The sequence below is a fragment of the Pleurodeles waltl genome, chromosome 6 (assembly GCF_031143425.1).
Source record: "Pleurodeles waltl isolate 20211129_DDA chromosome 6, aPleWal1.hap1.20221129, whole genome shotgun sequence".
Taxonomy (NCBI): Eukaryota; Metazoa; Chordata; class Amphibia; order Caudata; family Salamandridae; genus Pleurodeles; species Pleurodeles waltl.
The window spans coordinates 643,351,765-643,495,943 of NC_090445.1; the positions used below are offsets into that span (position 1 = coordinate 643,351,765).

The following is a 144,179-nucleotide window of genomic DNA, read 5'->3' on the forward strand; positions in this document are numbered from 1 at the left end:
AATGAGTCCTGATAGATATAACCCTAAAAAGTATAGCTAGCCACTACCCCCCATTGGTAATCATAATATTGTCAGATTAGGTAAAAAAAGAGAGCAAAAGATATTGCTCGTAACCTGCCGGTAAACAGAGCAATTAATGTAGTCATCACACAATAGTCGTTATCGAATAATCGGTGATTCAGAATATAGAGGGTTTCGAAAGTACTTCCACCACCAGTATCGGCAGAGAATGTGAGAAAAGACATGTCTTACCCGAAAGGAATTCAAAATATCGGGGTGATATTGCCCGTGACCATTATTAAGGTTGGGAAGCATTCATAACGAAAGAGGTCCGGCAGAACCTCGCCGGCCCCAGGTTGGAAGTGTCGCCGTCAACCCCATGTCGATTCGCGTCTTGTTGATAATCATCAGAACCCGGATATCTGGGAATGGCAAGCATGAAGTATAGAGGTAGAAGATGGACTAAAAGTGGCGGCCATCTTGAGAGTACTTAAACTAGCGTCCTTGTTGTATCGAGGAAAAAGTGACTGTCACAGAATCAAAGTAAAGAGGACAGAAAGGGGGCCAAGGGAGCGGTCACATATTTACATACTACAAAAATGCTCAACATACTTTTGGACCAAATAAATTAAATCTGAGGCCTATTTATATATATCATCAGTAGGTAATTCAAACATTCTGGTCACACATTAATACAGAGATCTTTGCAAATCATAAATTATGTGCAACATTATTGTGAATAACGGAAAGAGTTACTGGTGGCAATTTTGACATGAACAATGAAGAAGTGAATAAATACCAAAAACATTGGTAATTCACTGTAATCTCGATACATCCCACTTCATAAATTTGTTAGTGGTTTGATATAAGATATTGTAAATAGTGGTGTGAAAATGATTGGTGAAAAGTTTAACATAATAGTCGGGGAAACAGATAAGTGTAATTGAATTTGTGGTCACTGTAGCCCCATTAATGGATCGTGTTACTGGTTCAAACAAGGTTACAAAAAGTAGAGATACTAAATATTCCTATCATAATAAAGTGGAATATCAAGTGTTGTGCTATGTCCACATTGTCATTAAAAAGCCGTACCTGAACACAAGAATTGAACCTAAAAAAATGTAGGAAAGTAACACGTTATTATAAAAAATAGTGGAATTCATGGTCTGTGTTATGACCCAGCTCAACTGCTCATAGGCGGCAGATCCAGGCGGCCTCCCTTTGGCGCAATATTAGTTCTCTGTTACCTCCTCTTGGGTGAGGGGGGTTATGGTCTATCCCTTGGAACCAAATATGTGCGTCATTTGGATGAACCAGTGTTATGTGGGATGTAAGTGGATATCTACTGTCATTGTTCTTAATAGCTCGTATATGTTCTTGTATTCTTAATTTTAAAGATTGTATGGTTCTTCCCACATAAATCTTGTTGCATACACATCCTAAGACGTAAATCACAAATTTTGTGTTGCAGTTGATAAAGTGCTTAATGGTATATGTCCTAGTGGTATTATAACAAAATTCTTTAGACTTGTCCAAACCCAGAGCACAAATATTGCATTCATGACATGTAAAAAAAACTTTCGGTTTCGTAGAGAGCCACGTAGGTGTGTTCGGGACAGCAACATAGCTAGGGCATAGTTGGTCCCTAAGTTTTCATCCCTCTATGGTAAGTGATCTTAGGTGTTCTGGATAAGTGCCCTTTAAGTCCCGGAATATCAATCAGCAAGTGCCAGTGGTGTTTTAAAATCTTGAAAATATCTTGGCTATGGACTGAATATCGGGTCACAAATAACAACTGCTCCATGCATTTCCTTATTTCCCTATGGGATTTTACAATCAGAGTTTCTTTCCTAGAGATTTTCATGATCCATTTTTCCACTTTGGAGAGGATCTTATTATGGTGGTCATTCTAACCCTGGCGGTAAAAACCGCCAGGGCGAATGACCGCGGTAGCACCGCCAACAGGCTGGCGGTGCACCGCTGGGCATTCTGACCGCCGCGGCCAGAAACGGAAAGTCGGCGGTGTACCGCCGACTTTCCGCTGCCCCTGAGAATCCTCCATGGCGGCGGAGCGCTTTCCGCCGCCATTGGGATTATGACACCCCCTACCGCCATCCTGTTCCTGGCGGGTCTCCCGCCAGGAACAGGATGGCGGTAGGGGGTGCCGCGGGGCCCCTGGGGGCCCCTGCAGTGCCCATGCCAATGGCATGGGCACTGCAGGGGCCCCCGTAAGAGGGCCCCACTATGTATTTCAGTGTCTGCTATGCAGACACTGAAATACGCGACGGGTGCCACTGCACCCGTCGCACCTTCCCACTCCGCCGGCTCCATTCGGAGCCGGCGTCCTCGTGGGAAGGCTGTTTCCCACTGGGCTGGCGGGCGGCCTTTTGGCGGTCGCCCGCCAGCCCAGTGGGAAACCCAGAATGACCGCCGCGGTCTTTCGACCGCGGTACGGTCTTCTGGCGGTTCCCGCTTAATCAGGCCCTATATATCCTCTTTTAGTGAATCTCTGTTTGACATGTTGAATTTGTGTAAGAAATGTGTTGTTGGTACTACAATTGCACCTCACGCGCACCGTCTCACCAAATGGAATATTGTGAATCACTGATTGTGGGTGGGCACTCGTCGCATGGAGAATACTATTGCAAGCTGTAGATTTCCTATATAAGACACTCTGGGGGTCATTCTGACCCCGGCGGTCTAAGACCGCCGGGGCCAGGGTCGGCGGGAGCACCGCCGACAGGCCGGCGGTGCCCCGCAGGGCATTCTGACTGCGGCGGTTCGGCCGCGGTCAGAAGAGGCAAACCGGCGGTCTCCCGCCGGTTTACCGCTGCCCTTAGAATCCCCCATGGCGGCGCAGCTTGCTGCGCCGCCATGGGGGATTCTGACACCCCCTACCGCCATCCTGTTCCTGGTGGTTCGCCCGCCAGGAACAGGATGGCGGTAGGGGGTGCCGCGGGGCCCCTGGGGGCCCCTGCCGTGCCCATGCCAATGGCATGGGCACGGCAGGGGCCCCCGTAAGAGGGCCCCGAAAAGTATTTCAGTGTCTGCTAAGCAGACACTGAAATACGCGACGGGTGCAACTGCACCCGTCGCACCCCTGCAACTACGCTGGCTCAATTCTGAGCCGGCGTCCTCGTTGCAGGGGCATTTCCTCTGGGCCGGCGGGCGCTCTTTTGGAGAGCGCCCGCCGGCCCAGAGGAAATGTCTGAATGGCCGCCGCGGTCTTTTGACCGCGGTGCGGTCATTCAGCGGCGGTACCCTGGCGGACGGCCTCCGCCGTCCGCCAGGGTCAGAATGAGGCCCTCTGTATGCAGTCATGTTCTATGAAAAATCTGATGTCCAGGAAGTCAATTGTATCTTTGCTGTAATGTAAACTAAGTTTAACATTGTATGGGTTGTCTTTGAGAAAGGCATAGAACATGGTTAGTTGTTCGATCGTCCCATTCCATAGTACGATGATATAATCTATGTAGCTCACCCAGAAAACAATAAATTCCGTCCATGGGGAGGCATGTTTCCCCCAAGCGTGTATTTTCTCGTACCAGCCCATAAACAGACATGCATACGATGCAAATTTTGAACCCATCGCGGTCCCTTGTATTTGTTCAAACCACTCAGGGCCAGATGTAAGAAACTTTTGCGAGTCGCAAATGGCCTGAATCACAATTTGCGACCCCGCAAAATTGGAAATGGGATGCAAAAATCCCATATCCGACTCGCAAAATGCGACGCGAGCCATTACCGACTCGCAAAAATTGCAACCCCATTTTGCGACCCGCAAATAGGAAGTCGCAATTTGCGAGTCGCAAACCATATGCAATAGCAACTCGCAAATTGCGACTAGTCGCAAAAAGCCCATTTTGCACTTCCAATTTACCACTAACTCAGAGCAGGTGGTAACCATTACCAAAGTATAAAAGGAGACCCAGAAGGCATCTGGGTTACTCAAGATGGCGGAGATATATGTGATAGGAATGAGGGGGAGAGCCCACCCCGACAGCAGAGGAGGAGGAGGAGCAAGAGACAGGAGAAGATATACAGAACCAGGCAGACACTTTTCCAACAGACTGAGGAGGAGATTTATGATAAATATAGACTCAGCAGTGCAGCTATACTAGATTTAATAGAATTACTCAAACCACAGCTACAACGCCAGACTGTGCGCGGCTGCGCCATCCCTACGCATGTACAAGTGCTTTGCTCACTGCACCTCTTGGCCTCGGGTAGCTATCAGGGGGTCATTGCTGTGGCAGGTGGGGTATCCCAAAGTTCACATTCACGGTTCTTTAGGGCATTCCTAGACGCCTTGCTCACACACATGTCCAGATACAGATACCTACCCAGAAATGAGGCAGAAATCAACAGCACCAAGTTGGAATTCTACAGGATTGCCAACTTCCCCCATGTCATAGGGTGTGTAGACGGGACACATATACAAATATGCCCTCCTGCAAACCTGGAATATCTGTTCCGCAACCGGAAGTGTACCCACTCACTCAACATAAAGGTGGTATGTGACGCCCATTATGTTATCACTGACATGGTTGCCAAATTTCCAGGGAATACTCATGACTCCTACATTTTTAGGCACAGTGGGATACACCAACACCTAGAACGTGGGGAGTTTGGAGACGGTTACCTCCTAGGTATAGCTGAATATACCTTGCAGACATACACACAGGTCAATGTGGAAACCATCCATGCCCAGCTAACATTATACATTTTTTGCCAAACAGGTGACAGTGCATATGCACTTCGACCATGGATACTTACCCCGTACTTAACACCCAGCAATGAGACAGAGAGGCACATAAGAGGACCAGGAATATCATAGAATGGACCTTTGGACTGCTGAAAGCAAGATTCAGATGTCTCCACAGAAGTGGAGGTGCCCTCCAGTATACCCCAATAACAGCTTTCAAGATTGTTGTCACATGCGCTATACTGCACAACATTGCCACCAGACGTGGGCTACCTCTCACCCCTGAAGACCCTGATTCTGAGGATGAAGAGCAAGAGCTACCACATCGCCATCATGGGGATAGAAGTATAGCAAATCAAGGCAGACTGAGACGGGAACACATTGCAAACCAATACTTTGGAAGGTACGTGCTAACTGTGGAAATAACAAGTGATTTAATTAGTGCAACCAACCAGGCATTGACTTCATGTGCCATAACACCAGGACAGTGTGGAGCTCAAACCCTACGCCGGCCTCGGCCAGCATGGCTGGTACCTGGGGTGTCAGCAGTGCCCTGCCTTGCGCTTCCATTGCGCAACACCCTGGTGTCACTGGCAGAGACACTGCTGACGGTGGAGCCCTCCTCGCTATCTTGCGGCGCGTCGCCCGCGCCCCTGGCCACCTGCCGTGCCTCCATTAAATCAACAGCGTGGCTGAGACGGCCCAGTCCAAGTGCCACGTCACTGGCAAAGTGGCCCATGTCCACTTGGAGGCTGACCGTGCGCCTAGAAAGACCAGTAGTGTTCACGGCCAGCCTTACTATGGATGCTGACATTCGGTCCAGCCGGTTCAGTAGCTGCCTGTCCCAACGCCGTGCACCCTCTGTCTGCGTTAGGAGTCCAGCCACAAGTTCTCACATGGAGGTTGCAAGGTCGCCCATGTGTGTATTGATTTGTTGCAACTCTGTATGCACAAGCTGCATGCTACTGCCTTGATTGCGCTCCATGCGCCGCAATGCCCCTGTAATCCTCCTAATCTCTTGTGTTTGCAGGCGCTGACCCCGTAGGAGTGCGGCCTCAGCACGTGACATCGAGGCGTCCCCTGACTCTGTCTCTGTTACGTCTACCGTGGCACTGTGGTAGTGACCTGGTGCAGGATCACACAACAGTATGCCAACTGGTGTCTCATGAGGGGACAGGGTGTTGGTGGTGCAGGTCTCAGTGGTGGCTGGTCCTGATCCCTCTGTTGGCTGCTGGCTGACCAGTGGCCCCTGGCTGCTTTGGCTGGTGGGGGTGTCTTGTGGGAGACCTGTGGGACATAGGGAACACACTGTCAGTATCTACTATCTGTTATCAACTTCCTAATAAACTGTTGCCTATAAACTGCCTACTTGACTACATTGCCCATAATGCACCATTCTGGTGATTGCTACTCTGAAATGGAGCTATTTTGGTTGTGCATGCACCTGTGTACAAGGTGGGTGGGGGTATGGCATTAATGAGGGTTCATGCATGTCTCATGGTACTCACCGGTTGATGGTCCTGGCTCAGATGTTTCCAGCTCTCCCATCCCGCATACTGCCTCAGGCTCAAGGGTCTCCTCTACCCTTTCCTCCAGGGGTGTGGGTGGTGGTAATGTGGACGGTCCCCCTCAAGTACCCCTCATCTCCCGAAGCCGCTCTGCCACCCTCTCCTTGGTCCGAGAGCGCAGGTCATACCAACTTTTTTTTAGTTCTTCTATGCTCCGGTGGCTGACACCCAGGGAGTTCACTCTCTCTTGGATGTCCATCCATAGTCTTCTTTTTTCCACCTCTGGCACGGTGAGGGATGCCCTTCCAAAACAGTTGGTCATGGTGCTGACAGCACTCCTCGGTCAACACCTCCAGCTCTTTCTCTGCAAACTTGAGTTTCTGCTTCCTTGGTGTCTCTGCCATGGTAGCTGCTGTTCTTTCTGTTTGCAGTTCTGCGGTTGAAATGGGTGTGTTCCTCCCTCCTCCCAGGTGTAATAGTAAACTTCCTGGCTGTGATGTCATCATCATGTGCCAGGAAGTGTTTTCCAGAGTGTTCTGCAGCACCTGCATTTAATTTGCGGCACAATCGCAATTTGCGACACCCACTCGCAAATTGCGTGTCCGTTTTTAGCGCTGTCGCAAAAAGCGACCTCGCAAACAGCGGACTCGCTATCTGCAGTGCGGTTCATTTGCGAGTCGCAAATTGAAGTCGCGTTTTCTTCTTGCATTCCATTTAGCGAGTCGGAAATTGCGAGTCGCACCGACTCGCAATTTCCGACTCGCTAATTTTTCTCTACCTACATCTGGGCCTCAGTGTTGTGCAAAAAGTAGTTTTTGCACAAAATGATGTCAATCATCTCCAAGATCATCTGATTACGTGCATAGTGATCAGCAGTCCATGTGTTCAAATAAGAGGTAATTGCTTGAATACCAAAGGGTTTTTGAATACAAGTATATAGACTGTTCACGTCCATGGTAACAAATAGAAGGTCATCTGACCAGGGGAAGTCCTCAAATTTGTTCAGAATATCTTTGCTGTCCTGAATAAAGGAAGGTAAATTGCATACAAACTTTTGTAAGAAAGAGTCAACATATTCTGATAGTTTCTGAGTAGGAGAGTCAATGCCAGATATAATAGGTCTCCCTGGGGGGAAGTTACCCCCTTTATATATTTTTGGAAGGATATATATACATGGATATCTTGGGTTTTTAACAGCAAGATATTTGTATTCATCATCAGAGAGTAACCCGGACTCATGTCACCCCCAAAGTTTGCTGTTAATATATTCTGTCAATTTGACAATAGGATTATTTTTGAAGTTCTTGTAACACGTGGAGTCAGACAACTGTCTGTTTATTTCTTCCATGTAGTCACACTTGTTCATTATAACCACATTGCCACCTTTGTCCACCTCACGGATCACAATTAACTGGTCGGTTCTGAGGCAGGCGAGGGCCTTTATCTCTAGTTTTGATAAATTATCAATTTTGTGCCATTTGACCGTTCGTGTATCCAAACATCTGTATAAATCTAACGTGACCTTACTGGCAAACAGATCAATATTACTATGAGTGTTAGCTGGTATAAATTTGGAACGTAGTCTTAAACCAGTGTTCAGATCAAGATCTTCCCTAATCCCTAAGTGAGTCCTGATATCCTCAATGTCCAATTCTCTATCATCTTGTAGGGACATCATAAGTTGTAAGTCATGTAGATCAGATACTAATTGTGTTGGTGTAAGACGTTACTTTCCCCAGTACATCATACATTTCTTTCACTTCACCTATTTTTTAACAGACCTTTTACTTCTCGGCTTTGAACCTATCTCTTTGCCAGTTCCCTGAACTATACTTTATTCATTGCATACTGAACAATCTCAGTATACTCTTGGACCTACTGCTATGTACACATTCATATATATATATATATATGTCTACACACGCTTATGTCCTGTCTCATGATTCTGTTTAGTTTTTATTATGTATTTAAGTGATGTTGGTGTGTTTCGTATTATTGTTTTTTACCATTGTCTTATATCATTGTTTCATGTTACGTTACAGCCCTGAAGAAGCCCTATGTTCAAGGGCGAAATGCGTTGGCTGTCATTATTATGCATTTCATGCTGTAACAAGATCATTGTGCAAATAATTTACGGAATTGGAAGAAAATAAAAAGAAGATTTGCTTTACTTATACCATAGAAGAATTGGACTTTCTCTATAGTCTATTTAATAATTGCTAACTAAATGGTGCACTGCCATTATAGTTTTCATTATTAGTTTTTTTTTTACCTATTAAGCTCCTTTTGCAGCAGGAGCTTGGGTGGAGTTGCACACTACAGATACTAGAATAAAAAATGTCTTCTTTTCTTTCATGGATAGTTGGGAACTTATAGGGATTGGTGCGTTTTTTATGAGCCTGCTGCATCATATTTTTGCATAGTGTCACCTTCACAGTCTGTCCAGGGTCCTAATCCATTGCTCCGTTCCCTCTACCCATCGTCGAGTAATGGTATGATGATTGATCCTCCTCATGGAATCATAGTGGGAAGAGTGCTTACTCTGTGATGAAGTGCAGAATACACACCATACCAGTCAATACCCACACAGGATTACCATGTTCTCTGTGTCTGTGCGAGGGGAAATAGTGTTGCATGTACAAGTTGAATTGTGATATATTGTGACTGAAGTGTACGTGTCTAATCAATGTGTCTCTCTTCCCCCCAAAGGTAAAGGCTAATGTGGCGAGGGAGGGCACCATCTGTTTACAGACCCCTGGTTGATCTGGCCACCATGGAGGAACGTCACATCATCATCACTTACAGCCTGAATCATGCCACTAACCTGGAACTCTGTGCACAAATAGAGCCTGTGCTGATGCCAGCCAATAGGAATCCTCATGCCATCCCTACAACTGTGCAGGTACTATCTGTGCTACATTTTCTGGCCACAGGCTCATTCCAAGTGACAGTGGGCATGGCAGCCAGTGTATCTCAGCCAATGTTCAGCCACGTCCTGTCAACATTTCTGGATTCCTTTGTGCAACACCTGCAGAGTTATGTCCAGTTTCCCCAAAGGACTTATCTCACCTCTATCAAATCTGGATTTTATGCTTTTGCAAATATTCCCCATGTGATAGGTGCCATTGATGGTACCCACATAGCCCTCATACCCCCAAGAGTAAATTAACAGGTGTTCAAAACTTTCACTCCATTAATGTCCAATTGGTGTGTACCACTGATCAGTCCATTACTCATGTCAATGCAAGGTTCCCAGGATCAGTCCATGACTCTTTTGTCCTAAAAAACAGCAGTGTGCCACACATGATGGGACAACTACAGGGAGACAGAGCTTGGCTCATAGGTGAGTGTGTATGACACTGGATCAGTTACATAGCTGACAGGCAGGCTGTATGCAAGTAGATTTTGTGTGTTATGATCCTCTTTTGCCCACTTTTGCAGGGGATTCTGGCTACCCAAACATGCAATGGCTCCTGACACCCGTGAGGAATCCCAGGACAGATGAACAAATGTATTATAATGAGGCACATGGCCGCACTAGGAGGGTTAATGAGAGAACCATAGGACTCCTTAAGGCAAGATTTTGCTGCCTTCATCTCTCTGGAGGGTCCCTGTGCTATGCCCCTGACAAGGTGTGTCAGATAGTGGTGGCCTGCTGCATGCTGCACAACTTGGCTCTGAGGAAAGCTGTTCCACTACTGGATGCTGTGCAACCACCCCTGCCACCTCAGAGGATGGATGAGAGTGATGGGGAAGAGGAGGGGGAAGACATCAGCTCCAGGACCCAGCTAATCCGGCCATACTTCCAGTGACTCAGGTAGTGTTCTATGTTACCAATGGGTTTACTGCATTGTTTGAGAGTGATTTATTTGCAAAGTGCTGTGGTGTCCCTTACCAGTGATGTGTAGACTTCATGTGTGAAGACGGTGATGTGTGTTACAGCATGTACAGTGTGACATACTTGGAACACTGCAGTCTGTTAGCCCCCTCCTGCAATAAAACAGCATTATGATGTAAATTGCCCTCTAAATTCACATTTGCATTTGTTTGCACGTATAAATGAAGGGCAGCTATTTTGAGTGTGCAGGTGTTTTTTTTTATTGAAACAAAACACATCCATGACTGATGGGACAGTGTAAGGGAGTGGGCACATGGTGTAAAAAATACTGAGGTACATTTCCACAGCTGTTGTTTGCACAGGGACATAGTCCCTGGGGCCATTGGAAGATGGTGAAATGGCAATGGCATGTCGACAAGGTAGCTCAGTGGTACACAAGGGAGTCAGTTCAGGGCAGAGCACTTCCTGGTGGTGGGCTTGGTCGTGGCTGGTGTTTCACCAGGATGTCTGGGTTTAAGGGCACATTTGCGAGGGGGAAGCTGGGCTGCAGTGGAAGAGCTGCTGGTGTCCTGTGAGTTCTCTGGGAGTGCCACCAGTCCACTAGCAGCTGCTGATGTAGATGGTAAAGCATTGTCCTGGCTAGTGTCTGTCAGTCCCACTTGCACTAGGCCCATCATCATCCTGCCTGGTGGTGGATGGAGACTCCAGACTCTGTACTTGTGGGCAGCCAGTCTGTGGCCTGGAGACACTGGTGTGGGTGCGTTGGGTCAGAGCTGATGGTGGTGGCTAAGTGGTAAGGGTATCTATAAATAGAATTAGTACACTGTTCCAATATATCTACATGCAGGGAAAGGAAATATCAGTATTATCAGGAGAGCCCTCAAGCATTGTCTAGGACGCTAAGCATCATCATTGGGCAATCTCCTCGTCAGACCGGCACTGCAATGTCTGGCGGACCACCCCACGTACGGTGGTGGTTCTCAACCGGAGATGGTATAGCAGATCTAATGCCGGTCTGACGAGGAGATTGCCCAATGATGATGCTTAGAATCCTAGTCGATGCTTGAGGGCTCAACAAAGAAGGAGATCAAGGACAAAATTAAACTGCCACGTTTGACATCTGAGCCCTCACCACGGTCATGGAAGACTTAAAACGTTAACAATGGGGATATAAGGAATAAGCAGATACAGATGGGTGTAGTGACAGGGTTGGGGAGGGTAAAATCCCCATGAAGTCACTTGTGTGTGTTTTATTAAAAATACCAATAAAAATATGTTTTAAAAAAAAACATTATTGGCACTTAGAGCTCCTAAAAAACACAACATACTGGGATTCTTTATTTTTTATGAAAATGTAACTGTTAAGTGATACAGTGTCCTAGTGCTTTGAAACCTTTAGCTGCATCAGAGATTATACCACACAAAAACTTCGGCCCATATTCATACTTTTTTTGCGCTGTATTTGCGTCATTTTTTTACGCAAAAGCGGCACTAACTTACAGGTAGCGCCGCTTTTGGGTCAAAAAATGCCATAAATGCGGCGCAAAAAAAGTATAAATATGGGCCTTCATTTCACAGACATTACAAAATCAAATGCCCCACAACAACAAACCTTTATCACATCATGTCCATACCACCTTACAGAGCACACCGCCTCAACAAAGGACACTGAACTCCGGATCAGTGTAACTGTCCACCATATAATACCATTCCAGACAATATAACATCATATCACCATATTCTTAACTTCTAAACTTCATGCAGAACTACATATCGCTACAGACCTCCACCCATTCATACATACCACATCATATCACTCCACAAGACTACATAACATGATACAACACCAGGGAAACCCACACACGCCACCCTTTCTCATTGCACTTTACTGTATCACTCCACAAAATTTGCACATGACAATACTTTCAAAGTGCTTCCAATCTGACACACAGTACCATATAACATCACTTCGCACCTTTCCTATATAACACCTATCTTGCTAAGCAGTGCCCTCCACTACACAAAATAATAAGACCACATTGTGCATTGATGGACAATATCACACTGATCACATCATCTAACACCACCCACATTACACCACATAGGACATCACCAAACTAAACCAGTCTTTCACCACATCGCCCAGCTGACTGTTAAACGTCACCACACTTTAATGCCAAACTGACCAAGCACACTTCCCAAACCCAGCTAGAGTGCACCACAAATACAACACACTATGCAGACTCTAATGGGAAAAATGAAATACACACCAAAGACTAACCAAACCTGACAAACTTCAAAAGAAACTTGAATATATGCCCCTTTGTAGATTAATTTACCTTTCTTCCAAATACCAACCCCCTTCTATGAGGCATGGGGGTCTTTAAAAACCTAGTCCTAACGTGTCTAATGTTCAGATCCTAGGAGAAATGAACATCCTCACATAGGTCTTGCAGCTGCACCGCCACACTTGTATGGCTCCATAAGGTGGGCTATTCTCAATAAATATTCTTGTTCTGGAAATTGGCTTCCGGACATGTGCCATGGTCATACAAAAATAAAATAAATAAATATTTGATGTGGAGGATGGTCCAACCAAACCTCCCTCCATCATATTGCCACTTCTTAGAACTTACAGACTTGGAAACCTCAAGCACATGCAACAGCTTCAAGAGGTCAAGCCATTGGTATGCGCTGTACTACACAAAACTACTTAATATAACCATAATAATCATTAGTAGTGTTTGCCTTGAAAGTTGTAGTCCTGGGGTGGAAGTCTGGCTTCTCAGTTTCACCAACTTGTGTGGCCATGGGCAAATTACTCCTTCTCCTTTCCTGTGCCTCAGACAGTTGTCTTAGTAGCTGAAAAACGCTGGTTTAGAAAAGGATGCCGCAAATAGATTGAACCACACATATTAACTACTAAGAAGCATTTAGAAGATTGGCATTTACCTTACTTGTGGTAGTAATTACACATTTCAGAGGGGTGCAACCAAACTGAAAGTTAGGGCAGAAGGGGCCAAGTGGTAAAGCAATAGAGGCATGGCTAAAACTTCAAGCAATGGGTGGGGCTATCCTTTGAGCCAATCCATGGAACAAAAGTGATATGTTGTGCATTTTAAACATATTGATTAAACCCAATACAATTACAACAAATATGTTTTGGTGGATTTGACAATGATGGAGATCTTGAAGAAAAGGGACTGAGTGATTTGACAACTAAAAAGCACCTTCTACAAATTTCAATACAAAGCTCCTCAGAACCAATGTTTGCAAAGTTATTTCAAGAAAGTGACTTTTCGTAAATTTTCTGAAAATGACTTCCGTGAAATGAGCTCATAAAATAATTTTGATTCCATCTTCATTCAGAAAGAAGATTCCGTCTCACTGTCGATCAAAGGTCTGCTCATCAGGACACTCCAACATAACCATGTATGAGGCAGCTCATTTGTACAGATCTTAAGGTAATGAGCTTAGTGTGTTAACACACCTTATTTGGGATGTGTGACTTGTGAATCACAGGTTTGATTCCTAATTCATCTTTCATTTTTGCTGATGATTGAATAAGTGAGTGGCAATCAATTGGCAATATTACTACTTGTTAATTGCTCTTCCAGTAATCCACAATATTATACATCAAAATAAAATAGTAGTTCTTAGCACTCTACATTGAGCAGTTCTCATATGAGATGACTGAGCTACATCCATGCAGAAAGTCACCAGGCCTAGATAACTGCCAAAAAAAGTAGTTGCATTGAAATAGGTTTGCTTCACACAGTGTTCTAGCGTGCAAATGATACAAGAATTCCGTCAAGATCCACAGCATATAAAATGTGTCACTAGTGGGTAATGTCCTGCAAAAATGTCACTTTAACAGTCATACAAATAGTGTCTCTTAAGAGCATATGTTATAATAACAACAACCATGCTTCAATTCTGTGCTGAAGCCCCTAGCTAATAAAATGTCAAATCTACTAAAATATCAATGTTGTTTTTAAATCCTAGAGGGGTACTATGTATTGTAAAATTCAACATGTGCTATGCATTCATCCAAAATTCCTTTAAGAATGACCATATTCTCTATAATGGTTGTTCCTAAATGTCTGTACTATTTATAGCAATTAGCCTGTCCTGGGTAGAGAAAGGGACAATCTTCCCTAGGGAACAAGAGAGGCATCAGGCTGACAACAAGGCCACCAGTTTGTCATTAGAACAGTGGAACCAATAATTTGCAAAGTAGTAGTTTCATTGTGGACTGCTTTTGCATTGGTAACCTATTGTACCCAATATCAGAGTTATGCTGTTTTGACAGACCCAGCATTAGTTTAACAGCAGAATAATGTTTCGTAAGCATTTTGCTGTCAAACTCTGCCTCTTTGATGAGGAAGGATACAGCTAAGCAATAGCTATACTACGGGAGTTGTGGCGTACATTCTCTGCATACACACCACCCTGGATACAAAAACACACCAGGCATACATTAATGTAAATTAAATATCTGTCTTATAATAAACGCAGAAAGATTGATCACAGAGACGTTTGCTTTAGGCAGCAGAGTTATGCCTCTGATTAGACATAAACTGTATGCTTAGGCTTCACATAACTGAGCTATCTGTCATTCTACCCACAGGTCAGGCTTCAGACTGCTGAGTTATCCCTCAGGCTACTGCTCCATTACCAAAAGACAAAAGCCACAATTTATCATTTCTGCTTGATTTCCTCTAAAATTGCCACCAGTCCTGTGTTTAGTGCCTTAGAGCTTGACAACCTACATCTCCACAATATAAGTTGAGTTGAATTGTTACTTATAAAGTGCAAGTAACACCCTAAGGTATGTTGGTGCTAAACTGACTAACTGCATCCAAAACAACAAGAAAATAATCAGTAAAATAGATGGATTTTAGCGACCTTCCTAAACATATAATGGTACTTTATTTTGCAGAGGGCATTACAAAATAGAAGGAGTGCATTCCAAAAACAAGAAGCATCAAAAGAGAAGGAGCATTGCATCTTCTACCCCCGCCACTAAGCCTTTCTTAATCAGGGACAAGCCAAAATTAAGGGATTAATTAAACTTGGAAGCAAAGTAGCATGGGACCCATTTAATGATAAGCTATGTGAACAGAAGGCCATATAATGGATTCACCTATATCCATCTAGAAAGCGACAATCTGTGCAGGGTAGGACAAGTCTCAGAGAACCCATCACATCTTCTGAAATTCAAAACAAGTCAGACTGACACATTGTGAATACCTTAAAGCTTGTAAACAGCTGACTCAGGAAGGTCAACAAAGAAAGCACTGGCATATTTCAATCTAGAAAAGATGGTAGCATTAATACAAGCTTGCAAGTGGCATGGAATAAAAAGATGTTTAGTCAAGATTCTCATTTGGCGCTAATGGGATAAAACAACTGCAACAGCAGGTAAAAATGTCATCCTAGTAATCTTGTCTGACATCATTCAACACAGCCATAGGGGCAATTTCAGCGCCTAAACCAGGCCTTAAGCTAAGTTGGCTAGCATCTAGTAGCTGGCACTCTTCAGGATGTTTAGACAGCAGATGAGGCAGAACTTTGACCAATTTAGTGACTGCTGGCAAATGAAAGATTAGTCTATAGTAAGCTTCTGACCAGAGGTCAAAGATTGAATTAATTTAAAAGGGTTTTCTTAAATCCAAACAGGGACTGTGCCAGATGAAAACAAGTGCTATGGGTGAATGTAAAACAGGTGTAACAATAGCAGACACAGATTTCAGAGACTTGACAGGACATACATGATCTGCTTAGCCCAACTTTAACAAGGTACACAAGAAGGAAACTCTTCCTCTTCCATAATCACTTGGGGAGTGTGGAATTGTCATCCTTGTTTTATTGTTCAGTACAGAGGAAATTATAATAGATCAATTCATGCTTGAATGCAGATTTGATAGTCAGGGAAGAGTTCTGGTTCAAAAATGATACCAATCTTAGTGATGTTTTGGTTATTGCCAAATGGGTTGACCCTTCAATCTTATGTACCGATAAATTACAAAAACACAAAGAATCTAGCTCTCCTGTTCATTCCATTGCAGCTAAACAAAAGAAGCAGACACATGTGATTTCTACAAATACAAAATAATGTTTTAGATATGGCAACCCCAACCACTTGGCCAAATATAAGAAGTGTCCTACCTTATGCGGAATATGCAAACTGTGTGGCAGAAGGGGGCACTATGATAAGTGTTGTGAATCTGTTTTGGTTAAAAACAGGATAAATAAAGTGAGTTCTGATGATATTGAAGTTGTTCTGCATAAAAAACAATGTCAATTGTTTTTCAAGTATGCAATGCGACCACCCTTACCATGTTGTTCTGCTCAACGATATTGCAGTGTCCATGATGATGTATTCATATGCTAGACTCACATTATTTTCTGATGAGGATTATGCTCAATACTTTCTAGGAAAAGTTATTTTTTGTGACCCAGATGTCACTCCATATGGTTATGGTGATAAGACCATCAAATTGATTGCTTATATAATGTTTTGTGGTAGACTTCCTTCAGGCAAAATATATGTCCCAATCAAGAGAGATTCAGTATTGAGTTGGTCTCATTAGAAAACGTTAGGCAGTTATCTCAAGACAAATTCCAATCCTTAAGTTCAACTAGGCAAAGATGATGGTATGCCAGAATTGTTAAAACAGGAATCCACAGAAGTTTTTTTCCAACAAAGTGGGTTGCATCAAAGGGTATGTGTATCACATCAGATTAAAAGATGGAGCAAAACCAAAAAGCTTTTAATGTCAGAAATATTCTTTTTAGTTTATGAGAGGCAGTCAAAGGTGGATTAGATGGGTTTAAGGCTGACAGAATAATTGAGACAGTGGAAGCATTTCAATGGGTGATTCCTGTAGTAGTAGCCACCAAAACTTCTGGTGATATCATACTTTGTGTGGACCTCAAACCTCTCAAAAGGAAGTTAACTGAAGATAAGTCCCCTTTGCCTAACATAATGGAACTGATAAGCTTGTTGGCTGATACAAATGTTTTCAACACTCCTGATTTAACCTTTGTTAATCATCAGGTCAGACTTGTGAAAAATCTAAGGATCTTACTGTTTTTATCACACCTTTTGGAGTATTCCATTCCAACAGAATGCCCTTTGGTCTTTGTTCAGCTGCATCTGTGTTTCAAAGCCTCATGACTGATATTTTAGGTGAGGTGTCAGGTGATGATGTGTTGATTTTTTATGAACTCCATAGGAACCCTTGTTCAGAGTAAGAGATGATTTAGGAATTTTTAGATAGCAGTGTACATAACTTTCAAAATCAGTAAATATAATTTTTGTTGTTCTGAAATCTCATATTTGGGACATGGCATTTCAGAGAAAGGGGGTTCAACCAAAAGGTGATTTGATCAAATCCCTCTCTGAATTACCACAACTCACCAAGACAGAATTTATGGAAGCTTTTCTGGGAATGGCTGCATTTTATGGCAGGTTTGGTCCCAGTTTTCGAGTCGCTCTTCTACCATTTGGACCTTACTCAAAAAAGGGGGTCCAATTTGTCTGAAATTATGCTTGTCGAAAGGAATTTACAGATTTAAAATCGAGCCTATCTTCAGCACAATGTTTGAATAGCTTTATTCCAGGTTTGTCCTTTTAGGTTGTGCTAGTGATAGATGCCTAGGCACTGTTCTGAAACAAAGTCAGAATCATAAAGAAGTAATTAAAGCTTTTGCTTCTAGATCATGGAAAGGTGATGTAGGATGATATTTCAACATAGCGAAAGACATCCTGGCTGTTTATTGAGCTAAACAATTAGGCAGTTTTTGTGGGGTGTGAAGTTTGTTGTTCAGTCTGATCATGGGCTTCTTCAGGAGGTTTTTGGTAAAAAGGGGTTGGGCTGCATTTCCTCTGAATTCGCAAGTGGTTGGTGACACTAAGGTTTGTTGTTACATACGTGCCTGGTGATGGAAATAAAGCTGCAGATTGGTTATAAAGACAAGTTGTGGATTCTCACAGTGAAGAAGAAGATGATGTTACTCGGTGTAAGTGTGGATATGCACAAAACCAATCTCAGTGTACGCCATGATATGTGCCAGCATAACAAGCTTGCTTTGCTATTGCTGATTTCACCTGACATTACCTCCCTGTCAAACCTAAGCCAGAAGTACGTTGTCAAGTAGGCCTGCGTCCCATGATTGAAACAGCTGATTGACAGATCACAGGTGGGGTGACGCATATCCCATAGACAAGCGCACAAAACAGGAAAGCCCAGATCGATTCTCCAGATAGGCAGCAGCACCACAAAGGTCCTAGGAAATTGCCCCCGATAATACATATTTGGCCAGATACATGCTTTGCCAAAATACCATAAAGTTAGATGTCACATGAGGTTAGGAACACACAACCAATCAGAACAAAGCACACACACTACAGGAAGTGTTCATGTGCTCCCCAAGCCGGACATCTGGACATGGTACCTACTGGCCAATACTATGTCCATGCAAGGTTTAGCTGCACACTTTATGAGATGATTGGATTTATGGCCTTGTGACTAGGCTCGGATTCCTTTTTTTAAAGAATGTATTATATTGTTTTATTGCACTTGAAGACAATGTATAAAAAGATATTCAACACGCTGTAACTTTGAGTGACAGTCGTCAGACCCCGACTCTGTACTACGCTCTTCCGCCTGTTGTGTTTAATTACACAGACTGTTCCTACTTTGCCAGACACCTCTTGCCTTTCATTTATTTAAGGAAAAAACACATTTAAGCAACTGAAGGAAGAGGAGCACAAAGTCTGTGCCATCACTAATGGTTGGTTGTGTGATTAAGAATGAATAGTTAGGATGCTGCTTTTAAGCAAGTATGTGAAGCTGTGATCAAAGACAAGAAGAAGAGTGTTAGAGAGGGGAATGTGTCAGTATTTCAAAACATTTTGGATAAGTTGCTTGTCAATAATGACCTCTTACTGAGGGGAAGAAGACATGCTCTGCCTCTAGAGTTAAGAGATCGCTTAGTGTGCCTTGCCCATGAGGGTCACCAAGGTATAAACAAAACTAAGGAAAGATTAAGATGCACTTATTAGTGGTCTGGAAAGGATATCCAAGTTGAGAGGTTAGTTAGAGATTGTTCTGAATGTAGATTGAGTCACAAAGCTAGGACTACTCTGGTGATATGTCACAAGATACCCACAGAAGTATGGGATGAAGTAGCTCTAGATATTCTAGGACCTCTAAGTGTGAGTAGATCTTCTAAGAATTTGCAGGTGTTAATGGACATGCTTTCTAGATGGCCTGAAGTGAGTATTGTTAACAAAGTCACCACTTCGTCAGTTATTAAGTTTCTGACAGGGGTGTTCCTTAGAGATGGAAGTCCCAAGTGTATGCTCATCAACAATGGAGTACACTTGACCTCCAAAGAGATGGAAAGATGTTTAGAGGAAAGGGGAATCAAACATAAGAAATGCAGCCTGTACCATCCTGAAACCAATAGGATAGTGGAGAGGTTTAACATGACTTTGAAAAAAAACATTCAGATTTCTAAGTATAAAGGGATTAGGATGGTGGAAATGGTGAAGTATAGAGTACCCCCATACCACTACAAGAGTGATTCCACTTGTATTATTTAGGGAACGGAAGCCTTAGTCTGAAGAGTATTCTCCTTGGACTGGCACTTATTGCAAGGAGTCTTTTAACATTGACAATCTGGTAAGAAGAGGGCAATCTAGAGAGCTCCAGCTGCAACATAAAAAGGAAAGAACCTGAATGATTTCTCACATTTTAGAAAACCTTATAGGGTGATCAAATGTTTTTTGGAATGCTGCTAAATTGGACAATGGACAAATTTGGAATTGTAATTGAATTAATGTCCATAATCAAGGTTTGTGTGCAATATTGCTTCATGGTCATCTTTGTACGTATTCATTTTACAATGTTATCTTTGTAAATTATTTTTTGTCATTTGGAAAGGGAGTATGTGGCTTTGTCATCCTTATTTCATCATTGGTTTGTCCTGTGTTTGTACGCACTTAACACTTTAGTGGTGTGTTCCATTTGGAATTATTATTATTCAAGAGAAGCTGTGAAGACAGTTGCTAGTTTGACACTTCTGCTCCGCTGTGGCTGGAGTTTTTCCACTTCATTAAAGAAGTTACCTCTCTTACTCAAGTTTCCAGGCCTCCTTTCGTCACAAGGATATTATTACAGGGAGCTGTGAGAGGGCCGACAAAAAAGGGGAAGGGCTTGTAATCGTGCTGCAAGAGACAGGTTGAACCCGGTAGCTGGGCATACAATCATAAATGGCCTTGATCTTCTCATAGAAAAGGAGGCCAAATTATCACAAACAAACTGGGGAGGCAGCCATGTTGGTACATGGTGAACTATTGAGAGTAGAGACTGCCTGGAAAAGAGCCATTGAGGAGTCGGGGACCTAAGAAATAAGATGTAAAATAAAAGACGTCTGAGAAGCAGTAAGTGGCAATGTATAATGCAGGAGATGGTATTTTTATGCAGTGCATTCAAAGTCTGCTATAGGTGTGTTTGTGTACATATGTCTGTGTTTTGCTAAATGGAAAATTGTGCATTTTTATATGTAAAAGTGGAGGGGTTGCATTCCTTTTTCTCTTTAATTGATCTCAAATGTATCCAGCCTCTCCTACTCTCTAAAGAAGGATGCTTTGCTGTTTATCGGATAATTTTTGGTCATTAATAGTGCATGTCAGCAGTTCCAAAGCAACAGGAGCAAAGACAGTGCTGAAAATATAGACCCTATGTACAGTTTGGTGGAGGGGGAGTACCACAATAACTTTATGTTGTTTCTATCTCACTAAACCTTCCATTTTCCTACCCTATTCAAAGTTGGCTGAAAAGCTATTTTTACACTGGTAAATCCGCTGTTGGATTTGCTAAGGTAAACCTCTGCCCTAGAGGCCCACCTGTAAGGGGCTGACAAGTCAAAATGATGGTTGCCTTAACCTACTGGGGGATGCGAATGCTATCACTAATTTTCCCTGCCCAAGGTATGGTGGATATGGGCAAGGAAAATGTCAATTGACAGTGACACACAGACGGACAGCTCCCTGCATGTCTGGCCATCTGTGTTTTGTACTGATGATCAAACTCCTGCTTGAGAGTTTAGCTTCTTAGTACAGAGAAGTTTGCTGAGTGTGTGATTTAAATATGGGGCCCATTCAGCAAGCTTGCAGTGCTCTGAAGGGGTGCTGCTTCCATGGGTGCCCTCACATCACACAAGTCCCATCCACGCAAGGTGGGATCTCTAAACTGGGGGAACGTTCCTCTGTCTGAGTAGTTTAGGCCATTGGCTAATTGTTCTTGGCAGACCTACTGACTGTCCATTGGCTTCTCAATATCTGCATGCAAAAAGTTGTCAGATCACTGGTGGCTAAAGTAAAGGGGGGCTACGTGATTACTGAAGGAGAAGGGAACTAAGACCACTCCCATATTGGGTAAAATGTTGACATCTTCTCCTATCTCTGTTTTCTTAATTCTATCTTGCAGATTACTGTATGATTATAATGTTGTACACCAAATCTTGGTTCCTCCTTAATATTAAGAATGTTTATATTATATTCAGCACAACCCCTTACCTCCAATAGGAATGAGGAGAACCTCTTAAAACCCTGAAGAAGGTGATTGGGAACAAATATATCCAATGAAATGTGTATTGGCTGTGATTGGGTCTTTAGTCACCCAGTTGGGATGTAACAGTTACAGAAGAAAGAACGACTGTCTCTATGCTAGGTCACAAAGGATTAGATCTGGGGACTGTTTGCTTATAGGTGTTTGAGCTTGTATAAAGGATGTGTGTGTTGCTGCGTGAGGCGAATGGGATATGTGATTATGTAATCATGTTTTTAAAAGGTTTTTAATTATTGTAAGAAATGTAGGATGAATTAAGTGTTATTATGGAACAAAGAACTTTGTATGATGAATATGATGAATATTTTGTAATGAGGTATTTTGCACTTGGCACTTTGTATTTGAATCAGGATCTGAGAGAAAGTTACACCATTCAAAACCATGAGGCACAAGAAGCAATGAAAAAACAAACAAAGCCTCCTCCAGCTGTAGATGGCTTGTGGGTGACCTAAGGTGTAAATGGCTTCGAGGTAAGCTCAGGGGTCGAATGATGTTCCCAATTTTTTTGTTTTACAGTAAGAGTTCCCATACATGTTAAGAACACAAACATTCCAAAATGGATAATGCAGACCTCCAGGCGCCTTTGAATTGGAAGGCAAGGGGCCTCCTGTTATTTGGTGCCAAGGTAGAGGCAGGAAGAGAAAGAAGAAACAAGCCTTCTTGCCAGGGTGTCTAATACTGCAAAAATGGGTTGTTCTGCAAATCTAAAGGCTGCTTGGGAGCTAGTACATGTTTTTAAATGATGCAGAAATTTGAGACTTCAAGGTGACAATTTATTTTTTTGATAGGTAATGTAAGGGTGTTGTGAGCTGAGTTATGGAGTGTGTCCTTTTACTGGAAACATTATTATTAATAATAAATACTGCTTTATTCGATTATTTTCAAAAAATCACAAAAACACAAGCAATAAGAAATTGATACAGTTCATTCAAAAATAATCATAAAAACAAATTCTAAAATGCAGTGCAGATAGATACATATTATTATCTACAAGTCATTGTTCATTATTCAACTAGCAATTGGTCATTTCCTATTCCAATTATATTCACATACAATCACTTTAATCTCTTTCTGATATTAGCACACAAAGAATTTGACAAGCCACAGCATACTTCAGTGGTCGGAAGGGATTGAAAAGATAAATGAGCCCGACAACATTGGTGTAAATTAAGACATCTTAATAGAGGCATCATGTAACATTTCCTCTGGTTAACATACAACTTGTAGAACAGGATGACGTGCATTATACTTTGTGATGATACAGAATCACAGGGGCAGCTTATTACTGTCACAGACCAATCATTCATATCAGGGAAGCTAATCAAACGATAGAACGTATCCAATCTCAGGTGAGTAAGGACGAACCAGTGCCTAATATTCATTATAGACTTCAAGTAGGGCTGCATACCATCCATAGTCAACATGAGTTGGTTCATCAAGACACTAGGGCCCTCATTACAACATTGGTGGCAAAAGCCATTTACCGCCGTGCAGAAGACCGCCAACACACCGCTGCGGCAGCGGAATTCCACCACGGTGTAGGAGGCAGGCCTGGCTTGTAGTGGGTACCAAGGGCTACTTACACTCTGTACCAGGTCCAGTTATCCCTTATTAGTGTAGAAGAGGTGTTTCTAGCAGCTTAGGCTGATAGACGGTAGCTATAGCAGAGCAGCTTAGGCTGAACTAGGAGACATGCAAAGCTCCTACTATACCACTGGTGTCATATGCACAATATCATAAGAAAACACAATACACAGATATACTAAAAATAAAGGTACTTTATTTTTATGACAATATGCCAAAAGTATCTCAGTGAGTATCCTCAGTATGATGATGCCAAATATACACAAGATATATGTACACAATACCAAAAATATGCAGTAATAGCAAAAGGAAGTAATGCAAGCAATGTAAAGTTACAGTAGATTGCAATAGGAGCACATAGGTATAGGGGCAACACAAACCATATACTCCAAAAGTGGAATGCGAACCACGAATGGACCCCAAACCTATGTGAGCTTGCAGAGGGTCGCTGGGGCTGTAAGAAAACAGTGAGGATTAGAAAAATAGCCCACCCCAAGACCCTGAAAAGTAGGTGTAAAGTGCACCTATATTCCCCAGAGAGCACAGAAGTCGTGATAGGGGAATTCTGCAAGGAAGACCAACACCAGCAAAGCAACCAAAGTGGATTTCCGGACGAGAGTACCTGTGGAACAAGGGGACCAAGTCCAAGAGTCGCGACAATGGGCAGATGCCCAGGAAATGCCAGCTGAGGGTGCAAAGAAGCTGCCACCGGATGGTAGAAGCTGTGGATTCTGCAAGAACGAAGAGGGCTAGAAACTTCCCCTTTGGAGGATGGATGTCCCCCGTCCTGAAAAAGCTTGCAGAGTTGTTCCCACGCAGAAAGACCGCAAAAAAGCCTTGCTAGCTGCAAGGGTCGCGGTTAGGGTTTTTGGATGCTGCTGTGGCCCAGGAGGGACCAGGATGTCGCCACTTGGATGAGGAGACAGAGGGGGCGCCCAGCAAGTCAGGGAGCCCTCACAGAAGCAGGCAGCACCTGCAGAAGTACCAGAGCAGGCACTTGGAAGAAGAGTGAACCGGAGCACACCAGAAGACACAAAAGGGAGTCCCACGACACCAGAGGACAACTCAGGAGGTTGTGCACTGCAGGTTAGAGTGTCGGGGACCCAGGCTTGGCTGTGCACGAAGGAAATCCTGGAAGAGTGCACAGGAGCCGGAGCAGCTGCAAATCACGCGGTACCCAGCAATGCAGTCTAGCGTGGGGAGGCAAGGACTTACCTCCACCAAACATGGACTGAAGAGTCACTGGACTGTGGGAGTCACTGAAGAGTCACTGGACTGTGGGAGTCACTTGGACAGAGTTGCTGAGTTCCAGGAACCACGCTCGTCGTGCTGAGAGGGGACCCAGAGGACCGGTGATGCAGTCTTTTTGTTGCCTGCGGTTGCAGGGGGAGGATTCCGTCGTCTCACAGGAGATTTCTTCAGAGCTCCTAGTGCAGAGAGGAGGCAGGCTACCCCCAGAGCATGCTCCACCAGGAAACAGTCGAGAAGGCAGCAGGATCAGCGATACAAGGTTGCAGTAGTCGTCTTTGCTACTTTGTTGCGGTTTTGCAGGCGTCCTGAGCAGTCAGTGGTCGATCCTTTGGCAGAAGGTGAAGAGAGAGATGTAGAGGAACTCTGATGAGCTCTTGCATTCGTTATCTAAAGAATTCCCCAAAGCAGAGACCCTAAATAGCCAGGAAAGGAGGTTTGGCTACCTAGGAAGGAGGATAGGCTAGCAACACAGTTAAGAGCCTATCAGAAGGAGTCTCTGACGTCACCTGCTGGCACTGGCCACTCAGAGCAGTCCAGTGTGCCAGCAGCACCTCTGTTTCCAAGATGGCAGAGGTCTGGAGCACACTGGAGGAGCTCTGGGCACCTTCCCTGGGAGGTGCAGGTCAGGGGAGTGGTCACTCCCCTTTCCTTTGTCCAGTTTCGCACCAGAGCAGGGCTGGGGGATCCCTGAACCGGTGTAGACTGGCTTATGCAGAGATGGGCACCATCTGTGCCCATCAATGCATTTCCAGAAGCTGGGGGAGGCTACTCCTCCCCAGCCCTCACACCTTTTTCCAAAGGGAGAGGGTGTAACACCCTCTCTCTGAGGAAGTCCTTTGTTCTGCCTTCCTGGGCCAGGCCTGGCTGGACCCCAGGAAGGCAGAAACCTGTCTGAGGGGTTGGCAGCAGCAGCTGCAGTGAAACCCCGGGAAAGGTAGTTTGGCAGTACCCGGGTCTGTGCTAGAGACTCAGGGGATCATGGAATTGTCTCCCCAATGCCAGAATGGCATTGGGGAGACAATTCCATGATCTTAGACATGTTACATGGCCATGTTCGGAGTTACCATTGTGACGCTGTACATAGGTAGTGACCTATGTACAGTGTAAGCGTGTAATGGTGTCCCCGCACTCACAAAGTCCGGGGAATTTGCCCTGAATGATGTGGGGGCACCTTGGCTAGTGCCAGGGTGCCCACACACTAAGTAACTTAGCACCCAACCTTCACCAGGTGAAGGTTAGACATATAGGTGACTTGTAAGTTACTTAAGTGCAGTGGTAAATGGCTGTGAAATAACGTGGACGTTATTTCACTCAGGCTGCAGTGGCAGGCCTGTGTAAGTATTGTCAAAGCTCCCTATGGGTGGCAAAAGAAATGCTGCAGCCCATAGGGATCTCCTGGAACCCCAATACCCTGGGTACCTCAGTACCATATACTAGGGAATTATAAGGGTGTTCCAGTATGCCAATGTGAATTGGTGAAATTGGTCACTAGCCTGTTAGTGACAATTTAGAAAGCAGAGAGAGCATAACCACTGAGGTTCTGGTTAGCAGAGCCTCAGTGAGACTGTTAGGCATCACACAGGGAACACATACATATAGGCCACAGGCTTATGAGCAGTGGGGTCCTGGCTAGCAGGGTCCCAGTGACACATAACAAACTTACTGAAAACATAGGGTTTTCACTATGAGCACTGGGCCCTGGCTAGCAGGATCCCAGTGAGACAGTGAAAACACCCTGACATATACTCACAAACAGGCCAAAAGTGGGGGTAACAAGGCTAGAAAGAGGCTACTTTCTCACACAAGGTCATTATGGCCCACTGCTCAGAATCCGCCAAAATTCAGACACCCACACAAGTCCGCCACACCAAAGGTCAGTGATAAACTGGCAAAAACAAAACCTCCACCGTCACGCCAACAGAAATACGCCCACACTATCACGACACATGAATCCATGCGGCGGTCATTCAACCAACACACCACTAAATATCACCCCACTTATCACTACACACACCACCCCACACATCATCCACACCACCCCATGGCACGGCAAAGACACCCCAGGTTCTCTGAGGAGGAGCTCAGGGTCATGGTGGAGGAAATTGTCCGGGTAGAGCCACAGCTATTCGGATCACAGGTGCAGCACACCTCCATAGCTAGGAAGATGGAGCTATGTCGAAGAATAGTGGACAGGGTCAATGCAGTGGGACAGCACCCAAGAAATAGGGATGACATCAGGAAGAGGTGGAACGACCTACGGGGGAAGGTGCGTTCCGTGGTCTCAAGACACCACATCGCGGTACAGAGGACTGGCGGCGGACCCCCACCTCCTCCCCCACAACTAACAACATGGGAGGAGCAAGTCTTGGCGATTCTGCATCCTGAGGGCCTCGCAGGAGTAGATGGAGGAATGGACTCTGGTAAGTCAAATCTTAACTATTACATCCCCCACCCTACTTGCATACTATCACATACCCCCACCCTCACCCTCACCCCCATCACTCCAACTCCTCGCAAATGTCCCAACATCACAAACCACACATCCTAACACCAAGCCCTGCATGCAACAACAAAGCATGGACACCCATCACCAAAGCATGGCCACTGCACATACCCAAACACCCCCCAAACCACCATCACACAAGGACCCACACAGGAATGCAAGCACTGGGGTACAGGGTCACCCACCCATTGCACACCATGGCACACACAGATGTAATAAACATCCTTTTATACCCCTGCAGGACCCCTACCCAACGTCACCGGACAGGAGGGTCCACACATGTCCACACCACCAACAGAAGAGGCCTGCAGTGATGACAGCAGCTCTGGCCATCTGGATCTAGATGACCAGCCCGGCCCATCTGAGACCTCTGGACAGTCGGTTCCCCTGACACAGGCACAGGGCACCACAGAGCTTCCCCCCTCTGGAAACACCAGCACAGCACCCACCCAGGGGTCCCATACCTCTGTCCCCAGGACACGTCAAGCAGCAGTGTGTCCACCACTACAGGGAACCCAGGCTAACCCACCACCCCAACAACAACAGGGACCTAGGGGCAGTGGCAGTGGGCACACGGTCCAGGGGACGGAGGCACAGGAACACAGGGGAACTGGGAGGGCTGCTGTGCGACATGGGGAGGTCAGGCCCAGGGAATCCACTCTCCACAAGGCCCTCTCAAACATCATGGGAGCCTACCACCATTCCCAGGAGACGATGGCAACGGTACTGGCCAAGTTTCAGGAGACCCAGCGATTTGGCATTCACATGGGAGATGTACTGGTCTGCCAAACACACCATTTGCACATTCATGGAATGATAACTCTTCCGGTTTCTGTACACCTGTTCACTCCTGCGGGGGGTACCAAAACCACATGTGTCCCATCAATGGCACCTATGATGTTTGGGATATGTCCTAGGGCATAGAAGTCACCTTTCACTGTAGGCAAATCCTCCACCTGAGGGAAAACGATGTAGCTCCGCATGTGTTTCAGCAGGGGGAACAACACTCTGGACAACATGTTGGAAAACATAGGCTTGGACATCCCTGATGCTATGGCCACTGTTGTTTGCAATGACCCACTTGCAAGGAAATGGAGTACTGACAGCACCTGCACTAGAGGGGGGATTCCTGTGGGATGGCGGATAGCTGACATCAGGTCTGGCTCCAGCTGGGAACACAGTTCCAGGATTGTGGCACGACTGTGCCTGTAGGTGATGATCACATGTCTTTCCTCCATTGTCAACAGGTCCACCAGCGGTCTGTACACCGGAGGATGCTGCCATTTCCTCACATGTCCCAGCGGACGATACCTATCAAGGACAACAGCGAGCACAAAGTCAACCAACTCAGAGGTATGTAAACACAGCTTACACAGAACACGAATCATAATCCAAAATTTGGCCTGTATGAGTGTTGAGGCAAGGCCTAGGTATGTGCGACGCAGTTAAGAATTAAGCCATGTGGGCCCCTGAAATGGCGGCTGCCTGACCTGTAAAGTGGGACAATGGAATGTGAGGTAACTGCGCTGGCGTTGTACACCGTCGCGGTAGGCGGTCGAAGACCGTGGCTCAATTCTGCATTGGTTAACATTGGACCCTATGGGTCCCAGGAGCCAATGACGATGTACGCCGGCAGTGACGGTACGCACCACCGCGGACGTGACCGACATTTTCTATCTGTTCAATAACTCGATACCTGATCTTCGACAGGAGAGGACCTACACTACAAGTGCTGCTGTGAACTCGGTCTGGAAGAGACAATGGCTCGAGCGTCTGGGGAAAGGGCCCCTGCCTTCACATCGGAGGAGTTGGAGAAACTTGTGGATGGGGTCCTCCCCCAGTACACGCTACTCTACAGTCCTCCAGACAAACAGGTAAGTACACTGGGAACATGCTGTATGGGCTATGCCTGTGTGGAGTGGGGTGGATGAAAGATGGGGGGGGATTGAGGCGTGCATGAAACGACGGTGAGTGCATGTGCCACATGGCAAGGGTAGAGATGGGGGCCAATGACTGTGATGGTGCAGTTGGTAATAATTTTTCTTTTTCCCCTGTACAATTCATGTAAGTCAGCGCCCACCAGAAGAAGGATATGTGGCGTGCCATCGCCAAGGACGTCCGCACCCTGGGGGTCTAACACAGCTGGAGCACCCACTGCCGTAAGAGATGGGAGGACATTCGCCGCTGGAGCAAGAAGATGGCGGAGGCCCAGCTGGGGATGGGCTCCCAACATGGGAGGGGTGCCCCTCGCACCATGACCCTCCTGAGGTTCAGGATCCTGGCGGTGGCGTACCCGTAGTTGGATGGGCGCTTGAGGGCATCACAGCAGCCACAAGGGGGTGAGTACACTCTCATTCTGCTGATTTTGCGCACAGTGGAGGTGTCTGGGTGTGGGAGGTGGCCTGTGGGTTTCCCTAGGCCAAGGCGAGTGCGCTAGTTAGGTCCCCTTGTTCTGGCAGACCCTGTGGCACCCCACCCACCTGTGTACAGTACCAAGTACACCTAGTCAGGCTCCTGTGACATCCATGTGTGCAGATGTGAGCCATAGCCTTGTAGGCCATGTCCGAGGGATTGACCAGTGGAACCCAAGTGTGCGGTATAGTGCAGGGGGCTTCTGTGTCTGTCGTGTCCGCCAACACTAGCGGTAATGCATGCACTCAACATGTCTTTCTCCTGTCGTCTCTCCCCCTTTTTGTGGTCTCCCTGTTCTTGTGTGCATTAGCATCATCAGGCGGAGGAGCAGTGGCACCGGAGCAGGAGGGAGCTGCATCCCACATGGCCCTGGAGGGCAACACTACAGACTTGGAATTCACCAGTGGGACGGAGGGGAGCTCCACGGCGGGGACAGGAGCTGACACCAGTGATACGGACTCGTCCTCTGATGGGAGCTCCCTTGTGGTGGCAGCCACATCTGTGCCCCCCGCATCTACAGGTACAGCCGCCACCCCCCCTACTAGCACCGCCCTCCCAGCAGCCCCTCAGCCTTTGCCCTGTGCCCGCTCACCCAGGAGGGTGGGCATCACCTTTGCCCCAGGCACCTCAGGCCCTGCCCCAGTCACCCCTGCTGCCCTCAGTGAGGAGGCCATTGACCTCCTCAGGTCCCTCACTGTTGGGCAGTCTACCTATTTGAATGCCATCCAGGTTGTAGAAAGGCAGATGCAACAAACAAATGCATTCCTGGAGGGCATTCATTCTGGTCAGGCGGCCCTTCAGCGAGCTTTTCAGACTCTGGCCTCAGCACTGATGGCAGCTATTGTCCCTGTCTCTAGCCTCCCCCCTCCAACTTCCTCCACCCAGACCCAATCCCCTCTACCTCAGCCTATCCCAAGAACACCTTCAGACCAGCATGCACACACGTCAACACACAAGGGAAGCTCAGGCAAACATAAGCACCACACATCCCACAGGCACTCATGCAAGCATCACACACATGCAGGCACACCAACATCCACTGCCTCCACTGTGTCCCCCTCCTCCTCGTCTCCCTCCTCCCTCCCAGTCTCGTCTCCACTCACACCTGCATGCACTACATCTACAGCCACTACTTCCATCACAGCACACGCACCACCACACCCTGCTCACGTGCAGTCACACGTCCCCTGTGTCCTCTCCCAGTGTGTCTGTGACGCCCCATCCCAAGATACACAAACGCAGCCACACACCCACCCTACAGCCATCCACCTCACGACAGCCTACAGCGCATGCACCTTCACCCAAAGTCACCAAACGAACACCTCCTACAACCACAACCTCTTCCTCCACTCCCAAACCCCCTCCAGCTACCCGTCCCAGTGTTCACAAGAAACTTTTCCTGTCCACCCTTGACCTTTTTCCCTCACCTCTCCCACCCCGTCAGTCTCCTAGGGCCCAACTCTCCAGGTCCCAACCTAGCACCTCAGCCACAACATCTCCGGGACCAGTGGTGCCTGTAGTCACCGGAATCTGGAGTGCACCGGGCAGCAGGGCACCCAGTGTGGCACAGAGCCACAGCACGGACAGTCCTCCATTTGTCAAGCATCAAAATTTGCCAGTGCCCGGTGTGAGAGGGGGAAGACTCCAGCCACCAAAGCTGCTCCCAGGGGTACAGGTGGGAGTGTGGAGTCTGCTGCGACACCTTCCAAGGTGGGGAAGGGGCACAAGAAACTCAGCAAGTCTGGGAAGAGCAGCACGGCGGAGAAGAACGCCATCATCCCCGCTGCCCAGGAGGCCACCGTCATCATCCCCACTGCCCAGGAGGCCACCGCCAGCACCAGCCCTGCTGCCCAGGAGGCCACCGCCATCATCCCCGCTGCCCAGGAGGCCACCGCCAGCACCAGCCCTGCTGCACAGGAGGCCACCGCCATCATCCCCGCTGCCCAGGAGGCCACCGCCAGCACCAGCCCTTCTGCACAGGAGGCCACCGCCAGCACCAGCCTAGCTGGCCAGGACAGGACCACCAGCAACAGCCCCGCTGGGCCATAAGGGACCATCAGCACCAGCCCCGCTGGGGCCATAAGAGACTGCCAGCACCAGCCCCGCTGGGCCAGACAGGACCGCCAGCAGCTGAGTCACTGCCAAGGACCCCGCCGCCACAAGCACTGCTAAACAGGACACTGCCGCCACAAGCACCGCTGAACAGGACACTGCTGCCACAAGCACCGCTAAACAGGACACTGCCGCCACAAGCACCGCTGAACAGGACACTGCAGCCACAAGCACCGCTGAACAGGACACTGCCGCCACAAGCACCGCCTCCAAGGACACCGCTGCCACAAGCACTGCTGAACAGGACACTGCCGCCACAAGCACCGCTGCCAAGGACACCGCCGCAACAAGCACCGCTGGCCCATGAGCGCCAAGGGCACTGACGCTACTGAGTCCGTCACGAGCAGGATGAAGCACTCTGGGCACAAGGCCCCCTCCAGAACCAGTGGAGATTCACATCCACTACCTCAGTCCTTGGCAGGATGAAGCACTCTGGGCACAAGGCCCCCTCCAGAACCAGTGGAGATTCACATCCACTACCTCAGTCCTTGGCAGGATGAAGCACTCCACTACCTCAGTCCTCTGCAGGATGAAGCACTCTGGGCACAAGGCCCCCTCCAGAACCAGTGGAGTAAGGCATCCACTACCTCAGTCCTTGACAGGATGAAGCACTCTGGGCACAAGGCCCCCTCCAGAACCAGTGGAGATTCACATCCACTACCTCAGTCCTTGGCAGGATGAAGCACTCTGGGCACAAGGCCCCCTCCAGAACCAGTAGAGATTCACATCCACTACCTCAGTCCTTGGCAGGATGAAGCACTCTGGGCACAAGGCCCCCTCCAGAACCAGTGGAGACTGTTATCCACTTGAGAGACTGTGGCTTTGCACTCCCCAGGATGGAACACTGGGCAACCCACCCGCTGTAGAGACTTGAGAGACTGTGGCTTTGCACTCCCCAGGATGGAACAGTGGGCAACCCACCCACTGTAGAGACTTGAGAGACTGTGGCTTTGCACTCCCCAGGATTGAACAGTGGGCATGTGGCCCCCTCATGGATTTGGCGTTGTGCACTCAACCGGCTCAGGTGCCCCCCCTTTCCCTTCCCCCTGAGGTGCCTGTTTTATTGCTATCTGTTGCCCCTGCAGTGTTCTCTCCGTCATGTTCGGGGAATGAGTGTGGGCCTCGCCCATGCTGTGTGGGCCCAGTGTTCCACGGACTTCAATGGAGCACTACCTGGACTACTATTCTTGGTGTATATATTTGTTTATAGTCTATATATATTTTTGCGTACTGGATTTTAATATATTACAATGGTTACACTCATTTCCTTTTGTCTTTGCATTCTTCCGGGGAGCTTGGGGGTGTAACTGTAATGTATCATGCTGTATTAGTATGTGTGTAGTGGGTGAGGGTGGGGGTGGGGTGTTGCGTGTGTGTGTCCCTGTTTTTTCCCTCCCCCTCCCCTGTGTCGTAGGTGCAGTACTCACCGTGGTCTTCGCCGCCGGCGTTCGTGCACCTGGTAGAGGAGCAAGAAGATAAGGGCTGGCAGGATCTGGAACTCGGGTTCCATGGCGTCCGGATTCCTCGTGGGGTGTGTAGAGGTGAGCGTTTTCCCTTCGAAGTCCTGTTTCCGCTGTGTTTTTGTTCGCGGTGAATCTGCCCCGGAAAAGGTGGCGGATTGGTAGGTTGTGATACTGTGGGCGGTACATTGTCCTCCACCTGTCTGTTGGCGTGACCGCCATGCTGTTTGTTTGTACCGCCGTGGCTGTCGGAGTGTTAAAGTGGCTGTCTATGTTGGCGGTTTCCGCCACGGTCGTAATTCCATTTTTTTTCTGCCGGCCTGTTGGCGGTTTTACTGCCACTTTAACACAGAGCGCCAGGGTTGTAATGACCACCTAGGTTTCTGCAATTCTGCAGACAGCCTAAGTTCTGCTGGATGAGTAAGGTACTAAGCGCTCAGGCCTTTCCTACTTTAAGCAGCCAGTAATTCTGGCTTCTCATAATATTCTGAGTGACGCAATTTGTTAAAAACATTCTTAACCACAGAGTTTACAGAGGAAGACTCATATCCAAGCAATCCCTCAAGATGGCACGATTTAGACCAGCATACTCTGATGTCCAAATGTTCTGTCATAAAAGCACTAGCTGTACCATTATTAAATCTGTAAGAAAAATGACCTCCAGTTCTGTATAACAAACAAATGATGAGGTGCCTTTTGGTACAGATAAAAGAGATTTAAAAAACTAGTGTTCCACTATTTGTAGCACACTACAGCTGGTGTGTCTGCGGACACCCGCCACATATGTGGAGATAGACACATATTTTGCTCTGTAAATTTTGAACATTTTGTTGGGAGGATTCATCCCTACCCATCTGACAAAATTATTTACAGCCATATTAGCTTTCTTAAGCTGTAATTGTCTGGCATTGACATACTGTGACTAGGTACCCTACCTGTCAAAAAGGATTCCCAAATATGAAAAGGTTGCTGTAGTGCCAATTTTTACACCATTTATATTTATATCACGGCACTTAGCTGACCTACTACCACATTTCATAATAAAGTTTTGGATCAATTGACTGTGAGTCCTAAGTTCTGCATGTAACTAACAAAGCTTGGGAGAAGTCGCTGAAGGGGCCATTGGAGTCCATGCCATGAGGATGGCATTGTCTGTATAAAGGTGGGCCAGGATTGGCCGGTGCCCAATTTGGGGCAGATCTTTACACTTGTTGACTAACTTTTTGTCCAAACCTTTTATGTATGGTGAGAATAGAAAAGGGTGCTAATATGCAGCCTTGTCGTACCCCTCTCACTATACTAAATGATTTGGTACACTCTCTCCTTGCCCCATATCTGACCTTAGATCTACATCCAGATCACAACTCCCTTATAAGATGAATAATTGAGAGATCTACCCCCAAATCTGCCAAAATGGTCCACAGTTTATCATGGACAACGTAATTGAATGCTGACGACAGATCTACAAAAGGCAAGTATAAATTCCCCTGGAAACAATAGAGAAAATGTTTGGTCTAGATATAGTCTGTGTGCAAATTACTACACAAATTTTATCTTACACACTAAACTTGATGAATTTATTAAAACCTTGAGACACACAAAGTGACACAAAGTTTAGAAATGGGATTTAATTTCCCCTTAAAATTTGTATTTGTGCTGGAAACTAGCAATGCAAAATATAACTCCCCTTGCTACCACCCATGATTTCCGACGCAAAACTGGATCTAATCACAATGATAGACAGGGCTTTGCACTAAAAAAGATTGCTACCTTGAAGTAAGCGTTAAAAAGCAGAAAAGTTTTTATTTTCTAAAACGTTTCCTAGTTTCCATGTCAGCTGCACTATACAGCACACATACAAGAGAAAGATTTTCTAGTTTACATAGACATAGCTTTTTGTATGCTAGACAGCACACCCACCTTTGTACTATAGTGCAAAGATCTGTGTGATAATAGCCAGCCAGTTTGCGCACCAGCACTTGGACAGAGAGCAGGAGTACTACATATTTGTAGATATGGTGCTGTCCTGCTCTCTCCCTATTACACAATGTGTGCAGCAACTTTGGCTACTGCTAATTTTGTGTGAAAACTTGTTAAATCTGCCACTAAATGTCTTTTTTTTCATTTTGAAGTAGTCTCTCTTATATGTATAACCTTTGCACACACATCACTATTTCCCATGCACCAACAAGATTTCGGTTCTATAACTATACCATTTATACATCTGTAGTGATCACATTAATCAATTGAACGTTCATGCCATAAAAGAATGCATTTCCCAGCAACTACTTTAAATTGCTTTGTATTTCCATTCAAGGTGTGTTATAGTTTATATGTATTTAGATAACACTGGAACAAAAAAGCTGCTGGTTCTTTTTCAGCCACTTTTGTCCCCTCCTCCCCGGGCCCATTGCACTCAGAGACAGTTTCTGTGCGTTTTATGTACTTCACTAGCTTCATAACCTACGAAATATTTTAGAATAGGCTGTCGTTGAATCCCACCAAAGGCCTGTGGCGCCCTGGAAGCTGCAGGAGCAGCAGCCCGGTCTTAGACACACGATGGGGGCGCGGGGGCTGAAGCCCATTTAGCCCAATGGGACTTACATGTCTGACTCTGAGGAACAGGTGAACTGTGCGCTCATCTCCCGTCAGTTTCCTGGAGGAGGCGGGCTCCGGCTCAGGAGACAGAGGGCGTGTCTGGAGGGCCGTCCCAGGCCGCCAGCATTAGTCAGCAGCAGTCATAAGAGGCGCTAACTGTGGGTTCATTTCATAGCTGGCGGGATCTACTCAGAAGCGGCAGAGAGGACTGAGCAGTGATACGTTCGTGCCCGCCCCAAGACAGCATCGTTCCTGCTGAGATACATTCAAAGGTAGGAGTTTATTGACTATGGTTAAGCAGTGCAGCTTGTTGCTCTGTATTTTCCGCATCCGATTCTTGCTTTATCTTGCTTCGATCTTAAACGTTTCTCTCAGTGATGAGTGACGTGACGTGCCCTTAGGACGGGATGTGTGGCGCTAAGTCGAACTCATGAATAGACCTATTTCCTCGTTGTGTCTTACAAATGATTTCTATCCGATGAATGCCGGTGAGGTGTTGTTTCCGACCTTGCCTGTCCCTATATGGCGAACACTGGATTTGACAGGTGTGGGCATGTGTCCCCCACCCCCTCTCTCAGCGGACTAAGCCATTTGGATATTACGGGAGGGCCGCTCTCGGAGACAGTGGGTGATAACCCTAGTATGCCCCAAGTGCGCGAGCTTCGGCGCCCATGAATCCACCACGTACACATGCAGCATCACCACAGGTGAGGACGAAGAGAAGCGCCTGAGCATCACACATCATCTGTAGGTGGAGTCCTACCCTCCTCGGAGGAGCCACCATCCCGGGGCAGAAGGGGCGCGCGGCACTATCCGCGAGTGTTGTTGTTTTAATGACGCGTCTGCCAGGCTTGGGACACTTGGAAGCGCTGGAGGAGAGGGAGGAAGGAGGGAAGGGGAGAACCGAGAAGTGAGCAGATAGAAAAAGAGAGAAAAAACAGCAGACCTCCAAGTAGTGATCAAGAGTGAAGAGTAGATGATGGAGCGGGAGGTGGGGCCGGAGTGACCCAGAGAAAAAGGGGGCGAGCAAGAGAGGGAGAGCATGAAAGAGGGAAGCAGGGATCTTGATAAAAGGAAGGACAAAAGATGCGAGAGGTAAGTGGGTAGGGAAAGAGGGCGACGAGGGAGGGGGGAGAACAGAGGATAATAGGAAAGAAAGAGGGGTGAAGGGAGCGGGAACGAGACCGGGAGAGAAGTAAGAAGGGAACGGAGACGTGGAGGAAATCGAAGAAAGGGAAGCGAGCAAGAAAAAGGAACGAGTGACAGTGAAGAAGAGTGAGGAAGGTGCCTGAAAGGCCGTGGTATTATGAAAGAGGTAATGAGGGGAGAGGGGAAATGATGGAAGATTTTGGCCTGTCACTTTGGTTGATTAATAGTCTGTATGGCAGCTCGGAGCCGCTTCTTAGCGTTGACGAAAAAGGAAAGCAGAGACGTGTGATTGAGACCTAGAGAAGGAAACCCAGGGGACGGAGTTGACAGAGAAAATAATCGGTATTATGTGATGATTGAGAAGCAACGGGGTAGATGGCAACGTTGGCAAGAGATGCCCTTTGGTAGTGGAGGTTTCATGGGCGAGAACACTAAAGGGAACACCACAGCCGTCGGTGCCCCGTCTCTGTGTGGCTCCCGCAAGCTCTGGTGCCCTGTGTAAACGTGGGGGATATCATGAAATATTTGCAGCCAAACATTTTGCCTCCTGTCGCTGGTCAGGAAACCCCATGTATAACCGTGTGTAATGTTTGTCTCTTTCAGAAATCAACTGTCAAAGCGGTCCTGGGATCGGGCGAGCCAGAAGGCGGAGCGTGACAGGCACATCCCGTGAGCTTCCCAACAGCAGCTCCTCGTACCAGCACTTCGGGGATAGTGAGTGTCCGCTCTCATCTCATTTACATATTATGGGGCCCGAGGGCCAGCGCGGAGTGAGTCTGTTAAAGCCCAGGACGGACAGCACTCCATCAAAATACATGTTGAGCTTAGCCAGGCGTGCATGAGACAGACTTGGTCAGGCGCAGGAGACTGGGAATTCAAACTGGGGATCGGAGGGCAGAGGAACTGCCAAGAGTCCATTGGAGTTTGAGCACCTGGCAATATGGCCCGCTTCATTGAATATTGATGCATAGCATGTACTGCAACATGCCAGTACCATGGGAACAGAGAGGAGAGCTTGGCAGGTCAGGCATGCGTAGGCAGACATTTGATAACGACAGTGATGTAACATTTACTAGAAACTACAATAAAACCAGCGGGCGCGGTTCAGCTGCCTGTCATTAGTATCCCACTCGCACCTCCTTGCGCGGATGTGTTTTTATAGCGTGAACGGTAATGGCTTGGGTGGCCTTAAACGCAGACTGGAAGCAGACACAGGACTACAGTCCTTATTTGTCGCGCCCGCTGGCGTCTGTTCATTGTTACAGCTCTCGGTTACTGTCGTGGGATGCGGGACTTAGGACCGTTAAAAGGAACAGCCACGGGCTCCTGGTTAAGAAGCCGGTAATCCCTGAAAAAGTGCGGGGTGCGTTTGGAGGGAACCTGTCTGCCTGAAGTTGGAGGGAAAGTGCCTGGGCATGTCCCTCGCCCTGCGAGAGAAGGTGACGGCAGGGCTGGTGACTCATGTCACGGGGTGATGTAATGACCAGGGCAGGGCTGCAATCACTCCCCCGGGGACTCCCACACGTGCGGGAAGAGAACTTGCACGCAAGCACGCACGCGCGGAATACATTCCCATACCGTGTCTGAGGGAGGCGGACAAAACCTCATAGGGATTTCATGACGAGACAGACTCGCCAAAAACGAGCTGGAAACCTATTTTGAATAGGGATTTCGAGATCACCGTATGATATCAGCTAGTGAGTGAGTGACCCTGTGAAGTGAGCTGATATCTTGTAACAAACGGAGACACTGTGTCAGTTGGCAAGTCTGCATTTTTGAACAAGCCCCTAGCCTCAGTAGAGGCAGTGAAATCGAGGGACGAGACATTACAAGCTAGTGCGTGGAGCTTGCTCTGAGGTCACAGACTGGCAGTGTTATTAGAAGTTCCTGCTTCCTGCTGAACATGTGTTTATTTTGTTGCACTACATGTAATCGAGGCTACAGAGTTGTTGGACTGAGTGGAATTTATATTTTGGTTGTAATTTTAGCTTAAAGTGTTAAATGAGTTCTCATTCTGCTTGCAAATGGAACTGGACCTTATTTACTTTTTTGTTTACAAAACTGCATTATGGAGGGAAAGTGAAGACAATGCTGTGGTTTGTCTGTGTTTCATGTTTCCACTCGGCCCAAACGCTGGGTCAGATTCAAACCATTGGCTAGATAGTGTCTCTGATCTTTCACGACTGTGAAATAGAATCAGGTGCTTGACAAGTATGTTTTTAGAATCTTACTCTACAAAGAGTAACCAAAATAAGCAGGTAACAAGATATTTATTTAACAGTATACACTACTGCTATCCTGGGTCATCAGGAATAAAATATTTGACATTGTAAATTTAAAAGTAAACTGTACTTTGACTGCTTGCTATAACTACAGTTGGAGAGAGACACGTGCAAAAGAGAAAACTTAGTTATTTAGTTGCAATGAAATATTATCTTAGACCTTGGGGCACCAATGCTAAATGAAAGTATCCATAATAGATACTTCCCAGAGAAAGAGTCTTAGAAGTTACATTGCCTTTAGTCCATTACCTGCGAGCATTGGGAGTGCCTAGAAACTGGCTTGATTCTGATACGGAGTTTTCTAACAAAAACACCTTGACAGGATCCCCAACAACTGGATGGGCATGTCACTGTGGTGGGCTGATAGCAGCCCCCTACCCACCTACTGATGTGGATCCTGTTGACTTAGCAAAAGATCCTGGCTTTACTAAAATGCACAGGAGCATTTCCATGGTGCCCTGTAACAAGCAGCCCTGGACTGTAATGTGTGTTCTCCTACTTGGCATAATTGTTTGATCTTGGACAGATCGTGTTTTCCCTACGCCTTTGTGTCACTTATTTCCCACTATGTGAGAAATGCAAGATAGGCTTCATGCAACAAATTAGCTGAGAACATATTAACAGAACGATTTCGCATTTCATTTGATCATACATTCACAGTTAAACTGGTGTAATTTACTAGATGATTACCTGGTGCACTAATTTAATGAAATGGCATAACACTATACTTAGTCTCAAGGTTTATCTTTTGTGTTATGTTATGATTACAATAAAAGTCTGTGGAAAAAAACAGAACTCACAACACATCTTGGAGGGATGTGACTTTAATTTCAAAGATTACTAAAGTCACAAAGTTGTATTTGCTGATTGTCTGCAAGGCTGATTAAGGCACAACGCCTGTGTCCACAGAGCCAAGGCACGGATCCTACTCACCCAGAGCCCCGGCACACTCCCTTAGCTCACAGGGCCCACCACACAGACAGACTTAACTCAAGTGGCCGATGTGCATTACGCTCAAATCTAGCCCCATCTCCCCTATCATAAGTCTTAGGATTGGGTTGGGCAAGTCTCTTTCCATGGATGCACAGGTAAAAAAACTTGTGCCAACCTGTTTTGACACCCTCGGAATGCTCTGTAAAATCTTAGGCATCAACAACCTTACTAAATTTGCCCTCATTTATCTCACCCTGCTACTATGATCTCCCTAACCCCGTCCACAGACTCTTTCCTCCTCAATCCCCCTCAATCCCCCTTTACTCACCCCAAGCCTAAATCCTATTACCATATACTCCCAATTAACACTTCTAGATTCTTTCCTCCTCCACCCCTCCATTACTACAGTCAATCTAACTAACAAACTCTCATATCCGTGGCTCAAATTAACTCATAATAATACTAAAATTGTACTCATATTTCCCGATACTAATCCATCACTAATTCTTGTTGGGTTCCGAAGTAGCATGCTACTCGCCGAAAAGCGCTTCGACGCCTCGTCAGGGGTAGTAAGCGCTATATAAATACTATTACAATACAATACAATAATGAGTGTGTCCAAAAGAATTGTTGTCCAATCCCTTGTTCTCTCCCGGTTAGACTAAAGAGAATTCTTTCTATATACGTTCCCCCAAATATGTCATTAAAAGGCTCCAGGTTTTCGAAACGAACAGCAAGGATCCTATCGCTCTAGCTTTTCTGCACTGGCTCCCTATTGAGGCAAGGATAAACTTTAAAACTCTCTGTCTGGCACATAGAGGACCTAACGCTGAAAGACCCACTATGATAAGGGCATTCCTGACCCCCTAATCTCCCCATAGGGCTCTATGATCATCTTAAGGTTGATTCTTGAAGGTACCTAGAATCCACAAGGCCAGATGTGGTGGTCCATATCTCATTCCCACACTTTGGAACACTCTCCCTATAGAATTAAGATGCCTAAACAACGAATCACAGTTCAGGAAAATGCTAAAAACATGACTATATCCACATTAATAGCCCCCCCTTTGTTCCACCACATCTTGAAGCAACACTGTGTCTTAACCAACGCTGAGAAGCCTATGGGTAGCCATGCACTTTAGAAATTCATATAGCATAGCATAGTCTTCAAAAGCCTAGGCACACAGCATGCACTCACATGACCAAAGCACATTAATTATACAACAGTGCAATAAAATACACACCATGTGCTCAGTAGATCAGATCACCTTAAGCAAAATGTATGCTCCAAACCTTTTACCAACGTCTAACAATTCAGACTCGCACCCTCAATTAATGAAACTCCAGTCTCTCTGTGACTGTCAATCCTAGCATGCAGCACAAACCCACTCTCACACTATACATACCACAAACAGCATAGCCTAGCATCCTCACCATCTGGAGTCTGGCTGCCCAAAAATGTGCCTCCAGTACTTCAGGTCTTGAAGAGTTACAGGCCACAAACAGAAATAAGTGATCTGGGAACCCTGATGCTCAAAAAATGGATGAGGGCAGAAAGAGTGTGTCTCAGTCAGCAGCAGCGGTTTGACACTCAGTGCAGTGAGAGCCCCTGAAATGTCCATTAGACAAAGGCTCATAGACCACAAGCTATAGACCTGATGACTTGTTTACTGCCTCTCCCGGGGTATATTTCATCAGGACATTACATACCAATGAGGCACTTAGGTCTGCCGCTTAAGCTAAAGAGCATCTCCCAGCTATATGAAAGCAGGGATTCCAGAAGACCAAGGTAACAGCACCACTAACAGCATCACCAATTTGCTTTACATCTTGTCACAAAAGGGACGTACAGTGACATTATGTTGTAGCTCATCCGTACGTGTCTGCAGATGGGCAGACATAGTTTTTTTTGGTCCGAAAGAGGGGACAATGTTAGACCCTGTTTCAGTCAGATCTTTTTAACTTGGCCAGCGGTTAGTTCTGGTAGGGCTTGGCCCAGTGAAAGTACTGCAAACATAGATAGACCAGACTGGCAGATGCATGCAGGAAAGATGAAACATGAACACAAAGGGGCACACATAAAGACACACACATGCAGACAACCACACAAGTGCAGACAAAAATACATTCAATTATACTGGCCAATAGGTATACAAAAACACCCTCTCACATGCACAGAAGCACACACACAATAAAAGACAGGGCTCCCCTTGAGCACACACACAAAGGTGCATGAAAAATTGCACAGATACACATATCACACAGAAAAGCACACATATATAGCACCCGCAGCAAAGACCTACAGATTCCCTCACATGAACACACAAACGTGTTCAGACATGCACATGATGCCACACATACATGAACTTACTCAGCCACATAGATAAGCCAACGCAGAAAGCCAAGAAAGAACAGTAAAACATATCCACCAAGAAGGATGGACAGACAAGCAGACCAACGTGTGCCCACACGTACTTATACTTACAAGCAAGATCACACACACATTTGGATGAAAATACAACGGTACGTGAAAAAAAATGCAGAAATACACATCAGACAGAAAGAGATGCAAATGCAGAATGTGCACACAAAGTAATATATCTACATATACCCATGCATGAACACACACAGGTATATCCTCAATTGTAGTAATGTTACAGGTGCGTGTGGCCGTTGTAATTTAATTCCATTTAGTGACTCCTTTGTTTCCCTTAATGGTGTTTACTCTTTCATTGACAGTCTTCTTTAGCCTTATGCAGTATCGTTAAGTATGGTTGGATTTTCCTGTAATGAAAGAGATTGAATTTTAAAGAATGCTTTTTGCTCGGCTTGCTTTTTTCTAGTTCTCTGCGTTTGATGCGTCAGAAGTTTTCTTTATTATTTTTGTACAATTGCCAGCAACTCTTTTCTTCACAAACAGCAGAACAGGTGCATTTCTCAGAGCCCATTGTCCATTTCCTTTCACCACTCTCTTGTTGCAGATAGTGCAGTGAGTTTTCCCAGCAACCTTATCAAGTTCCATGTCTGCTTGTCTGCCTTTCTGCTGAATTCTGCAAGAAACACGTCAAAATCTTTTATTGAAATATATACATTGACAAGTTCCAAAAGAACTGGTAGGTGAATTTGGGGATGTAACAGACACATTGCAAATTCCTGGGGCACAAAGGTTACCTCTGGTCGCTGGGCTTATATAGTCCCCTCTGCATCCCACATCTGGAGTGCATCACTGTCTGCCTTGGACGCAAAGGCTCAGTAAAGTGTGTGGTGGTGTGTACTGATGACTGTCTTTCCTTGATGTCCAAGTCTTTCTCCCAACTAAAATCCATTCACCATAGGCATAGCAGTACAAGCATATTTCCAAACTTTACCTTTCGACACAGGTTACAGAGTCCATGTTTCCTACCTGGCACCCTTTGAGCAATGGGAGAAATATAGGAGTTGAGTTGATGTAGGGTTAGGGCCAGAGCTGCAGTCTTTGGTACTGGGGAACCAGGTTCGAGTCTTGGAAATAATGAATGTAACCTTGTGTAATGTCATTAGTGCTCATGTGATGCATTCCATATACCTTCAGGTCGAGTTCACCATATACTGCAAAAACACAATGCAATTTGCTGACCACTTAGTTTATAAATATCTTGATCAATCCGACTTACTTGGCTAAACCACGAATATTCCTTCACTTTTTCTATGGAGATGTCTTCGAGTTTGAATTTATTTTTGCTCTTTCCGTCTTTCCACTGGCTAATACGACTTGCTTGCATTTTGAGTGTAAAAGCATCAATTGAGAGAAAAGAGCTAATGATCTGGAAAGAGCTAGCCCCACAATTTACACATTTTCAGGAACTGGAAACAGTAGGTACCTAACGACGGTGCTGTCAAGGCAGACCTACAATGGACGCCCTGTTTTAAGGAAAGCGCCCATCGTATGACAGCCGTAGGCGAAAAAGAAGGCGGCGTTAGAACGCATTGAGGAGAATGGATTTTTGCGAGCAGCAAAGTAGGAAAAATGCATTTAAAAATGGTGACATTTGGGTTATAGGACGGTTTTGTTTTCGGTTTCGAACTCGGAGAAGGTGTGACGCTATTTCTCGAGCCTCATGTCCGCGAGCCTTCTTTTTTAAAAAAAGAACCTGTTGTTATTCTGCCGGTCAGTGATAGCAGAGTTTATAAATAGGGCCAGCCCTGCCTCCTCGCCCTGCGCACGCCCTATGTAACAGTTTATTGGCAGGCGCCCCGCGTGAGTCACGCCGCTGCCTGCATGCCCAAACATGAGAGGCAGCGATCTGCATGTCAGGGCAAGTCCCAGCTCGCGCACTATAGAAACTCCTCAAAACCACAAACGAAACACACTGAGTCATGCGCATTGTTCTTCAAACAACCAGCTGTGGCGCTTAACCCTTCTTTGTATAGATTATTTTTTAATGGGTTTATTCAGATATGTTGGCAGTGTTACATTCCTCACTGTTGCATTCCGAATTTATGTTGGACGCCGGCTAGCCCTTTCCATGTAAATTAGCATCCAGGATAAAAATGTTAATTCATCTCTACGGATTACACATTACAGTCCTGCCAACCAGTAGAGCATGTCTTCCCTTTGAGCCAAAAGGTGCCCCAGCTCCAGGGGCTTCGGTTTCCCATGGAGACAGCTTGAAACCAGCAGCTTCAGCCAAAGGCATGCTGGAAGCTTTCGCATGAAGCTTTCTTTCCATCCCAGGTGCTCAGCTCGGAATTAATAGTTTGACTAAACTGTCCTTTGCAGCAGTAATTTGGTTTAATATTCTGCTATGTTATTTTGTGACAGAGCAGCCACCCAATCATGTTGTATATTAAATTTATATTTAATTTTCTCCATTTTGCATCAAGCTGAATGCTGTCGTAAGGGGGACTTAAAATGTAGGCACTGACAAGTAACCCCCACTTTGGGGATACATTTTTAGTCCCCACATTTGGTGGCACAAATTCCACAAGCAGTGACAGCAGTGATGGGTATTTGTATATTTGTCATGACCAGTTCTCTTTTCAGTGGCCAAAGCAGTCACACACCTGTCTTCATGGAGCACTTTAAATATGGCAGCTTTTTCCTGCTACTTTGGCAGATGATGGCTCCAAATTAGCCTGCAAGCGTCCTATCTCCCTTCTAAACCATAATGAGCTTCCTTCGTCAATCAGAGGCATTTCCTGTGCCCTTTCCAGATCACTAATATACAGGGCCCTGACATTCCTCCACACGTATTCCAAGCAATACCTGCTGTCTTGTGACAAAAATAACAATATTTTGTACTTTTCCCCGTATTTTCTCCTGTGCCTCTTCAATCCAGTTGTGTCTTGCCTTCCACTGCCTTGTAAATTCAATAAATATTGAAGTCCTGGCCTCAGTTTAAAAACATACATTCAAAGCACATGATGTCAAGCCTTTCTTCTTGCCAAGGCACACCATGGCGAATGCAAAATATACGTGGTCCTCACCCAGACATAACTGGTTTCCATGTCCCAATACAGTGATATTCTCCCTACCTACTAAACTCAAACATGACTGCATTCTTACCACTTCACTGAAGAATCAAAACATGCCTGTGCCCTGTTCCTCCCTCAAATAGCCCAAAGTGTGGCTAGTGCCAATGATAGTCTATCAAAAAATCCACCTCACCGCTCCCGAAGAGCACACAACTGATTCACTTTCAAAGGCTTTACCCTTAAGATGTTCTTTTATTGGTAATAACTAAACAGGAGACCATGCTTTATGAATGTTGACACACAGCTGTGCCTTATAGTACTACTGGCATTACATGTGCGCAACCTGTGGAAATGCCTATGCCTTATGTTGATTGTCAACATACCACCTCAAATTTAATCGAATCAAGCTAAGCTCCGAATCCAAACTGTAGAATGGCTGACTTACATATATCTGCCTGACAATCACCCCTCCAGACCAGCTCCTTTTACCCACCAGCGGCGAGCCCCTGTTCTTTCAAATCAATCTCTGGCTTTCATTCAAAGAGCGTGTTAAAATAAAACCCCAGATGGCTTGGCAATGGCTATGTCACAAAGCCTGGGCTAGCCATTCTGGCATTTTTTTAGTGAGTACAAGGCTAGGGGCTACTTTCATAGCAGAATTAACAGCATCATCCATGCTTCAATGTCCCTTTTCTGTTTGCAACTTTCAGCAGTGTAGGCCTGCTTTAACATTTTTCCCCCAGACGATTTTTTTCCAGTCCCACACATTATGTCTTCTAAGGAGAATCAGTATTTCCCTGTAGCATAGGCTTTCCATTCTCCACTTCAAGCTCTCATTTTGTTGCACTTTGGATACAACTGCCTAGTTACTCCACTCCAGGACTGTACCCTCACCTCCTGGAGGGAGGTTGTCCTCTATGCAGCTGCCCCTCTCATCACTTGACAACACATGCATGACATCGCCCCTGCCCTCAAGGACATTCAATGGCCCGCCCTCCTGACACACTTCCAGTTCAAATATTTAGTATAATTTGGAAGAAGATCTGTACCAGCAAACTGCCTAACATAAAAACCCTCTCAGTCGCTTTGAACGCACCCACACCACCACGGTGAAAACTGGAGATTACCAAACAAAAGGTGACAAAACCAGAGCATAAACCACTTCCTGCTATGCCCTCATCATCTGCAATGAATTGTACCTTCATCTGGAGCTAGTCCACACACTGCTGTCTGCTAGGAAAGTAGAAAGTACCTTCCTCCACTAGCCCTGTTTCTCATTACTTCCTTCACCCTTCCCTTGCTTGCCACTCCCCCACTCTAGCTGCAGCCATCTCACTCATGCTGCCATAACCTACACATACCAGTGTATAGACCATTACGGATGAATGTGCACCGCCACCTTGTGGGGCAGGGTTCACCCTATACAAATGCCTTCATAAAAAATATTAAAAATCTAGAAATATTGTCCTCCCACCCAAAACACAACTAGTGCTTTGAATAAATAAAATAATATACTGTGTTTGGTGTACTGCACTTCAAACCATGATGGGTTGCTATTACCTATTATGAGCAGGATATGTGCGCTGCATTATTACAGAAATGAATAAAAACATACCTGGTGCCCAGCATTGTTGATGGTTATTATTTCTTCTGTAAAATGTATTTTACGTGCATTAGTACTTATTGCACGATACTTGTAATTACCACTATCTCTCTTGGTACAATATATAATTGGTATTAGTTTCATTGCATAGGACATATGATGAAGAAAATTTAGGCACTCGGATTACTACAAGTCTTTTTTTGTTCAACAAACAGGCATTTTATTCTTCATGGTGCTGTGCATGGAGGCCTTTCACCAGTTCCAAAAGGTGCCACTTGCTGTGGTGCATTGCTCTTGTAGTCCAGCTTTGCATTGATCAGCCTCTTGGTAGTCGTTCGCGGTGACTCAGGTGATTATTATTTCTTCTGATTCCACGTTCATGACGAGAATTGTTCTTCTGGTGCAGTGCATGTGAGGTGTGTTTCTTCGCATAACATATTACTTACTCCGTTCCTTATATCCTGCCACAATACTTATGGTGAGCACTGTTTCTTGAGCTACAGCACTTACTATGAGAGCTTTAGAAGTACCTTCAAAACAGATTCCTCTTGCTTGCATATGTAGAACATGTGCTTTATGTTATGCATTTATTTTAAAATATTTATATGATCCCAGTTTCTCTCAGACAGCCCCTCTGGATCACTTACTCAGGTACGCTCGCTCAGAGGCTCGAGGACTGCTCACAGTCACTGTCCCTCTGATTCAGGGTAGAATGATGCTGTGGTCAGCGGCTGCTTCTAACAAAAAGTAGATATCTACACTTGGTGAATTTTCTGAACTGTAGAGCTCAGGCCATGGGGCACCCTTCAACTATAGTCTGGACTACCCCAGTGCTCTGTATGCACTACTGCCCAACTCTGGGAGGGTCGCAAGCGCGGAGCAAATCATGCATAGGACATGCAGCAGTTAGATTAATCTGTGTGTTAGCAGTCGGACAGGCTTTTGCCTGGTTGGTAGTTTTTCCACCTTTGTTTACATCAGACCTCATTCCCTGCTGACCCTTTCCACTAGTACTGTTATTTTTTTGAGGGCCAGGTGCCTACTCCTGAGCCTGAACACTACTCTGAGACTCTTACACTTGGTTCTCACTCCTAACCCTGACCTTCACCCCCTGGTCCTTACTCCTGCTTTTGATACTGACTTCTCCCATGCTCAGTACAAGTCCTCATCCTGTGCCCAGGACTTGACTCTAACCCTTAATGTTGACATCCTTCCCCTTGTCAGACACCATGATTGTATAGTGACCTGTACCCATGGTTGTGACACTCCTCTCTGAGTGTTGTCTGTCTCTTGGTCGTGGCTCCATCCTTCGTGGTGACTCCTCCCCTGTTGCTGATCTCTACCCCTGCAACTGCCTGCTATCCCTGGGCCAGAACCTTTATTGGTGACCACTACTACCGTATTCCTACTACTTCAGAGGTTCACGCCACAGATGTAGGAATGGATCACTGGCCCTGCATAGGCACTCACAGCACAGGATTGTGCTTGACCACCTCTTACCACATTTCTCTGCAGCATTGTAGGAAGTTACCCAACACTCTAAAACAGAGGATACCAAGTCTGTTATTAAAGACCCTTTGTTGCTCCAACACACTAGAAAATGTTGGACTCCTCACCTTTTTGTTTGTGCAGCCAAAACGTGAAAAACCTGCATGGCAAGATTCAAATGCATCTCACCACTTACCTTCTTTGCCTAGTGAACTCTTTACCGACTCCTACAGTGGGTCAGGTTATCCTGTTGAACCATCTCATCAACACTCTCATTAGGGGCTTAACTGATGGCGGTGTTTTCCAGTGCTCTTCACATGTTACCACATACTGCTGCTGTATCACTATTTACAGCAGAACACATTATTTTAGTAATTTTATATACACTAAAATACTAGTAACAGCAGAGCCTCCATGTCATTTACACTGGCATTTGACAGCACTGGCATGGGCAGTGAATGGTGCAGGCTGCAGTGGCCTCCTAAGCCCTGGCACTTATATTTTTCCTAATTAAGCACTCCTCCCACCAGACTCTGTCTTCTTTTAGTGACTTTTGGAAAACTGATTCCAACCTTTGGACTGCAGCCAGCTCTTTGGTCTTCTTCCTAAGCCTACAGGTGCATTCGTACTCGTCAGTGCTCACTGTTGTTTTTTATTGAATTTGGGCTGGGATTGCTATCCTCTTTGGGTGACGCCACAGTACATGGATAGTGGGGGCAAAGCAAGCCTCTGGGAGAGGGCAACAGGATGACTGCGAATTGATAACAGAAAACTTTAAAGCCAAGTCCATACTCCGACGCGTGCCGAAAACAATCTGCAAAAGCCAATCCAGTCTTCTCTTAAGTATATTTTTTTAACGTTTTTACGTAATCCATTGCATTTGGCAAAAAAACAACGTGTAGAGCTTGGCGGCCTTGAAATTAAACACTATGCACATGCTAAAAACTCCCTCTTATACGTAAGAGGTCTGATTTATTGAGCTAAAAATTATGTTGTTTCAGATTTCGCCCACGTAAAACATCCTTAACTCCAATGCAAGTTAATTCCCAAACAGAACTACAGGCTCTCCCACTGCACGCGCATGCGTCACCCCTTTCAGTGCATTCTTTAGGATCCCACTGCTAACGCAGTTAACGTGCATAAGCCCTTAGAGCCTCCATGGGAACTCTACCGAGTGCCTGTTACAAATTGCTGCGTCATTTCTGTTTGCTTAGCGCTCGTATACGATAGGTGCGGCCCTGTCCAGCAGGAAGGCTGCTGCTCGGACCAGTAAGGCGACTGCACACTACCCCATTTAAAGTAACACCTGCTAGGAATAGTCTTTCAGGGCGCAGGCCATGTACAATTTGACTGCCTCACTATGGCACGAGATTTGATTAAAAAAAACACCTGAATGAAGTCCATGCCCCATCAGCCATGGTCCCTTAGTCCTTAGAGACGATGGACTGCATGAGTCACGCTCTTGGTAAATACACGTAGTCCCTCGCCTATACCTACCCATATCTAGTTTTTCTTGTCTTGAAGCTGTTTACCCTCTGCCCTGGCAGTCTCTCGCTGAGTGACTTTACTTATTAGATAAAAAAATACGGTTATTGAGACCGAAGGTCAGGCACGTGCTTCCGTGTCGCACTTTGAGTCATCAGCGTCGGTTATCTTACAGAAATAAATAAATGCCCAGCTGAAGGCTGCTGTGCCTTCGGAGGTGTGGGTGTATTTTTATGCCAAGAGCACACTATCACCCCACAGATTTTCAGGCTATGGAATAGCACAATTCTTTCTGTTTCTGCATGACACCAAGGGCCAGGAATTGGTTCGTTCTTAAAAATATTGTGTCAAGCTGCTGTTAAAGCAGTCTGTCTTAAAACAACCTTTTTAGGTCTGGCCTACCAGACAGCTTTGGCTTTTTGTTGGAGACCTGTTCTTTCCAATATGTCCCATATACTTGGAGTGAATGGGCTTTGGGTCAATAAACTACTGATGAATGGATGGCTTTCTTGTCTCTTCCACTCAGTGCTTAATTGAGCCTGTGGTTACAGGTGGGGCCCATTGGCACTCGTTTGTAGGCACCAGCACTAAATTTTCCTCATCAAGCTTCGGCCCAGAATGAGAGAGAAAAATATAAAAAGGAGGAGCAAGAAAAAAATAGAAAAACAGTGAGAAAAGGAGAAAACAGGAACAAAATAGAACATGCTGGAGTGAGGCTCAGGGGTAGAGTGTGCTTGGTGATATATTAAAGATGCATGAGGTGGAGTCAAGATCATGCAGTCTTGATATTCGGCACCAATAACTTCTGCAGTGCAAGCAACAGCTTCTAAGCAAAAATGTTGGCTCCAGCAGGTATTTATGTTAGAAATCAAGCACTGCTTCCCTGATTCTGATTCAATTGTTTTCCTTCCATTTTTAGGTCGAGTGCACAAGTGCTTTGACCTGTTGTATGTATTGTGGGCTTTAAACCATGCCCACCACACGCCCATCACTTTCACTCGTTCGTGGGCTTGCCTTTCAAAAAATCTTTTATCATCATTGGGGAATGCTTTACGTTTGTCCCTCCGTGGGGCAGTTTTGTTTCCGCCTTGCAGACTGCCCCTGTTACATGGATATTTGCACGATTGCCAATACATTCGACTGCGAGAAAACTTCTTTTTCTTTTTGTGTCGCGCCTTTGAGCTCATGACGGCCATGGTGCTTTGAATAGGCTTGCTTATGTCAACTGTTTTACTTTTCATTTTCAATTTATGTGGCAGGAAAAGCCCAGTTAGGAATTTACAATGCTAATAGCTCTAACTCGAGCAAATGTGAGACCCATTGCATTGCAAATGCTTGTTTTGTACTCATCCTACCTAGATGCATATCAGCCTCACAGTGCTCTTATTGGATTATGTACACTTCCTCTGTTTACTTTGGAGTGTATGGAAGATAATATTTTCTCTCTCACACTCTGTCATCTCTCCATCTTCAACACTCTCTGTTTCAGCAACTTCATTCTTGCCTTTAGCCCTGCAACGTCATATACCCCTAAACCCTTTGCTCAATTTTTTCCAATGGGTGCATTACTGGTGGTCAGCCATCTTCAAATTGCTTTTTGACCACTCCAAGATGTCTGCACGTGAGGTGGGTATTCTCAAATTGCTTTTCTGTTTTAGGAAATCCCATTCAAAGATAGCCGCATGCAGGGTGGCCATTCTTGAAGTGGATTTGTTAAAATGCAACAGAATGCATTTCAGGTTGGCAGCCAGGAATAGCATTTGTGGTGACCATTAAATGCCTTAATTAATATATTTAAAAAAATCTCAATTGCAAGACAGTTTCCACAAATGTGCACACATTCACAGCAGCTTTTAAAGATAAAAAAAATAGGTCTCGTGGCTTAGACCTTTGCCAGTGCTTGCTAAATTTTATGCTTCAGACTGATAATTTCCAAACGTTGCCCAGATCTTCACCAAAAGTGCCTCTTTTCTCCTTGTTTAATATTACTTTTTCAAAAACTGACTGATTTTTTTATCAGGTGCAGCTGCATTTTCTAGAAACTGAGTGTATGATGCTTGGTTGGCAGTCGATCGACAATCAATTGATTGTCATATTAGCTAGCTGGCATTGAATACTGCTGACTACCACACCTGTAAGAACTTGGTCTGGCAAAGCACCTAGTTTTTTACAGTACAAAAATATGCTCAGTACTAGCAGCGGTGGTATACAAGCCTACAAATGTTTGGTTTGGAAGTGAAAACAATTGAGCAGATGTTACTTTAGAACTTCTTTCATCTTGAGCAATCTGCTAGATATTTGAAAATGCCTCACAAGGCCCTCTTGTGTCACCATGGTCCTAGTCGCTGGACTTGGCTCTCAAAACCACTAGAGTTGTACCTGTTGTTTTCTGTAGTGTGAATAAAAGCTAACACGGCCTTGATAAACCTATGTCTCTTTCTTTCCAGTGGTAAACATGTGTTCCTCTGGCAGCAAATCCCTGGAGGGCGCTTGCAGCAGGAAGGTGTGCCGAAAACTCTTTGGAGAAGTTGATCATGAGCAGTTGAAAATTGATACTGAGGAAATGATGTCTTCCTGCTTGGAAGAGGCAAAGCAGAAGTGGAACTTTGATTTCAAAAATGGAATCCCCTTGGAAGGGGACTTCAAGTGGATGGTGGTGGGTGCCACAGAGCCCCAAAAGCTACTTCTGAAAGAAGACCTCAAGGGACAGAAGATAGGCGAACCTTCATGCCACCAGCCACAGCCAGTTAGCGGCCAATCTAAGCAAGCTTGTACACCTCACCCAAAAAAGGAGCAAGAAGAAGAGGGCAATGATGCAGCGCTGACACTGAGTGAAGATAGCATCAATGTAGCACAGATACCGGACCAAGTCAGTAGCGATGGAGCTCAGGCAACAAGGTTTTCTTCATGCACTTTACCTGTACCAGAGGAAGCAAGTGAGCCGGGCCAGACTCTGGATGCCGCAGAACATGCAGCAGTCTCCACACAATGCCTCAAGCGAAAGCAAACAACCCTGAAAGGTAAGCGTTTTTTGCAATGGCTAATGTTTTGAGTTATTCATTTTCGTATGCATGCATGTTACATAAGGAGTTAAGTAATACTCTTGTTACTCCCTACCTCCGAAAAGAACTGTCATAAAAGAACACTTTTGAAAACATGAAGCTAGTTTTCATGAATTAACAAATTTGAAAGAGAACACAACTGAATGTGGTAGACTTCCTTTACCAGCTTCGTCACATCAGCCTTATCCACCTTGCTCTTATCAGCTCACTCTTTTTTAACATGGCCATGTCCATAATTTTGAGTATCAAACTTTTCTGAACCATTTTTACACCCTTCTCTCGAAGCCTGAAACAGTGTACAAACAACCCCTGTGCTGGGGTCCATAGTTCCACGGGACTGGAAAACGAATGTTGATGTTGTCTGGGTTTCCACTTAAATCGAGAAGGTCTTGATAAATTGTAACAGTATTGAGATCTGATGCAGGCACCACGCTATTGGTGCTGGGCCTACACTGCAGATACGTAGTGTCTGGTCGGAAATGCGACAGGGACAGGCCACCAGTCTGGGGAACCAGACTCCTTGCAGAGACCTGGCTCTGAAAGGCCGGTAGATCTGGGACAGTCCAACACATGCAAGATGAGCATCGGCTTTAATATGTGCAAGAAGACCTGTCGTTTATTTCAGGCCAGAGTGTAATCACCCACTGTTATTTCACATGCATTGACTCACAAAGTGGGCCAAATCGAAAAGATTTGATTTTATTGCAAAAGTGCATGCCAACAAATATATCTAGGAAGCACTCACTTGCAAACCCCTAAAAGGGCTACCCTATTGTGCAGACCTCAAAGCTTGGGTGTGCTGAACTGTGAATCATTTTCATGTAACTGGGCGCGATGTATTCTTTAATGCTGTCTAGATTTAGCTATCTTTGTCTACCAAATCGCATGCAAAAACAAAAACAAGCATTGGCAAAGTCCGTAGGTCTCACTTTTAACAGGCTACTACTGGCGATGTATTGGCTTTGCCAGTGGTTTGTATTTTACTGTTTTAACATGGCCATTGGCAGAGTTGTAACTATAAAATTTATAAAAGCAAAAGTGGTTACCATGCATCATGACAGATGCACAGGGCATGACACTGTGCGCAAGTATGCAAGCTCTCAGCAGCAGTTTTAGAAAGGTTTAATTTCATGATGGCCACCATGTGTTGTATGCACGCACGTGAATGCGCATGTGTTGCTGCCTCTGCACAAGATGCATGCGGCCTGATGCACCAGCAGCAATTTCGGCTTTTTTTTAAGTTTACCATTCTGACACAGCTTATGGCCACTTTCGAATGGTAAAATTCAACATCTCCTGTGATTGAAATGCTTGCCCCTATTGAACTTTATACTGAAATTCAGTAAACTTAAAGAGTTTTACAGGCCTTCCTTTTTAAAATGCTATTGATTGGGGCACTATGAGGGTTGGACAGTCTAAGTTATGAATCAAGCTTGCAGGAAGATGTAGATACTCCTACCTCACAACAATAAACAGTGAAATTGTTACACACAGTGTGTAGCGTCAACATTGAAGTCATCAAGAAGCAAATGCTGCAGTTGCTTTGGAAGAACTATGGCAACCTCTTCTGTAGCTCATCAGACAATGGATATTCCTTCTATTGTAAATTCAGTCAAGTACCTGTGAATACGAGTAAGATTAATGTTTCAACGTGTGCTTTAAATGACATATTCTCTACAGAACTCGCGCTCTGGACTGATGGAGGGATGCATGCTTGCACCTCTAGTGTTTAAATTACTTTGTACCATCAGTCTACTAACAGCTGTAGAATTCTGTGATAGGTGTCTTGCAGCTGCTGCTGGAGTTGCAGGCATCAGTGCACTCCACGGGTATGTGTGTGCAGATGGACAGGTGAAGTGGGGACATTAGAAATGGCTGCAGTGCACAGAGGATACTCATTGATGTTGTTGCATTTATGTCTGAAAGTGCCACTTGGATCAGAAGACACATGGCCCTTTTCTATGATCCCAAGCAGGCAGTGAGCATTCATGTGATGTCATCTTTATGCTACTGATTGACTTCCATGAAGCAAGGACGGAGGGCAGGGTGGTGGAGTTGTTGGTCACTGTGGCAGGTATTTGCTTCTGAAGAAACCACACCTGTGCCAAGTTAAGAACAAGCTTTGCCAAAGACACTGGGTCAGGATTAATGTGTTAATGGATGCAAACACCAACATGCTTAAGTGCTGTTTGCAAGCATTAACAGCAAAGACATATTGGCCTTACCAGTGCTCATTTATTTCAGTATTTTGGAGCTCAGCTGCCAGCGTATGATGGTTGCCTTCATAATTTATATTTTTGGGGTTCAAACACTTAGGGGGTTATTACAACTTTGGAGGAGGTGTTAATCCGTCCCAAAAGTGGAGGTAAAGTGACGGATATACCACCAGCCGTATTACGAGTCCATTATATCCTATGGAACTCGTAATACGGCTGGTGGTATATCCGTCACTTTACTGCCACTTTTGGGACAGAATAACACCTCCTCCAAAGTTGTAATAACCCCCTTAGTCTGAGCAACATCGAAAGAGAGAGGTGCTATTGATTCCTCAAAACAAGCTCTGCCCATCCCACTCATGAGATAGAAGAAGAACTACCCACACATTCCACCCACTCATATTATTACATACAAGAGCCCACTGAGCTCTCTCCATCTTCTACAAACAATGTCCAGTGGGGCACTACTTTTCCTAACTGTAAAACCAGGGCTGCCTCAGAGTTGGACTGGCCTTTTCAGGCAGCCTGGCACTCCAGATGGGCCAGCTTGAAAGGGCCATTGAGTGGACTGTGCATCATGTCCCATCCAGGTCGGTTTAGCACTGGGTGTGCGCTCTTGCAACATATTCAGTTAAGAGCTAATAATATGCGCAATAAGTACCCCACAGAGTGATCTGTTTAGTAGAGTGCCGAATGTTAATTGCATTGTAACTCTTAACTCGTGAAGCTCTTTGGGGGTCTCTCAGAAATATCACAGATTTACTCATGCTTATCACCCCCTATGTATAGTGAGACCACGAGGTTCATAAATTGTGGAAAAGTTTTGAAGTCCATTCAATCAATAAGATTTGTAGGGCGCATTTGTCGCTCATGAGGATGTCCAGGGGCCGGGTCTGCTGCCAGGGTCTTAGTGGAAAAGCCAGGTCTTCATATTATTATATTAATACAGCAGAGCACTAGGTGTGATTCACTCTACAGCTTTTACAACAAATTATATGGACAGAGACAAACTAACAAATGATTCACACTACTTGTATCCTAAAAAGGTGCTCAGTCACTCATGCATGTACCTCATTCACATGCTGGTTCAGGCCTGGGTCATTATTGTTAAAAGAGTGAAATAAGCTCTTGTCATTTGTGTGGTTGCTCCAACATTACAGTTATGAAGACAAAACTTCCAATATTCACTTCTCAGTAAAACTGAATTGCTGACAGTATTTCAGCTAATATATAAAATTATTATAAGAAAGCAAACGTTTGTAGGAAGCTACAAATAACACAATGAATGGAAGGTGCTTTCTGGTAGTGAGTAATTAATATGCAAGGCAGAAGTGCTTTAACGAATAAGTCACGGATACGCCGGTCATTACTTTTGTGAATGTTTGAGCTTTCCTAACGAGCAAAGATATGTCTCTAGGCAATGAAAACATTTTTGAATTTTTGAATCTTAAGCCTGCCTATCAGATGAAACCAGCGCTCCCAACAGCTTCTCTAATACAAACATTGTGTTTGTTTTGTTGGCACTGGGAAATGGTGCGCACGAGCCCATGAAACTCACGCATATGCTTAAAAGGGCATACTAACAGACATGCTTGCAAAACCGTGCACATGCATGCAGACACACGCACGCGTCTACGCATGTCTACAAAGAGGCGTACAGACAACCAAGTGCAGTATCATGCTTCCATTTTCTTACGATAATGGCATTACTCCTAGTCCTACTCCCTCGCCTTCCTTTTAACCAATGAGGCCTCCCGCCTCCCCCCTAGACCCTCCCTTCACCTTTCAAACCCCCCCCCACCCTTATCCCCTCCTGTACAAAAACCAAGCCCAAGCTGCAACTCGGACAGTCCGTACCGGGAGGGTGGGAGGGAACGGAAAAGGAAGATGAGGGAGTAGGACTAGGAGTAATGCCATTATCGTAAGAAAATGGAAGCATTACCTCCCGTCCCTCCCTCGCCTTCCTTTTAACCAATGAGACATAGCAAGAAAACACACAGGAGACGGACATCGAGTTGCAAGACCTCTACGTAACATCCTGCACCAAGATCATCCCAAAAACTACCTCCTAGAGGACAAGACCCGGTGACCTAACACCGACTCCAAACTGTCCAAGTCCGACAGCCTGTAATGACGCACAAACGTCGAAGGAGAAGCCCAAGAGGCGGACCTGCAAATTTCCACCACAGACGTCCCCTGAAGCTCCACCACTGTAGCCGCCATGCCTCTGGTAGATCTCCCCTGAATCCCTTGAGGAGGACCCACTTCTTTCAAGGAATAGGCCAATAGAATTAAAGAGCTCACCCACCGACTCAAGGAAGCCGTGGAAGGTTATTCACCTCTGCGATCCGGACCAAAAGAAACAAACAGTGAATCCCCTTTACGAAAAGGAGCCACCACCCGCAGATACTCCAACAAAACCCTGCGTACATCCAACAAACGCAAACGGCTCGTGAAAAATCTTACAAAAAGGAAAGGAACAAGCCCATGCCCCCAATTCCCCCAACCGACGAGCCGAAGTAATGGCAACCAAAAAGAACGTCTTCAAAGATAGATGGCGCAAATCACAGACCCCCAATGGTTCAAAAGGGGCCTCCGTCAACACATCCAAAACCAAGGACAGATCCCATGAAGGAAAAGAACGTACCGGGCGAGGAAATAAATCAATAAACACTTGAAAAAATCTAGGCATCAAGCGCCCTTCATCCCGAAGATTACGCCATGGACCTCTGAAAGCCTGAATAGCCGCCCACTGTACCCGAAGAGAAGCCACTGACAACCCTAAATGAGCACCGTCCTGCAAGAACTGCATCACCTCACAGATAGAAGCGCAGGTAGGATCCAACTCACGACTAAAGCACCATGACGAAAACACCCACCACTGTCGACCATAAGAAAGCAAAGTGGAACGGCTCCTTGAAGCCAGTAAGGTAGAACCCAAAGCCACAGGCACCCCCAGACCTGTCAATCCCCGTCGTTCAACTTCCAGGCCGTCAAGTGCAACCTCCTCAATGACCCCAATGGGAGGAAGGGAGATTCCAGGGGAGACGGACAAAGGGGCAGAGGCCACATCCTCCCGGCCGCCATCAGCCACAACAACGGGAACCAATTCGCCCTCGGCCAAAGAGGCGCAATGAGGATAACCCTGGACCCCAGATCCCTCACTCGTAACAGAAACGCCCTGAGCAGTTGAAAAGGAGGGAACGCATACAAAAGGCCCTGTGGCCAAGGACACGACATCCCGCCCACTTCCCATGCCTGGGGACACCGAAACCGGGAGCAGAAGCGATCCACTTACGCATTCCCGGCGGATGCAAACACATCCAGCACTGGAAGACCCCAAAGCCGAACCAGATGCCGAAACAGAGACTTCCGGAGAGAGAAAAGTTGAGAGGAAGGAATCACTCTGCTCAGCAGATCCGCCCGAACATTCACCACCCCCCGAATGTACGTAGCCCTGAGAGAAGGAACCCACTCCTGAGCCCACACAAAAATCTCTCTGACTAAAATGAACAGAGCCCTTGACCTGGTCTCCCCTCGCCGATTGACATAAGCCGTGGCCACTAAGTTGTCTGTGCGAACCAGAAACGCTGATCTCCTCAGGGAATCCTGGAAATGGACCAGAGCCAGGAATACCGCCCTCAATCCGCGCCAATTCGACGACCGACTCGCCTCCCGAGGGGACCAAAACCCCTGAACCTGAGCCGACCCCATCCATGCCCCCCAACCGGAGAGGCTGGCATCCGTCGTCACCACCACGGGTCTCAGAGGTGATAAAGACACCCCTACCCTCAGGTGGACTGCATCCAACCACCATCGCAACTCTCTGTGAATCAATCCGGACCCTGGAACCCAGTCCTCCACCTTCTCAAGAACCATGTCCTCAAGCACAGGAGATGGAAACGTGCCCAAGGAACTAGAAACATCACCGATGCCAAACGACCCTGCAGCCGCAACCATAGAAGAGCTCGGGGAGCAGACAGCAACAATACCTATGCTACCAAAGCCTGGAGTACACCCAACCTTGTTTCTGACACAGTCACCAACCCTGGAAGTTTCTGAAACCGAGCCCCCAGAAAAACTAGATCCTGGGACGGCACTAAGTCTGACTTCTCCCAATTGATTAAAAACCCGTGGTTTTGCAGGACCCCCCGAACTTGGTCCACCTGCCACAGCAACAGGTCTCGTGATTGAGCATGAATCAAAATTGTCGGCCAGATAAGGATGCAGAAACACCACTTCCGAATGAAGCAAAGCCACCAGAGGAGCCAGCACCTTTGTGAAAATTCGAGGAGAAGATTTTAGACCGAAAGGTAGAACGCAAAACTGATAGTGGTCACGACCCACAGCAAATCACAGGAACTTTTAAGAGGATCTTGCCACAGGTACGTGTAGGTAAGCATCCTGTAGATCCAGTGACACCAGAAAGTCCCCTTGCCTGACCAATGGAAAAATAGTCTGAACGGACAGCATGCGGAAATGCACTGTCCTGATCCAGGTATTCACCTCCTATAGATTGAGCACCGGTTGAAATCCCCCGAAACTTTCTGCACAAGAAACAAGACCGAAAAAGTGCCCTGGCCCCTTTCGTCTAGCGGAACGTGGGAAATGGCTCCCTTGACCAGTAAGTACCGCACTCCATCCAAAAAAGCTCTTCTCCGTTACCCCTCTGAAGGCAGAGGAGTGGGACGTACCCCTGAATCTGGAGGAACCCTCACAAAATCTATGACATAACCATTGTTCACAATGTCTAGAACCCAATGATTGTTTACACTGTCCTCCCAAACTGAAAGAAAGTGACTCTGTCTTCCCCCAACCGGCCCTCTGCCAGGCCCACAGAGATTGTCAGGACCCCCTCTTGAAACCACCCCGGGTCGCAGGAGCCGACTTCATAGGCGAAAAACGCAGCTGGAAACGCCGTTTCCTAAATTAAAAGGATTTAGCATCCCTAGTAGGAGAAGATCTGGAATGCTTCTTTCATCCCTTACCCGAAGAAGAACCCCCTTCATACGGTAAGGCATGCTTCCGCTCCTTAAATGCCTTGGAAAGCATGGATGGCAATTGTTCACCAAACAAGCTACGACCTACAAACGGCAGGCTCAACAAGGCTGCCTTTTCCCCTGGATCCGCCTTCCAGGAACGCAACCAGAGGGACCTACGAGCCCCAAACAAAGACCCAGACGCCAGAGCCGAAGTACGGACCACATCAGAAGACACATCAGCCAACTATCGGGCCTGCTGCTCCATACCAGCCAGGAGCTCCGAACATTCCGCCCCTTCCTGTACAGCCACCGCCAGTTTATCAAAGTCTTGTACCAATGACTGGGACACATAAGCAGAATAAAGACCTGCCCTCAGCGCCAGATTCTCTGCAGCAAAAGCCCTCTTAAGACCCGAATCCACTTTACGGTCTGTGGCATCCGTAGGCACACAATCCTCCGGATTGACTGCCGTTTTGCCAAACAGAGTAGCCAAAATAGAATCCAGGCGTACTGAAGGAGGTAAAACCTCCTCACCCTCAAGCAAGTAAAGTTTCTGAAGGAAACGTGGAACCTGAGCCTTATCCACATCCTTCCACACACGAAACACCATATCCTTCACAGGTCCCTGAAAAAGGCATGGCAAACTTCGAAGGTGTCTGATATTGAGGAAATAAAAGAGAATCCGAGTTTGTAGGTTGAAACACTGGGAAACCCAAATTGTCCCGAACATGTGCCATCACTTCCCACATTTCGTCTCTGGAAACATATTTCCCCCCAGATGACGTCAATGGGGCCTCATCCTCACTCTCCGACGAGGACTTCCTTGCCGCTATCGATGAGTGCGCAAGCTTAGGCTGACCAGACCTGGCCACGCCTGCCTGCAGTGCCCTGGTAACAGCCACCTCAACCAAATCCTGCACCACCTCTCCGGACATGAGGGGAGTACCCCTGCCTGGCAACAGTGAGGTCTCAGGGCAACTACCTCGGCCAAAATCATAAAAAACCACGGGCAGAACGCCCGTCCTACCTGACGAGCAGCTCAAAAGCGAAGTCCCTCAGTTCCCCGCGGCTCCGCGGCGCGGAAACCCGGAAACCGACGCCCCAGCCACAGAGGGCCGGCAGACTCCGTCAGCCGGCCCCCAGTACAAGCTTCCCGAGCAGCCCTGCTGCTCGTCAAAGACGCGACCCAGCCGGCGCACTCCTCACGGAGCTCCGCGTCCCAAGGAGTGCCTCCACCGATGACCTCCAGGCCCCACCGTGCAGGTGAGAAAGGGAAAGAAAACCGTCTAGCGTGGGCTAGACAAAAGAACAGGAGGGGATAAGGGTGGGGGGGGGTTTTGAAAGGGGAAGGGAGGGTCTAGGGGGGAGGCGGGAGGCCTCATTGGTTAAAAGGAAGGCGAGGGAGGGACGGGAGGTAATGCACATACATGCTGACACACGGCCAGAGCACGCAGGCACAAACAGCAGTCATGGGCACACATTCACACATACCCAGGTACACATACGCAGGGCACAGATACACAGGCTCAGAAGTTGCAGTGGACGGGTTTACGAAGAACAACTTTCCCAACATTTCTTAATTTTACTAAAACAGTTTCCGTGCGTTTTGCTTAAAAACATCGCCCCTGAACGGTAAATGCCGATCCTGATTTGCCCCGGTCTGAAAGCGAAGGAGCTGGTCTCCTGTACAGTGAAGCTGAAGGAGGGCCACGCAGGCTGAGTAGAAACACGCCGTCTGTCTCGGATGCTTGCTACCTGAAAGAAGCATACATGGCCAGGCCGCAGCTGGTTAATGAGCGAATCGAAAGGCTGCTTGGGTGACAGTTGTGTACAATCATTTGAAGCTTCGCGGAGTCAGAGCCATCTTTTTTGAGAGGCGGTGTAAGGGTTACCCGTAATGAAACGCGCAATTTTTTTGGAACCGAACAAAATGAATTTTCAGTACAGTCTGATCGCGTATTGATAACACATTTATGATCTGAAAACAATGTAAGCTCTTCAACACTGTATCATTTTGCAGCAGCCTATTTTATACTGTGACAATTTATAATATGCGTGGTATTTTTTTAACTAATGACTTAGTTTTTCACAGTGCTTTCTGTAACAGGCTTGTGCCTCATAGCACTCCGATACATGACACTGTTCCCCAGTGTTCCAACCAGGATTCAAATCTGCCTCCCTCCAGTTACACACAAATATATTTAAAGTGATTGCACAAACCAAACGAGCCTTCCTACCAGAACAATGCATTTCCCACTGATTAATTTTATTTTTCATGTGAGGTGTGTGCATTAAATGCAGATGCATGTAGGTGAGAAGCCTGCAAAATAGTTATTGAGTGTTAGAAATGGGGTTTCTGGTTGGCTAGGGTATGCACCTCAGCCAGGCAGAACTTACCCACTCTAGTCAGGGCAAGGGAGTTACATGTCCAAGATAACCCCTGCTCACCCCCTTGGTAGCTTGGCACGAGCAGTCAGGCTTAACCCGGAGGCAATGTGTAAAGCGTTTGCACAACACACACATACATGTGACGCAATATTCCCACCACCAAGGAAACACAACACCAGATTATATGAAAATAGACTGTATTGTACACAACGTAATTATCAGACCAACATCACATAACAGTACTATCCTGCTACCTTAGCAGTTGTCAGAACGTTACACATTAGTTACTCTGCAAACTAGCAGTAGTCACACATAACACACAGGTTACTCAGTATTCTGCAACATAAGCAGTAGTCAGGAAACACGTAATTACATTAGAACACTTATCATAAGGATATCATAAAACGCCCATAGTAGGAACATTAGAAAACCTATGGCAAGTGAGGGAAACATATTAGCAAGTCATGTCCATAAAAGGAACATGTGCACACATATGTCAAAGCATCAGGGAACAGGTAGGCAATACATCCTAATTAATAAAGTCTGTAGAAAGAACTTTAGATTATCATCATATTGGTCCATTTTAGACAGTACCTGTTTTGATGAAGCAGGCACCCTCCGTGCCTGAAGACAAAGAAGAAAGGGGCCCCCAGCACTCCTCTGCGCAAGGAGGGGGCCTCCTTAAAGTCCTGGGGAAGAGGGGGGCGGCACGCACCCCCTCGGTACTGTTGACGGGCCCCTCCTGGGTCCGCGATCACTGGGGGCCCCCCTGGGCCTCCACCGGCCCTCCTGAGGGGGGCCCAGGTCGCCCAATACGCCTTAAAGGTAGAGGGGGCGATCGTGCCCCTAGGGCAGTGACCGGGGAGAAGGGAACTCCCGTTCCTCCCCGTGTCCTGCGTGCCCGGGGGCAGCCGCCCTTGTCCGCGGTGCGGCTGCCCCAAAAGGAAGTATCAGGAGCAGGGACCTCCGTTGAGGTCCCTCGCCGGCTTCCTGCGGCCGCTGCACCCGGTCTGGTGCACGGACCGCTCCTCTGCCGTCCCTCGTCCACGAGGGAGGCAGTTTTGAAGGCGGTTGCCGGCGTGTGCCCCGGGGGCGCTCCGCAGAGCGCGCGTCACCCGGGGGCACGACAGGAGCAGCCCCGCTCCTCTCTTCACTCCAGCAAGTGCCCCGGGGGCACAATGAACAGCGCGGTCCCGGTGACTGTCCCCGATGCGGTGCCCGGGCCGCGGCGGTGATACTGCACCACAACGAAAGCGCTGGGGAGGGCGCGAAGGTCCTCCCCTAAGCCCGGATTGCGGCGGTGATTTTACCGGCACGGAGGAGCGTGTTTTCAGCTCCAAGAAGAGGCGCTTTCCAAAGCGCTAATTTTGGCAACTTTTTGAAACACTACTCGTGTTTCAGGATCCATGCAGGGGTCAGGGGCACTGCACCCTGCCCCTGGGGAGCAGAATCCCTAGAACAGGGCCACAGATGGAGGCCCCAACACAGGCCAGCACAAAGGGGTGTGCAGGCTAGGTGCAAGTCCTTCTCAGCCACCAGGCAGGTTACAGGTCAGCACAGCAGCAGCAGTCCATGGCGGTTCCTGGTGAGTCCTTCCAGTAGTCTGTGTCCCGTTCCAGGTAAGTTCAAAACGTCTCCAAATTGTGGGGAAAATTCCCCTGTACTTATAGTCAGTTCTTACAGTGTTTTACAATGACAGGGAGAGGAGGTTCCAGCCAGTTACAACTGGTTCTGGGAGTGCCCCCTCTCTCCTTTCAGCACAGGCTCCAAACATCAGTGGGGGGTTAACGACCCTATTGTGTGAGGCCAGGGCACAGCCTTTACAAATGTAGGTGTGCCCCGCCTCTCCCTTCTCTCAGCCCAGGAAGACTATTCAGCATGCAGATGCACCTAGGTGACACCTCCACCCTCCCTGTGTACAGGCTGTCTGAAAAGTATGCACAAAGCCCCAACTGTCACTCTGCCCAGATGTGGATTGGAGTCAAGCTGCAAAACACCAGAATTATAAGCACAGATAAATGCGCACTTTCTAGAAGTGGCATTTCTGTGATAGTAATAAAAAATACACCCACACCAGTAAGCAGTATTTATTATCACCATCACAACCATACCAAACACGCCTACGCTACCCCTCATAAATCAGACAATACCCTTTACACATAAAGCAGGGCATTCCTAATGCAATCCTATGAGAAGGCAGCACTCACAGCAGTGAGACACCAAGTAAGGCTGTTTGTCACTACCAGGACAGGCCATGCAATATGGCACATGTCCTGCCTTTCTACATACATGGCACCCTGCCCATAGGGCTAGCTAGGGCGTACTTTAGGGGTGACTTACATGTAGTAAAAGGGGAGTTCTGGGCCTGGCAAGTAAATTTAGATGCCAGGTCCCTGTGGCAGAAAACTGCGCACACAGGCCCTGCGCTAGCAGGCCTGAGACAGGTTTGAAAGTCTACTTCAGTAGGTGGCGCAAGCAGCGCTGCAGGCCCACTAGTAGTATTTAATTTACAGGCCCTGGGTATAGAGATACCACTGTACAAGGGACTTATAGGTAAATTAAATATGCCAATTAGGTATAAGCCAATCATACCAACTTTAGATGGGAGAGCACCTGCACTTTAGCACTGGTCAGCAGTGATAAAGTGCTCAGAGTCCTAGAGCCAACAGCGAAAGGTCAGAAAAACCAGGAGGAAGGAGGCAAAAAGACTAGGGATGACCATGCGTATGGCCAAAAGTCCAACACAACCCCCTACCAGCCAAAATCCAGGGGAGAACAATCAATACCTTGATGTACTTTCCTGATTGGGGCGATAGAACAAGGACCCAGGCCCACAACAGCAGGGGCATGTTCCAGTTCTACGCCTTCCTGACTCCACTGGGATCTCTCTGTCAATGCGTCCCAGGCAGCCTAGACCAACCCACGGGGATTCTCTAGCTGCCAGTGGCCAGAACCAGGCTCTAGGCCATCTAGGAGCCTCTGGTCTCTGAAACCATAAGGAGTGGGGGGCGGTAGCCCCAGGCGCAAAGCAACCTGTCTCCACTCCATTTCTGATCAGTTCAGGGGCTCTACCCTGCCACTGATCCACCAACCTAGGGTCTGCACCCATAGGTTCTACAGGGGCTAGAGGCGAGGCTCTCCTCCCTCTACCCCTCCTTCTAGGATCCCGCCCTCCTCTCCTAGGAGGGGTATCACCAGAATCCACACTTGCCAGGGTGCTGGGTACAGCAGCCCTGCACAACTTCCTCGCCAGCCCAGGATCACTACCTGGCGACTGACCACCCAACCTAGGGACGACACCCTTGGGTTGCACCGGGGTCCGGGGCGGGCTTCCCCCTCCCTGAACCCCACTTCCAGAGTCCTGCGTCTCCCCACCTCGGGAGAAGCCACCAGAAGTTTCACACGGGGGGATGAGCACACTAACCGCCCCCCCAACCAGATCAGAGTTTACCCCCTGAACCTGTCTATCTAGTCCAGGGACGACACCCTTAGACTGGACCATTGCCCAGCGAACCAGGACTTCCTTGGGAGCACACCTACCCCCTACCAGATCAGAGCTTACCCCTGAATCTGGCAATCCAACCAGAGTCACTACCCTGCGGTTGAACCACTGCCTGGCGCACCAGGACTTCCTTGGGAGCACACGTACTCCCCATCAGGTCAGAGTTTACCCCCTGAACCTGATCACCCAACCCAGAGTCACCACCCTGCGGTTGAATCATTGCCTGGCGCACCAGGACTTCCTGGGGGGCACACCTACCCCCCACCAGGGAAACACTTTCCCCAAGGGCCACACAAGAGTCTGGCTGGCGCAGGTCTCCTGACCTCTGCCCATCGGACAGAGTCTGGATTCCCACCAGCCCAGAAATGGTCTCACCAAGGTCATTCCTGGGGGGCTCTGCTCTCAGAGCTGACCCCTGACCCTCCAGGTTCTCCACTGGGGCCCGCAGCCCCCTCTCAACCCTATGCCTGGATTTCCGCCTCCTCCGCTGTAGAGCGAGACTACCAGACACCAGGACCGGCGGAACGCTATCACCAGCCACCCGCCTAAGTCCTAATGACAAAATGGGATCCTTCTGAACAGCTGGCCCTACGGCACAGGTTAGGCTCACCTCCTGGCGTTCACTCATGGAACCTTCAGGGGCCTGGGACGGTATCTTGGGCACCTTGGGCCTCAGCCCAGCCCCATTCCCTCTCCTCAGAGACGGGACATGGGGTCCCTCACCCATCCCAGTCCACTGGGACCTACCTGGGACACTCCATTCCTTTCCCACCACACCTTGTTGGGAAACACCTAGACCACTCTCATTAGGAACACCCCCTAATGTCACACCAGACCCTCTGGTACGCAACCAGAAGTCTGCCTCCTTTGCAAGCTCCCTGGGGTCAGAGAGCTCACACACTGACAAGTGTTGGCGTAACTCTGAAAAACAACAACGAAACAGGTGCTCTCTGAGAATCAGATTAAACAGCCCTTCAAAATTGTTTACTGTGCTACCCTTCACCCATCCATCTAGTGCAATGCAGCAATCCTCCACAAACTCCTCCCAAGACTGGTGGGACAGTTTCTTACCACCCCTAAACCTTTTTCTGTATTCCTCAGGGGAAAAACCATACTTCACAATCAGTGCGTTCTTCACAGCGGAGTACCCCTCCCTGTCACTCTCTTCTAGAGTCAGTAGGGCATCCCTCCCCTCCTCAGGAATAAAACTCCCTAGGCCAGTTCCCCAATCCTTCTCAGGGATCCTGCGCTCTACCAGAGCCTTCTCATATTCCTTTAACCACTGACGTATGTCACCCCCCTCTTGGAACCTAGGTACCAGATCTATGGGTATGTGAGGAACATCTTTGCTACAGCACTGTACATTGCTGCCACCACTGGACTCCACCTGCAGCGCTGGTGAGTCCAGAACCTTCAGACTGCGCTCTAGAGCGAGTCTTTCTCTGGCAAAGGCCCTCTCTGCCTCTGCCATTCTCTCCTGTACTAAGGCCTTCTCTACCTCAGCCCTTCTCTCCTCAACAGCTAGGCGCGCTAACTGCAACTTCAGGTCCCTCTCTTCCCGCCTATCTCTTAGCTCATCAGGCGTCCAGGAATGAGAGGTAGCCCTGCTTCTTACACTGGACCCAGCAAGGGACTCCCTATCACTGGGGCCTTCCCTGTCAACTGGCGTCTCCAACCGGTCATTCTCACCCTCCTGATCAGTCTCTCTACCACTCTCTAGGGATGAGGTCTGGGAGCCCTCCCATTGGGAACCCTCGCTACACTCAGGATCCTCTGGGTACCCCCTACGCACACTCCCTCCCTGGGTAAATGTCACAAACCTTTCAAAGAAATTCAGAGATCTCCTGAGGTCCCCTTCTACAGGCAGCCCTCTCTCTCTACAGAACCCCTCTAATTCCCCCTGCGTGTAAAACTGCAGGTCCTCTAAATCAAAGGTAAGCCCCATCTTGAAAAGGTACAAATAACTCAACTGTGACAATCACAATACCCAAGCGTGAGAACTGAAAACAGGAAAAATGACCAAAGAGAGAAAGTTAAGAGAAGCCAAACATGTGATGGTCTAAACGCAATCCTTGTAGTGAAATAATGAGTCACAATGGTATTGTGCAAGCGCAAGTCCTATCCTCACCGCTGACTTCCAATGTTAGAAATGGGGTTTCTGGTTGGCTAGGGTATGCACCTCAGCCAGGCAGAACTTACCCACTCTAGTCAGGGCAAGGGAGTTACATGTCCAAGATAACCCCTGCTCACCCCCTTGGTAGCTTGGCACGAGCAGTCAGGCTTAACCCGGAGGCAATGTGTAAAGCGTTTGCACAACACACACATACATGTGACGCAATATTCCCACCACCAAGGAAACACAACACCAGATTATATGAAAATAGACTGTATTGTACACAACGTAATTATCAGACCAACATCACATAACAGTACTATCCTGCTACCTTAGCAGTTGTCAGAACGTTACACATTAGTTACTCTGCAAACTAGCAGTAGTCACACATAACACACAGGTTACTCAGTATTCTGCAACATAAGCAGTAGTCAGGAAACACGTAATTACATTAGAACACTTATCATAAGGATATCATAAAACGCCCATAGTAGGAACATTAGAAAACCTATGGCAAGTGAGGGAAACATATTAGCAAGTCATGTCCATAAAAGGAACATGTGCACACATATGTCAAAGCATCAGGGAACAGGTAGGCAATACATCCTAATTAATAAAGTCTGTAGAAAGAACTTTAGATTATCATCATATTGGTCCATTTTAGACAGTACCTGTTTTGATGAAGCAGGCACCCTCCGTGCCTGAAGACAAAGAAGAAAGGGCCCCCCAGCGCTCCTCTGCACAAGGAGGGGGCCTCCTTAAAGTCCTGGGGAAGAAGGGGGTGGCACGCACCCCCTCGGTACTGTTGACGGGCCCCTCCTGGGTCCGCGATCACTGGGGGCCCCCCTGGGCCTCCACCGGCCCTCCTGAGGGGGGCCCAGGTCGCCCAATACGCCTTAAAGGTAGAGGGGGCGATCGTGCCCCTAGGGCAGTGACCGGGGAGAAGGGAACTCCCGTTCCTCCCCGTGTCCTGCGTGCCCGGGGGCAGCCGCCCTTGTCCGCGGTGCGGCTGCCCCAAAAGGAAGTATCAGGAGCAGGGACCTCCGTTGAGGTCCCTCGCCGGCTTCCTGCGGCCGCTGCACCCGGTCTGGTGCACGGACCGCTCCTCTGCCGTCCCTCGTCCACGAGGGAGGCAGTTTTGAAAGCGGTTGCCGGCGTGTGCCCCGGGGGCGCTCCGCAGAGCGCGCGTCACCCGGGGGCACGACAGGAGCAGCCCCGCTCCTCTCTTCACTCCAGCAAGTGCCCCGGGGGCACAATGAACAGCGCGGTCCCGGTGACTGTCCCCGATGCGGCGCCCGGGCCGCGGCGGTGATTCTGCACCACAACGAAAGCGCTGGGGAGGGCGCAAAGGTCCTCCCCTAAGCCCGGGTTGCGGCGGTGATTTTACCGGCACGGAGGAGCGTGTTTTCAGCTCCAAGAAGAGGCGCTTTCCAAAGCGCTAATTTTGGCAACTTTTTGAAACACTACTCGTGTTTCAGGATCCATGCAGGGGTCAGGGGCACTGCACCCTGCCCCTGGGGAGCAGAATCCCTAGAACAGGGCCACAGATGGAGGCCCCAACACAGGCCAGCACAAAGGGGGGTGCAGGCTAGGTGCAAGTCCTTCTCAGCCACCAGGCAGGTTACAGGTCAGCACAGCAGCAGCAGTCCATGGCGGTTCCTGGTGAGTCCTTCCAGTAGTCTGTGTCCCGTTCCAGGTAAGTTCAAAACGTCTCCAAATTGTGGGGAAAATTCCCCTGTACTTATAGTCAGTTCTTACAGTGTTTTACAATGACAGGGAGAGGAGGTTCCAGCCAGTTACAACTGGTTCTGGGAGTGCCCCCTCTCTCCTTTCAGCACAGGCTCCAAACATCAGTGGGGGGTTAACAACCCTATTGTGTGAGGCCAGGGCACAGCCTTTACAAATGTAGGTGTGCCCCGCCTCTCCCTTCTCTCAGCCCAGGAAGACTATTCAGCATGCAGATGCACCTAGGTGACACCTCCACCCTCCCTGTGTACAGGCTGTCTGAAAAGTATGCACAAAGCCCCAACTGTCACTCTGCCCAGATGTGGATTGGAGTCAAGCTGCAAAACACCAGAATTATAAGCACAGATAAATGCGCACTTTCTAGAAGTGGCATTTCTGTGATAGTAATAAAAAATACACCCACACCAGTAAGCAGTATTTATTATCACCATCACAACCATACCAAACACGCCTACGCTACCCCTCATAAATCAGACAATACCCTTTACACATAAAGCAGGGCATTCCTAATGCAATCCTATGAGAAGGCAGCACTCACAGCAGTGAGACACCAAGTAAGGCTGTTTGTCACTACCAGGACAGGCCATGCAATATGGCACATGTCCTGCCTTTCTACATACATGGCACCCTGCCCATAGGGCTAGCTAGGGCGTACTTTAGGGGTGACTTACATGTAGTAAAAGGGGAGTTCTGGGCCTGGCAAGTAAATTTAGATGCCAGGTCCCTGTGGCAGAAAACTGCGCACACAGGCCCTGCGCTAGCAGGCCTGAGACAGGTTTGAAAGTCTACTTCAGTGGGTGGCGCAAGCAGCGCTGCAGGCCCACTAGTAGTATTTAATTTACAGGCCCTGGGTATAGAGATACCACTGTACAAGGGACTTATAGGTAAATTAAATATGCCAATTAGGTAGGTATAAGCCAATCATACCAACTTTAGATGGGAGAGCACCTGCACTTTAGCACTGGTCAGCAGTGATAAAGTGCTCAGAGTCCTAGAGCCAACAGCGAAAGGTCAGAAAAACCAGGAGGAAGGAGGCAAAAAGACTAGGGATGACCATGCGTATGGCCAAAAGTCCAACATTGAGTATTTTGTTATTTTTAGCTACATCTCACCCACCCCCATACTCCCTGCACCCGCCCACACTACTTAGCATAACACTTTCCTTCACTGTTTCATGCATTTCGACCACTGCACAGACCTAACACACAAAGGCATGTGTAAACACAGATCCACATACACACACTCAAGACATACATGGTAATGTGCACAGACACGCTGACACAAGCAGACATGCATGTTTACAAGCATAGACACAACAATAGGCTCATACAGAAACACACAAGCAACACACATAGTTTCATGCACAAACCATTACCCAGATGCACACAGACGGATAACACTTCGACAGCATACTCAAAATGACGTTTAGAAATGACAGTTCAATCACACTTTTATTATCGTTGCTAATGTGTCCTCATCAATGCCTGGAATAGATTCTCGCACAGAAAGTGCATCGATTCAGCTCAGTGTTCATTATGAGAAATCAAACATTTTACAAACAACTACAACCTTATTGTATTGGGATTACAACATTTCATTAATTACTTTTCAGATCATGATAAAATGGCCATGTGTGTCCCAGAGAGATTAATTAAACATTTTTTCTTTTCAACAGATTTTTACCAAGCAAAGCGCAGAAGTAGCCAGTCGTCCAGCAAGCAGAGTCCATAACGGCATAGGAAAAAAACATCACTTCAGAAGTGCACCAGAGCACTTCTGAAAGACTTCCTTCTAACTGTACTTACCGTTCGCCACATATCTGTTGATATCTTCAAAGGAGAACTGCAGACTAGGCCCTGGCAGATAGAGGCTCACCGGCTTGCACAATGGAGGAGTGGCAGAAGAAAGTGGCCTTTGGGAGACACCCCTCCGAACCCCATGCCCCGGCCGAACATCGCTGCCCCCCTTACAAAATGTTGAAACGCTATATCCCTCGCAGTTTCAGGCCTTGCATGACTGTAGCCCGTTTGTTTACTTAAAATTCTCTGCACCAGGGGTGACTGCTTTGTGTTAGGAAAAGCAGATTCTGCCCGGGGGTGGAGGGAGGACCTGGAGGTCGTGCAGCAGAACCCATGAGATTCGTCATCGATGGGCCAAAGGGTTCACTTACCCCTACTCAGGTCATGCCCTTTGGCTTGAGTTGCTTCCATTAAACGTCTCTTCAGAGCTGTGATTGCTAATGGGATCCACGTTTCTACTCTGCATAGGCATGTCTGCACAAGAGCAACAGTACCCTCACAGTCTGTGCAACTTGTGATAAAACAAGGCCTTGGCAGATAGAGCGTCACCTGCTTGCACAGTGGAGAAGTGGCATGTCATGCCTAGGCACACACAGAGGCTAAGCGCACCCGCATAAGAGCACCCGGCCATAAGCACGGAGTGGCAGGTGAATCCACCGCAGATTGAGTGTGACCTTCGGGATTTCGCAAAACGTGAAGGGGGCTACAAAAGCCGCCATAATGAGGTTGACTGCAACCATCCTTTTTGTAAAGCAGAGGGGTGGAGGTGCCTATGAGTTGTAGGGTTTGCATGACGTGCATGCACAAATACTGAAGCCTACTGATAGTCTCTGTGCATGTGTCTCCCCTTATAAGAAGGCCAGAGCGAATATACACCCACTTCAAGCGCAAGTGTGCATCCTTCATTACCGATAGGCAGGCCCACTGGAATTATGCGGCTGGGGAGGGTCAAATTATGCAGCAGGGTTGACAAAAGTATGTGGGAAGAAAAGGCAAATCATGTGGCATAATTAAACACATTTTGTGATAGTATTACCTCATTATTTTTACAATGCTATCTGGGCAAAGGAACTCATTAGTACCACTTTATCACACAAATAATAAAATAAGCAACAAAAAGGGGACCAGTCAGCCTTTACACATGGCCTCCTGCTGCATAGCTAAATGCGTTACTAAGTTTTTAGTAATTTTTGATCTGTTTGATCTAGTCACATTTTTTTGTTAAATTCTGCAGATTATGCTGCATATCATGGATTATGGGACAATTGCAGCACATCCATAATATAAATACGTGAACAACGACATGGCTGCACAATCAATTAATACCAGTGGCCCTGCTGAAAAGGCTTTACAGCACTTTCTTTAATATGAAAGTGGAAACCCAATAAAGCAAATGGCATGTAGACGGCATCTCCACTTTTTTGTTATGGTCTCCAAAGCCTTTGATTTTTTTGTCTTTTTAAAAGTAAGATTTCCGTCTGCTCATATGCTGCATAGTCTATGAAGTTCCACTCTGTTGCTGCCTGGACAGTGAGTTTTAAACCTCTTCTGTTCTTTTGATAGGGCATGAAAAAATAAACCGACTCCACATTGTGAGCCCCAAAAGGGCGATCCCATTTAACTCAATATGAAGCTGCTGGATTGGGATAATAGCGATTTGTGAAATTAGTGATGCACACACTAGTGCATACCACAGTCCATGTCCAAAAGTACAATCTGTGTTTTGATTTATGAAAGACGTCATTGCAATAACCTTCCTGGTAACTGGCATCCTAGCAAAGTGGGCTTTTCTTCATTGCCAAGCTACCTTGATCTACCTCTCCTTTTCTTTTCTGGTGCAGACGTGTTGAAAACAATAATAATTTGAAAAGCTCTATTCTCCGATGTGGGTATACAGGTCTTAAGCTGACATGGTATGTCAGAGCGTGTCAAGTGGTACTAGGGAATGTTAGGGGCCGTCCTGAGGCAGGATTTGATGGGCAGGTTTCACCTCGGAAGCTGTTCTCTGCATCATTATTTTAATAAGTGATGACAAAGCCTTTAGGTCTGGGTGTAATGTGCTAATGCATGCAGTGTTTTCAAATTAAAGCATGACACACAAGATGGAGTTACAGAGGAGGCTATAATTGTACAATAGTTCCTTGTGTAGTTCAATGCAACCACTCCAGTGGAGGCCAAAGGATACACTCGCAGAACCAATAACATTAGATAAAAGATTAATACACCTCTGGGCTAAGCCAAGACATAATTGAGAAAGTCTGAAGCCAATTGAAAGAGTCTGGTCAAAGAAAACCTATTTTTGAAAGGGGTGAACTCAAAGCAAAAAGCCTGTTCTTTGCACATTATTAGCAGTAGGTCTGCTTGACAACTGTACAGTTAAACTACAGACCAAAAAAGTGAATAGGCAGTGTCCCTCTTAATTGGTTCAACTAGTATAGCTGTATCAATGTTAAATCTTCTGTGAGCTAGTGTGCCTAGTGGGGCATAGTAAGAGTACTGGATCTAGATCACTGGATCAGGTGGATACTAGTCAGCTAGAAGTCACGAGTTACATGCACATTTTTGTGCAGACAAATGAGCTTTTGAGGACTGGCATAATGATCAACCAGTGGGTACTGGCGATGTTAGAGTTGTTGGACACAAAACAAGGCAGGCACAGTTGGACAATAAAGGAGAACGGGACAGGGAGTCATAGCACTAGAAAGCAGTTCAGAAAAGGGCAGGGAAGTGGGGCTGAAAGCGCATACAGAGGATTGATTTGTGACCCCCTATTTCCGCTCTTGTTCCCAACTAGCATGCACTAAAACAACCAACAGTCGAATGTATAAAGCACCAAAGGCCTTGAGATGTGACAGGGCGCTAAAGACTTTCTTAGGGGGCCAAACTTCACTCCAGTACATGGGTCTTAAGAGCTTTTGCAAACGGGATTTGCTGGATGAAGTAACTTGTGTCGAACTGTCATTGTCACTGTCAGGGAAGCAAAGGGATATGCCAGGGCCTGCTGGATTTTCGCACGTGTTGCTGACAACTCTGCATGACACGTGCCTTTTGGGTCCAGCTCCAGGAGCAGCCTACAGCTGCCCCTTGTCCATTCTCGTTGTGCTGTTAAATGATTGGCAGGTATTGAGAGAGATGCTTAGGAGTGGAATTCCATGACAGAGTGTAACTGAAGTGGTCTGCAGAGAGGGTTATATGATGTGCAGCTGCCCAGGAAGTCCTTTATTTATTTTCCTGAAAATCACTTGTGTGAAAAAAAAGCTTGTTCCTGAAGTTTGGCTTCATTCTGTAACAACCCTTATGTGTTTTTGGATTGTGTGATCACTAATATGTACAAATATTCTCTTGTGACATGATGTAGCCTGGACAAGCCAGGTGAAAGGATGTAGCCTTTCTTTCCTTACTCCTAAGTCTTGTGTATTCCCTACACCTGCCAGGGCAATGCTGCAGACTGCTAGTTAATTCTTGCCACATTTAGCACATATTAGGTGAAAATCTTATTGCAATGCCTGGTGGACCCCAAGAATACTGTAAAATGAAAAGTCACTAATTAAGCTGCTACAAGGGAAGTCCACTTGGTACTGGGCCAGAAGAATAAGGCAAAATCATGTGGCACCGTGACCTGGGCGTACTAGCCTGGAGGGTGTTTGGGCACTTTCCTGGTCAGCCTGGTTCTCGTGCTAGCTTTACAGAACTGAGAGATGGGCCAGTATGTTTAGATGGGATGTTTAAGAGACAGTCCCACGTCATGCTGTCATACTCTGTTTCTGCCTTGTTGGCTTCTAGAAATGCACTCTGTTTTCCCTGCAGGCCTTCCTCTCATGGTACCCCACGGATAATGCCTTGACGTTGCTGCTGTCAAATACGTGCTTCTGAATTATAAATTTTAGGAGTGGTACAAAGGATTTTCAACACGTACCTCTTTAAAAATAGAGCAGCTCTGGATGGCGCATAGTGGCCTGTGGCAGGAGACCGGCTTTCTGTCAGCCCTGGTTATTCAGCCAACGCAACTAAGCACGCAGGGACACGAATCCAAGAATTGAACATGTGTGATAAATTGCATTTATCGTAAATTGCCCCTATTTCAAATAGAAATTTATTTGTGCTTTTACAATAAAATCCTCATATACCAATATTTACTTTTAATGTTCCCCTAATAAAAATGCATCAGGTTTGATCTGTCAAATTTTGCCTGGGTAAAAGTGTTAGGGATGTGGTAATTACCATGAAATCATGATTCCAATTCCTGCGCAAATATGCCTGTGCAAACAGATTTTGACACAGATTTCGAAGAAAACGGGTGACTCATAAGGAGTGATTTTATGTCAGGCAAACCTGTTCCTTAGTTAAACCCTGTGCTAGAATCTCTGAATTTACTGGCCGGCATGTTCCTGATTTGGGGATAGGCACAAAAATACTTGTGTGTTTTCCTTTGTGTGATCTGCAGTACAACTTTGTATCATACCTATCTCTTGTTATTGTATATGAGGCTCGTTGGATCAATCTCTGTTTGTCAGGATCTGCCTTCTATGCAGAATTCCTAAAAATGTGTTATTATTTAAATTTTTTTTTTTTTTTAATGTGCAGTCTTATATAATTTGAGTTTGCATTTGATTATTTGTATATAGCTTAGTCCTGAATGTATACACCTATACTTATATTTATGTTGAATGATTTATGCCTGCCCAAATTCACAGAGAGCACCTTCATGTGGTAAATATTCACCTCAGCTACCACAACCAGTTTTCATTGGCAATCTTGTTTTCAGATGTCAAGCACTAAAAATGGGGCAGGCCTTTTCTGCAGAAATTGCACTTCTTTATTTTGTTTTCTTAAGCATATTTATATTCCTTTTAACTGTACGGGTATATTTAACTTAAAGGGCCGATTATTCCTAATATGATTTAATGTGTACCATTACTTTCTCTTTACTGAAGTGAATAGTTATTTCTTGTTTTAATTTCTATAGAGCACACAAGCTGGGGTTGTGTCAAAACCTAGACCCAAGTTCAACAGATGCCTGGTATCTCTAGGGTAATATCAGGTTCCTTTAATGATATCTTCGGGTGTCCAAACTAGGCCTCGGATTGCCAGATCCACACTAGGTTCTAACTAAAGCCACTAACATAAATAGACATACATTGAATTTAAGTTGCCCGACATTGAACACACCATTTCTAAATAGACGTTTCTGAAAGTAAATTGGCTAACTGCAATCAAGGCTGTATAGCCGGCCTTCTAATGTATATGTGTCTGTAAGCGTCCCTTCCTTTGTGCTATGAGATTCCGCAGACTACAGTAGTTGCTAGTACCAGTGGTACATCGAACATCTTTCACTTTGGTTAGAAAGACCCTCAAGTTCCAAGTTCAGGATTTGTTTTATATCTCAGATGCTGCTCACCTTCACATATTCAGAGCTGATATCAAGCATAGAAAAGAAAATGGTTGATTACCTTCACAGAGAAGTTACCAGCACTGGTCAGCCACAGAGGAATGGTCGGAGTGTGAGTCTTCAACTAAATAAATCAGTTTCAAGCATTGATTTGTGCAAGTGCACAATGTTAATTTATATCATGTCAGAGGACAAAGGAGGCCCCTTTCCATTACGTTTTTTATTCATAAATTGCAGATACTTTTGTGTAACTCTAAAAGTAAATGGATGCTAATATTTAATAGATATAACATTAGTAGATCTGAGGTCAGGGAATAAAAAATGCACATACTAGTTTACTATTGTGATTCACACGTGGCAGTAGGTGCGATATTTCAATAGCGGACAAATGCAGTGGTGAAAAAGATAGATACTCCACTTACACACTAATGTAGTTTTCAAGATCTTGTCAGATTGCCAAGTGGATCAGGGATTAAGTTAAGGGAGTGAGAAATAGAAGGCATAGGAAGGGAGGCTGTTAGGAAGAGTCTAACACCAAGTTTGTTCGTCAGGGTCGTGGCAAGAACTATGTCTCTCCAGGATCCCCTCAGCTAGCATTTACGTGTTTCAGAAGGTAGACTTTCATGTTCCAGACATATTGAGTCCATCTGATGCATTGGTTGGCCAGATGCTTCTTGTACCAGATGCTGTACTTGCTCTTGGTCCATTGTTTCATTAGCAGTTCTCAGGCACAAAATTAGTCTAGAATACTCCACGTCATTAACATAATGACTAATTATCCTGAACAGTAGTTGATAAGAGGAGGTACATGATGATTTCACACTCCTACTTTGATACTGGTCAATATTGCATGTTCCCTGTAAGCCCTCAGTTTAATCTTGAAATCGCTACCCCTTGCTTTTCTGACCTGCTTATTTGATTTTGTTTCTCCCCAAGGGCCATTTCTTTGTCCTCACATGAACAGTGTGACAGCATTGGCAGTTTTCAGGCAGTGCTGAGGGTGTTCCCTCCCTGCTTAAAGCATACCTGTCATTAGCTACGCTGATTGACTTTTCATGTAGGTCAATGTTGCAAACTTGGCAAATCTGTTTACATTTTTTCATTTTTAATTTTTCCACTCTGAATTTGCTCCTGACAATACCGAAATAATTTTCAAAAAGCACTTTTGCGTGGGATAGAGTCAGATGGGCCGCAAATACATGCCAACTGTCTGTATGTTTCTTTAATTGAAGATGGAGTGCAGGTTGACCCAACGCTGTCCCAAAGATTTCATGAGCAAAGGACTTTGTAAAAATGTATGAAATATAACATGGAAGAAATGTGTACCCTGTAATTTTTAGGCAGACGTGGCAATAAAAATGTAGAGAGGGTGGAGAGCTTCTGGTGCAAATAACAGTCTGATATAAGCATGCGGCAGATGGACGGGAGCCTTCTGCTGGCCCTGATGAAATTGCACTTTCTGAAGAGATCATTCTATTACAACTACTAGCACTAATTAATATTATTTGTACAGGACAATTATCAAAGATTATTGTCTAAAAAATTCATGTGACTCACATTATAGCTGCTCTATTTATTAAAGTTATGAACAATAAGGAAATAAAATTATTTTGAAAACTTTCTTCACATGGTGTGCTTGACTCCTAAGTGTGAAATGAGTGGTTGATCAGAGCTCTTGCGCGAAAGGTCCTTCTGAACCAATGGTCTTTAGCATGGCTTATTTTGCTTCTGTGTGATTTTGTCGCTTAAACAGAGATTGATGCAAAACCTTTGGGCTTGAATTCATACATCATCAAAGCACAGTCAGCGCTTTCCCAGTCCCAACCGGTATGCACGGAGACAAGCCAAACTATTATCTCAAATAGGAAGAAGTACCACCCATTCTAAAATCAATCATAGATGATTTCAAAGCAATAAAACCATACCTCCGCTCAAGCAAGCGGGCCTAGGCTTGGCTAGCACAAACATCAGTACTCACACATGGGAGTCATTACTTCCATAGAGGTTCGCAATCCTGTACTGAAACAATTATGGCTCACTATGCAGCCAGGCAAGAACCTGAGCAATTCATATCTCATTAAAGCAGAATTATACCCAGGCACGAAGTCGTTCAGTTCAGAACCAACGGCTGCAGCAGCCAATTATCAGGTCGCAAATAGGATAGACAAACCCCCCCAGATAACAGGGGAGATGCCAGATTCATCCCTAGAGAAAGACAGCGTCAGTCTTTTGGGAGAAATTGAACTCCTTTCAGTTAGTACCCCACCAAGAAAATGCTAGTAAAGACCCAAAAAATCTGGATGAATTTGTGCCTGTCCGGTCTAAAAAGAATCGTAAGAGGTTGAGAAAACTGAACAAAGGAAAAGTGAATGCTACACTGCAAGCCAGAAAACAACAGAAACTTTATCCATTGCTCATGAAAAATCCAACCACAATGACAAGGAAATTAAAGTCTCATGTGCAGGAGAATGGCAAGGATCCTGTAGCGCTTCCCAATCATAGTGGTGCAATATTCAAACTGCTCCATTTATGTGCCTCCAGTTCAGTAGTACTAACAACCTACAACTTTAAACATCTTCACTGCAGTGACCTCTAATCTGCTCCCAACCGTCACAAGTGATATGCGGATGGATATTTCATAATCATACAAATATACTATAGGTGCCTTCAAATTCAGCATTCCACATTAACTTGGGAGTGACCTCGCTAAAAGAAGAGCCAGATATAAACCAACGAGCAGTATTCTTACTCAAACCACTTTAAAGTCTTGACACCCAAAAGATCACTCAAATCAAGCAACATAGCTAAGCTTTTAAAAGCCTTACCTAGCAAATTTCCCTTCTCTGTGCAAACAATACATAAAGTAGCTTTTTTGCCGAAGAAGGACAATGAGCTCTAAGTTGACTCTAGAATCTAATGCCCAAAAGGAGGTGTTTTTCAATTGGGATATGGATGTTGCGCCCCTGGAACCTGAAAGATATCCTGCTACCTTTTAAAAAGCCAGTTAAAATTTATCACTCTACTGTTTTGTAGAATAGGGAAAAAGTTACAGCGAGATCTAGAGCCCTCCAGGATGACACCGATCCTACCCAAGTCTCTAGTGTTAGTACCCATTCAATTCTGAGGGGCACCGGTCCAACAAGATTTAGCAGTTCAACAACAAATAAGCTAAGGGTAATCCTGGAAAAAAGCAAAGCAGTCAATGCTGCACCTTGAGGAACACCACTCTTCATGTTTAACAAGATTGGTCCTGACTCTCAGAAAACGTAGATCAAACCAATTATGCAAGAAAAGCAGCCAACCCAGTGTTTCAGTTCCCTTGACCAAGAGGTACTAGAGAAAAGCGGAAAAACCCATTTTATCTAATTCAAGCCTATACGGCTTTGCTCCTGGAGCATTGCCGGCTGGGACCAAATTAAATTGCAGACGTAACTGCATACTTATTGTGCTTTTGATTTCATCTGCCTGCAAGAAACCTGTAAAGGTGATGCAATTACGCTAACAGGGTATGAATCATTCACAGCACCTGCCTTTCAAAGAGTGACTAAAGAAAGACCAGTTGGCAGTCTCGCAATTTTATTTCGAACTTCCATAAGCTGCAAAACAGAGATTAACCTCATACAAATCATGGATTCTAGGTATCCCAATTATATTCCCGAACAAATGGTAACAAAATCTACTCTTGTTCTGCATATTTTTGAACCACAAAAGGAAATCTTTACACCTTAAGGTAGATTATCTCAATATCTGCCTTCATGAAATCATCATTGCTAACCAGCACTCTGAACTAATCATCACAGGTGACTTTAACATGAATATGTTTAATTACTATGACAGCTTAGAAACCACAAGGAAGATGGATCTGATCTGGGACATTCGGCACTCTCTTTCTTACCTGCAGTGACGCAAAGCAACAGGTGATATGTTGGTCAAAGCCCTTCACTCACTTGGTCTTCGCTCTCTGAACAGTTGTCACAGCCAGGATCAACCAGCATCATTTACACACATTACCACCAAGTGTGGCACTGTAGTAGACTACACATTCCTACCTCTGTCACTACTTGGTAAGCTGTTGGAAATTCAAGTAGATCACTGACTGGAAAGTGTCCACTTCCCGCCAAACTAAGGGGGTCATTACAACCCTGGCGGTTGATGCAGAAGTGGCGGTTTTACCGCCAACAGACTGGCGGTGAAAAATTTGGAATCATGACCATGGCAGTTACCGCCATGGTCATCCGCCACTTCTCCGATCAGACCGCCATGGCGGAGACGACCGCTGGGCTGGAGACTTGGGTCTCCAGCCCGGCGGCCGTCCCAAGACCGCTGGCAGTATCATGACCCGGCTTACCGCCATGGAGTTCATGGGGTTTGGAACCGCCATGAAATCCATGGCGGTAAGCACTATCAGTGCCAGGGAATTCCTTCCCTGGCACTGATAAGGGTCTCCGCCATCCTCCACCCCCTCCCCCGAGTCCATCCCCAACACCCCACACCCCCCTGCCACCCCACATAGGTGGCAGGACCCCCCTCCCCACCCCTACCCCCGACATCACAACACAGACACACACCTGACACGCATGCAGGCACCACCAACACACATTCCCGCACACACACAAACATTCCAACAGACACACACACACAGTCATACACACAACCTCATTCAGACATACACACACACATCCATACAGACATACATATAGACAGACACGCACACATTTCCATTCACACTACACCCCCGCATGCATACACGCACTCACACACCCCCTCTACATACTCACACGCACACCCCCATGCACCCACACATCACACAACACCACCCCACCCCCCTCCCCTAACGGACAATCAACATACCTTGTCCATTGATCTTCCAGGAGCGGACGAGATCCATGGGGGCTGCTCTGCCGCCACCACACCATCATCAGAACACCGCCACGCCGAATCACAGAACGTGATTCGGTGGGCGGTGTTCTGTTGACGTGGCGGTGGAGGTGGAGCAACCTCCACTTCCCCGCCGCCCGCCAGTATGGCTGCTGGTGGCTCTCCATCCGGAAAAGGACGGAGGGCTGCCAGCAGTCATAATACGCCGAGCGGAAAACCGCCACCATTGGCGGTCTTCAGCACGGCGGTCCCTCGTCGGTCTTGTGAAAAGACCGCCGAGGTCGAAATGACCCCCTAAATTCTTTGGATCCAAGGATATAAGATCAACAGTGTCAATGCGATAGGGGAGAGAACAATAGATCCTAAAATAGAGCAAATTAACTGGTCCTCTGATGTAGAGAACAGCTAGATGTGTGGAGACAAGGCTTTAGGGACAAGGGCTCCAACTACCTTAGCATGATCACTGCGGAAAGCAATTCCTTTAATCCACTGAATAGGACAGAACTATAGATAACATATTTTTCGTGCTAAGGGGATCACGACACAAACAGGGTAACTATTCAACAGCCCCTTTAAACTGCATTTTATCATGGTATACTATTAGCCTGTGCAATGAGAAAAGTAAGATCGCTAAATGGGCCAGGTAACTTGCCACACCAAGGCACGATGTTGAACAACGACAGGCCGACCATGCCTGGATGCGTGAACATTATAAAAGGCTAGTCTGGAATGCAAAGGAAGCAGCAAACGAGCGGGCTCTGATCCTTTTAGCTAAAGTCACCGGGCTGGATACAATTCAACAGTTCTGAAGATGATGCAATTTTCTTACAACCTCGTTGCATACTCCCAGGCAAAAACAACTGGACATCACCACATGGGAGAACTATGTTGACAGTCTATATAAAATCAAGGCAGCTATCCCAGAATCAACACCAATTCGTTCGAGAGAATATCCAGTAATGAGGCATCAATAGAATACCCCACCTGCCTCTAGCTCTACTAAGATCATGCCCTTGGCAGTTGAGAAGATCATTACAAAAGCAAGAAGTAATGGAGCCCCGGGGCCTATTGGCCTTCCCACCACAATGCTTAAATCCGATCCACATTTCTGGAGTAGTGCAATGAGAAGTGTCTTTAACATTGTTTTACTAACTAGTGTGGTACCACTATCGTGGCAGGGGGCCCACATAGTTCCCATTCACACAAAAAAGAGCAGGGATGGCTCAAAGAAGTACAGGCTGATAGCCCTGGTTGATGTGGATGCTAAATCCTTTGCCTCATTGATTTTGTTTTCACTCAAAATCTGTTTATTGAACTTTTAGATACATTAAAGACAAATACCAGCCAGATAATATATTTTACAGAATAATTTGCATAAGGAGCCCATGTAAATGGACCACAGTACTGCACAAGCGAGCTAGAGGGACACAAAAATACCCATCAGGAGAGATCAAAGGCAAAGAGTCAATACAATAAAGACACGTCATTAAAGCAAAATCAAGGTATGAAGTGAGTCATATTGAAGTTTTATCATTTATAAAAATTAAGAAAACAACAATAATGCAGAACGTGATTTCCCCACGAGATTTACATCTGGAAACAGAGACCTCTGGATTAAAATATGTCTAGCAAGCAATCCCGTTTTAAACTGGGCATGTGCAAGTAACTCTGTCCATATTAGGACAAAGATAATTCTCCAGATCAGTACTGTCACAAAGAGATTGAAATTACTACAAACCCAACAAAGAACGGGGGGGAATAATCCGCTGCTGTTGAATCTAGAGGGAGGACTTCACTGTCAGTTGTAAAAGAATGAGAGGAAAAGCTAGGTACAGGGAGCTGAGCCCACATGGAAGAGGAGCAATTAATGTGGGGACATCGGGAACAGAAATGGAGGTCCATGTCACTAGGAATAGCAGAGAGCAACAAGTAAGAGTGACTGGTGAACCAGAGAATCAATCAAAGAGTTGAAGAGCCCACAGCTTAGGTGGCTGAAAGAAATGGTGCTCTAATTGTGAGAAAAATTCAAGGAGGGGCTGCCATGGTCGCAGGAATTTCTTATCTGTGGAGAGCTTATGCAATAAGTTCCCAAGTCCCATTGTTTGCCAAAGCCTAGTGAACCAGGAAGCAATATGAGGGACTGCAGGAGTTCCAGGCCAGGACAATCAATTGTTTGGCGGCACCTGTGATATAATGGATTAGGTACCAATCAGCATGAGTTAGTGCCACGAGCATGGTTGGGCGTAGGACCGAGATAATCATTCAATAGTCTGCTGGGATAGGGAATATGGCTTGAGCTTCTTTCGAGAAAGGAGTGAGTTGTGTACACGCTTACCAAATGTGTTTAAGGGTACCATCTTGTGCCCCGCATCTCCAGCAAGATGTAGGAGCTACGGGAACATTGAATGCAGGTGGATTGGAGTGTAAAATGCTAAGATGTGTCTTGAGGATTTCCTGCCAGTAAGCACCCACTGTTTCTGCATGATATCTGTGTCACCCTCCAGTTCCCACCTCGTCTAATATGGGTGCCTCGGTAGCAGGCAGGATTATTAGAGGACACTGTAGATCCTAGAAACCAGGCCCCTAGAGCCCTCAAACTGGTGGACCAGGTTTTCACAAGGTGTTAATGGGCGTGTCACTCCCTCCACATTAGGGGGATCAAGTGCCCAGAGGGGAGTTGGAAATATTGATGCCTAAGTTTCTCGGGTCTTTTGAATTCAGATTTGCATTGTTCAAATTATTTAATTTGTGAGCCCTGGAATAGGTCCAGCAGCGTCTTACATTCAGAGTTCTCCCAGGCAGGGAGGGAACCCGGGAGCAATCCCTGCAAACAGGGTATATGTGGGGGAAAACAAGGTAAGGCTTAGGTAAGTGCAATTCTATCCCAGATTCCCAGCACTGTTCTGGTAGGGGCTGTGAAGTAGGCACTATGAGGGCGGTATGATTTTGGCAAACAAGCCAAGTCCCAGAGAGGCCTACACGGCGCCACTCGATCCATGTGTAGTCAATGTTTTTCGGTATCTCTAACCATCCATTCGGAAATAAACCTTAAATGTGCCGCTCAGTAGTAATCGAGAAAGTTGGGGCAAGCCAAGCCTCCCCGGTATCTGAGCAACATAAGTATATTATTGGAAATGCCGACTGCCTCCCATTCAATATGGAGGCATGAACGTCCTTCTGTAGCTGGCGGATATCCTACGTTGGGGTAGACGTCGGGAAGGCCTAGAATAGATAGAGTATGCAAGATAGAATGTTCATTTTGACCACGTTAATCCAGTCCAACCAAAAGATAGGTTGTGGCTTCTACCTGCACAGGTCCTCTAAAATAGCCTTACAGTAATAGAGCCAGTTAGCACGAATCCAGGTCTGCAGGAAGGTTCTGATATTAAGCCCCAGGAAGCGAATAGACTTCGTGGCCCATTGAAAAGCAGGCATATCCTGTACGGCCGGGAGAAGCTGTGGTTGTATAGTGAAGTTTAGGGTCTGCGATTTGGACAGGTTAATTTTATATCCTGAGGCAAGTTCAAACTCTTGTAGTTTCTGCACAACGACAGGGGAGGTCGACATGGGTTTAGTCAGAGTCAGTAAAAGATCATCTGCATAGAGCAGAACTTTATGGTCCTGCCTCTAAATGGAATGGCCGTGATATCTGGAGTCTGGCAAAGGTGAATCGCCAGGGATTACACAACCAGAGTGAAAAGAAGAGGGGATAGGGGGCAACCCTGATGAGTCCCCCTCTGTATCGAGATAGAGGCAGCTGAATGGCTGTTCACTCTGATGGTAGCAGTCGGGGCGGTATAAGAGGCCATAATTTTGCTGATCATGAAGGTCCCAACCCATATTTTATGAGGACAGTGTATAAGAAGTCCCAGCTGACCATGTCAAATGACTTTTCCGTGCCATAAGACAGGAGAAGGGCAGGGATTTTATGCATGTGGGCCTTTTCTATCAGATGGGCAAGGTGCCTGGTGTTGCCAGGGCCTTGTCAGTGTTGTATGAAGCCCATCTGGTCAGGTTAAATCAAACCTGGCTTATGGGATTATACACGATTGGCCAGTATTTTGGTATATACTTTAGCATCCTTGTTAAAGAGGGCTATAGGCCTGTAGGAAGAGCATTCAGAGGGGTCCTTGCCAGGCTTAAGAATGAGTGATATATACTGGCTGCTGGCATCATAGGTGTAAGGCCAGTGGTGTGGGTGAAAGTGTTAAATAGCATGAGCAGGTGTTTTTTCAAGGATGGGAGGAAAATCTTAAAAAAGGAAACTGGCAGGCCGTCCAGGCCCGGGGTTTTCCCTACTGACAGTCCCCAAGGGATTTTTCAAGTTCCGACATCGTGAAAGGCATTTCCAAGTCTTGACCGAGCTGGAATTCCATGGGCATCCATGGACACTCCTGTACATAAATAAACCTGGGCAGTCACTGGATCTTCCCACTCATTCGCATAGAGGGCACAACATTAGTCGCAAAAGGTCCCCTGCTTGTCAGTTTCTCTAACTACATAACCTGCGCGCACTGTGTGGAGTTTAGCAATGTGAGAGTGAGCATATTGGTGTTGAAGGCGATGGGTCCACAGTGTACTGACCTTGTCCCCCCATTGTAAAACCCTTGGTTGAGAGCTAAAAGCAAGCGTTCCACCTTATTGGCCCTATTTGTCCATAGCTGTCCGTGTAACATCGCAAGTTGTCGTTAAGTACACCTTGAGGGTGTCTGCTTATCTGTACCCTCCAGGGTTCTAATTTTCTTGTTTACCTTGCTCTTGGGGCATGCTATTGCTTTGAAGGTAATGTCTCCCCAGCATTTTTTATTTAAATCCATCCCAGAGCAGGTGAGGAGGGGTGGCAGGTAGAGCGTTGAGTTCGAAGTATTCTTTGATCACGTCATTGTCAGTGGCTCTGTCTACCGCGTAGCCCAGGATATGAGGTGGGAATCTCCACCGAGAGGGGCATCTGGAGTACCTGTCCGAGAGGGCCAGATCGGTGCAATGTGAGCATGATCAGAGATAGAAATATCTGATATCTGAGCCATTTCCAAATGGCATAGAAGGGAATGTGTGATAAATACATAGTTGATGCAAGAGTATGATTGATGTACATGCAAATAAATAGAATAGTCCTGCGTGTTAGGGTGTAAGTAGCGTCAAGCATCTCCTAAATCTGTATCTGTGATTTCCCTCTTGAGTTGAACCGACATAGCCCATACCCTGAAAATGGGCAGAGCTCCTATAAAGCACAGGGTCCCATGCCACATTAAATTCACCTCCCAGTACTACCTCATACCGGGCCAGACTAACTTGGTCCTTAAGTATCCTGTGAAGAAAAGAGTCTCAGGAATGGTTTACAAGTTAAGACAGGCTAGTGTGTCCCTTTTCTATGATCACCAGCAAAAAGCACCCCTTGGATCTCTGACTACCCGTGTCAATGTAGTTATAAAACCCCACCTGAACATGATGCCCACTCCTAATGTTTTAGTGTCAGTGTGTGCTCAATATTGGGATGCGCATCTGGGGTGGGGATTGCAGTGACAATCTTCTCTGAGTAAATGGGTCTCCTGTAAAAGGATTATGTCTGAGTCTTGCTGGATGAGATAGCACCATACCTGTTTGCACCTATTGGGGCAATTAAGCCCCTTCACATTTAGAGAAAGGAGCTTCATCCTAGTCAGGGTCCCCATGTGTTAGTAAGGAAAGAGAGGGGGGAGACGCATCAGTATCAGGGTGGTAGTTGTCTAACAGCGAACAGCAGGTCGCCAATGGGAATAGTGCCCAACAAATAGAGTTCCCTCTCATAGCAGCCCTAAGGATACAGCGGGGGTAGAGGATTAAGGACCAATGAAGAACAAATGAGCCAACCAGGCCCAACATGGTAAGGCTCTTCATCCTCGGACTGAGGAGAGTATCCTCGAAGTCCGCAGAGGTGTCGCCTCGGGAGGAGAAATGCCCCTGCAAGGGGAGGGTAGAGATCAAGAGACCAGACAGGAGATCAAGAGCAATCGAACCACAATCTGAGCCTAGCAAAATAGTTTCACTGTACAGTCCAAAATAACACAAGTAGCACATGGAAGTCCAGCTCCAAGGCCACAGGCCTTGCTAATGAAAAAAAGCAGAAAGTAAGAATAAGAGAACAACATGATTCAGTGCTCTGGTTAGAAAGTGTAGGTCTGAGACAGCTCACGTAGGTAGCAGTCAAGTGTTGGGGCCAGTCTGTTGCGAAGATTCCTGCTTCAAGTTTTGTATGTAGGAGATAATGCCATCTTTTACCTCACATAGGGCCTTCACCTGATGATCTCTACCTCTTCTGCTTACCATGTTCCAAGTTAGGTGCCATCTATCTCTGCCCTCTGAGGGTGCAAGTTGGGATCCCCGATTTGGAGATCCCTCTGGTAGACCCAGTAGGTGCTTGGCTTCAGTTAATGAACAAACATGATGTTGTTTGCCCTTCAACTAAAAAAGCAGACTGAAATGAAGGGTCCACTTGTACTTGATATTCATCTCCGGGAGTTTCTCTGTTACCGGCCTGAAGTCTCTTCATTTTTTAAGAAGTTGCTGGCAAGAGGCCTTGAAAGATCTGCAGAGCATGGCCCTTGAAGACTAAGGGCCTGATGGCAATCGTGGTGGATAGAATACTCTGTCACAAATGTGATGGATATTCCGTCCATTGCATTACGATTTCCATAGGATATAATGGAATTGTAATACATGGATGGGATATCTGTCACAGTTGTGACAGAGTAACCCCGTCCGTCAAGATCGTAACCAAGCCCTAAATCAGCTTTGCTCTGGTCAATTCTCAAGAGTGCCTCCTTGTCTTGGAAAAAATGCACTCTTGATAAGATGTCCAAGGTGGCATCAGGTCTGCCCGCCATGGCAGTGACATGATGGGCATGGTCCAGAATCAGTGGCGGATCCCCTTCACACCCTGTAATAGCATAGAGCAGGTCTCTTGTAAAGGCCATAATATCGTCCTCCTCAGCACCCTGGGAGATACCCCGGATGCAAATATTATTTCTGTGGATTCCAATTTTGTCAGACTTCTTGTTTAACTTTGAGCTAAATCTGTTGGTCTTGCATGGCAACGACACAGCACATTAGCATTTCTTGGTCTTCCGTGCAAGAGTCCATCATGCGCTCTAGATCAGCGACATATGTGCCCACCTCTACTACATCTCTGCGAAGGTCCTGTATGCAGGTTTTGAAGTCTGCCTTTAAGGAGCCAATTTCTTGCTTAATGCCTTCGAGGAATTGGGCCATGTAGTCCTGAGTGATCAGTGGAGCCACAGAGGTTTCAGAGGTTTGTGAGGGAGGGTTCCCTTTGTTGGCCATGTTCAGTGAAGATTATTTGAGCCACTAGGAGTCCACTGAGCTGTCTCTAGAAGATTTAGCCCTTTGCATAATATCATGAGGTCAGGTGACTGATGAATGTCACTGGAAGCTTGAAGAATCCAGTACTAAGCAAATGACCACAGCCAAGACAGGTCCAGAGGAGGTTGCATGGAGAGGTATCTGAGGTATAAGAAGGGACCCAAAACCGGGTCAGAGACAGGCGCCACTGCACCCTGAGGAAGAGGCCTAGCAATCCATGCCAACAAGTAGGGAGACAGGAGCCACACGAACCCACAGTATGGCCCCAGATAAAACTAACATTTGACTTCATAGAGCAAACATTGTCACAGAGGGCTTGTTTTGCTTCTGTGAGTTTGTTACTCATACACAATCTAACTTACATTTCATTGTCTAAATATAAAGTATGCAAATTCATCTATAAGTACACAAGCTTATCTGCTCAATTTCAAAGATTTATTTTCATCTGACTCAAAATACTCTGTTAGTCATTTCTAAAATACAGTGTATCACATTTTATCAATTTTAAAATTCACCACTCAGATTTTGCTGACTTTAAAGTAATGATTTTACGATAGATTCATTCAAGCAGCTGTGTAATTGCTTTCTTTTCAATATGTAAGCCAATGTTCCATCCACTTTTTTGTATTGTCCTTCTCGTTACGTGTATCTCAAGAAGCTTTTCTTCTCCAGAAAGGTTCCCACTATATATGGGCAGGTCCCAGGTTCCCATAACCATTATGTCTTTTTTGTTTGTACTAAGCACAGCACTGGTGCTGTATATATATTTTGTATTCCTTTTGTATAGTTCCTCCAAAAATTAATACAAATACCTTCGCTGTGGCTGAGGGAATCTGTCCCCCCCCTCCGACAACAGGGCCCAGATTTATGAAAACCTTGAGTTGCCTTTGTGTCACGCAAGGCAATGCAAGGGCTTCAGTGAGATTTATTAAGCCATGTAAAACCAACTTGTGAGGCCCAGTAAATCTGGAGTAACGCAAGGCAGCGCAAGTTGTTGACATGTTATTCTGCCATCGGAAGGGGTTCCATGGGTGGATGAGTGGGTGTTCCCACTCATCCACCCATGGATTTGGTACATTCTGAGATTTATTAGGAATACGAAACCTGGAATATGTCAAGATGCTATTCCTTCCCAGGTGAAGCATAGTGAAGAGAAATATGTGTATTTCTTCTTGATGTTTCCTCTTCCTATTCATTCTGCCAGGCATGATATCAGCTCTAAATTATATCGAGCAAGCACAGCAGGCACAAATACATTTTGTTTTGGAGCAGTTTGGTGGTTAGGAGAGGAATTTCTCCCACAAGCACATTTTGAAAAAAGAAAAGGTGGCCAGAACTTGCTCTCTAAAACAAAAAACGTAAGAAGCATCTGCCAAAAAACCCAGGAGATTTAGTACTCTGCAGCAAACCAGCACCGTGGATCCACATGATGAACCATACCTTATTTTTCAACAATAGAATGCGCAGCATTCATTTTCACTGTGATCATCTTTTTGTTTAGGATTTTTGTAATGACGTAATATGTTTTCTTACTGCTGGTTCAACAATCTCTGAAACACCTTTAAGCATTTATAGGGCCAAATCCAAAGTGGAATTTGGTTCGCTGCAGCAAACAGAGTGATTATCAATTGGTAAACACTTGGATATGACTGGATGGCTCTCCCTGACCCTTAAATGCTCATGAATTCCTAGATTCTAGGGTATAATAGCTGTGTGAAACCTGCAGGTATTCATGAATTATGTACTGGGTCAGACACACACTCCTTATTCTAGATTTCCTAATGGTTGATGACTGACTTAATAAAGTTCCTACCCCTACCATATCTACCTCCAGCTTGCATCTTTTAACCCCTTTGCTGCCAGGCCTCTTCCCCCTCAGGTGCCAGGCCTTTTTTTGGGCTATTTGGGCTTAGGCCCTCATAAATGTTTGTCCACATAAGCTACCCATGCTAAATTTGTGTCCTTTTTTTCCAACATCATAGGGATTCTAGAGGTACCCAGAGTTTGTGGGTTCCCCTGAAGGAGACCAAGAAATTAGCCAAAATACAGCAACAAATGTAGTTTTTTTTAAAATTAAATGGGAAAAAAGGGCTGCAGAAGAAGGCCTGTGGTTTTTTCGCTGAAAATGGCATCAAGAATGGGTTTGCGGTGCTAAAATCACCATCTTCCCAGCTTTCAGTAACAGGTGGACTTGAATCAGAAAACCACATTTTTCAACACAATTTTGGCATTTTACTGGGACATACCCAATTTTTACTATTTTTTGTGCTTTTAGCCTCCTTCCAGTTAGTGACAGAAATGGTTATGAAACCAATGTTGGATCCCAGAAAGCTAAATATTTCCGAAAAGTAGACAAAATTCTGAATTCACCAATGGGTCATTTGTGTAGATCCTACAAGGTTTTCCTACAGAAAATAACAGCTGAAATAAAAAGAAATATTGAAATTGAGGTTAAATAAACAGCCATTTTTCTCCACGTTTTACTTCCTGCAATGTCAGATTTTTGAAAGCTATATACCGTTTTGTCTGCTGGACTCTTCTGGTTGTGGGGATATAGAGGGCTTGTAGATTTATCAAGAACCCTAGGTACCCAGAGCCAGTAAATGAGCTGCACCTTGCAATGGGTTTTCATTGCATACCGGTTATACAGCAATTTGTTTGGTGAAATATAAAGACTGAAAAATAGGTATCAAGGACATCTTTGTATTTCTGAAATGGGCACAAGATAAGGTGTTGAGAAGCAGTGGTTATTTGCACATCTCTGAATTCCGGGGTCCCTATACTAGTATGTGAATTACAGGGCATTTCTCAAAAAGAAGTTTTTTTTACACACTGTCTTACGTTTGGAAGGAAAAAATACAGAGAAAGACAGGGGGCAATAACACTTGTTCTGCTATTCTGTGTTCCCCCAAGTCTCCTGATAAAAATGGTACTTCACTTGCGTTGGCAGGTATAATGCCAGCGACAGGAAACGAAACATGGACACATCGCATTTTTACATTGAAAACTGACGTGTTTTTGCGAAGTGCCTAGCTGTGGATTTTGACCTCTAGCTCAGCCAGCACCTAGGGAAACTTACCAAACCTGTGCATTTTTTTAAACTAGACACCTAGGGGAATCCAAGATCAGGTTACTTGTGGGGCTCTCACCAGGTTCTGTTAGCCAGAATCCTTTGCAAACCTCAAGATTTGGCAAAAAAACACCTTTTCCTCACATTTCGGTGACAGAAAGTTCTGGAATCTGAGAGGAGCCACACATTTCCTTCCAACCAGCGTTTCCCCAAGTCTTCTGATAGAAATTGTACCTCACTTGCGTGGGTAGGCCTAATACCTGTGACAGGAAACGCAACATGGACACATCACAATTTTACATTGAAAACTGACATGTTTTTTGGAAAGTGCTTAGCTGTGGATTTTGATCTCTAGCTCAGCCGGCACCTAGGAAAACCTGCCAAATCTGTGCATCTTTAAAAACTAGACACCTAGGGGAATCGAAGATGGGATGACTTGTGGGGCTCTCAGTCGGTTCTGTTACCCAGAATCCTGTGCAAACCTCAAAATGTAGCAAAAAAAAACACTTTTTACACATTCGGTGACAGACAGTTGTGGTATCTGAGAGGAGCCACAAATTTCCCTTCAACCAGCATTCCTCCAAGTCTCCCAATAAAAATGGTACCTCACTTGTGTGGGTTGGCCTAGTGCTCACAACAGGAAATGCCCCAAAATACAATGTTGACACATCACATTTTCCCAAAGAAAACAGAGCTGTTTTTTGCAAAGTACCTAGCTGTAGATTTTGGCCTCTAGCTCAGCCGGCACTTAGGGAAATCTACTAAACCTGTGCATTTTTTAAAACTAGAAACCTAGGGGAAGTCAAGATGGGGTGACTTGGGGGGCTCCCACTAGATTCTGTAACCCAGAATCCTTTGCAAACCTCTACATTTGGCAAAAAACACTTTTTCCTCACAGTTCGGTGACAGAAAGTTCTGCAATCTGGGAGGAGCCACAAATTTTCTTCTACCGAACGTTCTCTCAGGTCTCCTGATAAAAATGGTACCTCACTTGTGTGGGTAGGCCTAGTGCCCCTGCCAGGAAATGCCCCAAAACACAACGTGGACACATCACATTTTTCCAAAGAAAACAGAGCTGTTTTTTGCAAAGTGCCCAGCTGTGGATTTTGCCCTCTAGCTCAGCCGACACCTAGGGAAAACTAACAAACCTGTGCATTTTTTAAAACCACACACCAAGGGGAATCCAAGTTGGGGTGACTTGTGGGGCTCTCACCAGGTTCTGGTACCCAGAATCCTTTGCGAACCTCAAAATGTGGCAAAAAAACTAATTCTCCTCACATTTCGGTGACAGAAATGTCTGGAATCTGAGAGGAGCCACACATTTCCTTCCACACAGCATTCCCCCAAGTCTCCCAATAAAAATGGTACCTCACTTGTGTGGGTAGGCCTAATGCCTGCGAAAGGAAACGCCCCAAAACACTGTGTGGACACATCAAAATTATCAAATACAAAACTAACTGTTTTTGCGGGGGGCACCTGCTTTTTTTGGTCCTGGGCTCAGCAGCCATATAGGGAAACCTACCAAACCCAAACATTTCTGAAAACAAGACACCCGAGGGAGTCCAGGGAGGTGTGACTTGTGTGGATCCCCCAGTGCTTTCAGGTACTCTAGGTACCCTTGCTTGTTCCACTACAATAAGGCTCTGTATCACTAACTACTGAAATTTAACAAATTTCATCCTTGACTCAGGGGAACAATCATTGAACACAATAAAAGCATTAAAAAGTTGCCAATTGAAACAAAAGTATGGCCAACTTTTTATACCACACGTAAGACTTACGAAGAGCAGTGTAAGGTTCCAACCTCTGATCTCCTCTCTCAACACCACCCATATGCTTATTGTAGTCCAAAATGCATGCAGGTTTGCGCACTTCCGAAACCTGACCCCAAACAGTCACAGGGGAAGTACTCTTATCATGGAGGGTAGTTATCATGTACACATCCCTCCTGTCTGAAAATTTCAGAGGTAGCAGCTCATTACTACGTAAGGCACTGCACTGTCCCCTCTGAGGTTTTTTACAGACAAGCTCCCTTGGATAGCCTTTCCAGTTAGAATGAATTGTGCCACAAGCAACAGCATCCACTCTGAACAATTCCTTGAACAACTTCACTCCAGTGTAGAAGTTATCTACGTACAAATGGTGACCTTTGTTAAACAGTGGTCTACCAGGTTCCCACCCAGTTTTCTCACCAACTCCAAAAGTGGGCAGACAACCAGGGGGTCTATATTGGAATCCCTACCAGTATAGGCCTGGAAATTATATACATATCTTGTATTACTTTCAGACAAAATATACATTTAAATTCCACCCCGTGCCCTCTTGCTAAGAATATACTGCTTAAAAACCAAACGACCCTTAACCCCTTCTGTGCCGCGGACGTAGTGGTTACGTCCCGCGGCACAGTGCTGCTGTGCCGAGGACGTAACCACTACGTCCTCGGCACACAGCCCAGAGGGAGCGCTCTCGCTCCCTCTGTGTGCTTCCCCTCACCCCCCAAAGTCAGGGATGGAAGGGGAAGCCCTTCCCCTTCCACCCCCGACCCCCCCACCCCCCCATAATGACGTCAGCGCGCGATCGTGCGCTGACTTCTTTATGGGGATTTCGCCGCACAGGAAGCCATTTGCTTCCTGTGCGGCGAACGGAGAAGAGGTGAGTTCCTCTTCCCGGTGGGTGGGGGGTTTGGGCTAAAGAGGCACCGGGGGAAAGGAAAGGCTTTTCCTTTCCCCCGGTGTCTCTTTGAGCATTCCTGCTGCCCGATCGCATTGCGATCGGGCAGCAGGAATGCCCACTAGACACCAGGGATTTTTTTTTTTTGTTGTTCTTTACGGTTTCTTGTTTGCGGGGAGCGGCCCCTTGGGCAAGGGTCGCTCCCCTTGTGGGGGCAATTTGTTACGGCCATTTCTGCCCCCCTTGGGGGCAGATTGGCCTACTTTTTAGGCGGATCTGCCCCCAAGGGGGGCAGAAACCACTGGATCACCAGGGATTTTTATTTTCTGTGCATTTATGTTGGGGGGGGTGCCCCCTTGGGCAAGGGGTGCCCCCCCCAAGGGGGCAGAGAACTGTTGGCCTTTTCTGCCCCCCTTGGGGGCAGATCGGCCTATTTTTTTTAGGTCCATCTGCCCCCAAGGGGGGCAGAAGCCAGTAAGGCACCAGGGATTGTGTGTGTAGTGAATGGGGGGGCGCCCCCTTGGGCAAGGGTCGCTCCCCTGTGGGGGGCATGTCCTTTAGGGCCATTTCTGCCCCCCTTGAGGGCAGATTGGCTACTTTTTAGCCAGATCTGCCCCCAAGGGGGGCAGAAAACACTAGATCACCAGGGTTTTTTATTTTTATGTGTATTTATGTGGGGGGGGTGCCCCCTTGGGCAAGGGGCGCCCCCCCCCAAGGGGGCAGAGAACTGTTGGCCTTTTCTACCCCCCTTGGGGGCAAATCTGCCTATTTTTTTTAGGTCCATCTGCCCCCAAGGGGGGCAGAAGCCACTTAGGCACCAGGGATTGTGTGTGTAGTGGATGGGGGGGCGCCCCCTTGGGCAAGGGTCGCTCCCCTTTGGGGGGCATGTCTTTTAGGGCCATTTCTGCCCCCCTTGAGGGCAGATCAGCCTATTATTTTTAGGCTGATCTGCCCCCAAGGGGGGCAGAAACCACTAGAACGCCAGGGATTTTTTTTTATGTGTCTATTTTTGTGTGGGGGCGTCCCCTTGTGCACGGGCGCCCCCCCAAGGGGGGCATTGACCTGTTGGCCATTTCTGCCCCCCCTGGGGGCAGATGGGCCTATTTTTCTAGACCCACCTGCCCCCAAGGGGGGCAGAAGCCACGTAGACACCAGGGATAGTGTGTGTGTGTGTGTGTGTTAGTGGATGGGGGGGGGGCTTGGGCAAGGGTCGCCCCCCACTTTGGGGGCACATGTACCCAGGCCATTTCTGCACCCCTTGGAGACAGATCAGCCTATTATTTTTAGGCTGATCTGCCCCCAAGGGGGGCAGAAACCACTAGAACGCCAGGGATTTTTTTTAATGTGTTTATTTTTGTGTGGGGGCGTCCCCTTGGGCACGGGCGCCCCCCCAAGGGGGGCATTGACCTGTTGGCCATTTCTGCCCCCCCTGGGGGCAGATGGGCCTATTTTTCTAGAACCACCTGCCCCCGAGGGGGGCAGAAGCCACGTAGACACCAGGGATAGTGTGTGTGTGTGTGTGTGTGTGTGTGTTAGTGGATGGGGGGGGGCTTGGGCAAGGGTCGCCCCCCACTTTGGGGGCACATGTACCCAGGCCATTTCTGCACCCCTTGGAGACAGATCAGCCTATTATTTTTAGGCTGATCTGCCCCCAAGGGGGGCAGAAACCACTAGAACGCCAGGGAATTTTTTTTTATTTGTTTATTTTTGTGGGGGGGGCGTCCCCTTGGTCACGGGGCGCCCCCCCAAGGGGGGCATTGACCTGTTGGCCATTTCTACACCCCCTGGGGGCAGATGGGCCTATTTTCTTAGGCCCACCTGCCCCCAAGGGGGCAGAAGCCACTTAGGCACCAGGGATAGTGTTGTGTGTGTTTTTTTTGTTTGAGGGCTGTCCCCTTTGGCAAGGGTCGCTCTCCATGGGGACACAGTACTAAAGGTATTTTTTGGCTTCCTTGGGGCAGACAGGCCTATTTTTTTAGTAGGCCATCTGCCCCTATGGCAGAATCCACTTAGGCACCAATTTCTAAAATGTTTGATGGTGGGGTGTTTGTCAACTGAAGAAGTCTTTGCATTTGTGATAAAAAATGTTTTCCTCCTTTTTGTTCTAGTTCAAAGCTTTTGCTTTATTTGCTGTGGCTCCTTGCGGTTTTGGCGGTGGTTGACCTGCAGTTTGCACAGTTGCATGTTTTAGGTAAGTAAAAACAATTTACTCCAAAGGAGTATTGTTGCCATGCATGAATGACATGTTTGTAGGGGGTGTACTAAATGCAGGATTGTGTGTGAAATTGTCCTTAGGTTTGTGCACAATGATATTTGTTTTGTCTTATTTCTAATTTGCCTTTCTTTCTTTCTTTTTAGTGGGATATCATTGGTGATTGCTGTGTAGTTGCTGGTGAATCAAGCTTTTTCAGGCAAGTGAGCGGTATAGTTTTTGAGTTTGTAACTCTTACTAACAAAGCTACACTTTGTTACTTGTCTTACACAGTGCTGGTTGTTGGTGGTGAATTTGTCCAGTTAATTTTAGCAGGAGAGATCATGGCTAGCCGCAGGATGACCGCTCAGCAGGTGGTTGGTATGCTTTTTGAGTCACAGTCTGATCATGACTATGAGATGGACTCTGCATCTGAGGCAGAGGAGGAAGTCAGAGATTCTGGCAGTGATGTTTCTGTTGGAGGGGAATCTTCTGATGATGAAGCCACACTCAGTGCAGATGAAGGTTCTGTTTTAGAGGAGGACATTGATGTGCCAATAGTGCAGCAACCTGGGGCTGAAAGGTTTCCCGTTAGAAGACCTGATGTCTGGGTTGCCCCAAACATGGAGCAGCCAGAGTTGCCTGCCTTTACTGGTCTCCCGGGGTGTAACGCCAATACAGAGAACTTTATGCCTATCAATTTCTTTGAGTTATTCATGGATGATGTGTTTTTGGAAGAGATTGTTGAGCAGACTAATTTGTATGCGGAGCAGCATTTGAGGGACAACGCTGCTAGACTTAGGCCACACTCTAGAGCTGCCCAGTGGATTCCCACAAATTTGGAGGAGCTAAAAAAGTTTTTGGGTTTGACTTTTTTGATGGGGTTGATAAGGAAGCCGTCACTGGCTTCTTATTGGTCTACTAGTCCCTTGATGGCAACAGCTATATTTCCAGCTACCATGAGTCGTAATCGGTATTTGCTTCTTCTTAGGATGCTGCATTTTGTTGACAATGCATTAGCCTTGCCAGGAGATCACCCAGATTCTGACCGTCTTTTTAAGATTAGGCCTGTCCTTGATCATTTTGTAGATCGGTTTTCGGAGGTCTATGTTCCAGGCAAAGAGATAAGTGTGGACGAGTCTTTGGTCCTCTTCAAGGGTCGTTTGGTTTTTAGGCAGTACATTCCTAGCAAAAGGGCACGATATGGAATTAAATTGTATATGCTGTCTGAAAGTAGGACAGGATATGTGTATAGTTTCCGTGTGTACACTGGTAGGGATTCCAATATTGACCCCCCTGGTTGTCCTCCCACTTTTGGAGTTACTGAGAAAATAGTGTGGGATCTTGGTAGACGACTGTTCAACAAAGGTCACCATTTGTATGTAGATAACTTCTACACTGGTGTGCAGTTGTTCAAGGAATTGTTTAGAGTGGACACAGTTGCTTGTGGCACAATCCGTTCTAACCGGAAAGGCTATCCAAGGGAGCTTGTCTGTAAAAAACTTGAGAGGGGACAGTGCTGTGCCTTGCGGAACGAGGAGCTGCTAGCTTTGACATTTTCAGACAAGAGGGATGTCTACATGCTAAGTACCATCCATGATGAGAGTACTTCCCCAGTGACTGTTTGGGGCCAGGTTGCTGAAGTGCGCAAACCTGTGTGCATTTTAGATTATAATAAGCACATGGGAGGTGTAGATAGAGTTGACCAGAGGTTGGAACCTTATACTGCTATTCGTAAGTCTTATGTTTGGTATAAGAAGTTAGCACTTCACCTCTTCCACTTAGCAACCTTCAATGCTTTTATTGTGTTTAGGGATAGGTCTCCAGACTCAAAGATGACATTTGTGAAATTTCAGGAGTCAGTGATAGAGAGCCTTATTGTGGTGGAACAGGCCAGAGTTCCTAGAGAAGCAGTGGTGGAGGATGTGGCTAGATTGAAAGATCGCCACTTTGCTGAGCACATTCCTCCCACACCCAAAAAAGACTTTCCAGCTAAGAAATGTAGAGTGTGTTTTCGAAGAGGTATCCGGAGGGAGTCTCGAATGTACTGCCCAGATTGTCCTTCAAAGCCTGGGCTGTGTGTCGGTGCTTGTTTTAAGAATTACCACACCCAGAAGAATTTCTGGGAACAACCATGAGTGTAAACTCATGTCTGTTTTGTATTTTCATGTGTTTAGTTTCATGGTTAGCATTTCTGTCATGCTGTTAGTTAGAGCTTTTGTGTTTGTTGTTTTGTAATTCTTTCTACTTAGTTAGGGGTTCCTCTGTTTAAAAAAAATAAAAAAAATATGATGCCATTGTGTGTGGAGTGGGGCTTGGCTGAGACTGTACATATTGACTTGATGTTGGCTACTGCAACACACTGCCAGCCAAACACCAGTCCACACACTCCCATCAGCTGGTGTGATTGTTGTATCAGGCATGTGGGCGTATGTAAGTGATGGGCCCTTGAGTGGCGCTGTCTGTCGATGTGAGTGTTGTAATGTGCTGGGCCCGTGGCTGGCGGTGTGAATGGCCTTGTGTGTGTCATGTATGAAAGTTGTGTGAATGGACTGTAAAGCGGTTGGTGCCTTGTCGCGGCTTTACAGCTCACGAGCTGTGAGTCATTGGTTCAGTTTTTTGCCTTTCAGTTACTAACAGTGCTTTTCATTTTTGTGAAAGCTCTTGTTAGTAAAATTTGATCCACTGAACCATCACTCACCCTCGTACCAAATCCAACCAGTATGTGTGGTAAAAATGACCAAACCTGCTCCGCTGTAATCAGGCGTCGCAGCACACCTATGACACGCTAGGTGCCTCAGGTGGGACCCCGATGATGAAGCATGCCACCAACTTGGTTGGTGGGTGAGGGGTCTTTTTCACATAACCTAAGTGTGTTTCTTTTCAAAATTTTAGTGTTTGGCACATCACGGACGTATGTGGGCACATCAAAACGATATATTACAAAACTACCTGTGTTTGGGGGGGGAGAGGGCACCTATGTTTTTGGTCCTGTGTGCGGCCTTCATCTAGGGAAACCTGCCAAACCCAGACATTTTTTAAAACTAGACACCCCAAGGAGTCTAGGGAGGAGTGGCTTGCGTGGATCCCCCAACATTTTCTTACCCAGACTCCTCTATAAACCTCAAAATGTGCTTAAAAAAAGCATATTTTCCTGACTTTTCTTCGTACGATCACCACTCCAGCACAAAATTCCTACTCCCCAGTGTTCCCCTCAGTCTCCCAAATAAAATGACACCTCACGTATGTGGGTCCCCAAAGCAGAGTCAGTCTAAAGATGTATAAAAGAATATGTCCTTATAAACTCGCAGTACTATCCCCTGTATCTCTACAAGTTTTGGGGCTTATTCTGTTGGAGGCACCAGGCCCACCCACACAACTGAGGTATCATTTTTATCGGGAGACTTGGGGGAACGCTGGGTGGAAGGAAATTTGTGGCTCCACTCAGATTCCAGAACTTTCTGTCACCGAAATGTGTGAAAAATGCGTTTTTTTAGCCAAAATTTGAGGTTTGGAAAGGATTCTGGGTAACAGAACCTGGTCAGAGCCCCTCAAGTCACCCCATCTTGGATTCCCTTAGGTCTCTAGTTTTCATAAATGCACAGGTTTGGTAGGTTTCCCTAGGTGCTGGCTGAGCTACAGGCCAAAAACTACAGGTAGGCACTGTTTTCAATGAAAAAATGTGATGTGTCCACGCTGCGCTTTGGGGCGTTTCCTGTCGCGGGCGCTAGGCCTACCCACACAAGTGAGGTATAATTTTTATCGGGAGACGTGGGGGAACGCTGGGTGGAAGGAAATTTGTGGCCCCTCTCAGATTCCAGAACTTTCTGCCACAGAAATGTGAGGAACATGTGTTTTTTTAGCCAAATTTTGAGGTTTGCAAAGGATTCTGGGTAACAGAACCTGGTCCGAGCCACACAAATCACCCCATCTTGGATTCCCCTAGGTCTCTAGTTTTCAGAAATGCACAGGTTTGGTAGGTTTCCCTAGGTGGCGGCTGAGCTACAGGCCAAAATCTACAGGTAGGCACTTTGCTAAAAACAGGTCTGTTTTCGGTGATGTGTCCACGTTGCGCTTTGGGGCGTTTCCTGTCGCGGGCGCTAGGCCTACCCACACAAGTGAGGTATCATTTTTATCGGGAGACGTGGGGGAACGCTGGGTGGAAGGAAATTTGTGGCTCCTCTCAGATTCCAGAACTTTCTGCCACAGAAATGTGTGGAACATGTGTTTTTTTAGCCAATTTTTGAGCTTTGCAAAGGATTCTGGGTAACAGAACCTGGTCCGAGCCCCGCCAGTCACCCCTCCTTGGATTCCCCTAGGTCTCTAGTTTTCAGAAATGTACAGGTTTGGTAGGTTTCCCTAGGTGCCGGCTGAGCTAGAGGCCAAAATCTACAGGTAGTCACTTCGCAAAAAACACCTCTGTTTTCTTCCAAAATTTTGGTGGTGTCCACGTTGCGCTTTGGGGCGTTTCCTGTCGCGGGCGCTAGGCCTACCCACGCAAGTGAGGTATCATTTTTATCGGGAGACTTGGGGGAACGCTGGGTGGAAGGAAATTTGTGGCTCCTCCCAGATTCCAGAACTTTCTGCCACAGAAATGTGAGGACCATGTGTTTTTTTAGCCAATTTTTGAGCTTTGCAAAGGATTCTGGGTAACAGAACCTGGTCCGAGCCCTGCCAGTCACCCCTCCTTGGATTCCCCTAGGTCTCTAGTTTTCAGAAATGCACAGGTTTGGTAGGTTTCCCTAGGTGGCGGCTGAGCTAGAGGCCAAAATCTACAGGTAGGCACTTTGCTAAAAACAGGTCTTTTTTCTGTGATGTGTCCATGTTGCGCTTTGGGGCGTTTCCTGTCGCGGGCGCTAGGCCTACCCACACAAGTGAGGTATCATTTTTATCGGGAGACGTGGGGGAACGCTGGGTGGAAGGAAATTTGTGGCTCCTCTCGGATTCCAGAACTTTCTGCCACAGAAATGTGAGGAACATGTGTTTTTTTAGCCAATTTTTGAGCTTTGCAAAGGATTCTGGGTAACAGAACCTGGTCCGAGCCCCGCCAGTCACCCCTCCTTGGATTCCCCTAGGTCTCTAGTTTTCAGAAATGTACAGGTTTGGTAGGTTTCCCTAGGTGCCGGCTGAGCTAGAGGCCAAAATCTACAGGTAGTCACTTCGCAAAAACACCTCTGTTTTCTTCCAAAATTTTGGTGGTGTCCACGTTGCGCTTTGGGGCGTTTCCTGTCGCGGGCGCTAGGCCTACCCACACAAGTGAGGTATCATTTTTATCGGGAGACTTGGGGGAACGCTGGGTGGAAGGAAATTTGTGGCTCCTCCCAGATTCCAGCACTTTCTGCCACAGAAATGTGAGGAACATGTGTTTTTTTAGCCAATTTTTGAGCTTTGCAAAGGATTCTGGGTAACAGAACCTGGTCCGAGCCCCACCAGTCACCCCTCCTTGGATTCCCCTAGGTCTCTAGTTTTCAGAAATGCACAGGTTTGGTAGGTTTCCCTAGGTGGCGGCTGAGCTAGAGGCCAAAATCTACAGGTAGGCACTTTGCTAAAAACAGGTCTGTTTTCTGTGATGTGTCCATGTTGCGCTTTGGGGCGTTTCCTGTCGCGGGCGCTAGGCCTACCCACACAAGTGAGGTATCATTTTTATCGGGAGACTTGGGGGAACGCTGGGTGGAAGGAAATTTGTGGCTCCTCCCAGATTCCAGCACTTTCTGCCACAGAAATGTGAGGAACATGTGTTTTTTTAGCCAATTTTTGAGCTTTGCAAAGGATTCTGGGTAACAGAACCTGGTCCGAGCCCCACCAGTCACCCCTCCTTGGATTCCCCTAGGTCTCTAGTTTTCAGAAATGTACAGGTTTGGTAGGTTTCCCTAGGTGCCGGCTGAGCTAGAGGCCAAAATCTACAGGTAGTCACTTCGCAAAAAACACCTCTGTTTTCTTCCAAAATTTTGGTGGTGTCCACGTTGCGCTTTGGGGCGTTTCCTGTCGCGGGCGCTAGGCCTACCCACGCAAGTGAGGTATCATTTTTATCGGGAGACTTGGGGGAACGCTGGGTGGAAGGAAATTTGTGGCTCCTCCCAGATTCCAGAACTTTCTGCCACAGAAATGTGAGGAACATGTGTTTTTTTAGCCAATTTTTGAGCTTTGCAAAGGATTCTGGGTAACAGAACCTGGTCCGAGCCCCGCCAGTCACCCCTCCTTGGATTCCCCTAGGTCTCTAGTTTTCAGAAATGCACAGGTTTGGTAGGTTTCCCTAGGTGGCGGCTGAGCTAGAGGCCAAAATCTACAGGTAGGCACTTTGCTAAAAACAGGTCTTTTTTCTGTGATGTGTCCATGTTGCGCTTTGGGGCGTTTCCTGTCGCGGGCGCTAGGCCTACCCACACAAGTGAGGTATCATTTTTATCGGGAGACGTGGGGGAACGCTGGGTGGAAGGAAATTTGTGGCTCCTCTCGGATTCCAGAACTTTCTGCCACAGAAATGTGAGGAACATGTGTTTTTTTAGCCAATTTTTGAGCTTTGCAAAGGATTCTGGGTAACAGAACCTGGTCCGAGCCCCGCCAGTCACCCCTCCTTGGATTCCCCTAGGTCTCTAGTTTTCAGAAATGTACAGGTTTGGTAGGTTTCCCTAGGTGCCGGCTGAGCTAGAGGCCAAAATCTACAGGTAGTCACTTCGCAAAAAACACCTCTGTTTTCTTCCAAAATTTTGGTGGTGTCCACGTTGCGCTTTGGGGCGTTTCCTGTCGCGGGCGCTAGGCCTACCCACGCAAGTGAGGTATCATTTTTATCGGGAGACTTGGGGGAACACTGGGTGGAAGGAAATTTGTGGCTCCTCCCAGATTCCAGAACTTTCTGCCACAGAAATGTGAGGAACATGTGTTTTTTTAGCCAATTTTTGAGCTTTGCAAAGGATTCTGGGTAACAGAACCTGGTCCGAGCCCCGCCAGTCACCCCTCCTTGGATTCCCCTAGGTCTCTAGTTTTCAGAAATGCACAGGTTTGGTAGGTTTCCCTAGGTGGCGGCTGAGCTAGAGGCCAAAATCTACAGGTAGGCTCTTTGCTAAAAACAGGTCTGTTTTCTGTGATGTGTCCACGTTGCGCTTTGGGGCGTTTCCTGTCGCGGGCGCTAGGCCTACCCACACAAGTGAGGTATCATTTTTATCGGGAGACGTGGGGGAACGCTGGGTGGAAGGACATTTGTGGCTCCTCTCAGATTCCAGCACTTTCTGCCACAGAAATGTGAGGAACATGTGTTTTTTTAGCCAATTTTTGAGCTTTGCAAAGGATTCTGGGTAACAGAACCTAGTCCGAGCCACACAAATCACCCCATCTTGGATTCCCCTAGGTCTCTAGTTTTCAGAAATGCACAGGTTTGGTAGGTTTCCCTAGGTGGCGGCTGAGCTAGAGGCCAAAATCTACAGGTAGGCACTTTGCTAAAAACAGGTCTGTTTTCTGTGATGTGTCCACATTGCGCTTTGGGGTGTTTCCTGTCGCGGGCGCTAGGCCTACCCACACAAGTGAGGTATCATTTTTATCGGGAGACGTGGGGGAACGCTGGGTGGAAGGAAATTTGTGGCTCCTCTCAGATTCCAGAACTTTCTGCCACAGAAATGTGAGGAACATGTGTTTTTTTAGCCAAATTTTGAGGTTTGCAAAGGATTCTGGGTAACAGAACCTGGTCCGAGCCACACAAATCACCCCATCTTGGATTCCCCTAGGTCTCTAGTTTTCAGAAATGCACAGGTTTGGTAGGTTTCCCTAGGTGGCGGCTGAGCTAGAGGCCAAAATCTACAGGTAGGCACTTTGCTAAAAACAGGTCTGTTTTCTGTGATGTGTCCACGTTGCGCTTTGGGGCGTTTCCTGTCGCGGGCGCTAGGCCTACCCACACAAGTGAGGTATCATTTTTATCGGGAGACTTGGGGGAACATAGAATAGCAAAACAAGTGTTATTGCCCCTTGTCTTTCTCTACATTTTTCCCTTCCAAATGTAAGACAGTGTGTAAAAAAGACGTCTATTTGAGAAATGCCCTGTAATTCACATGCTAGTATGGGCACCCCGGAATTCAGAGATGTGCAAATAACCACTGCTTCTCAACACCTTATCTTGTGCCCATTTTGGAAATACAAAGGTTTTCTTGATAGCTATTTTTTACTCTTTATATTTCAGCAAATGAATTGCTGTATACCCGGCATAGAATGAAAACCCACTGCAGGGTGCAGGTCATTTATTGGCTCTGGGTACCTAGAGTTCTTGATGAACCTACAAGCCCTATATATCCCCGCAACCAGAAGAGTCCAGCAGACGTAACGGTATATTGCTTTCGAAAATCTGACATTGCAGGAAAAAGTTACAGAGTAAAACTTAGAGAAAAATTGATGTTTTTTTCACCTCAATTTCAATATTTTTCTTTTTCAGTTGCTATTTTCTGTAGGAAACCCTTGTAGGATCTACACAAATTACCCCTTGCTGAATTCAGAATTTTGTCTACTTTTCAGAAATGTTGCGGTTTATGGGATCCAGCGTTGGTTTCATGCCCATTTCTGTCACTGACTGGAAGGAGGCTGAAAGCACAAAAAATCGTAAAAATGGGGTATGTCCCAGTAAAATGCCACAATTGGGTTGAAAAATTGGGTTTTCTGATTCAAGTCTGCCTGTTCCTGAAAGCTGGGAAGCTGGTGATTTTATCACCGCAAACCCTTTGTTGATGCCCTTTTCAGGGAAAAAACCACAAGCCTTCTTCTGCAGCCCATTTTTCCAATTTTTTTAAAAAAAATGAAATTTTCACTGTTTTTTGGCTAATTTCTTGGCCTCCTTCTGGGGAACCCACAAAGTCTGGGTACCTCTAGAATCCCTAGGATGTTGGAAAAAAAGGACGCAAATTTGGCATGGGTAGCTTATGTGAACAAAAAGTTATGAGGGCCTAAGCGCGAACTGCTCCAAATAGCCAAAAAAAGGCTCGGCACAGGAGGGGGAAAAGGCCTGGCAGCGAAGGGGTTAAACAGGACAAAAGACTCGTTCACACTTATTTCTTTGCCTGGAACATACATCTCTGAAAAACGATCTACAAAATGATCAAGAACAGGCCTAATTTTAAAAAGACGGTCACATTCAGGGTGATCTCTTGGCAAGGCTAAAGCATTGTCAACAAATTGCAGCATCCAAGAGAAGAAGCAAATACCGATTACGAGTCATGGTTGCAGGAAATATAGCCGTTGCCATCAGTGGACTAGTAGACCAAGAAGAAGCCAGTGATGGCTTCCTTATCAACCCCATCAAAAAAAGACAAATCAAAGAACATTTTCATCTCTTCCAGATTTGTCAGAATCCACTGGGTAACTTCAGACTGAGGCCTAAGTCTGGCAGCTTTGTCCCTAAAATACTGCTCCTCATACAAATTAGTCTGCTCAACAGTCTCTTCCAAAAATACATTGTCCATAAACAACTCAACGAAATTGAGAGGCAAAACGTTTTCTATATTTACTCTACACCCTGGGAAACCAGTAAAGGCAGGCAACTGTGCTGCTCCATGTTTGGGGCAACCCAAGTGTCAGGTTTTCCAATACGAAACCTTTCAGCCCCAGGCTGCTGCACTATTGGGACATCAGTGTCTTCCTCTAAAACAGGCCCTACATCTGCACTCAAAGTGGCCTCCCCATCAGAAGATTCCTCTCGGACAGAAACTACTGCCAAAACCACAAGGATCCACAGCAAAGGAATCAAAATCTTTGAACTAAAACAAAAAGGAGAAATAAACTGTTATAATCACAAATACTTCGCCAGTTGACAAACACCCGCCACTAAGCATTTACAAATTTTCCCGGTGCCTACGTGGATTCTGCCCCTTTGGAGGCAGATGGGCCTGAAGAAATAGGCTGATCTGCACCCAAGGGGGGCAGAAATGGCAATCAATAATGTGCCGCCTTTGGGGTGGTGACCCTTGCCAAAGGGGCCGCCCCCACACAAAACATGCACACAAGATCCCTGGTGCCTAAGTGGATTCTGCCCCCCTTTGGAGGAAGATGGGCTTAAATAATAGGCCGATCTTCCCCCAGAGGGGGCAAAAATGGCCAACAGTTCTATGCTCCCTTTGGGGGGTGACCCTTGCCAGAGGGGGCGCCCCAGCACAAAAAAACCAAAGTGGAACAAAAACAAAAATTCCCTGGCATCTTGGTGGCTTCTGCCCCACTTGGGGGCAGCTGTGCCTAAAAAGCTATGCCGATCTGCCCCCAAGGGGGGCAGAAAGGGCCATCAATAATATGCCCCCTTTGGGGGGGGTGACATTTGCCAAAGTGGCCACCCCCCCAAACAAAACACACACACACACACACACACACAAGATCCCTAGTGCCTATGTGGATTCTGCCCCCTTGGGGGCAGATGGACCTAAATAAATAGGCTCATCTGCCCCACAAGGGGGGTAAAAATGGCCAACAGTTTTGTGCCCCCTTCAGGGGGTGATCCTTGCCAAAGGGGGCACCCCCCACCACAAAAAAACAAAGGGGAACAAAAAGAAAATCCCTGGCATCTTGGTGGCGCAGATGGGCTTAAAAAACGACAGAAATGGCCTACCCTAAACCCTTGCCCAAGCGTGCCCCCAAGTCACAGGGAGTGCCAAAACACAGATATAATTATTCCCCTAAGGGAGCGACCCTCGCCCAAGGGGTCGCTCCCCAAAATAAACAAAAAACAATCCCTGGTGTCTAGTGGGTAGATTCCTGCTCCACGATCGCAGGCCTTGTCCGCGATCGTGGAGCAGGAATCCACTCAAAACAGGCACAGGGGAAAAGGAAAGGCTCTTTCCTTTCCCCATGTGTCTGTTTTCCACCCCCATCTACCACTGAGAAGAAGGACTCACCTTGAGGACGTCCTCTCTCCTAACGCGCTGGAAGCAAATGGCTTCTAGGGTGTCCGTGGAAGCATTTGATGACGTTGGCGCACTGTGAGCACGCTGATGTCACCAGATTGCCGAGGGGAGGGGGTCAGGGTGGAAGTAGAAGTGATTCCCCTTCCATCCCTGACTGGGGGGTGTGGGAGGGAGGCCCACGGGGGGAGCGCTAGGGCTCCCCCATGGGCCCGGTGCAGGACGAGCTGGTCTCGTCCCTGGCACATGGGAACCATGTGCGAGGACAAGGCCACCTCACCCCAGGCACCGTAGGGGTTAAAGCATGAGTAATTCAATGTTTTAGGTACATGTATTTTTATTTTGTCAAAATTATTGTATTAAACCAAGATTGCTGGAATGGTGGCTCCTCACTGAGGCTCTAAGAACGATGGCAAGGCCTCACCAGATTTCCACACTTCCTGGCCTCCTTTTTTGAATAAGTAGCGTAATCGAGCATTAGAAGGCGGCTGCACCCTCCATGCAAATTCCTGGCACGGAAGGTTGTTACATGGCAGTATGGCTCACCTACCTCTTTGTTGTGCTTCCAGAATATGGGTCACCCGTCCGTCTTGGGAAGCACCCAATCTGCTTGAGCGGAAGTAATGCGCATTCAACTCCTGGCTCCTGAATCCCCCTGGGCAGCAAATAAACATCAATGTTGCCAGTTCTGACACTAGCTTTTCCGCGTTTTTGTGGTTTTCTTTTTCCCCATCTAAAGACTAAATTGTTACTTTACTCATTAACATGGAATGCTTGAGGCACACTGATATTGGACAAGCTCATTATATAGTTTTATGGCCATACTCTGCAAGATATACCTCATCAGGGCTGAATGGGAACTACCACTAAGCCATCCACACCCTTGTTAGCTGCCTCCTCAGATTGGATCTTTTTCAATGAGCTCTTTATCAAGGGAATAGACAGAGATTAGGACCGAGAGACACTTTCACTATAAAGGTTTTTCCCCTTTTTCTTCCCCTCCTTTCTATGTCTCTATGTCGAAGTTCAAGCACACCAAACACTTTTCATACTCCGAGGTCTTATTAACCCACCCTAATGACAATGAATCATCATCTGCTACTGAAAACACACAAGATACCCCCTGACAGCTATGGACACTCTACTCAAAGAATTGTTGGATATTACAAACCTGATCACCTCAATAAATAATTGAGTGCCTGTTATTGCTCTGGAAGTGCAATCTTGAAGGGGCGAATTCAACCAATTCCAATCATGCATGCAGCTCATGTATGGACGTTTAACAGACGTGGAATCAAGACTTGATAAGCCCTCTGAATATATCCAAGATATCTAGTATCTTACAAAAAAAAGATCAATCTGGAAGATCGAAGCAGAAGAGACAATATCAGGATTATTGGAATACCAAAACAATCAAAAAACTTTCAGTTCCTCGCTTATTTGATTCCTATATTGATGGGGTTCACTTTTTCACTCCAAGGTGAATTTCAATGTGCCCACAGAGCACACTGTCAGAACTCTACTTGTATTCAACAATCCTGTTACATCCTGGCTTGCTGCTTCCACCATCAAAAGTTATGACAAATCATCACAGAAGCAAGGAAACACAGCCCATACTTAAATGACAAAAATCAGAATACCATTACTGCAGACTTCTCTGTTCCAACCAGCATCAAGAGGAATCATTCCCTGCCTCTACATTAAGAAAAAGAAACATCAAATATGGACTGTTAGAACTGGGTACAATGCTCATAACTTACCAGGGAAAAACGAAGGAATATCTATACCAACACGATAGGGGAGTTTTTTTGAAGGACTTGGATGGCACTAAATCAACAATGGAATATAAAGATACTTACCCGCCAGCCATGCATGAACCAACCAGTGAGGATGCTTCTGACTTGGATGAACATGGAAGATGAGAAACTGTGTCTCAGAACTGGCCCCATGGTGGCAAACATAAAGCTTGGAAGTGGTAGACATCGAGACAAATCTAGATCACCTTTGAAAACTTAATTAAGGAGCACTCGTAGAAACTGATTATCATATTAATGTTAAACTATGTCAATTTACGCCATGCTATGTGCCAACATAACAACAAACTCACATTGCTATTGTCGATTCTACCTGACATGACCTCCCCATCAACCCTGAGCCAGAAGTACGTGGTCAGGCAAGCTTTGCGACCTAAGGCTGAAGCAACTGATTGACAGATTACAGGTGGGGTTACGCGTAGCCCATAGGCAAATGCACAAACAGGGAAAACCTAGATCCATTCCCCAAATAGGCAGCAACACCATAGAGGTTCTAGGAGTTTGGTCCCCCAATACAACACATTTGGCAGGAGGGATGTGCATTACCAAAATACCATAAAGTAAGGAGCCGCATAAAGTTAGGAAAACTCAGCCAATCAGCACACGCACTACATGAAGTGATCACCCGCTCCCTATGCCTCAAATCTGGACATGTTACATATTGGCCCACAATATATCTGCGCAAGGTCAAGAACCACCTGAGTACTTCATCAGATGGTCAGATTTACAGCTCCACAACTAGGCCCGGATCCTTTCTGCAAAGAAAGAGGAGAATTATTTTAGAACCCTTCAAGAATTGTAAATAATTATGCTCAAAACACTGTAACCTTGAGAGACAGTCATCAGACTCCGACTCTGTACTGAGCTACCTCGGTTGCTGTGTTTAAATATATCGACTGTTCCTGCTTTGCCAAACACCTCTTGTCTTTCATTTCTTTAAGGTAAATCCACATTAACACAACATTGCAAAGACTTGTAATGTATTACTTACATTATTTTTTTCTTCCCTTTTATTTCTCTACCTTTTCCTGCACAGATAGACTCATAATACCATAAGCAGTCATACATAGTATTAATGACACACTCTTTTCCTTTTTTATGTTTGCTGTGACATGACTTATCAAGATAATGTATGCCTTTATTGTGTTAGTGATACAAATCTGTGTCTGACAATTGACACTCAATATGCATATGAAATAATGTTCTTTAAACCTTACCTACCCCTACTCCCATGTTGTCTCATACAAAGCTCCCCAACTAAAAGTTGAAAGTTATTAGTAGAGTGTACTATATTGTCTAAATACTTTGTGTTGGACACAAGTCTAGAAAATAATACTTATATCTACTCTTTCCTTAACTACCCAAACAATAATACTACATAAAATTTCTTAAGTGAACTACTTTACACCCAGAGACAATCGTCTCACATCAATATTAAAACCACTACTATGATTAAGACTATATTATATAATTTTAACCACTATGCCTGTTATGTGCTATTCCTTCACTTAAAAGTTACATAAACTCTCATCCCACCATCTGAATTTAATAACTTTGTCAACACCATGCAATCACACATGAGACTTTTTAAATTTGTGTCTTTGAATGTCAATTGTTTAAGGGTTTTTATTAAAAGGAAAAATATTTATGTGGGTCACAGCAAAGCTGATATTGCATTATTTCAAGAAACCCACCTTATCCCACATGAAAGTGAGAAATTTAAATGAGTTTGGATGGATCAGGTCATACATGCAGGTATCACGACAATACAAAATCCAAAGAATCAGCCCCACAAAGAAAATGCGGAGAAGCCATCCTTTTTAATAGGCACCTACCCAACACAATACTGTAAAAATGAAAAGATATTGAAGGAAGATACATCTTTATTAAACTTCATATACATAACACCTTTTCCATTGTAAGTTCCATAAATGCTCCTACGGACTCAAATACTGTATTTATATCACAATTTAGTAGACTACTGACATCGTTTGGCTGCCCCTAAATTATAGTCAGGGGAGACTGGAACATTACCAGTACCATTACACCATTTATTGACAGATCAGGTAGACCTGATACACATCATAATAGAGACAAACACACCCTTATGGATTTCACCAAAGATAATGCATTACAAGAAACCAGGAAGCTGTTGAATCCCAATGAGAGAGACTATACTTTTACCTCATGCTCACAGTCAGTACGCACAAGAATCAACTACATTTTAGTTTCCCTTTATGTTTTATAATTAGTAACAAATACAAATATCATCCCCTGTAGTACACCTGATCATGATCTTATAGATAGTCAAATAGAACTAGGATCCTCACTATCCTTGATAACTCACTGGAGGTTGAATCTGACTTCTTACAAGACTCCACAGGTAAAAGACCAAGTATATGTTGAGCAATTTCTGAAGGACAATGAACATTCGGTAACTGGTGCCCACATGTTATAGGGAGCCAAAAAGGCAGTGTTGCGAGGCTTGACTATGAGGGATGTAGCAGTTGCAGAAAAAATGACCAAGCATTTCTAAAATATGCTTAGAGAAGGAAATCACAAATCTCACCTCTATGTATTCTCAAACACAATCACCAGATACACTGAGGAAATTACTTTCTGCAAAATTTGCTCTTAATACTCTTTATTCATCCCATGCTGAGAAATTAAAATTGTGCATTCACCAGCACCAATATGAAAGAGAGGAGATAGCTGGGAGACTACTGACCCATCAACATCGCCAGCAAGAATTCTTAATTTCAGAAATGCTATGAAACACTTTAAACTTCAATAAACTGTTCAGATCAGACAAAAAAAGATGCCTTCTTCACTAAACTCAATATCCCTAAACTTACATTAGACCAGAAAGATGAATTGGAGGCTGAACTCACCAATGAAGAGATAGCTATTTGTATTGCGAATGACAAAGCACAAGGGGAAGTTGGGTTTCCCATTGAATTTTACAAAAGTACCAAAAATTATACAATTCTAATCTTGAAATCAGTTTTTTAATGAATCATTGCATACAGGACTTTTACCACCTGACCTCTTAAGGGAACGTATTACAGTCATCCCAAAACCAGGTAAATTTCCCTTAGAGTCCTCTACTTACAGGCCAATCTCAATAATCAATTTGGATGTTAAAATCCTGCCCAAAGGTTTGGCCACTCCTCTTAACTCAGTTGTTACCTTTTTAATACATTCATCCCAAGTTGGGTTTGTACCTGGACGTTCGTCTACAAACCACCTCCGCACTCTTTCACACATGCTATGGCAACTGAGGCAAGGCACAAGAAAAAGTCATCCTTTCCTTATATGAAGAAAAAGCATTCAAACAAGTAGAGTGGGGTTATTTGTTCTATACCATGGAAAGGATGGGATTCGGGCAAAGATGTTATCACATGGACTAAAGGAATGTATCATTTGCCCACATTAGCCGTTACATGTGGGGGATTCACATCCTATTTTAAAATCTTTTGTCATACCAGGCAAGGATGCCATTTATGACCTTTGTTTTTTCTTTTGGCCCATGAACCACTGGCTGTAGCAATACGGAATAAAACTGATATTAAATGTAAAATATTATATGGATTAAATCCTCCTGACCCTTTCATAAGCAGCACTATCTGCAAGCTCATTAATATCTCAACTGACCATATTCTCCAAATTTTTCGGCTAGACGATCAACTTGACTAAATGTGAGGCACTATCACCAAGTCCTACTACTACTTCTGCCTCCATTTTGGATCTCCCCTTCAAGTTAAAATATTTAAGGATACCTATTAATCAATAATTAAAAGACATCATTGTGGACAACTTGAACCAGCAGTTGATCAAATTAAATGAGATTTCCAGCACCAGTTGTTTTTTAACTTATTACTTTAGGGAAGGGAACAGATCATAAAAATGAATACAATTCACAAATGTAGTTATATTTTTGGGATGGCACCTGTAGGAAAGTAGCACCTTTCTGACATAGTTACCTCCACTTTTTGCCTGGTGTCAGTTTGTTTAGACTGTAGTACACTGGGATCCTGCTAACCAGGGCCCCAGTGTCAGTATTGTCTCCCCTAAATGTAGTTGATAGGAAACTTTTACAACCCACAACTGGCATACTGGTGCACCCATGTAAGCCCTTAGTAAATGGACTTAGGTACCCATGGCATTGGTACATTAGGGGTCCGCATGAACTGTGCCACCCATAGGAGCCCATGCAGATTATGACTTCAGGCCTGCCATTGCAGCCTGTGTGAAATGGTGCATGCACCTTTCACCCCAGATATAAGGTTTGACTTATATCATGGTCAATACACTCTGGCCCTATAAGGCACCCCTTAGGTAGGCCCTTCAGCCCAAGGGCAGTGTGTTTGGTTCCCTGTGTGAGGGCACCCCTGCATGAGCAGAGGTGCCCCTACAAACCCCAGACTCCGATTTTTGGTATTTTAAGTGCAGGGAAGCCATCTTAAGGTATGTAGTGGACACTGGTCAACACAAGATGCCCAACTACATATTGGCTTCATCAAACCTAGGCATGTTTGGTATCAAGCAACTACACTGATTCCAGTGCTAGTTGTATGATACCATGTACTCTGGGGGTTTCCAAGGGAATTCCCCATGCCTGCCTGTACAGCCTTGCAGGGTCTGCATGCCAGCCCATGCTAATGCTGACCCCACTGTTCTGCCCTCCTGCTACTAAGCCTAAATTGGGCAAGGGAAGGCAGAACAAAGGATTTTCTGTAAAGGAAAGGTGTGACAACCTCTTCCTTAAAGATAGGTGTCACTGGGCTGGGGTGGGTGTGCCTCTGAGTGCCACCAGGCTGCTTTCAAGGGCACATTTGGTGTCCTCTTTGCATAAACCAGTTTGCTCCAGTACAGCAGCCCCCAGCTCCTGCTCTGGCACAAAACCACACAAAGGACAGGGGAGTGACCACCCCCTGTCCAGCTCCTCCAGTAGAGAGGTCCACAGAGCTCTACCAGGTGGTCACTTCATTCTACCATCTTCGAACTAAGATGAGCAGAGGCCCCTGGGGGCTTCTGACTAGTTAGTCCAGCTGGTTGACATTCCTGACCCCCTGATAAGTGGGCCACTGCAGTAAGTATCAAACCCTCTTCCTGGGTTACTTAAGGACACCCCCAAGGGTGGGCCCCTAGATTGATCTGCCAGACTTCAGAAACCATCTGCAAGTCTCCTGTGCAAGACACTTCTGTATCCTGGACACCGGAACCACTGTTGTTCTTCGCTTGAACTAAGAGCAAGATTGCAACCAGTAGAAGGGCTCCTACTGCAACTTTGTTTCCAAGTTCTGCAAGACTTCTGCAACCCCGTGGCCATGCATCTTCTAGTGTCTGTACTTAGGAAGGCAAGAAAGAATCTCCCTTGGAGTGAAGGAGTCACTCTCCTGCATCTGTAGGCATCTCAGTGATGACAACCAGTTTGTGGATCCTGATGTCCCTTGGACTCCTCGAGGCTCTACAACACAGGTGGTGGTTCTGTGGCTCTCCAGAGATCAGACCTATCTTCCTTGCAACTGGGAAGACTGTGGTCCCGCGCTGGAGGTGCTTGGCTGGAACCCCTGTGCACCACATCTGTTTGTCATTGTCAAAGCTTGTTGGCCCTTCAGTCCGAAGACTTCCTAGCTCCAAGATCCTCGACCTCCAGCATTTTCCAGCTCCAAGAATCCTCTCTGCAACTCCTGTGGCATGGACATCCCTCTTTGCTGTGTTGCTGAGGTCTCCCTGTGACTCCCTATGCCTGCTGCCAGAGGGTCCTGTTGAGGGCTCCATCGATTCCTGCTGGCTCCCCTCCTTGCTGAGGGCTAGCCTTGACACACCTACAAAGTTTGGGTGACCTGGACCTTGCTGGCCCTCACAAATCCTGTAATCTTTGTGCAACACTTCCCTGCATTTGCCATGGCCCCTCTGCAATTCTACAATTGCATGGGACAGCTCATAGATGACTCCAGGGGTCTTCCTGCATTGCCAGGACTCAGCTGCACTTCTTTGCCTACCGTCTAACAGGAAAGCATCTTCTGGAAGGGCATTGCCCTTCTGCACAGCCTGAGTACCTCTGGGTGGTCTTGACTTTGTCCCCCCTTTCCCTAGGTCTGCTTTTTCAGGAATCCATGCCTGGCTTCCACTGACCTGGTCCACGGGGCACAACAGCAGCTGGACAACCGAGATCCTCATTGACTTCAACAGTAGGTTCCAACACAATTTCACCCCTCTGTACCTGGACTCCCTGGTGTAGGTACTCCACTGTTCCGAGTATCCATGGGAGGGGCACTATCCAACCTCCCTCATTCCAACAAGTTTCCTAAGGGTCCTCTAGGAAGGGTCCTAGAACTCGAAAACTCCAACAGCTACTCCCCCATGTTATCCTATGGACGCTGAACTGGGGTTACACCTCTGCACATGGGCGCCTGGGAAATCCTACTTACTCACCTTGGGTGTTCCTGTGCTTCCCCAGTCCTAAGGATCCTTGGGTGGGAGTATGGTTTGGGAGTTTAATTAGTATATGGTTTGACCCCCCCACCCTGACACATGTTATTATATGCCTGTACATAGCATTTTTCTAAGTATATATTTATATGGTCATATCTCTGGTTAGGAGATACCCCAAAGTTAGTTCTAGTGTTTGTGTTACAATAAAGTCAGAATCTTTTTCTAACACTGGTGTGGTTCTTTCCTGTGTGTACATCACTGACAGACCTATGTGGTATTTGCAACTGCTTTACACCCTCTGGGATAAGCCTTGGCTTCTCACCATAGCTACCCCTCTGAGAGCTCTGGTTATCTAGAACCTCCAACACTATCACTAAGAGTTTCCTGGACTCAGTACAGGTGCCCCACCTATAGGTGTACACCATATACTGAGCCAGCCTCCTGTAGTACCATTATCCATCCCACGTTAATTCTTCAAATCAATGACCTTCACCATTTCCCAACTAATATAGGGTGGTGATAGACCTCAGTTGAAGGGCTCAAAAATAAATTAATCTTCAATGAAAGGGTGTTGATGTTTCCCTCACTTAGAAAACTATTGGATTGCACAACTTGCTCACTCTATCTATATGTGGGATAGGTTTGAACATACATTACTCAAAACTGACATGGAACTAGTGAGTTTTAATACCAAATGTCCACGATTTACAGATATTGCTAATCCAATCATCTATTCATCACAATTAGCTTGGCAGAAAGCACATAAATGTAGGAATTTGCATAATTGTTTACATTCCCACACTCCACTCTGCAACAATGCAGACATTGCATACAATAGAAGTGATTTTGATTAGCCCCTATGGGCTAAACATAAAATAAACCAAGTCAATGACATATTCATACAACAAAACTCTTTAAAGTTATTCTATAAATACAACGAGAATAGGGACTCCCCCCATCACAATTCACTAGATATAATCACCTTACAGCTGCCCTTTCATCAGTAATGTCAAAAAGTCAGGACATAACCTCCAAATCTCCAATTGCACAATATATACACATCTGGAAGAATTTCTTATGAATCATCTCTAGTCTATATAACATCTTATGTGAACATTCTTTCTCTATAGACACCTGTTTGTCACTACAACAGTGATTGTGTTCACAACTGAATATACAATTATCGGACAAGGGTTTGGACACCTTACTGGAAAACTTCAATAGAGAGCTCCGAGATTCTTGTCTTAAATTTAGTTACTGTAAAATAGTGTATCGTTGGAACTGGTCACCCTCTAAGCAATACTTAGCCACACTTAGCCCAGACTCCCTTTGCTGGAGTTGCCAGGAACCTGATTGGGACCTTGTTCACATACTGTGGGAATGTAAAAAAATGTTACTTTTTGGTTCAAGACTGAGAAATATTTCAATGCCTGCTCTCCCATTAGCCTGTACTCAACAGCACGATAGTCACTTTTTCGTTATATTTCAGGCATACTCTCCACGTCCATACATACTTATAAATGGCTTTCCACATTCCTTGGTTTTGCTAAAGTTAATAAGTTATGTTTTTGGAAGACAGATTTACTCCAGACAGTTCAATCTTGGCTTGAAGATATCTACGAAATGTCAAAAATTTGAGAAAGTGATTTATAACCTAAATGATATATTCCAACAATTTGATAGTATTTGGGAACCCTTTCTGCATCTACAATAGTTATAATATTGCTGCCTGATATATCTTTAGAAATATAGTTACCCTGGAAGTTTTGTTCACTTAAGATTAAAAAAATATGTTGAGATGTTTGTTCTCATATACATGTAATTGGCATACTTGAATGTTCTTTGTTCTGCCCTTTTCTTAAACAATTTATGCTCAAATGAATAATTTGTATTTTATTTACAATATTTATATGCTGTACACATAAGCCCTCACTACGAGTGTGACGGTCTCAAGACCACCACACTCGCTATGGCAGTCGGACCACCGAAGACAGGGCCGTGGCAAATGGGCCATGCTCCGACCTCTGGCACCACCAGATTGTGGCCTGCCAACAGCCTGGCGGTCTCGGCTGTTGCACGGATTATGAGTCCCCTTTCCACCAGCCTTTGCATGGTGGTCTCACCGCCATGCAAAGACTAGCAGAAAGAGGGCATTGGGGGCCCCATGGAGGCCCCTGCACTGCTCATGCACTTGGCATGGGCAGTGCAAGGGCCCTCATGGAAAGCCCTGTCGTGCTTTTCACTGCCCGAATCACAGTTAGGAGCCGGCGTCAGTGTTGTGGTGACTTTTCCGTTGGGCCAACAGACGGAAACACTGTTTTCACCCGCTGGCCGAGCATAAAACTCCTAATAGGCCAGCGAGCATACTGCCAGCACTGGCGATATGCCGGCTGAATCGGCTTCAAAGACTGCCGATGCGGTAATGAGGGCCATACTGTTTTGAAATGCAAATACAAAATATTGGAGAAAAAAGCCAAGGATGCTGGCTTCCCTGGACTACTGCATCCACATCAGCCCTTTGTCTTTGAATCCATAGGTTTGTGCTGGTTTTGTGCAGTGCTGAGAAAGGCCAAGCACATAAAGTGCTGGCCACCAGTGACAATTATAAGAAAAATGCAAGGATATTGAGAACATGGAACCTGTGTAGTTTCTCTGATGCCTGTGTGCATTACAGCACATCCTGCCTATTTAAACCCTTGTTATCTCGTTACTGAGAGCAGACTGGTGACTGCACTTGAGCTCTAAGTGCTGAGAGCAGCTCAGCATTACCTGTTATTTCAGTGGCATGGGTAGGTTTGGGGGAAGGAGAGAATGCCTGCAATAGTGCGTTCAGGACAGATAGCAGAAAATTGTAAATTAGATTTATGTAAGCCTTAGAAAACAAAAATGATGCGAGGTATTTGAAAAAAATGAATCAAATTGCACAAACTGTATGAGACACAGGGGTAAAAGCATGGAACAAATAATATATAGTGCATGGTAATCTAAAGTGAGGCACAAGAGATGGCATAGTGTGCTGCATGTATAATGAATGATTGATTAGACATTGTAACGTTCTCAAGCACATGACACGAGTATGAGGTATCTGGTTGTTATTTACTCAGCAAGCAAAGTGCCTGAGCATTCCTCTGCTGTTAGAAATCATGATAACATGATAGACTCTGCGAGTGTTCTCTCCATGTCACTGAGCAATTTCAAAGTGGATTGCCAACAATATATGTCAAGATCCTGAGTGTGAAGTCTGTGTCACAGTCTAGTTCTGCTAAAAGTCAGAAGTACTGGACAGTTGCTACGACAAGCACAAGTCATCTCTAAACCAAGGGCAGCTCCTTCACAATGACGAAGGAGCGTCACCCCCCTGGCTGAGCCTGCAGTAGAAAAATAAAATGATAGTTCACTATTCGTTCAGCCAACAGCATGTGAAGGGAGAGATGGGCTGGGCCACAGGAGGTGGGAGGGAGGAGGAGAGAGTGCACCTAAGTGCGCATGTGTGTTTGGCTTGCCGTCTCAAGCCAGCCAAACACACATGCACACTTAGATTTCTCCAGCCTGGCATTGGCATCATCTGGAATTACCCCACACTTCCTACATTAAAAAAGGTTGAGGACTCAATTTCTAATTTGGCAGATGGAGTAATCTCCTTTGGCCTGGTGTAGGACTTTGTGTCCAGCAGGCTTAGACTACTCCACCCGCCAATTTTATAAATGACCCCCAAGCTGGCAGTCATTTCTAAAGCATTGGCAGGAACCACCATCATGATGGTTGCTGTCAATGCTGTCCATCAAAAAGTTTAGTTTTCATTTTGAAAAAGAGAATCCTGAATCTGGATTTTCTTTTGGAAAATGCAAAAGAAAATGCTCCCCTCACTATGGGTAATATCTCCAGTGGTGAGGAGCACATTTAGCAGTTTTCACTGCCCATTGCCGCCAGAGTTTTCCTGGTGGTGAAGGGCAGTGAAAACTGACCTTTAAGCCCATCTAAATTAGCTGGGTGGACTTAGAGGTCTGTCTCTGATGGCCCTTACTCTATAAGGCATTTGGAGCGGTTTAATTATGCGTAGACTGAGTAGTCTCCACTTTGAATAAAGCAAAGGTCTGCCCGTATATAAATCTGGTGGGTGGACCACAGTCTTGCATTATAGATATTCCATTGTCTTTGCCATGGAGTATCAATACTGCCAAAATCCAAATCAGGCCCTTAGTGATTTCAGTCTGGGCAAACATGCCCTTACAGGAATCCATCTGATAGAAAGTTTAACAGTGTTTCCCATTGAGACTCACACTCGTCCGAGAGGTTCCATGAAAATTTCTCTATAGGTGTAAGGTGCCAAAGTCGAGTATGCCATTGAGTAATGTCTGTAGGGTCACTCTTTTTCCAAGCGATAGCCACAGTGTTTTTTGCAAAACTTAAATAGTTCAAGACTAGAAGTTTGCCTCCCTTAGACTGGTATTGTAACTCTCCAAAATAATTGTATCCTAGGGCATCACCACCGGATATGCATCATCACCCACAGCTGTGCATTCTCTTCAACATACTGGACTCATCTGGGGAAATAATTTTTGTAGTTTGGTAGAATGCATATATCAGACATACAGCAGACTATAGTGAGACTCTTTGCTTAAAGCATAGTGCTTTGTTTTGCTCAGGACACGCCATACATTTATCCATTGCTGCTCTGTTAAATCTCAACTCATGCTCGAATGACATTTAATCTCATATGTGTGCTTGGGGGATAGCTTCTCTAAAATAAGCAGGTGGTATGGGAACCTGGTATAGGATTAATCCCCAGAGGCTGTGATGTATTTGATGGAGTGGGGTCTTGTGTCATGGCGTTCTTTATAGTCTGATGTGACACCCAATATCACCATTGAGCAGAGTGCAGCCTCTCATGCTCACTCAACTTAAATTATTTTTTTACACTCAAGAAATGGTTTAATCACGTCTTAGGAGTAAATGTTGTTCAACATCAGTGTACCAGTGTATGGAGAGATGGGTTTGTGGTCAAGTTAGGTTACCCAAGGCATTATTTTTAATATAACATCCAAGACGTGGCAGAAATGAAGAGAGTGCACGCTGAGAGACACCAGTCACTGTAGCAGAAGTATTCTGAAAATAACCAGAAGCACGAAGGTGGAGCACCACCATTACCTTCAGGTAGTAAGGAATGTGGTCTTCCAGTTTTTGACTCCTGGGGTGGTCCAATGTGTTCTAAGAGAGAGATTATAATGTTCCTGCTGAACCCTAGATTTCTTTACAATCTCTTCTTCAAGCTGCTCAAAGAGTGAAATCCTGTGCTTGTAGATGTTTTCATTTCTCAGTTTTCTTCTTGCTTGGCCAACTAGACATTGTGGTGTCTTAAAATCATAGGCGCTGGAAGTAAAGGTGTTGGGAGTGCTATTCATGCTGGAGTTTATAAGGTGAATGCATAATAAAGATGCCATTACATTTTGTGTTTATCTGGTCACATTTGCTGCATGTTCAGAGACAAAGGTCAAATATCAAGCTATGTCTTCTAACAATTTGCTCTTATTTAGAAACTGGAATAAACTTTTATTTCTGTGACTGCAAAGTGAGTGATCTAGGTAAAAATCCTGCTGGGGTACAGAAAACAAATGGAAAAAGTGTAGGATGCCATTTTTTTTCTACACACATTTAAATATCAGTAACTTTACATATTTTAAATTATGTCAACAATTAGGAAAGCACACATGAAGCACTTTTTTGTAATTCTGATGGAAACAGATTTTAGTACAATCAAAACAAATCTAGACACTGCTGGGTGATGCGCAAATTATAAATATTCCATGAAACCCGATTTCCACACATTCTCATTTTATTGATTTATAGTTTTACTAGTAAAACTGCATGTCTATGCAAATTTAGTAGCCACTTCAACGGAAAATGTACTGTCTGTAAATGCCACTGCAATACCTCACCAGTGCTCCAAACTACACCAGCAGCTACATACGACACCCTTACCACTCCTGCTGAATGAGTTTTGCACATATGATATACTTGTGTTTTAGTATGATGCTTGGATTTTGCACAATCCCTATGACTTCTGTGATATAACATTACCAGCAGCGCCATTGTTTAAAATAACAATGTCCATGGCTAGTTGCACAGAATGAAGGGCTATGTTGTGCTCCTCTTGGAGGCTGTGGCACTGAATAGTCCTACTTTTTGCCCCAGAGTTAAATATGCACAATCTTTTAACACAATTCTTTTTCGTACAGCTTTAAGTCACTCAGATTGATATTCCTAAAAATTCATGTGGTGCAGCATTTCCAGACTTCTTGTATGAATTCTACTCTAATATGCCCACAATACATGCATTATTTAAATTTCTACACCAACATTAATATATCATGCAAATCCTACAAAGCATAAGTAATATAAGTAAATATGTGCAAATTATTGCATCGCTTTGCGTAACACGAGTGCCAGTGCTAAAGTTTGGTAAAGCTGGGCCTGTATTTTAAACACTGATTTCTACTGTAGGCGGAAGGAACAATTTTCTTTCCTCCAGGAGACATACCTCATGAAGGTAGAGGGCCAAACATTGCAAAAACCATGGAGAGGAACGGTAACTATCCAACTTATTCTGCATTCGCCTGCTACGTGCTAATCTGGATTCTCCCATTCCAACCTCAGTTAGCAATCAAAGTTGTGTTGGTGGCGGTGCTGGCAGTGGTGGGGGGGGAGTCTCCAGCCCATCCCCTGCAGCCTACGACAGCTGCTCACAGGGGCTGCTGCTGCTGGCAGTGGTGCTGGTGGCGGTGCTGGCAGTGGTGGCAGGAGGCTCCAGCCCATCCCCTGCAGCCTTGGAGAACTGCCCACTGGGGCTGCTGCTGCTGGCAGTGGTGCTGGTGGTGGTGTTGGTGGCGGTGCTGGTGGCGGTGCTGGCAGTGGTGGTGGGAGACTCCAGCCCTTTCCTTGCAGCCTCGGGTGGCTGAAACACCATGGTTGAAGGTGGGGGCTCCGAATGAGTCCCAGCACCAGGCCTCCTGCCCTTCCTGACTGCGGGTGCAGGCCCCTTGTCCTTCCTGTCAGCAGCCGGGGATTGCACCTTGTCCTTTCCTGTAGCAGCTGGTAGTGCCTCCTTGCCCTTCCTAGATGCTTCCGGTGTTGCCTCCTTGCCCTTCCCTGTCGCAGCTGGGGGTGCCTCCTTACCCTTCCTAGACGCTGCTGGTGCAGGCACCCTTTCAGTGTGGCTGCCTGGTGTACGGGGTCCTCCCCCAGCTTTAGTAGCTTTCGACACTACTGTGGTCGTGGACTGGGTGGCTGAGGTGCTCGTCTGGGTTCGACGTGAAGGATGGGGGGGTGGGGAGTGGTAGGGAAGAGGTCAAGGGTGGAGAGGAAAAGCTTCTTAGGGACATTAGGGTGGGAAGAGGGTGAAGGTTTGGGAGTGGAGGAAGAGGAAGTGGTTGTAGGAGGTGTCTGTCTTCTGATTTTGGGTGCAAGTGCATGGGCTGGATGCTGTTGATGGCTGGAGGTGGATGGCTGGTGGGTGTCTGAGTGCTTGCGTTTGTTTTCTTTGGGAGGAGGGGGCACAGACACAGTGGGAGAGGACACAGGGGACGTGTGCATAGATGTGGTGGTGGTGACGGCCAGTCAGGGGTGTGTACTGATAGGTGTGCTGGTGATGGTGGTAATGGATGAGGATGTAGCGCATGCAGGTATGAGTGCAGACGCTACTGGGAAGGAGGTGGATGACGAGGAGGAGGGGGACACAGTGGAGGCAGTGGATGTTGGTATGTCTGGATCTGGATGGTGTATGTGTGAGTGCCTGTGGGATGATGTGTGGTGCTTGTGTATGCCTGAACCACTCCTGTGTGTTGTCCTGGGTGCATGCTGGTCTGCCTGTGTGCTTGGGATAGGTTGGGGTTGAAGGGAATGGGATTGGGTAGAGGAAGTTGGAGTGGTAGGCTAGAAAGAGGGACAATAGCTGCCATCAGGGAGGAGGCCAGGCCTGGATAGATCTCTGTTGGGCCGTCATGCCAGAGTGAACGCCCTCCAGGAATGCATTTCTTTGTTGCAAATGGGCTGCCAGCCTCTGGATGGCATTCACAATGGTTGACTGCCCAACAGAGATGGATCGCAGGAGGTCAATAGCCACCTCACTCAGGGCAGCAGGGCTAACTGTGGCAGGGCCTGAGGTGCCTGGGGCGAAGGAGATGCCCACCCTCCTGGGTGAGCGGGCACGGGATATGTGCTGAGGGGCTGCCAGGAGGGCAGTGCTGGTATGGGGGGTGGCAGCTGTACCTGTAGTTGGGGTGGGCACAGAGGTGTCCGCCACCACCAGGGAGCTTCCATCGAAGGAGGTATCACTGTCAGAACTGTCCCCTCCAGTCTCCGCCATGGTGCTCCCCTCACCCTCCGCCCCAATGGTGCCCTCAGCGTCGGTGGATTCGCATTCCTCGGGCCTGTAGGATGCAGCTGTCCCCGTCACCGGTCCCTCTGCTCCTCCCCCAGATGATGCTAACGCACATAACGACAGGGTAACAGGGTGACAAAACAAAAAGGGGGGGAGAGACAAAGAATACACTTGGTCAATGGCGCCAACAACACCACCGTTGGCGTACACAACACACACACACACACAAGTAACAGCCCTCTGCACTAGGCAATGCACTACTAGTCACAATGCTAGTCACCAGCCCATGGACAGGGATACCTAACGGCAATTGCAGCCTACCTGAGACCCACAGACCCCTGCCCAGTAGTGGATGCCTACTAGCTTGGTTGGAGGAGGTTTACATCAGACCCTGCTCAACATGGGACCTACCTGCTATGTCCGGCCTGGCCTAGGGGCACCCACAGGCCCACATCCCCCACCCAGATGCCATCTCACCACGCACAAGTAGTAAATTGGGGCACTGTACTCACCCCCTTGTGGCTGCTGTGATGTCCCCAAGCACCCATCCAGGTCCAGATAGGCCACCGCCAGAATGCGGGGCATCAGGTGGTTCAGGGTTCGATGGGCACCCCTTCCTCATTGGAAGGCCATCCCCAGCTGGGCCTCTGCGGTCTTCCATGCCCAGCATCTCAGGTCCTCCCACCATTTTCCGACAGTGGGTGCTCCACCTGCCGTAGACTCCCAGGGTCCTTACGTCCTTGGCGATGGCACGCCATAAACCCTTTTTTTGATGGGCGCTGACCAGCAGAGAAATACACATAGGAAAAGGTATCAGTCAGACCGTCCTGCCTGTTACTCTCATGGCCCACCATAGCCCTCACATCCCCTTATGCACAGACATGGCCCACCATACATGCAGCACGCTGCCCAGTGCCCTTCCACCAACCCCCCTCACACACATGCATTCATGCCCCATGCATCGTGCTCACCTGTTGGTCTGAAGGCCCATACAGCATTCTGTACTGGGGTAGGACCCATCCACCAGTCTCTCTAACTCCGCAGTGGTGAAGGCAGGGGCCATTTCCCCAGTGACACAAGCCATGGTCGGTTCCAGACACAGGTCACAGCAGCACTTGCAGTGTAGGTCCTCTCCTCTTAAAGATCAGGTAGCAAGTGAGTGAACAGATAGAAAATGATGGTCACATCCTGGCCACTGTACCCCATAGGGCCCAATGGTATCCAATGAGGAGTTGCATGGCGGTTCTCGACCGCCTCCCGCAATGGCGACCAGCATCAGCGGAATTACCTCTATACAGGATAGGTGGATGCCATTTCGGGGGGGGGGGGGCAGGCCATGGCACCTAACTACGTTACAGTACACATAGGCACCATTTGGCCTATCCAACAATATACTGTTACAGTCACAACATGCAATGCAGTGTAGTGTTTGGAAATATGGAATACTGACCAGCTGCTCACTGTTTTGTCCCCTAGATTGCAACGACTGCAGATGAATAGGAGATGGAAACATCCCCCCGTGTACAGGCCCCCTTGGTGGACTGGCAACAATGGAGGACAGGCACATTATCCTCACCTATAGACTGGACAGGGCCACAACCACAGAGCTGTGTGTCCAATTGGAGCCTGACCTGATATCTGCTATCTGTCAGCCCACCGGGATCCCCCCTCTTGTGCAAGTCCTATCTGTGCTCCATTTCCTGGCAACTGGCTCCCTCTAAGTGGCAGTGGGCTTGGCAGCAGGAATGTTTCAGCAAATGTTCTCAATAGTGCTGGCCAGAGTATTCTCTGCCCTGATTAAACACAAGTGCAGCTACATTGTTTTCCCCCAGGTGGAGGATTTGGCCACAGTGAAAGCTGATTACTATGCAATGGGCATATCCCCAACATTAGTGGGGCTATTGATGGTACATATATTGCATTTGTTCTCCCCCGGAGAAATGAACAGGTGTTCAGAAATTGAAAGAGCTTTCACTCCACCAATGTGCAGATAGTGTGCCTGGTGGACCAGTACATCTCCCATGTCAATGCAAAGTATCCTGGGTCTGTGCATGATGCCTTTATCCTGAGGAATAGCAGCATCCCATATGTGATGGCTCAACTCCAGAGGCACCTGTTGTGGCTAATAGGTGAGCCCTGATTCCCACGCAGTGGATGTTGGTGTATGGTGTGGGCCCTAAGGGTTAGTGTGTGGCTAACAGTTGTCCCTTGATATTTGCAGGTGACTCTGGTTACCCCAACCTCTCATGGCTACTGACCCCTGTGAGGAATCCCAGGACAAGGGCAGAGGAGCGCTACAATGAGGCACATGGGCGAACAAGAAGAATCATAGAGAGGACATTCAGCCTCCTGGAGGTCAGGTTTCATTTCCTCCATCTAACAGGTAGATCCCTGTACTACTCACCCAAGAAGGTCTGCCAGATCATCGTGACATGCTGTATGTTGCACAACCTTGCCTTACATCGCCAGGTGCCTTTCTGCAGGAGGATGAGGCTGGTAATGGGCGTGTAGCAGCAGTGGACCCTGTGGACAGTGAAGATGAGGAGGCAGATATCTGTGTCCCGCTATCGCTCCTGGTGGGTTGACTGCAGCCAACTACAGGTCATTCCTATGTATACATTATTGTACAGTTGTATTTCAATGTTTATACCTTCTTAATTGAATACATAGTTCAATCATTTGACAGACTCCATACTTTTTTTATTTTTCAAATGGTATTTATTTAAGTGCTAATATGTAGAGGGGGATGTGCAATTGGCTAGGTTGATGGTGGAGGAAAGTGTGGGACACAAGGGTGACAATCAGGAGAGTCTTATTTCCTGGCGGGGGTCTTGGCAATAGTATCTGGCTTCTGCCTGGATCACAGGGACCGTTTGCGGGGTGGTTCACCATCTACAGGGGGAGGGGTGCTGGTGGCCTGTTGGTCCTGTGGCAGGGCCTCTTGTCCACTAGCGGCAGTGGAGGGTTGTTCATTGGTTTGGCCAGTGGTAGGGGCCCGGTGGAGTGCCACTGCCTCCCTCATAGTGTTGGCCATGTCTGCCAGCACCCCTGCAATGGAGACCAGGGTGGTGGTAATGGACTTCAAGTCCTCCCAGATCCCCAGGTACTGTCCCTCCTGCAGCCGCTGGTTCTCCTGCAACTTGTCCAGTATCTGGACTATCGTCTCCTGGGAATGGTGGTATGCTCCCAGGATGTTGGTGATTGCCTCCTGGAGAGTCGGTTACCTGGCCCTGTCCTGCATTTGTCGCACAGCAGTCCTCCCAGCTTTGCTGTTGTCCTGTGCCTCTGTCCCCTGAACCGTGTGCCCAAGGCCACTGACCCCAGATCACTGATCGTCCTGTGTTTGTGGGGTGCCCTGGGGTCCTGTAGTGGTGGACACACTGCTGATTGACGTGTCCTGGGGACAGAGGTATGGGCCCGCTGGGTGGTGTTTCCTGAGGGGGGAGGCTCTGTGGTGGTATGGGACTGTGCCTGGGTAACTGACTGTCCGGAGATCCCTGATGGGCCAGGTTGGTCATCCAGATCCAGGCGTCCAGAGCTTCTGTCATCACTGTGGGCCTCTTCTGGGGGGGGACTGGATGTTGCTGGCACCTCCTCTCTGGTGACGTTGGGTGGGGGACCTGTGGGGATGGAAATACAGTGTTATTGTTTCTGCATGGGACTTCTTGTGCATGGGTGTGTTGCCCTTATAAGGTAGCTATTGCCCTAGCAGCTTTGCCTTGTGTGAGTATTGTTTTGGTGGGTTAGCTGTTTCCCTCTAGTGTGCATGCTTTAGTGATGGGTGTCCATGCAGGTCTATGATGGGGGTCCATGCATTGGTGGTCCATGCAGGGCTTGGTATTGGGAGGGGTGGGTTGTGATGGTGGGGTGTAGGAGGTGGTGGAGTGATGAGAGTGTGGGTAAGGGTGGGGCTTTGTGATGGCATGCAGGTAGGGGTGGTAGTAATAGAGATTTGACTTACCAGAGTCCAGTCCTCCTCCTAGTCCTGCCAGGCACTCATGATGCATGATTGCCAAGACTTCCTCCTCCCATGTTGTTAGTTGTGGGGGAGGAGGTGGGAGACCACCGCCAGTCCTATGTACAGGTATTTGGTGTCTTGCTGCCACGGAACGCACCTTCCCCCGTAGGTCATTCCACCTCTTCCTGATGTCATCCCTAGTTCTGGGGTGCTGTCCACGGCGTTGACCCTGTCCAAGATTCTCCACCATGGCTCCATCTTCCTAGCAATGGATGTCTGCTGCACCTGTGATCCGAATAGCTGTGGCTCTACCCGGATGATTTCCTCCACCATGACCCTCAGCTCCTCTTCAGAGAATCAGGGGTGTTGTTTGGTGCCATGGGTGTAATGTGAGTGGTGTGGGGGAGGGTGTGTGGGGTGATGTGTTGGGGTGTGTGATGTAAGGTGCGTGGATGGTGTATTGGTGATGGTGGTGTGTGGCTGTGGTCTTGTCTTTGGTCTTGCTATCTCTCTTGTGGCAGTTGTTTTTATTTGTAAAGGGTTGTTGGTAGTGTGGGTGTGTGTTTTATAGTGGTGTGGGGGTGTGGGTGTGGTGTGTGTAAGTGTGTCAGGTGTGTGTAGTTTGAATTGTCCAATGTGGTGTAGTTTTGTATGTGTGTGTGTATTTTGAGCGCAGTGTTATGTAGCGCCAATGGTTCACCGCCATTGAATGTCCGCCGCAGTGATTCATGGGTCATAATGTTGTGGGTATAGTTCTGTTGCTGTAACGGTGTGAGTTTTGCTACTGCCAGTTTATCACCGACCTTTGGGCTGGCGGACTTGTGTGTGTGGCTGTATAGTGACGGATTGCTATGTGTGTGTCATAATATGGGTAGCGGTGATCTGCCGTGGCGGTGGTATGTTATCGGCAGTCAGCATGGCGGTAAGCGGTACTTACCGCCAATGTCATCATGAGGTCCTATGTCTGTAGCAGGCATTATGGGGGTCATTCTGACCTTGGCGGTCCATGACCGCCATGGCGGAGTGCGGCGGAAGCACCGCCAACAGGCTGGCGGTGCTTCCTGGGCGATTCTGACCGTGGCGGGAAAGCCGCGGTCGGAAAAGGGGAGCCGGCGGTTTCCCGCCGGTTTCCCGCTGGCCCTGGGAACCCGCCATGGCGGCGCTGCTTGCAGCACCGCCATGGGGATTCCGACCCCCTTCCTGCCAGCCTGGCATGGGCAGTGCAGGGGCCCCCTAACAGGGCCCCACAAAGATTTTCACTGTCTGCTTTGCAGACAGTGAAAATCCCGACGGGTGCCACTGCACCCGTCGCACCCCTTCAACTCCGCCGGCTCCATTCCGAGCCAGCTTCATTGTTGAAGGGGCTGTCCCGCTGGGCCGGCCGGCGGTCTTCTGGCGGTCGCCCGCCGGCCCAGCGGGAAAGCCGGAATGGCCGCCGCGGTCTTTTGGCGGGAACCGCTTGGCGGGCGGCGACCGCCGCGGTCAGAATGACCGCCTATGTCGCGCAAGGGGTTAAAAGTGGCGCAATGCAAGCATTGCGCCACTTTCCGAATATGGCGTGGGGAAATGGCCTCCTTAATGCCACATTAGGGTAAAAAAATTACGCTAGTGTAGGCGCAAGGCGGCGAAAGGGCCTTGTAATTCTGGCCCATACCGTTTTGAACTGAGTTTATTGTGTCCAGATCTGTGTTGTAAGTAAGCTGTGTTTCTAGGTCTCCAAATTAAGATTGTTCCAAGGTCAACATGTAGTTGCAGGTAAACATTTTTCCTGAGGTGAGGTGTGCTGACTTGTGTTGGAAAGCAACCAGGTGGTAGCTTGACCATGTGACTGGTGCAAAACGTAGGAATGTAGCAAGGTCTGGATTGCCAAAAATGGCAACTCATATGTGCTTTGCAATGTGTGTGGGTTCAGGTATGAGCTGTTGTAGGTTGACTGTGTCTAGGCTAGTGAGAATTGTTCTGGATTGGGGCATTTCAGCTTTGTCAAACTTTATCCTCAAGACACAAGGATGCATAGGTTTCAGTATTTTGTAAATAGGTTTGAAACCATCTCTAGAAATGTTTCTTGGAACGTCCCATCGCTAGGTAGCGGTCAATAAAGAAGAAGAAAGATAGAGGAAAAGGCTGGTATGGGTTGCATCTGGCAAGGAGGGCCTCTCATCCTTGTAATGAAACCTCCTCAGCTTTCGTGAGAGTTGCTGTATCTTTAAGTAAGCTACCTCCTCTTTTGCCAATGTGATTTTGTGTGACATTTTGATAGCTTCATGGAACTGCTTTATACAATATGGGGGCCATGTCTTACCCCAGCCAGTATTCAGTGATGAAGAGGAAGTGTAAGTCTCTGTCAATTGTGGATGGTGTCTTTGTTGCATGGAAACTGTGAGATGGAAAAGAATGTGTGTTATTTGTGTTGGTATTAGGTGTATAGTGGAGGTGTGTTGGCATTTTAGGATGGATTGGAGTTTTTGAATATCTGTGTTTTACAGAGAAGGTTTGGGTGGGTGTTTGGGTTTGTTTTCTTTGTATAATATTGTGTGAAACCAGTGTGTGAGATGAGATTTTGGGTTTGAATCTGAATGATTGTGGTGGTGTGGAAGTTGAAGCAGAAGGAGGGATGGATCCAACATCTCTAGAGAGTAGGAGAGGATAAACAGGCATTAGAAGGTTTCGTTTTTGGGTGAAAAGGGAGAAAAAGTCAATTTATATTCAAGAGAAGTGTTGAAAGAGTGTTGCCCTGTGCTTTGGGTGGCAAGAAGAGAGGTTGTATAGAGAAAGGATATGAAGAAGGGTTACGAGCCTCATGGGCTATATTTGGAGTTGGCAGAGGACAGTGGAAGGATTTCAGTGAGAAAATAGAGAGGGTGTGTTAGATTGAGGGAAGTATGCATATGTCCTGTGTAGGGCGAGTGACATAGTTGTAGTTTGTCTGGAAGTGAAGAAGTCCTTGTGTGGCTATAGGGATACAAGGGTATGTAAGTTTGTTTTGCACACCAGGGTATTGTTTGGTTGAGAGGGTTGTTTGGAGTGACCTTGCTAGCTGGAAGCGATAGGTGGATTTTTGTTGAGACATTGCATGTTAGTTATGGATGACTGTAAGGAAATGCCTCCTTGGCATGGTTACCCCCTGACTTTTTGCCTTTGCTGATGCTAAGTTTTGATTTGAAAGTGTGCTGAGGCCTGCTAACCAGGCCCCAGCACCAGTGTTCTTTCCCTAACCTGTACTTTTGTTTCCACAATTGGCACACCCTGGCATCCAGGTAAGTCCCTTATAACTGGTACCCCTGGTACCAAGAGCCCTGATGCCAGGGAAGGTCTCTAAGGGCTGCAGAATGTCTTATGCCACCCTGGGGACCCCTCACTCAGCACAGACACACTGCTTGCCAGCTTGTGTGTGCTAGTAAGGACAAAACGACTAAGTCGACATGGCACTCCCCTCAGGGTGCCATGCCAACCTCTCACTGCCTATGCAGTATAGATAAGTCACCCCTCTAGCAGGCCTAACAGCCCTAAGGCAGGGTGCACTATACCATAGGTGAGGGCACCAGTGCATGAGCACTGTGCCCCTACAGTGTCTAAGCAAAACCTTAGACATTGTAAGTGCAGGGTAGCCATAAGAGTATATGGTCTGGGAGTCTGTCATGCACGAACTCCACAGCACCATAACGGCTACACTGAAAACTGTGAAGTTTAGTATCAAACTTCTCAGCACAATAAATGCACACTGATGCCAGTGTACATTTTATTGTAACATACACCCCAGAGGGCACCTTAGAGGTGCCCCCTGAAACCTTAACCGACTATCCGTGTAGGCTGACTAGTTCTAGCAGCCTGCCACACACCAGACATGTTGCTGGCCACATGGGGAGAGTGCCTTTGTCACTCTGTGGCTAGTAACAAAGCCTGTACTGGGTGGAGGTGCTTCACACCTCCCCCTGCAGGAACTGTAACACCTGGCGGTGAGCCTCAAAGGCTCACCCCCTTTGTTACAGCACCACAGGGCACTCCAGCTAGTGGAGTTGCCTGCCCCCTCCGGCCAGGGCCCCACTTTTGGCGGCAAGGCCGGAGGAGATAATGAGAAAAACAAGGAGGAGTCACTGGCCAGTCAGGACAGCCCCTAAGGTGTCCTGAGCTGAGGTGACTCTAACTTTTAGAAATCCTCCATCTTGCAGATGGAGGATTCCCCCAATAGGATTAGGGATGTGCCCCCCTCCCCTCAGGGAGAAGGCACAAAGAGGGTGTACCCACCCTCAGGGCTAGTAGCCATTGGCTACTAACCCCCCAGACCTAAACACGCCCTTAAATTTAGTATTTAAGGGCTCCCCAGAACCCAGGAACTCAGATTCCTGCAACCTAAGAAGAAGAGGACTGCTAAGCTGAAAAACCCTGCAGAGAAGACGGAGACACCAACTGCTTTGGCCCCAGCTCTACCGGCCTGTCTCCCCACTTCTAAAGACACTGCTCTAGCGACGCTCTCACCAGGGACCAGTGACCTCTGAAGCCTCAGAGGACTGCCCTGCATCTAGAAGGACCAAGAACTCCTTAGGACAGCAGCTCTGTTCACCCAAGACTGCGACTTTGCTACAAAGAAGCAACTTTGAAACAACTTGCGTTTCCCGCCGGAAGCGTGAGACTTGACACTCTGCATCCGACGCCCCCGGCTCGACTTGTGGAGAACAATCACTTCAGGGAGGACTCCCCGGCGACTGCGAGACCGTGAGTAGCCAGAGTTGCCCCCCCTGAGCCCCCACAGCGACGCCTGCAGAGGGAATCCCGAGGCTCCCCCTGACCGCGACTGCTTGCTTCTAAGATCCGACGCCTGGTAAAGACTCTGCACCCGCAGCCCCCAGGGCCTGAAGGATCCGACCTCCAGTGCAGGAGCGACCCCCAGGTGGCCCTCTCCCTTGCCCAGGTGGTGGCTACCCCGAGGAGCCCGCCCCTTGCCTGCCTGCATCGCTGAAGAGACCCCTTGGTCTCTCATTGAAACCTTTTGAAACCCGACGCGTGTTTGCACACTGCACCGGCCGCCCCGTGCTGCTGAGGGTATAATTTCTGTGTGGACTTGTGTCCCCCCCAGTACCCTACAAAACCCCCCTGGTCTGCCGTCCGAAGACGCGGTACTTACATGCTGGCAGACTGAAACCGGGGCACCCCCTTCTCCATTGAAGCCTATGCGTTTTGGGCACCATTTTGACCTCTGCACCTGGCCGTCCCTGAGCGGCTGGTGTGGTAACTTTGGGGTTGCTCTGAACCCCCAACGGTGGGCTACCTTGGACCCAAACGTGAACCCCGTAGGTGGTTTACTTACCTGCAAAAACTAACAAACACTTACCTCCCCCAGGAACTGTTGAAAATTGCACTGTGTCTAGTTTTAAAATAGCTATATGTCATTTATGTGAAAACTGTATATGCTATTTTGCTAATTCAAAGTTCCTAAAGTACCTACCTGCAATACCTTTCATTTGAAGTATTACATGTAAATCTTGAACCTGTGGTTCTTAAAATAAACTAAGAAAAGATATTTTTCTATACAAAAACCTATTGGCCTGGAATTGTCTCTGAGTGTGTGTTCCTCATTTATTGCCTGTGTGTGTACAACAAATGCTTAACACTACTCCTTTGATAAGCCTACTGCTCGACCACACTACCACAAAATAGAGCATTAGTATTATCTCTTTTTGCCACTATCTTACCTCTAAGGGGAACCCTTGGACTCTGTGCATACTATTCCTTACTTTGAAATAGTGCATACAGAGCCAACTTCCTACATTGGTGGATCAGCGGTGGGGTACAAGACTTTGCATTTGCTGGAGTACTCAGCCAATACCTGATCACACGACTGAATTCCAAAAATTGTCATTAGAAACTGATTTGTGCAATTTGAGCTATTTTTTACAATTTGTAAAAGTCCTGCTAGGGCCTTGTGTTAGTCCCTGTTAGCATTTCTTTTAGAGTTTAAAAGTTTTGTGAAAGTTTGAATTAAGTTCTAGAAATAGTTTTAGATTCTTAAAAAGTATTCCAACTTTTAGAAACATAGGGCCATATTTATACTTTTTGACGCAAAAAAGCGCCGGCGCAGTTTTGCGTCAAAAATATTACAGCCGGCTAACGCCATTTTGGGGCGCCATGCGGGCGTCATATTTATACTTTGACGCACGGCGGCGCAAACAACAGGTGGGAGTCATTGTTTTTGACGCACACCGCGGCGTCAAGTCGTAAAGGAAAACTACGTTAACGCGGTGGAAATGCCTGTGGGTTGATTTACCACACCGCAAACCGGATATGCGCTGTTTTTTTACGCAATAGCGTCAAGAAAAACAGCGAACACTGCCAGTTCACCAGAGGAGAGCCAAAATGGATCCCAGATGACACTACAGACCCCAGGAAGATGACAGCAGACCAGGAACCAGCCAGGAGGATCCACACAAGAACCAGGACACTTTTAAGAAGAAAAGAAAGTGTTGCTTCAGTGCAGAGTAGCAGGAAATCCTGGTTAAAGAGGTGACGGAACACCAGCACCAACTGTTTGTCACATCAAAGTTGCCAATCAGTAGGAGAGAGGCTATATGGCAACAAATTGTCGACAAGATCAACAGTGTGGCTGAAGTACGCAGAACAGTCATCGTGTGCAAGAAACGCTGGCATGACTGCAAGCGCAGGACCAAGGAAAAGATGGCCAGGAACAGGAAGGCAGCACTGCAGAATGGAGGTGGGAGTCCAGCACACCAGGAGCCCCTGGACCACATGGAGGAGATGGTCGCAGCCGTCATCCCTGAGGAGATTGTCACAGGGATTCAAGGACAGGACAGCGCAGACTACCAGGAGACAACGCACATGCAGGGTAAGTCGCATGGGGAATTGAAATGCACTAATGTCAACTGCAACCGGGGGGGGGGAAATACCTACTACACATTGCATGTAAGTCATCATATACATGGAGTGGCATGGGTAAAGGGGCACGGCATGGGGGCATGGCCTGCACAAACATAAGCTGGGGCACACCATTACACTACACCAACAACAGTCCCATGGGGGCATGCTGTAATGCCAACGATAGAGCAAAGGGAAAGCCACGACAGGAGGGAAGGCCACTACGTCAAACCGACATCCTGGCACTCGTCAGCCAACATACCTCCTACATTAACTAGGGCCCTATTAGCAATCCTCTAGCCAAACCGACAACTGCAATGTAACTGCAACAACAGTTGCCACTACCACCTCTGATCTGCGTGCAGCTCAAGTAGCCAATGGCAGTAACCTCCCCATGGAACATACATACCTAAATTAGGGGGTGAGGATGACATCTGCAACAATCTCCTGAAACAAGACAAAGGCCCCAGTACACTCAAATGTCAATGCCCATAGTTGTCACAAACATCAGCCAATGTAAACAACAATAGGAGCGACACAGCACTAAGGACACACCCATGCTGCATATGTCAGGGTCCATCCTGTGCCTGGGTAACAAGGCAACATCACAAATGTAATACTGCTCAGACAACAGCATTGAGGATGGGACACATGTAACTGGTCACTGAAATACACCTGCACAGTCAGAGGACGAAATAGGACACTGATACGACTATCAGGGCAATCCAATGTAACACACATTACCCAACATCAGCAGGACACATTAACAATGTCAACATCCATATTGGATCATAACATTGCCATGCATAGGATATGCCACATGTCTATTACATTTAAGTGGATGTGAACGATCAGGGATTGGGACAGGTCCTGATAGTTAAGTGTGCTACCAGGGCCATCAGAACACCCACAGCCAGTGAAAGGTCTCACCATGAGAATGGATATACACGGAGGGTTGAGTAGGACAAAAAGGTGGCAATTCTCTATTTGGCATAAAGCAACACCTAGAGGCAATGAGGCTGACAAGTCTGATAACTCAATAACATACATGTGACACACAGGTGGGCCATAGGCCTGAAACAATGCCCATCTGAAGGACTGCAGATATTAATACAAAACAAGATCACAAAGTGAATTCATCAAAAGGCAGGCACGTCACGTCAAAATTGTCACAACACAGACACACTAATTGTACCCTGTTTCATTGCAGAGGAAGATGGATCTCCTGCCGATATGCCTGTCCCAGATTTCCCTGATGACATGGATGACGAGCTGATAAACATTCCCCAGGAGACCATCCAAAAGGTCCTTGAAACCCTCCAGACCCCACCTTCAGTCACAAGGAGGAGCACAGAACAAGCAGCCATCGCAGAGGAACCACCCACCACCCCAATTGCAAGACCTGCCAGCTCCAATACAGCTGAGGACTCAGACGACATTGGCACCAGCTTTGAGAGAACTGTAGTTGGAGTACAGCGGGAGCTGGCCAAGGAGGTGCGGGTGGGGATGCAAAATATGGCAGCCAGCCTTGAGGGGGTGCGTTCGTGCATGATGTCATCTGCAGATCAGGCAGCAGCTATGCAAGCCCTAACATCTATCTTGCAGGAACTGCAGAAAACCCAAAAGGAAATCAGCACAGCTGTAATACAGTTGACCCAACACCTACAACAGCAATCCTGTCAACGCGTGCACAAATGCAATATTGAACCCCTCAGGGCCGACCTGGCTGCCTATCATCGTGATGTGGCTGCTATTCTCAAGAACCAGCAGATCCTCCTTGCTGCAGTACTGCCCTTAAGACCTTCACAGGGAGCAGCCACCGGGATGTCTGACTCCACGTCTTCTAACACTGAGGTGTGTGTTGCCCCTTCACAACCAACAACAACAAGAACAAAGCAGGCAAGACACACATCAGAAGAAGAAGACATGGAACAGATCACATTCACAAGGAAAATGACCCGGAAGCACTAGTCCCTGCCACATGGCCGACATTTACCAAGGTCCTGTGCTTTGTAACTTGCCAGTCTTGCAACAACTGTACTCAAGCACTGTTCTGCAAACCACTGTATATCTTGTCACCCAGCCCAGTGATTGTCTCTCTCCTACTCATTGCCAAATCCTGTCCCTCTGCACTGTCTGAAACAGCAACCCCAGAATGACAAAAGCATTTTGGTAAACCCTTGTGTTGGTTCCCAATTTAAAATGTCACTATAATGGACTCACAGTCATGGACCATGTACATATAGCACTACAGCACTTTTCAATAAATAGCACTTACACCACAAATCTGTCTCTGGGTAATGTGACATATCAACTGCGCAGTAGATAATTGGAATGTCCCTACTGTCAAATAACGTAGCTTCTCAATACAACTGTCCAGATATTATGTAGTTAGAGAAATCTGCAAAGTGACCATGATTGCATCATACTCTGCCCATCCTGAGGGAATAATCTGATGAAGTGAGAAACCATAGACCACCATGCTGTGCTGGACAGAAGAATGCTTCATCAGGGGATAACTAAGTCATCAAATAGTGCCCGCTAAATGTTGTCAACATGCAAAAATAACACAATAAACATGCCACACTAATCTAAGTAAACACTAAAAAAACTGCACAAATGAAGGTGTCTGAGTTAACGTACAAATAGGTAATCATGCTGAACTGTGTCACAAATTATGTATGAGGGTCATGAAGACAAGATTACAAGATTGCCAATGAGAACTCATTTTATAAGGGTGTGCATGATCATCACACTGCAGTCAGACCTAAAACAGTTTCCCCAATATCAAGTCTGGAAGCACTGTTAGTGACTTTGAAAACACACTTATCAACAGAAGCACATTGGGATCCATATTAACTGTGATTGGTGGTTGCAACAAAGGGTAGACACTTTGCAAGGTAGCTCTGGGTTAGCTGCCAATCGTACAGCTCAGTTGGGATTTGTTTGTAGCATAGGACACAGATGTTATAGTACAAAAGAGATGTACACGGAATCCAAACCCACGATCAAGTACCATTCAACACATACTATTAAGGGGTAACCAAATATGTATTAAAAGCTAACCATAGATGAGGAAACTGAGGGAAAAATCTTACCTACCCTAATCTACCCTGACTACTCATTACCCACAACTGTCCCTAACTAACCTAAGCTACACTTACTTATCACATGTAACGAAACGTTCTAAACATCTACCCCCCAACCCCCTTATGAGACGGGACACATTGAGGACAACACATACTAACCTAAACACATACTATACTATCCTATACAAATATATATTTTTTTGGTAAATTGTTTTTTTATGTTTTTTTTCACACAAGAACCCCAACATAGACCACCACCCACCCACACATGTAATAAGTCAAAAAAATAACAAGCAGGTCCCCCTAGCCCTCACCCACTAACACTCACTAAACTAACAGCCTATACTAACCTAACACTAAGCCCCCTAAGCCCACTAAGTATAAGAACAAGGAAAGAGGAGGGATGGGAGGGTATCATGTCCATCTAATCAACTGTCTAGAGGTTGGCCCTCCGGAGGGTCCTCTTGATATCCTTCACCCGCCGTTTAATGTGCCGCACGTCTCGGCTCAGGTGGCTCACCTTGCGCAGCACTTTGTCCATCTTGTTTTCTAGTCTATTGAAGGCGGCAGGGTCAACAGCTGGAGCAGTGGCAGTCTGGGAACCGGTGGAGGAGGTCTGTGTGGGCTGTCCTGCACCAGTGGCAATGCTGGGGCCAGGAAGTCCAGCAGATGTAGATGCAACAGAGGCAGCTGTGGGTGGGGCCACCTGGCTCAGATTGGTGGTTGTTTCTGTGTTGGCTGTGGTGGGCACAGTAGGCCCACCCTGTGGGAAGGCTCGCCATGACCCGGAGGCGCGTTCATGGCGATATCGCCGGGCCATCATCTGGAACCCCGACTCCACCAGCAGGATGTGCTGGTATCGCATGGCCCGGCGCTGAAATTCACGGACCTGGTCTGGAGTCATGTTAGCTGCTGTGAAGACAAATGCAGATATGCCACATTAGTAACTGCATTGTGTGAAACAGCACAGCAAGTTAATCAGACAATACATCTACTGTACTTCTAACAGCTCATATCACAATACAGAGCATCGAATGTCCCTGAGGAAGTACATGGCAGGCCAGACAACAAAGGTCACATCACACAAAGCACATTCATAACCCACAAGATGGTAACAACTGGCCTTGACTTGCAATCTGAGTTCTGACAGTTATCAGCTAAGAATCATGCTGCATATCCTCCACCAAGAGCTGGGCTACAAATGTCAGTGTACGGAAAGCAAAACTAAAGCCACATGGTCTGCAAGTTGTAACTGGAATTTCCAGTATGGTACCAAGTGCCAAACCTGAGTGTGTATACTAGTATGCAACCAAAACGTCACTTCTTCACAGGTATGTGTAACATACTGGTAGCATCAATACTAGGTACCCCATTCACAAACCCATGGCCGTGTTTGAGGGGGGGCAGTGGATATACAACTATAATTTGCCAACAACATGTACACCGAGGAGTGTATAGGCTAATCCACACATGTTTGTCTCTACAGACACACCACAGGTAAGGTCTATCTACATTTTGGAGTCAGCAAACCCTAGAGCACTCATAGGGTCAGACATGTCAGGAAAATCAGAACTTAGTACACAACATATACTTCCAGTGAGGCCTGACTTACATCAGACACAGAGTTGCTAGAACACCCATGAGCATGAATTGCATGCACACCTAGGCCATTACACTCAGGTTCCACAGACTTTATGCACTACATGTGGAAGTAGATGATGCTAGGAGGTTCTACCTACTGTTTCAAAATTACGTAGGTAAATAGTGAAGCAGATGTCTATTGGGAAGCTATTAGCTCCACCAATCTTAGAGAATGTGGGTCTGACAGGCTGACTAAATAGGGGCTGACTTCCATTGCGACTCTTGGTGATACAAGTGTCAGACACATGACTATCCCCTGTACTCACAGTGGGGCCTACAGGGATGTCCTACAATCCATACATGATACCATTGGATACGCATTGGCTAACTCCAAACATGTGAAAACTGCATTCCCACTCATGGAACAAGTGAAAAACTTGACCCCAGCATCACACCTTGGTATGCGTCCAACTCACACAAGTCCATAACCAGCAAACACAACACATAACAGACATATCAACACTTACTGTAGTGGTCGGGGTCCTCAGATGTCGCCACCTCTCCCATAGTGTAGGGCGCCGGTCCACCTGTAAGGTATGGAAGGAAGAAACGTGCTCAAAATCTGTGCACAGTGCAACATTTTCAGTATCATTTACAATGTGTAGACTGAATAAGTAAATGGCAGCCATTCAGACATGATGGTACTGCATCTGATATTTCACGGCCAACTTGTACATAACATGGGTCTCCTGTGACAGTTACACACATATCTGCACACATACATTGGCCCTAACTATCATGTGGTTGCAAACTTGCCCCATAATTGGTATGCACGAAAAAATATGGAGTGTAATCGTCTCATCATGTGCATCCAAGAGAAACATCCAAAGCCTGGTTACTTGAGGACTGCATTACCAGTCAAACATGCCTTGTGGCCATGACACATTTATTGCACATAGGCCCAATGTACAGAGGGAGGGGCAGGGACTCATGTAAGCCATCCTGTTGTTACAGTAGAGTCAATTGATGTGGCCCAGCTATGGTGATTTGCACCAACCATGGAGATGTAAAGCCATGTGCATACACTTGGTCTGCAATCCATATTTGGATTGTGGCTCAACCAATTCCAACAAACATCTTACGATGTTAGCTGAGGGCACCTTACACCTTTACACAATGTATTCAATTCATGAACTGACATTTATCCTAAAAGATTAAGAAACACAATAATCTCACACATTCATAGTACTTCTGTGAACGCTTTCCTTCCACACTCACCAGACTCACATGAGACCAATGTATGAGCCACTTTGCTATTATAAATTGTTGTGAAGGCAGCACTCATTTTCAGCATCATGTAGTGATTCTAAAGTCAGTCTAGCAATTGCGTCAACATAGTTGGCCTAAATGTTGGTAGATCTGTACTTCTCTGTCAATAGTACCCTATATAGACATGATTGGCTCCTATTTTGTCAGCTGTGCTGACAGAAAGGCCGCACCATTTTCCTTCATGGTAAAGTTACCTGTAAGTTTGCTGAGCACGTGCTACCTGACACCTAGCAATTGTGATCCTTGCCATAGTGCATCAATGATCCCCTCATATGTACCCAAAATTACACACAGTCATCAAGTTAGGTGGCAGACATTGCACTAATCCACTGATGTCACAACAGGGCATTCATTTTTGCACATAACAATAGTCATACTCACCAACAGTGCCACCAATCATGATTCCCAGGTGGTCCAAGAGATCCTGCTCCCTGGTGATGAGGTCAGCCCACCGGTGCTTCAGCTGGTGGTCACTCCTCTGGCTGGCATACACATGCTGTAGGTGATGCAGCACCTTTCCCCACCGGATTCTGCACTCCTCTGTCGGGTAGCCCTGTATGACCCTGCCCCCTGCCTGGATCATGAGCGGCAAGAAATGTGTAACCAGCCAGATGAAGCCCCCCAACTCCTCTTCCCCCATCCTGCCAAGACGTGGCCTACCAGACATACTTATAGAAGAAGATAAGGAATAGGGGTAAAAGAAAAAGAAAGGGGAAATGGGTGAAAGTAGGGGTAAAAAGGCAGAAAAAAAGTAAACCTAAACACTAAAAGTGTCAACTATCCCCAAATTAACACTACCCACAAAAGACTCCCACAAACAAGAAATACACAAGATAAATGGACAAATGTAGACAAAAAACAGTACTACAGTATACACAAACAAAATGTATTTCACAAAAGGACTTTACAGATAGCACACAGGACAAAAACAGCACAAAGGCTCTGTACAACACTCTCTACACAGCCACACAGTCTAGAAGGATCATAGACTGCAAAGTGAAAGTGAAAGTACACCCACTGTACATGATCTGTAAACAGGATATCCTATTACATCACTTCCTGAATGAAAAGTCCCGCCTTTTTCACGTTATGCGTCATTTTTTGTTGCACAAAACTGCATTTGCGTAATTTGTTTTGATGCACAGACGTGAATATTAGCCCGCATCCATATAATGATACATGGACTGTACAAATATCTGGATGCGGGCTATATTTCACTCCTGTGCGTAAAAAAAAATGACGCAAAAACAGTTTTGTGCAACAAAAAATGACGCACACCGCTAGGGACGTCAAAATCACAGTGCATTAACTGGTTGGGGCATTTTTACATTTTTTTTGGTTATTTTACTTTTGGAACACATCAGAGATTGGCTAATTGAAGACAGTATAGTGTTGATGGTGTATGTTCACATGTGTGACATCATACTGCAGCGGAACATCATCCACTACACCCTTCACAGTATGTTTACAGTTGGCTGACATCATAGATGGCACAAATTGTGCATGTTTGCCATAAGGATAGGATAGCAATGTGACGCACATATGTACAATACCTAATTGCCTTTGCTTTGACAACTAATTTGTTGGTTGACTAGGTGTGTGTGTACATCACATGAAGCATTATTGTACATTTGGTTGTATGAATGTGACGTCCATGTGTCCAACCCTAAGATGCAAGTAAATATTGGAATGAGCAAGGGCATGTGTTAGTCATACATGTAACAACACCCGCAAAGTATACTTCCAAGTTTTAGGGTCACGTAGACAGCACATGTGACATAGCATGCACCAGATGGATGGCAGACACATGTTCATGTCAAAGGTCCACAATTTCTACATCCTATGTCCTAGAGTATTGGTAAGAGCTTCCTAGGCACTAGTTGATGAATCCCACAGTGAGTCATACACATGCATTAAGGAAGTGGGTACCATGTTGTTTGCACAGACAGACAAGGGTCAATCTCATATGTATGATGACACCACAGTTGAGGCCATAGAAGTAGGCCCCAACTATCAAGTGGCTGTGGTGGACCAGCATACAAGACAGCACGTGTCCACATATTTCCAGTGATCAATTGCACATAGGTGTCTTGTTCATGTGTGTGGTCCAATAATGATCCTGTAGATTTTTTGGGATGTAATTTGTCACAGTTCGGACCAGGACTTATCATGTGTCAGTGGCAGCTATTCCTGTAACTACTGAGTATCCTTTGTTGATCAATGTGAGTAGAGTAGATGTGGACATGTGAACCAACATGTGGATGGTCCCACCCTGTCACTAAAGAGGTGTAATGAGACAGTCAACAGAGCAACCTTGGTGTGCTGAGTGAGATAATGTCTCAATTGTCATGTTCCGGCAGGTGTCAATACAAAATTTGTACTCAGGTTGGCCTCTGCACTTCCCACTGCATCTGGGAACATCATAGCCTCTGTGCTGTTTATTCTCGCAGCTATCCAGCACACACGGCCCATCACTATGTTGTGCGCAC

The 144,179-nt window shown here is 46.5% G+C and overlaps 1 protein-coding gene across 1 annotated transcript; it reads left to right on the plus strand.

The window, feature by feature from the left end:
• Nucleotides 1–35,774: 35,774 nt before the first annotated feature.
• LOC138300093 (cyclin-dependent kinase inhibitor 1-like) lies at nt 35,775–78,829 on the plus strand. The gene is made up of 4 exons (XM_069238984.1): nt 35,775–35,888; nt 37,369–37,479; nt 52,458–53,030; nt 71,695–78,829. Coding segments are annotated over exons 2-4 (630 nt in total). The 5' UTR covers nt 35,775–35,888; nt 37,369–37,478; the 3' UTR covers nt 71,751–78,829.
• Nucleotides 78,830–144,179: the final 65,350 nt, after the last annotated feature.

Coding starts and splice junctions, on each gene's coding strand:
- LOC138300093 (XM_069238984.1), top strand. Junction 53,031..71,694: donor AAAGCAAACAACCCTGAAAG/GTAAGCGTTTTT, acceptor TCTTTTCAACAG/ATTTTTACCAAGCAAAGCGC.